Source organism: Taudactylus pleione, unplaced genomic scaffold (genome assembly GCF_031769625.1).
Source record: "Taudactylus pleione unplaced genomic scaffold, aTauple2 ptg000331l, whole genome shotgun sequence".
In the NCBI taxonomy this organism is placed as follows: Eukaryota; Metazoa; Chordata; class Amphibia; order Anura; family Myobatrachidae; genus Taudactylus; species Taudactylus pleione.
The window spans coordinates 1,401,392-1,545,570 of NW_028284732.1; the positions used below are offsets into that span (position 1 = coordinate 1,401,392).

General features: G+C 43.9%; 1 protein-coding gene across 2 annotated transcripts; it reads left to right on the top strand.

Moving 5' to 3' along the window:
• The first annotated feature begins 6,342 nt into the window (after positions 1 to 6,342).
• On the top strand, positions 6,343 to 76,931 carry ABI3 (ABI family member 3). Of its 2 annotated transcripts, XM_088443553.1 has the most exons (9): positions 6,343 to 6,515; positions 27,707 to 27,874; positions 38,121 to 38,297; positions 42,557 to 42,642; positions 43,200 to 43,268; positions 47,913 to 48,034; positions 56,561 to 56,668; positions 74,338 to 74,445; positions 76,730 to 76,931. In XM_088443553.1, exons 1-9 carry the CDS (start codon positions 6,411 to 6,413, stop codon positions 76,789 to 76,791), a joined length of 1,005 nt encoding a protein of 334 aa, XP_088299679.1. In that variant the 5' UTR covers positions 6,343 to 6,410; the 3' UTR covers positions 76,792 to 76,931. The 2 variants fall into 2 exon arrangements, with proteins under 2 accessions (XP_088299679.1, XP_088299680.1); XM_088443554.1 differs by lacking the exon at positions 74,338 to 74,445 and having other exon boundaries at positions 6,383 to 6,515.
• The last annotated feature ends 67,248 nt before the right edge of the window (positions 76,932 to 144,179 follow it).

Consider the following 144,179-nt stretch of genomic DNA (forward strand, 5'->3'; position numbering starts at 1 on the left):
CTTTATACAGGCTGAGACCACACTAATGAAAATGACCAATAGTTTGTCTTTGCCTTTAGCAGAAATCAGAATTGAGAACTGCAGTGAATCTATGGGCAAATCAATGTGTTAGATGAACATGACCTAGTAATAACGTATTAAAACATTATTACTAGGTCATGCAGTAAATGCTTTCCTCACATGTTGAATTCAGAATTAATTCCTGTTTATGTACTTTGCATGTGCTGTAAGTTGCATATAGTAGTATACTGTTCTTTACTACAGGTGAGCAAAAATTTATGTTTATAATTTTTTCCTCATATAACTTAGGGCCTGATTCAGGGCCGCTCGTAAGCGGCCGCTGGTTCGCACATCTGCGCATGCGTATGGGTCGTAATGCGCATGCACCAACCAGTCATTGCGGTCGGAAATCGAGCGCTCGCAAAATAGCGAGTGCCTGCTAATTTGAGTGACAGGATGAGGCGTTTATGGGTGGTAACAGGGGAAGGTGCTTGAAAACAGGGAGTGGTGATCCGAACGCAGGCATACCAAATGGTCAAAACGGGCGTTTTAAGGGTATGCATAATTAACAAAGCAGCGTCATCGACCACGTCACTTGGTTGTCTCTTAGCCTGAACTGTTCGCATTATTGCGGTAGGATAAACCTACCACAAGCACTGCGAGCAGTTCAGATGCCTTTCGATGTACTCGATTAATCAAATAAATAGCGGAGATGACGTAGGATGCGAGCGGCCAGGGGGCGTCTTTACAAAATAGCGAGCGCATGTTTCGTTCACTCGCTCAGACATAGAGGCGTCAACAGACCGCAAAGAGCTCAATTTAAATAGCCGGCCCCTTTTTCTGAATGAGCGAGCGCAAATAGTGTCCGGCTCTGAATCAGGCCCTTAGCTCTGATACAAAGAAATGGCTGCCAGCGTGAGATGATATGTCTAAGGTCTGAACCTTTATTATCCTTAGCCGCCAAAATAATAGCCATAGAGGAGCAAGAGATGAAGTAGGTGGAACTAGGCCAACAAGTAGCCAATCAGAACATTCAAATTGCTCTTGGACATTATGATGTTAAATGAAACGTATCGAATAAAGATCAAACATTTAATCTTGTTTAATGTTAAATCCAAATGATGCCCATTTTGTACAACAGACTTATGACAGGGGTATCGCAATAACAAATAGAGAAAGAAGAGCATGCCTTAGGGTGCACTGGGATCTGTAATAGGTAATTAAAATATACAGATTAAAGTCTGAGTCCGGGCAACTTGGGGTCCACCAGTGTCTGGAACTGCATTATCTGAGAATTACCTGATGACACTGGATATATTAGGGATAAGAAATATCCTTTGATACATCTGATATGAAATAATAACAGTTATCGGTAAGACTGTTACTGCACGAAACGGAGATATTTCATAGATGTGGGAAAAGAATGACATCTAGTGGTGATAGAGGAATATAAATGTTAAAACATATGTGCAATATCTTTGAAACATTGTATAAAATCATTATAAACCTGATACTAAGTAATTGGGCTGTCTTTCCCACATCAATTGTGATAAAACACCCTGAGACAAGTTCATACGTAATAAGACCAGGGAGCACTGAATATACAGAGGAATAAAAAGACACTGAGATTCATATAAGCAGAACAAGGCCACTGAGCATTTATATTTGGAAGAAAGAACAAGTAAAGACAGAAGCCACGGCATTGAAACAAATATTTTATTTCTACAAGCACAATTTTATTATATTTATTCACATTCTATATTTTTAAAATATTTCACCTAATTCTGATACCAAGGAGATACCTTTATAATGTATACCAATAAAGATTTATTCTTTTACCTCGCCACCCCTCTTCTATGGCTTGCTTGTGTCATTTTCCCTTACATGGCTTACTTTTGAGAACTGATAATTATTCAGTAGGGTAAAGTAAATAATGGTTTGTTTTGTCCCATAACTGTGTGAAATGCCACTAAGGCCTAGTATACATGATTGGCAGGATCCTACTGCACCATGAAATTTTAAGCCATCACCGCTATGTCATATAAGATTGAATCCATATGAGCACCGGTTCAATGTTTGATTTATAGAGATCGCTAGGATATTAGTTATATTGACCCACAAGTACTTGATTTGTGAAAGCTGTCAACTATAAGGGAGCACCTGCTGCAAGCCCAAAACCACAGATTCAGTAGTGGTTTAGGGCAATGATTTTTGTAGTGGATTATTTTAGGAAACTGACCATATCTATTATAGTATACTGAGAAGTTTGGGAGCTAAACCACAGGGTTAGTGATCACATCCAGGAGGTCATCTGCAAACAAAGCCAATTTAAGCTCTGCAAAACCAGACAATTCCCCAAATATCATGGTATGTCCTAATGGCTCCAGCCAGTGCCTCCATGCATAAGATTAAATCAATGATAACAGGAGGGACCCTTGCCTTGTGATAATTATATAGGAAACAAGGTAGAAAGAGTGTAATGTACTTAAATCTTATGTGCGGGCTGAGGGCCAGATTCAGCAAGGATCGCAGTTGCAAAGACCTACACAATCGGTCGATTAAATTGCATTGTGCATACATATGTATCGCAGTGTGCACGCGCGAACTAGCAATAGCCATGGGAAATGCGTTTGCAGAGGCTACACAGACCCCGAGCACAGTGATTGACAGGAAATGCCATTTGTGGGTGGAGACGTGGGATGGCCGGGCGAATTCAGGCGTGCCAGTGCATTTGAACAGAGTTGCAGGGGCGTGCATAAATTATCCATTGCAATTCCATATGCAGCCTGAGGTCTCATAGCGTGACCTGAAGTTAGCAATTCCTGAGTGAGGTCTGACCTGCAATAACTGTGCGTATGGGTCCGATGTTACCGATTATTTCGCTATGCTGCCCAAGTATACGGATGTGTGTAAGGGGAAATGGCCATCCTTATGGTAAGCTGTGATTGCAATGCGATTATAAACATTTGCATTTCACCGGTGATATTAGCAACTGCGGTGCGTGCGTTCTAGCAGAATAGCAATCCTTGCTGAATCAGGCCCTGAGTGCATAGAAATAATATGGGAGAGTGGCAAGCAGATCCAAAACCAAATGCTCCAGTAGTCTAGATATAAAAGCCAAATGACCTGCTCAAACTCATTTTCAGTATCCATTGAGAGCAATATAGTATTTTCAATGGTCATTGAGGCCTGATGTAGCAAGTGTTTCATCTTTGTTGTGTCGTCCTTAGCTTTTCTGTCAGGGTTGAATCCCACCTCATCTTGGGCAATACAATATTAGGGTTATTTGCAATAAGCTTAGCAAACATGCAAGGTTATATATAAAGCTATATAATAATCAGGTGCTATTATGAGTGTTCCTAAGGGCAGCAGTATTAATAGGAAAGAGTTAGTCTCCACAGAGTATAAGATATAATAGAATAAATAGCGCCCGTAAGGCCTTTGGCTTCAATATTATTCCATATTTAATACAAATAAGGTTTATATAAGTATTTATTATATCATAAGCATATTTAAAAAATAATCTTATATGATAATAAAAACTTTGTAACGAATGTGATAATAGCAGCACATATGTAAACAGACTTTTTAAATACAATAATACTTTTTAATATTTTTAATACAATAATTACAATAATTCATCCAATGTATTAAACAAATGTCAGTGGTAGTTCTTTTATCCTCCAATTAGGCTTCATAAAGATGATAAATTAAGAGATTCAAATTTCAGTGTATTATGGTGCATACACACGATCAGATTTTTCCTTCAGATATGAACGATAACGATTTAAAAATCGTTCAGTCGTTCATATCTGAAGGAAAATCGTTCATATCTGACATGCCTGAACGATGGACGATCAACGATGCGCGTTCCCGATGGTCAGATAACGATTTCTGACATCTGATGGGTTTGCAGTCAGACTTGGACGATTCCATTCATTTTAATGCAGTCAAAAATCGTTCAATCGTTCAAATCGTTCAAAACTTTGTTAAAATCGTTCAAATCGTTCAGATCGTTTAATCGTTCATCTGACAAATCTGACAAGTCTGACAAATCTGACCGTGTGTACGCTCCATTACCCTTTAAATGGCACAATGTCCAGATTTTTAGAGTTATAATATCAGTTCCATGAAGAAGTTAATGGGATTCTAAATTAGCGAAGAAATCCAACACATAGTAGGCTGTTCCCTTTTTGTGTGGCACGGTTTTATGCTGGAGGTTCCAAATATGATGCAAATCAAATCAAATAGCGAATATAGAGGAGGTCCTTGTACAAAGGTCATTGCTGACAAGGAAAGGTCACTGACATGTTTTGCTGCTACAACTGGCAGCTTTTTCAAAGGTATGTCTATAATGCCTGCCATTGGTACAGATATTAAAGTATGAAGATTAAAGGAATTGCTTTGATGTGTCCATCTCCTTACGAAAATGTTTTAGGACTTTTGGCCTAATTCAGAGTTGAACATCACAGTTCCTTGGACGCAGCAGCAATGCTAACATATGCTAATACACCAGGAGGCCTGTGGGATAAATAGATGTCTCTTGCATGCTTGTGTGATCCGATGCTGCATCCAAGGATGCAACCATCAGATCACTTGAAAGACCATTGGCCATCTGAGTAACCCTCTGGTGTATCAACAGAGGATTGGATCAGGTGTCACAAATGATTTATGCTTAATTTTGCTCCTTTTTTTTTTCTTATTTTGTTACTTGGTTTTTACTTTCTACGTTTGTGTCTTAGTAAAAAAAAAATGGAGGAAGAAGCATGAACATGTGGGGTGTTTACACTAATTTAGGTCATATTCCTAAACAAAGACTATGGTGGCCCCAACACTAAATACAGTCCTTCAATTTTGCCAACCTTACTTTCTTTTCTATGGTAAAACTATCTTGGGAGATGCCTCAAACAAAAATGTAAAAACACACAGAAGTAAGATAAGGCATACTTGCTGACTTCCTGGCTGCCCCCTCTGGGCAGGGGCCAGGCAGGATGGCTCAGCAGGTAGGGCGCATTGAAGGAAAGTGGCTGGGCATGATGACATGATCGCGCCATCCTGCACCTGCTACACAATGCCGTGATTTTTATGAAGCAGGGGATGGGGTCATGATGATGAAATTCAGTTAGAGTTGCATCTTTAATCTCCAGGACCGCCCACTTTCCCCGGGTAAGTGGGTAGCTTGCGGGTGGATGGTGGCCAGCTGGGAGACCTGCTCACTTTTCCGGGCAGGCATTCTGGGAGAGTAGACAAGTATGTATAAAAGTGTAGAACAGGGGTTTGCAACATGCAGCCTACCAGCTTATGTGGGACTACACATCCCAGCATGCCCTGCAACAGTTTTAGCATGCCCTAAGAGCAAAACTGCAGCAGCGCATGCTGGGATTTTCAGTTCTACAGCAGCTGGTGGGCTGTATGTTGAATACCCCTGGTGTAGGGCTTCTGTCATTCATTTAACTAAACCACCAGTCTGTGACTTTACTCCACCAAATCACAAATTCTTATAACAGTGAATTATATTCTAATCACAATCTGCTTTACAAACAATCTTTACAATTTTGTTCCATGGACTCTATAAATTTTGTGAAACATGTTACAGGATGTTTGAAAGAGAATGAGAGAAAGCGTTCTGGAACAGCATAGTTGACATGACAGTAGAAGTGGATGGCTGTACAGGGGTACTGGTATTAACTGTTATTTCTAGGGGTTACTGTTTAACTTACTGTAGGTCTCTCACTTCTTATCCAATACCTTTGGTAAAATGGGAAGCAGCAGAACCTAATGTACAACAGTTCCCCACATCCCTGACTTTATTTTGACCTCTTCAGTCATTTGGTGTTGGAAATCCAGTGCTTCATTCACGATTACTTCTCCATATTAATCAGCATTGGATCAGGAATTGATCCTCATTTCCGGATCCTGGGTGTATTTTACATTTTTGTTATGTGTACATTTTGTCTATTATTGTATTATTGTTTTGTAATATTTCACCACCATCTAAGAGGTACTTAGGATTATATCTGACTGTCCTCTTACCTTCACTTGTAAGCACCTACCTATACCCTGTATTGATTTTCATTTGTAAGTCAATTTAATATATTTGTGGTCGTTAATAAAAGTTATGTTTTCCTAATACTTTTTAATTCTTGCTATAAGAGTGCTCTCATTATAGAGTTCTATTTGGTCAGTAAGAACTCCCCTTTTCTTTCGACAGCCTGAGACAGTCTCTTAGCCTATGATTTAGTGTTTGCACTCAGTACATTGTGGTTTCGTCTGAGGAAGTATCTCAGAACCACACAGTCTCTTGCTCACATACACACACAAACCCACTGTATGTCACTTTCAGCAAGTCACATATGCAGAAAGGCTGACATGATACATAATAATCCAGATGTTCAATAACAAGACAGGCAATGACAGACAGCTACAGAGAGATTTCTACAGCAAGACAAGCTCTCAGAGACGGCTACAAAAACCTACATAATGTTGCTGATTACTGTGAGAAGAACTACATGGAGGTAAGAGAATAAATCTGGAGGACACTGCTTCCAAACTCGTGTGACTGAACAGTATTGGGGTGGATGTGTCATAAGAAATTGATGAGTGAAAGAAAAATAATAGGAAAGATGATATAATGGGAAATGCAGAGCCCCAACATCTGCCGATACAGTATCATATATAGATTCATACATGAAATACTTAGCTGCACAGCCGCTAAGTGTATGTGTCACAAATTGCTTGCATAAAATAATGGTAGCAATAATTTAGCAGTTGGCAGTGAGATAACAATAACAAATGTTCAGGTTTAGCTTTTGAAACCACCTACAGGTACAGGTATATGCAAGTAAGCACTTCTGACTAATGGTGTTTTACATAAGCATTTGAGACAGACAGACACAGCTGACTGTGCAATGCTAAACTATCTTTATCTTCATCCAACCTATATTCTTGCTTGACTGTGATAAGGTGTCAGGTTCGAAAATGGATCAATTGCCAACATATTTTTCAGTACTTTATATGGGATGTAGTTGGCACCCTGGCACTCACAAAACTGGGGCCGGAATCCCGACAGAGGTCAGAACCCCGGCTCGAAAATCTCAATGGCTGTGTTCCCGAATATAAGTTTTAGGGTTAGGGTAACTGGATAGGGTTAGGCACTAGGGGGAGGGTTATGGTTCATCTGCAGGAAGGGGGGGGGAGTTAGGGCTAGGCTGTGGGAAAGGGGGTTAGGGGGGGTGGTGAGGGGAAGGGTTAACTTGCCTGCAGGCATCAGTATTTCAACCATCGGGATTCCGACTGCCGGCATTCTGTGCATCGGATTTACATACCCAACCCTTTATATTATTATTATTATTATTTCACTTATAAGGATCCACAAGAGAATTCAAACTCACAACAAATTAATTATACAGACAAGTAAACAATTTCACACATTACATTGTGCAGTTAACATAATTATGTAGAGAAGACAAGACGGAGGGCCCTGCTTGAAGGAGTTTGCAATCTATGGGCCTGATCAGTGGCGTCACATAGGGGGGTGCGGGCCACACCGGGTTTTACCCGCCAAGGGGTGACACCAAAGTTCCGACTCCTCCTTAGTGACAGGAACCGGGTGCTGCACTGGCACAGTGAGGGAGCCGGCACTGCACACAGAGTGGTCCCCAGGAGCAGTCTACACCTCCTGGACCCCTCGGAGTGATTACAATGGGGGTTTGGCCAGCAAGGCCAAGCCCCTACCCCGAGGCCATGCCCCATACAACCCTCCCCACACCAGGGAGCTCATTCAGAACAACTTGCTAGATGCGATCGCTCGTACCCAGCATATGCAAATTCGTCTAAGTGACAGCATGGCAGGCGCTCGCTCAGGAAAGGCATAAGCACGCCCACTTTGTGGTGGCGAGCAATCACTTTGTGTCTATAGACGCCCATTAACATAGGTAGAGATGCCCCCTAGCGCACGTCATATCCTGGAAGTGTATTAAAACATTGGTACATCGAGGTCCATCGGAAGGGCTTGACGCACTTGTGGTTGCCTTACCCTACCGCAAGCACTGCGAGGACTTCAGTGTAAAAAACAGGCAGGTGACGTGTACTATGATAATAATTATGCACGCCTCTGAAACAGCGTTGCTACACTCAGTCACACCTGCGTTCACACCTCCACACCCCTGTTATTAGTGTCATGCCCCTGTTACCACCCACAAATGGCCTCTCCTGCCACTCATTGCACTGGGCTGTCTTTGCTGGGTGAGCTAGCGGATTCCGATTGCTCTAAGTAGAACAAAGCGTACGCATGCGCGGTCTGGCAACATAGGCCGCGTACGAGCGAGCGGCCGCTTGCGAGCAGGTATGAATCAGGTCCCAGGTGTCACTGCGGGGAGGGATGCCACTGGGCCTGATTCAGATTTGGGAATAGAGTAAGATATAGCAAGTGACTGTGCATCTTGGTAAAACGATGTTGCACCGCAGGTGGGGCAGATTTAAAATGTGCAGAGAGATTTAAATTTGGGAGCGGTGTGTTGCAGTGTAAAAATAAATCTGTGCAGTATTTATTGGCTGCATACAAAAGCAGCCAGTATGTACCTCACATGCAAAAAAAATATGTACATTATTTACATGCATTGCAACATGGTTTGTCCAGGTTCACAGTAACTTGCTATATTGTACTCTGGAGCTCATTCAGACCCGCTCGCTAAGATGCAAATGCTACTTTAACTGCTGCCGATGGTATGCAGTGTGTATGCATTGTGCGCATGCGTACCTTAGTGAAAGTTCACAATGCGTTCGCTCAATGCGTTCGCTCACTGCGCATAGCAGAGTGAGTGACAGGGGAAGCCGTTTGTAGGTGGTAATAGGGGCTGGCCATTAATAACAGGGGAGTGGAGGTGCAAACACAGGCGTGCCTGAGCATCTCAACGGCGTTTTAGAGGTGTGCATAATTAAAAGACAGCACCATAGTACACGTCACCTGACTTGTTTTTACACTGAAGTGCTCGCAGTGCTTGCGGCACGGTATGGTAACCTCAAGCGCTGCGATCGCATCCAATGTATCGATGGTTGCATACACTTCCTGAACATGACATGCACAAGTGGGCGTCTTAAGACAGGCTGGTGGGTGTCTGCATACACTATGTGATCACTCTTTAAGAAATATGTGTGCTAATTCATTGCTGTGCGACTGCACTGCTTACGCAATTTGCATACACATCGTGCGAGCGATCGCATCTAGCGAGTGGCTCTGAATCAGCTCCTCTATTCCCAAATCTGAAGTAGGCCCTATATTCACAAGCTTACAAGCTTTACATGTAGAAAAGAGAGGGGGGATTTAACCCCCTATTGTTCCTCAGCACACTGAATTATACTAGCAAAAATATATGAACACTATATGGTAATAGAATATCAGAGATATTAGTTGCATGCATTTGCAAATACATGGGATGCTGCTAGGCCTCGTCAAGGCTTCTCTGTCACTAGCAGTCCCTACACTAAATGGTTCACGTCCGGGGCGCAGAGCGCCCCAAGATAACGTCCAGCCCAGGACCCCCCCAGGGCATCACACGAAAAATAGAAAAAGATTGACAGTGCAGTGTAAAGTATAGAAGTGTGTAAGTAATTACTAAGTGTTAAGGGGTTAAAATATATGTGAAAAATTACATGAATAATAAACAAATATAAAAAGGTGAAAAGTAACTATGTGTATTAAGTGGTGATGCCCTCAGGAGGCCCAGCCAGAGCAGCCTCAGGGGCCCTACGCCCAAACACTCACCCCAAATGTAATGTATGCCAATTAAAGCCTCATAATAAAGGCACATATATATTTTTGGCAAATGTAAGGCCTCATGATAAAGGCACATACATAAATGCATCCGAATTGAGAGCCAGCTTACCCGGGAGTCACCCCTGGGAACTCCAACTAGCACTACTAGAACCAGCATGCCCTGCTAGTGCTGGCTCATTCGTGCATCTCATAACCACAAACAAAAAAATGGCAGCTGCTCAATCAATCTGGTAGTACTTTTTTCAGGTGCATGAAAGTGAGGGGTCATACCAAGTAGAAAAGAGAGGCCCTATATTCACAAGCTTACAAGCTTTACATGTAGAAAAGAGAGGGGGGATTTAACCCCCTATTGTTCCTCAGCACACTTAATTATACTAGCAACAATATATGAACACTATATGGTAATAGAATATCAGAGATATTAGTTGCATGCATTTGCAAATACATGGGATGCTGCTAGGCATCGTCGAGGCTTCTCTGTCACTAGCAGAGGGTGGGTTTGGCACAGTTTTGCGCCCTAATATAAGGTTATTATTAGCAAAGATTGAGATTTCACAACCAATAGGGCTTTGCTCCATACTTCAAGGATTTATAGATAGCAATAGCAACGACTGACCCAGCAAAATGGTATGTTAACCCTTATCTTTCCAGGCCAGTATTGCGAGACACCTGAGTATCATTCAGCTGCCTCGGGGGACATATTATTATTGAAAAATTGTGACTATAAGATATAAATACCTACATGCAATTTTTGCTGGATTTGGATTTGGTTCTAATTCGTAGTCAGGATTTTTATTTGGATTTGGATTTTCCAAACTGCGGTGACTGGCTTTGGATTTTGATTTTGATTTTTTTTTACAAAAATTTACAAAAAAGCTAAAATCACTTAAATTGGGCTTTTTTTTCTTCCTAGATTGTTATTAACCTCAATAACATTAATTTCCAGTCATTTATAGTCAATTTAGACCACCTCACTATTTAAATTATAGTTTTCACCATTAATGGCCAAAGGTTGCAGAGAGCTGAGTGGTTGCCAAGCGTCAGAGCAGTGGCGCAGCAGCACAGACACCACAGTTTAAAGCACATCTATGAAACATTGCCACACAGCAGTGGCATAAATGAAAGGAAGTGCAAGATGGAATTGTCCTTGGGCCCTCCCACCCATCCAGCAGAGTCACAGTACTTGTTTACACGGTGGGCTACCGCCCAAGGAGTCACAGTGCACAATCTTAATCTTACACCGCATATAGGACCTCATTCAGAGTCTCTCGCTAGACGCCCCCAGCGTATGCAAATCTGACAAAGTGACACCACGGGAAGCGATCGCTCGCCAAGGCATAAGCACGCCCACCATGTCTTAGCGAGCGGCCAGCGTACACCCAATCGCACAGGCAGAGCCACCCACCAGCACACGTCATCTCCAGGAAGTGTATTAAAACATTGGTACATCAAGGACAATCGGAGGACTTCAGTGTAAAAATCAGGCATGTGACGTGTACTATGACGCTGCGTGTTAATTATGCATGCCTCTGAAACACTCAGGCATGCCTGCGTTCACACCTCCACTCCCCTGTTATTAGTGTCATGCCCCTGTTACCACCCACAAACGGCCTCTCCTGTCACTCATTTCACTGGGCTGGCTTTGCTAGGAGAGCGAGCGGCCTGCGATCGCACAGAGTAGTTCGCGCATGCGCACAATGAAGAGTGCGCATGCGCATACACAAACCATCGGGCCACTTGCGAGCACACAGCGCTAGCGAGAGATTCTGAATGAGGTCCATAGTGCCCATGTTACAACACACAGTAGTGCCCCTTTTACACAATGCCCACAGTAGTGCCCCTTTTACACAATGTCCACATTAGTGACCGTTATACACAAAGCCCACAGTAGTAATGCCCCTTATACAATGCCCACAGTAGTAGTGCCCCTTATACAATGCCCACAGCAATAGTGTCCCTTACACAATGCCCCCAGCAGTGGTGTCCCTTACACAATGCCTGAAGTAGTAGTGCCCCCTATGCAGTGCCCTCAGTAGTATGCCCCCATTAGTAGTGCACCTAAATGTATGCCCCCAGTAGTAGTGTCCCTAGTAGTATTCCCCCAGTAGTAGTGCCCCTAGTAGTATGCCCCCAGTAGTAGTGTCCCTACTAGTATGCCTCCAGTAGTCGTGTCCCTAGTAGTATGCTCCCATTAGTAAGCCCACAGTAGTATGCCCCCAGTAGTAGTGTCCCTAGAAGTATGCCCCCATTAGTAGTGCCCACAGTAGTATGCCCACATTACAAGTGCCCCTAGTAGTAAAGTGCCCCCAGTAGTTGTGCCCCTAGTAGTATGCCTCCACTAGTAGTGTGCCCAGTAGTATGCCCCCACTAGTAGTGCCCCCAGTAGTATGCCTCCACTAGAAGTCTACCCAGTAGTATGTCCCCACTAGTAGTGCCCCCAATAGTATGCCCCCACTAGTAGTGCCCCTAGTATGCCCCCAGTAGTGTGCCCCCATTACAAGTGCCCCTTGTAATATGCCCCCATTAGAAGTGCCCCCAGTAGTTGTGTCCCTTGTAGTATGCCCCCATTACAAGTGCCCCCAGTAGCTGTGCCCCCATTAGTACTGCCAGTAGTGCCACATTACACAAAAAAAAACTTACCTGAATCCCCTCTCCTGCTGTGACAGCAGCCGTCCGCTCCTATCTGCACTATGGGAGAGACGTCATGACATCTCTCCCATTACTCGGCCGTCTCCCTCTGGGGACGCAGCAGCCAATGACAGTCTGTCTGAGTCTCTTTCTCGCGAGAGTCCGACATCAGGATGCCGTCGTTCGGCCTCAAAGGGAGATCCGAGGCAGGCTGGGGAACACCCAAACAACGTTCGGGTGGACTCCGATCCCCTATGTTCGGAGCGGTTCGGATTCCACAGAATCCGAACCGCTCATCTCTAGTTTCTAAAGGCTGTTACTGATTTAGCAGGTTGGCTGCAAAGCCTTTCTATGACTGCATAATAAACATAACAGGCTTTTACATGTCCTCAGACATGACCGTAATCCATCTCTGAAAGATAATGCGTTCTAAATGGGAAGCAAGAATAATTTGTGTAAATAAACTTCTGGCGGCAGCAATGGTGTCACCCAGTCCCAGTTATGCAAACCAAATACAGCTGAAGTGGAATGTAAACGAAGTGCATTGCAGGTTCTTCAAATATATGAGCACCAACTACTCAAACTAAATAATTGGGGCAGAATCGGTATGATATCCCGACTGTCGGGATACCGGCTGTCAATAGACTGACAGTGGCATCCCAAAGCCTACAATCTCCCGACAGGGGAATGGCAAGTAGTTTTTCTCTGCCCTATTCACCCCCTAACTCTAACCCTCCTTTACTGTACCATAACACTAACCCTCCCTACCCCACACCCTAACCCTTCCGGTAGGTGCCTAAACCTAACTCTCCCCTCTCAGTGCCTAACCATAACTCTCCCCCCTTAGTGACTAAACCTAACCTCTCTCCGGTGGTGCCTAACCCTAACCCCCCTGTCTGGAGCCTAACCTTAACTTTCCCCCTCCCACAGCCTAACCCTAACTCCCCCTGGGGTGCCTTAACCCAACACCCCCCACCCCGCTGCTAAAACCTACCCAGACCGCTATACTTACGATCGGGATGAGAGCATAGGGCAAGAGCTCCCATGAGAGTGAAAAGAATGGAGTAGGTCCCAGTTACATGTGAAAAGCAGGTATTATTAACCCCATTGCTTACAGAGTGAGTTGTAGTCCCTCTGTGAATAGAGGTTGCCAGTTCAACTTTAAAGGTTCCTCCATAGGAACACAAAACAGTGCCAGAGCCAGTGGCAAATGCAGGATTTCTACAGAGGGAATTCCAAATGTTTTGTCCAGTCCATGAAGAGGGCATAATCAGCAACTAACCAGCAAAAATATACATCATACGAAGGTATGAAATAATTCTGACATATACAGGACCAGCAATCACAGTATGCGGAAGTAGGGCCATCCGGTTTGAGCTGAATGTTTTTATTTCAGATGTGGGCATTCCAGTTCACTTGAGCAAATTTGGGAATCAGGGGGGAAACAGAAAATGAACCTTGCACTGCCCTGGACATAGATGTACAGATTAGTCTACTTATATACTGGATAGTGTATTATTATACAGTAATAATAATTGACCCTATAGATGGTCTATATCAGTGCACCAATAACAGTGCATATTTTCAAGATCTCCTAGTTGGTACACAAGTATATTCATTACTGGCTGACACATTTTAAAAGATCAACAGATACTACAGTAATTATTTTATTTGTAAGACTGAGGGGATCTTAAAAAACATGCATCTTTAGTATTATATGCTATTTCTATTGTGGTCATTATGGTGTGGGCTAGGGAAGGGGGTTTTCAGGCAACCGTAAACCCCCCTGCATTTGCCTATGAGAGCTCTACTAGTAAAATAGAGGTCTGGTAAGGAGGGGGTAGACTGAGCCTGCAGTATCTGAAGCTTTTGCTGCAGCCTATAAAAAAAATAACAAGCTATGTATCTCTGGGAGTACTTCTTAGAAGCCTGGACTGAAATCAGCACTAGATAAGGGAGTCAACAACCAGAAGAATATGGAAGTGTGGTCTCAGGATGAGGCTTCTTGGACAGCAGGAAAGCTGTTTGATTTAACAGAGAAAGAGGCCTCAGATTGGGGCCTGCTTGGTTCTCCAATCTGGTAATATCAGAGTTATGAGGAACTATCTTACTAGCAACGAAGTCAAAAGGTCCTAGGAAAGGTAAGGTGAATATCTCTGATGACAATAGGAAATCCTGCACCAAGAATATTATATCAGTAGCAATTTACGTCAAAGAGAATCTACAAATATTACTTACAAATAAAATAAAGAATGAACACTTAAGTATATTCTGTAGGTGCTACCCACTGATTCAAATACAAATAGACTAAACTAAAACAAACAAAGAAATCACTTTTCTTGTTGTAGAATATCGTGATGGCCAGCAGCCTTGCCAGGCCACAGAGCTGGTCATGATGCCTATACATTTTAAGCAAATATTAGTTGTGCATTTGTTAGAGTAACAAGTGGTAAGGGTAACTATAGAATGTTTGACCACAACCCAGTTACCCAATGTGGATTAACTGAGCTAAGTTAGTCCCCTTGACACTGACCAAAAGAGAAGTAAGTAGGGCTACTAGAAATTCCCTTAGAGGAGACCAGGTGCCTAAAAGATGGGACATCAGACTGTAACTTACTGGAGAGAACAGTAGCATTTGCCACTGACTTTGAAGTTTGGAAAAGGCAGATGTTTCATGGAACAGGCAAAAAAAATGGGAGAGTTGTGTGAGAAAATAAAGGATTTAATTAGACACGGCCATGACTTGTGTCTCATTTCTCACAAAGTTTGGACTATGGTACTGTAAGTATACTCTTTAGACATTCTGACCTCCCAATCCCCAGTTTTCAAGAGAAGTGTGCACCGGTTCGTTCAATGAAGATTAATTCCAGCATGTATCAGTAAACTCTCTTTCTGTCTACAAACTGGAAAACTGTAAGTCAAGGCTGATATTAAAGTGGTTGTGGCTCCCACTGAACTTATTAGATAATGGGTTGCAACAGAGAAGAATTACAAAGATGGCGCTCTTCTTTCTTCTCCTGGAATCCCTGTGGGTCATGTGAATCTATTTGCCCCCCAAAAGTGGACTGACAGTGAGTGAGGACTACTACTTTGCAACAGTGATGGAAGCAAAGCTTTTACCCTCAAAGAGTGGGCTGGGGACAAATATCCCTCTGTGGCTACTAATCATATATATTTTAGCTATCTATCTATCTGGGTGTGTAAACAGGTTAACACATACTAAGATGGGGGTAGTCCATAAGGGCTGATTTGGTGACTTTTGTCAGTCAACTCCTTTCACCGGTTGGTACAGTACAGGGCAAATAGCCTGTGGGTGTACCTGTATTGTGATGACTGATTACTAAATAGATTTAAGATAAGATGAGATAAGACTTTTCCAGGTTTAGTTACTTGTGGTATATGTCTCAGAAAAAGAGCTTTCTGTGAAATACAGTTAAACTAGGGATGTGTGCCGACCCCCGTGTTCTGGTTTTGGTTTTGGATCTCCCCTGGTTTTGGATCTGGATTGGATTTGCCAAAATCTCACCTCCGTGTTTTGTTTTCGGGTTTTGGTTTTGGATCTGGATTTTTTCTTTTAAAAATTAAATAAACAGCTAAAATCGCATAAAATTGGCCTTTTTTTGTTCCTACAGTATTAATAACCTCAATAACATTTTTTTCCACTCGTTTCCAGTCAATTTTGACCACCTCACAGCTCACAATATTGATTTTTTTCAACTAGTTAAAGGGCCAAAAGGTTGCATCCAGCTTTCTGGCTCAAAATGGATTGATATAATTAATAATAAAGTTGAGGACTGTGCAAAGATGATTGTTGGGATACCCTTGAGGATTAAAGAATTGATAGTTGGTGCAGCCCATGGCTGTAAAATTGATAATAAATTAGTTAAAAAACAATTCCTTGGTGCAGCCCCTGGCTGTAAAATTGATAATAAATAAATTAAAAAACAACTCATTGGTGCAGCCCCAGGCTGAATAATTAATAATAAAAATAAATTAATAGGTGCAGCCTCTGGCTGTAAAATTGATAATAGATAAATAAAAAAAACAATTCATTGGTACAGCCCCCGGCTGAAGAATTATTGATAAAAAGAAAATTCATTGGTGCAGCCCCTGGCTGTAAAATTGATAATAAATGAATTAAAAAACAATTCATTGGTGCAGCCCCAGGCTGAAAAATTAATAATAATTTAATTAAGTAAAAAGCAATTAATTGGGTGCAGCCCCTGGTTGAATAAATAATAAAAAGAAATTAATTGATGTTGCCCCTGGCTGTAAAATTGATAATAAATTAATTTAAAAACAAATCATTGGTTCCTAAACCAACCATAACATTAATTTAAAATGTCAGGCAGCAATGCCCCAACCAGCACATAATGGAATGGAAAAAGGTGCAAGATGGAATAGTCCTTGGGCCCTCCCACCCACCCTTATGTTGTATATGAAACAGGACATTCACAGTTTAACAAATCAATCATTTCAGTGACAAGGACTGCCAATTGTGGCTGAAATTATTGGTTTGTTTGGACCCCCATAAAACAAGCTGCCAATGTGTGTTGGACATGGAAATGAAAATGGTCCCATACACAAACTGGCTTTACATTACAAGTTGTCCTCGTCCTCATCATCCCCATTAGTGTGTACATCCTCTTCTTCACACAATATTAATTTGTCCCTGCTGGAATCCACCATAGGCACCTCTGTAATTTATTGATGTAATTGTTGGTAGAGGTCTTCCACGTGGAATTTGTAATTGATTTTAATGAACATCATCTTTTCCACATTTTGAGGAAGCAACCTCCTACGCCGATCACTGACAAGGCTGCCAGCTGCACTGAAAACTCTTTCGGAGTACATGCTGGAGGGTGGGCAACTTAAGTAATGCAAAGCCAGTTTGTGTATGGGACTCCAAATTGCCTCTTTTTCCTGCCAGTACCGAAAGGGACTGTCTGACATGTCTAATAGGATGTTATCTCTGAAATAGTCCTCCACCAGTCTGTGAATGGAGACTGTATCACACATAGTCACGGTAGACATGTCACTAGTAGGCAGTTCTCTCAAACCCGACCAAATGTAATTTTTTGGTGAATGATCTGCATGACCAGCAGGCATTATGTAAGGAAGGAGGAAATGATGGCATTTCACGTGCGGCTGCAGCTGACAATTTTTTGACCAACAGCTCTTTGCATAGTTTAAGATTTCGGTCTGTTGGAAAAAACTCACAAGGTAGGACTTAAACCTAGGATCCAGAATGGTTGCCAAACTATATTTTTATGATTTCAATAGATTGACTACTCTTGGATCCTGGTGAAGTGAATGAAGGGCTTGATCCACCAGCCCGACGTACCTTGCGCAATCACTCCATTTCAGCTCCTCATTCAGTTTCTCTAGCTGTTTTTGCAAAAGTCTGATGAGGGGAATAACCTGACTCCAACTGGCAGTGTCTGAACTAACTTCACTTGTAGCAAGTTCAAAGGGTTTGAGAACCTTGCACAACATGAAAATTATTCTCCACTGCGCTTGAGTAAGGTGCATTCCCCCTCCACGGCCTATGTCATAGGCCGTTGTATAGCCATGGTTGGCCTTTTGCTGTTCCTCCATCCGCTGAAGCATATAGAGGGTATAATTACACCGAGTTACTACCTTTTGCTTCAGCTGATGGCAGGGCAAATTTAACAGTACCTGCTGGTCATGCAATCTTTGACATGCGGTTGCCAAATGTCTAAAATGTCCATATATTTTGCGTGCCACTGAGAGCATCTCCTGTACACCCATCATTTAAAAAAAAAAAATGTTGCACCACCAAATTAATTGTGTGAGCAAAACATGGTTAGTGTTGGAATTTGCCCACCTGTAATGCTCACAATATTGGTGGAATTTTCCGAAATCACAAATCCTGAGGAGAGTCCAAGTAGGGTAAGTCATTTAGCAATGATTTCCCTGAGTTTTTCTAAGAGGTTCTCAGTGGTATGCCTTTTAGTGAAACCAGTTATACAAAGAGTAGCCTGCCTCTGTATCAGCTGTCTTTTGGTAGATGAGCTGCTGCTGTTGCTGTTGTAGGCAATACACCTGCCCAGTGGGCTGTCACATTCATGTAATCCTTAGTTTGCCCTGTCCCACTTGTCCACATGTCAGTGGTCAAGTGGATAGTGGGTACAACGGCATTTCTGAGGACATTAAAAAGGTTTTTTTTAGTGTCCTTGTACAGACTTGGAATTGCTGTTCTAGCGAAGTGGAATCTAGAAGGGATCTGGTAGCGAGGACACAGGACCTCAATTAACTGTTGAAAACCTACTACAGTAATGGTGGATACTGGATGCACATCTAATATCAGCATAGCTGTTATGGCATCAGTAATCCGCTGTGCAACTGGGTGATTGCTGTCATATTTGTTTGCCCTTGCAAACGATTGTTTGACAGTTAATTGTTTTTTGGAGGCTACACTACAAGTAGTCTTCCTCTTGGTCCCCTTCTGGGATGAAGATCCACTCACAGCAACAGCAACTGGCGTAGTCATCAAGGATACTTCTGAGGAATCACAGATAGGAGAGGAGTCAATCATGCTTCAAATAACAACATTGGATGCAGCAGGAAGGCGATTGGATCCCACAGAGAGGGAGCAGGTAGGTGACACTGGACTTGTTACGTTTTGAGTTTTGGAACTTGGCGACATACATTTTGATATTTGATGAATGCGCTCCAAGTGACGTAACAAGGAGGAGGTTCCTAGGTGGTTTAGGTCCCTCCCTCTACTCACTCTTGCTTGGCAATGGTTACATATGGCTTGACATCTGTTGTCCGGATTGGAGTGGAAATAATTCCACATGTGAGAAGTGGATTTTTTTGTCTTTTGCCCCGGCATGACAGCAATAGGCTTTGGCTTTTTCAATCCATTGGCAACAGCTGTTGCCTTACTTACACAAAGGAAATCCTCGGCATCAACATCCTCATCACCAACATCTTCATCATCAACATCCTCATCATCCTTAGCGCCTTCAACTACCAAAATATCCTCCTCCATGTGCAATTCCACAGAAGCATCCTCACTGACTATGTCTGCAAGATGTTGACTTCCCTTCCCCACATTTACAGAGGGCTCACAAATGTTGGAACTTGGAGGATCCTCCAGTACACTAGTATTTAGGTCTGGCTCACACATGGCAATCGCGGACACACTTGCACTCTCCTCAGGGATTTGTGATTTTGATTTCTCAGGGCACACAGTTGGTTTTTCCGGAGCTGTCTTACTCTTCTTAACAACTTAATTTTTTAATGGTACCACCACCACTACTACTACAAGCAGAAAGGCTATTAGAACCAGCAGTCATCATAAATAAAGGCCAAGGCCTTATCCTTTCCTTGCCACTTTGTGAATGGCATATTGCCAATTTTTTGTTTATCCAAAGGCAACTTGCCTTTTGATTTTTTTTTTCTTTACTACAGTAAAAGTAGCTTTACCATATCCATGGCATGACTTAAGCCCTGGGGCATGGGCCTTCATAGAGGACGAGGAAGTTGACGGGCTTGCATCATCATGATGACTGCTGGTGCAAGCTACAACATGTGGTTCTTGGCCTTGCTCTCCTGTCATATGACAGCCCTCCATATTTTCTGCGGTCTTGAAGCAGTGTCACAAGCACCAATAGTGTAGCCAAGGTGTGGTTACAAATTTCACACATGTGCAGTCGTGCGCACACAGAAAAAAAATAGACAAAAGACACTTTTTTTTTTGGGTCCAGAACTTGGGCCCAGTGCACATATTGATGATGACTGGAGTTGGGCAGCACTAGGTTGCAACTTGCGTTTCTGGCTGTATCTTGTTCTTGTGCGGCTAAGCCTAACACGCACACACACACAGAAAAAAATTAGACAAAAAAGACGCTATTTGTTTTATTTATTTTTTTGGGTCCAGAACTTGGGCCCAGAGCACAGATTGATGATGACTGGAGTCGGGCAGCACTAGGTTGCAATTTGTGTTGCTGTGTCTTGTGCGGCTAAGCCTAACACGCACACACCGAAAAAAATAGACAAAAGAAACAATTTTTGGGGGCAGGGGTTGGGTCCAGAACTTGGGCCAAGAGCACAGATTGATAATGACTGGAGTCAGGCAGCACTAGGTTGCATTGCTGTATCTTGTGCGGCTAAGCCTAACGCACACACAGAAGAAAATTAGACAAAAGACACTATTTTTTGGGGGGTGTCCAGAACTTGGGGGGGCCCAGAGCACAGATTGATGATGATGGGAGTCGGGCAGCACTAGGTTGCAACTTGCGTTGCTGCTGTATCTTTTGCAGCTAAGCCTAACACGCACACAGAAAAAAATAGATAAAATACACTATTTTTTTTTTTTTGGAGGGGGGTCCAGAACTTGGGCCAGAGCACAGATTGATGATGACTGGAGTCAGGCAGCACTAGGTTACATTGTTGTTTCTTGTGCGGCTAAGCCTAACACGCACACACACACAGAAAAAAATTAGACAAAAAAGACGCTATTTGTTTTATTTTTTTTTCGGGTCCAGAACTTGGGCCCAGAGCACAGATTGATGATGACTGGAGTCGGGCAGCACTAGGTTGCAATTTGTGTTGCTGTATCTTGTGCGGCTAAGCCTAACACACACACAGAAAAAAAATAAAAATACATTTTTTTTTTGGGTCCAGAACTTTTGCCCAGATGGATGCAGCAGACAGCACAGCACCAGCCCAGATGGATCAGCACCAGCCCAGATGGATGCAGCAGACAGAACAGCACCAGCCAAGATGGATCAGCAACATCACCAGCCCCGATGGACACAGCAGAAAAGCACAGCAGTGACAGCACCAGATGGATCAGCAGTTCACCAGCCCAGGACACAGCAGACAGCACAGCAACAGCACAGGAAAGTACTACCTATCCCAGCCCTACACTACCCACCTTCCCTGTTCAGTCTCCACAGCCGGAGTGAAATGGCGGCCACCGCGTGGTCCCTTATATACAAAGAGACGAAAGCTCGCAAGCCAGAAGATTTCGTCTCTATGGTTTTGCCTCGATTGAGATCCGGGGACGGTGGGGGTACCGAACGCAGGTTCAGCTCTCGCCCCGGATCTCAAAATTCGGGTGGGGTTCAGATCTCTGATATCCGAACCCGCTCATCTCTATTTTAAACTAGAGATGTATGTGGACCCCCATGTGTTGGTTTTGGTTCTAAACCTTCATCGTATTTTGGTAATGGTTTTGGCAAAACCACCATCAAATATTTTGGTTTAGGATCTGGATTTCTTTAAAAATTTATAACAATAGCTGAATTCATGTAATTTGGACCTATTTTTGTTCTTACAGTCTTTATAACATCACTAACATTCATTTACAGTCAATTTTGACCACCTCAGAGCTCACAGTATTGTTTTCACCAATATTGGCCAAAGGCTTCAGCAAGCTGGCTGGCTAAACTAAGCAACAGAGCAGTGGTATAAACACATGGCAGTTTATTAAACTGCCATCCTATCTGCCACTGAAGTGCAACTATGTTTCAAAAGATGTGCTTTATTGTTTTAAACGATATGATCCTATATAATGTTTTCATTAATCTAGAACTAGATAACAGGCAAGATGAAGATGCAGGTAAACTGAGGTGGAGTATTTTTGTAAAGGAAGCCAGGTAAACCATTGTTTGTTTGATTACTAACAGTAATTACTGTAAAGAAATGTGAATTGGAGACATGGAAGAAATTATTATGAAACAAGCTTAAAAAATCCCAATGAGATTTTATAAAAGAAAAGGAAACTGAGTCCAAACATGAAATTATAGGCCTCAGGCTAATACAGGCATTTCAATGCACATTCACAGCCTAGTTAATAATTATATGATAATTATATGATTTGATGAAATTATTATACAACTTGAAGATTATATGAAGATTATGTGATTTGATGATGAGAAGATGGTGATGGATGGTCCTGCACGATATAGAAGAACATCAATGTCCCAGTAAAGTAGAGTTATATATGCTGACTATAAAATACATACAGTAAAGGATGATAAGGAGGATGATACTACTTTGTAGTATCGGTGGAGAAGCTGCTGGAAACAAAGCCTATACTCCTGGATGAGAAGATGGTGATGGATGATCTTGCAAGATACAGCAGTGCCCAATTAAATTACAGTAACATATGCTGACTGTCAAACACACCATCTAGGCAAAGCCCATTATGAAAAGTGGTATGCAATGGAATTGTCCTTGCACCCCCCACCCTTTTGTTGTACAGTATATTAAAAAGGACATGCACAGTTTAACAAACAAGCACTTCAGTGACAGGGACTGCCACTTTTGCGGCTAAAGTGCTTGGTTTATTTGGGCCCCCACAAAGAAACAACTTGGTGGTTTGGTTAACAGTGTTGTTAATCATCATTACCCTCATCACTGTTAATGTAATCATCACACTATATCAGCTCATCCCCACTGGACTCTACCATTACACAAGTTTCTGTTTGTTGTATTTGGTGGCAAAATTCTTCCTCATAAAATGTATAGTACATTTTGATGAACATCAGCTTTTCCACATTTTATGGAAGTAGCCACCTATGCTGATCATTCAAAAGGTCCTTGGCTATGCTAAACACTCTTCTGAGTATGCACTGGAGGGTGGGAAGCTTAAGTATACCAAGGCTAGTTTGTATAAGGAGCTCAAAATTGCCTTATTCCTTCCAGTATTTAAAGGGACTGTGAGATGCTAATTTGTACATTATCATTAAAGTAATCCTCCACAATTCTATTGATGCTTACTGTATCATATTGAGTCACAGTAAAGGTGTCAATATTTTAAGTCTGACCGCATGTCATAATGTTTCACTGAGGTGTTCTGAGTTGACTCATAATCATCGACAGTGGATCTCTTGGAAAAGGTAAATTTTCTCTTGGCAGCAGCATTTACAGGAAAAATTTAAGCAGGAGATGTCATTGTGCCATGTGATAACTTGCTCGCAAGGAGCTCTTTGAATCGCTTAAGTTCTGTGTCAGTTAGAAAGAAAGACATTACATAGGACTTAAACCTAGGATCAAGTATGGTCACCAAACTGTACTTATCCAATTGCAAGATGCTGCATACCCTTTGGTCCCAGCAAAGTGAAAAAAGAACTTGATCTACAAGTCCAACATACTTAGCAGAATGGCTTTGTTTCATCTCCTCCTTCAGCTTCTCTAGCTGCTTTTCTAGTAGTTTAATTAAGGGTAATGACTGACTCAGGCTGGAAGTGTCTGAACTCACTTCATATTTTACAATTTCAAATGGTTTCAGTAGCTTGCATAAAACTAAGTATTCTCCCTGTGTTGGGCTAAGGTAACATGGCCCACTCCCAACCCTATCTCATGGCTTGATATGTACATTTGGATGGCTTGTTGCTGATCCTCCAGTTGCTGAAGCATATAAAAGGTGAAATTCTACTTGGTTACTAACCCTTTCTTCATTTGATGGCATGGCAATTGATACTGTTGTTGCAGCTGCTGCAAATTTCTACATGTGGTTGCTGAATGCTAAAAATGCCATGAAATTTTACCGGCCTCAATCAGCATGTCTTGCATGCATTAAGTTTATTGTGTGTGTAAAACATGGTAAGTATTCAAATGCATCCAGTTATAATACTCAAACAATGTTACTTGTGTTATTGAAAATGACAAATCCTGAGGAAAGTCTTAGCAGCGTAAGCCATTTTGCTATCACATTAGTGAGTTTTTCCCACAGATTGACTCCGGTATACCTCTTAATGAAGTTGGTGTGAAGAAGCTGGCATTGTGTGTTAGATACTGCTGCTGTTGAAGATGACACACCCACCCTGTGAGCTGTTACAATCACGTAATCTTTAGTTTGACTAGTACCGCTTGTCCACATATCTGTAGTTAAGTGAATAGTCAGTACAATGGAATTTTTCTAGGCTTTAATGTCACAGTACAGGTGAGGAATTGCTGTTCTGGTGAAATATATTTGAGATGGAATTTGGAAGCGTTGACACATGAACTCAACTAATTGGCTAAAAGCAGATGCATTGATGGTGGATATTGGACTCTGATCTAATATAAACATAACTGTCATGACTTTAGTGATCTGCTGTCCAACAGGATGGTGGCTGTCATACTTGGTTCCTCTTGCCAATGACTCACTCAGTCTGTGGGTCCACCTGCTGTCGGCATTCCCTGTTAGCAGCACAAATGGTGAATAGCTGAGCCTATGTGTCCACCCTTCTCCCAGCATCCACTGTTGTTACAGTGGGTGGATCCACAGGCTGAGTGAGTCATTGGCAAGAGGAACAGTCATCGGCTGCACACTGGATGTGCTTGATAAAAATGAACTATTTCTACAAATACCCACTTGTTGCATAGTACTGTGCAATAAGCGGGTAACCAGTGAGTGACTTGGCAGTGGATTGCAGACTGTTATTCAGCCATAATGTATTTATGTTGTCTGGAAAAAAAATTTAAACCTTCATAATCGAGCTACTGGCTGGCACATGTAGTCAGGGGGTAACTGAACTGAAAGGTCTGCTGGATTAATTTTTCCGAATTTACATGCCAATTATCTTTTCTGTGGATGACTGTCCGCTACCTATTTAATTATATGCCAAGTGACTGCCTTTGGTACTGTAAAAACTGGATAAAAAATGGTTCATTGAAGTCCCTCATGAATATTTAAATAGATACATGGTCTCAAAGATTTTGTCCTCTATATTGTGCATAAGGCAAGATGTTTTAACAATTATGTCTCACGAGGAGCACTCATAGTCAAATTGTGTCAAGATGATCCATTACAGTGGCATTATATGCATGTAGGTGTTTATAAACTTCATGTTGTCTTGTTTTAAGGAATAAATGTTTATCTTTATTTTTATTGCACACTCTTGACTCTTATTTCTGTACAGATACAGGACAGCACAACCTAAACCTTTTTTCTTGTTAGTATTTTGTGCACTGATTTGTTGCGTACTGTGCATGTGTGAACCAGTCATTGTGGTAACACAGACCCATCGCAGACTGATTGACAGGAAGTGCCATTTGTGGGTGGTGATGGGGTTGGTTGGGCGACCGCAGGCGTGCCAGTGCATTTCAACAGCGTTGCGGGGGCATGCATAAATTAGCCTCTGCGATACCATACGCAGCCTGAGGCCTCATAGGGTGTGCTGAAGTAAGCAATTCCTGAGTTAGGTCTGACCTGCCTTATCTGTGCCTATGGGTCTGATGGTACTCTATTGCACCGATGTTTTCTCAGTCTTGCTAACAATTACGGATGTGTGTGTAGGTGAAGTGGATGTCCTTATGTAGTGCTGAGTTTGCATTACGATCACTATGGATTAGCATACTATCACAGTTGAACTGTGTGCATTGCGTACGCTATATTGCAATCCGTAGGGAATAAGGCCCATGGTATGATCATTTCCTTTCCACTGTGTGTGGTGTATATCATGTTGGCAATTTTACGTTTTTCGGCAGTAAATTTTCCCTTCATAGTTAGAGGTGATGTTTTCTTTAAGATTTTGAAATACTGTTTAAATTTGATGTACCCTTCCTTAATGTATTAAAGAAGTACTATGACTGCCAGCACTAGTACAGGGTTGCTCCTGCTCTTCTATTTACTGATCAATGATTGATTTCAATTTTTACACCACATACAGAAGTAAAGCTACTGTAGTTGAAGTTAACTGCCACAACACCAAGCGAACGTACAATGAGGTAGTGAATGAGGGACTGTTACCTTTACCTTGCATTTTTATGAAAATTCTGGAGATTTTAGTTGACACAAGCAAATAAAATTGTCTTTTTTTTTGCACTTATTATTTTTTGGTGCAGTTGATATGTACACCCAGGAACTACAGTTATATACGATGCCTCCCCTAAATACTCTTGAAAAAATTAAATACATTGTATTTGAATAATAAATATAGAAGACTTGAAATGTTTTTTTAACACCAGCAATAAATGCCATTTTTACACTTATTATTTTGTGAGTTACAGCTGGCTGGGACACAATCACATCCATAAGTACAGTAATATATGCTGCCCCTTAGAAACACATGCACTAGCAGAAAGAATATGATTTAAATTAAATTATAAAACATAGATTTTTTTAAACATCAGAATATATGCATATACACATATAGTCATATACATATACATGTGTGTGTGTGTGTGTGTGTGTGTGTGTGTATATATAATTATATAATACAACAGCATCCTAATGGCATTTTTTAAACAACTGCAGCCCACACCCTCTCCCTACACTCTCCTGTGTGAAATGGCGCCTCATCACAAGAGAGGGACTGTTATATGCAATCCAAAGCACGCAAGATCCAACTTTTCTAGAAAAATTACGTCTTGCCTCATTCTGAGATCCGAGCTTGGCGGGAAGACCTGAGCCGGGACTTGGTTTTACCCAGAAACCCCAAGTTTCAGTATGTTCGGATTTTTGTAATACCGATCTGCTCATCTCTAGTTTAAACTATAGTAAATTGGGAAATGAAATATTCAAACAAAATACATATATACAAATATGTCCCCTCTAATAAATGTATTACTGTGCCTTTTCCACATCCAGACATAATTTTTGTTCTATTTGCATAATTTTTACTATTGCAGTGATAAAAAAATCACGTATCACTGCAAATGAACAAAAACTAGTATGACCACAACAGCTGAGTGAAACACAGCTTCTCCAACAATACTGCCCATATACAGTAACAAACAATTTACAGCTTTATGGGCCAGTCTCTGCAATGTCTGCATATGCATGAACCAGCATACTAGTTAACTAATTTGAAGTAGAACTGAAAGCTCCGGCTTAAAGATATGAAATACAGCATATGTACTTTAAAATGTTTAAAATATATATATATTTACAATAATGTATTAATAAAAAAATATGAATTCAAAGAATAAGGCACATTTTTTATTATTTTGGTCAGTTATCCCCATCATGACTGTCATCTGTTGCAAAATGATCTGATCTGGCAATCTGGCCACTTAAGTAAATGTCTACATTGAAACTGATCCAACTGTTCTGGTACCATGTTGAGTGACTAATTACATTTTTCTGCTTCCCTCCCAAGCTGGTCTGTTATGTTTCAGTAGAGGTCATCAAGTGACTCAGATTTGTCAGGGTGGTGCCACACATTGCATTAGGATTGGACAATTTCATAAACATAAACTGACAAAATTGGATGACCAAATCTGCACATTCGTGGCCAGTTTGTGGATGGCCAAACACTTGTTTAACTAGCTTCACAGTGTTGCAGACCAGTAGCCTTTTATATTTTGCCTTAACAGTTCATCTTACTGTCTTCCCAGGCTCATGATAAACATAAAGCTCTGGAGAATACCATGTCTTTAGTTACACAGACCCTGGCCAGTGTGGCCTGCCAAGTGGGGGCTGCCGCACAGAATGTGTCAGACATGTTGGAGAAACAGAGCCAGAGACTGCAGCAGGAGGAGGCAAAAGTTCAATTACTCTCTCAGGTCAGTCACCAAACCACTATCTAGGCCAGTTAACATAAATTTGATTATAATTTTTGGTACTTGTGAACTTTACGGACTCATTGCAGAAATAACCCAATGAATGTTTTAAATGCTACTTGTGTACTTTACATACACAAGTGCCGAAAGTTGTCCCCATCTAAAGAAGAAAGTTGTCCACTCGCAAGGGGAGCCATACTCACAACCCGATAGGTCCCGACAGCTGTTTCGTGCCTCCTTCCACTTGTAAACATGCAAAATGTATCCAGTGTAACTGGATGGTTTAACGACGAAGGAGGCACGAAACAGCTGTCGGGGCCTATCGGGTTGTGAGCATTTTTTCTAAATGGTGTGCTGGATTTGTCCTTGATTGGACTCTGCTGTAACAATTGATGTTATCCAAGCACCCTGAATCTGGATATTCTAAGTGATGTGCGTCCTATATTTTTGTCTATATACTGTGTATATATATATATATATATATTTATATATATATATATATATATATACAGGCCAGCGTGACAGGCCAGTGTGACACGAGCACTCGGGTGATGCTGATACTGGTATGTATATATGTATGTTATTTTTCTGTTTCAGGGGTAAACGCAGGATTTCTTGGGGGGAGTTTCCATATTATATTATATATATATATATATATGACACACGCAGCACACACATACAGATAAAATACACACAACATACTTACACACACCTTATTTGCTATTGCTGCCGGGTGGCCGTGATGATCCTCCCTCTTTCTCAGTGCCATAACTAGACATTCTGGTGCTCTGTGCGTGAAAGAGTATCGGTGCCCCCCCTTCCTCCATCATTTTTTCACCAATTAATATTCACATTAAACAAATAAATAGGGAAATTGTGAGTTTTTTTACAAAGAAAATAAAACTCCAGAGATGTTAGTATTTTGGTCCAATTGGACCACACTGACACTGGCTGTGCAGATATTAGTTTTATTTTATATAACTATGGTGCCACCAAACAGCCCCCCCTCCCCACTCTTTCCCTGGGACTCCTATGTCTCACACACATACATCACAAACATCCTCCCCTCCCCTTGGACTTCAATGTCACACACACATCACACACATTACACACACATACATCACAAGCACCCTCCCCCCACCCCTCCTGGGACTTCAATGTCACACACACATCACACATACATACATCACACACACATCACACACACACAGATCACACACACATCACACACACATACATCACACACACATCACACACACATACATCACACACACATCACACAGACAAACATCACAAACACCTTCCCCCCTATCCCTCCCCGGGACTTCAATGTCACACACATCACACACACATCACACACACATACATAACAAACACCCTCCCCCCTAGGACTTCAATGTCACACACATACATCACACTCACACATACATACAACACACACATCACACATACCCTACCCCCCTTCCTCTCCTAGACTTCAATATCACAGATAAAGCACACACATACCACTCACCCAGCCAACACTAACAAGAGACTGACCTGACTTGATTCTGCAGTTAGCCTCTCAGTGCCATTCAGCCTTCCCGCGCCACGCCCAAACAGCTCCTCATCCTCGATCCCTTGTAGACTATGCCTTGTGGGAATTGAGTGAGTCACTTGTTTACTTAAAGCCAGTGCGCCATGCGGGAGCCGGGGGAGGCAGAGTCCGCAGCAAGGTTGTGGATAGATCCCCTTCCGTAGATGTACCTACTGAAAGGGATCTATACACAACCTTACAGCAGTCAGGACAGCCAGGTGCGCCGCTGATATACATCGCAGCGGGCACCCGGCATGGCTGCAGCGGCCAGGTCCGACCCCAGAGTATTCTCTGCTCTGTGCTCTGTACCCTGGTTACGGACAGAGAAGGAGACAAGGCTGTCTCCATCCCTGAATTTTTTTTTGGATGGTCAGGGGGGGTTTCTGAGTACTCAGAACGCGTGCGCTAGTGTGTTTATTTGTGATATTGTCTTAATAAAAGAGTGCTGAGCTCTGAAACGTTGACCACTAATATTGCAGTTTGTCGTGATATTTGAACATTTAGTCCCGGAGTTCCGTCTGCTATTTCTGGTTGTATATGAGTTTTCTCTGGAGAGGCACCCGGGCCAGTTGCTATATCTGTCTTTCTGAGTACCGGTCTACTATCGTTCTCTCTCTCTCTTTTCTCTCTCTCTCTCTCTCTCTCTCTATATATATATATATAAAATCAGTGCTACCCCTCACTGCAGCTAAAAAATTTAAATGAGTGACACTACTGTAAGTGCACCAATAAAATGTAAAAAACAAATTTATAATTACTCTTTCCAGAGCTGTGTGTTTTCTTTAAGCATATACTCTGCATATACATTGTACTCTGAAAAAATATAATTGACAATGGTGCATTACCCTTATAAACAAAAACATAAACACCCCAGTGTGCAGAAAAAAAAAATGTGTTTCTTGTTCCACACAGCTCTGGAAAAAAAAATCTGTATAGAAGACTAATCACATTTTTCATCTCGACAGGATGCCCATCGGCTGTGGCATTAGAGTAAATACTGCAACTGTGCACACCTCTGAATTACCCCATAGTGCTGAAGCAATTAATCCAAGGAATAAAGGGTTATCAACAGGGGCGTATTAAGAGAGAAGGGAGCCCCTGTGCAGTCTTCGTCCATGGCCCCCTCCTCTCTCTCTGGTGGCCGGCAGTGCACTGAGCACAGCACCGCAGCAGTAGACTCTGGGTACAAATCTGTGCCTAGACTCTACTGTGCATGCAGGGGCGGATTTACCACTAGGCAACCAAAGTGGCTGCCTAGGGCCCCGCAGGTCCCAAGGGGCCTGTGGACAGGCCCCCTGAAAGCCGGGCCTGCTGTGCTGTAGCAGGCAGTATAGTAGCAGCCAAACAGGGGAGGACAGAGGAGGCAGACTTACAGGCCAGGTAGGTTATGAGTAGATTGGACACTATTGCAGGGCTGGGTGCTGCGATTGGAGCTCAGCTCCGATCAGGCAAGCTTTCTGTGTTCGGCGGAGCCCTCTGTGACATCCTTTAGCTGCCCGCTCCAATCAACTTTTTATTGCTACAGCGCACGTGATGTCTGACATCATGACGTCACGCGCCGTGCAGAAAGAGACTGTTGGAGAGGAGCCGCGAAAGTGGGGCATCAGGGAGGCCCTGAGTACGGTGAGAGAGGCCGTTGCATGGGGTGCTGCTAGGCTGACACAGAAGTGTGTGTGTGCCTTCTGGGGGAGTCCAGTACTTTATTACTGTTGTATTATCCTCTGCCAAAACCTGCACTGGCTCCCATTCCCCTACAGAATCCTCTTCAAACTCCTCACCTTCACATTCAAGGCCCTCTATAACTCTACTGCTCCCTACATCTCCAACCTCATCTCCTTACATACTCCCTCCCGCTCACTCCGGTCGGCCAATGACTGTTACCTTTCCTCCACCCTGGTTACTTCATCTCATGCACGTATCCAAGATTTTGCCTGTGCAGCCCCCCTTCACTGGATTGAGCTCCCTCGATCGATCAGGCTGTCCCCGACCTTGCAGAGCTTCAAACGTGTACTGAAAACCTAACTGTTCATCAAAGCATACCCTTCCACCACATAACCGTGTCACCAAGTCTCTGTCCCCGAAGCGCAGTGAGTGAAGCGAGCCCACGAGGTGACAAATTTCTTCTTTTGGTGTCCTTTATGGGACCTCACTCCACGCTCTCACTCCATGTCACTTCCAGGTACAAATACTGAAGGGGATCGATACACTACCACAACTATCTACATGTTACCTTTCTCCTGTCCCCTCCGCTGTATCCTTTCCCTGTCCCCTTTGTCGTGGCCCTGTCATTTCTGCCTTGGCCCTGTTGCCTCTTTCCTGGCCCTCTTACCCCTATCTCCTGTCCCCTCTGTACTGTCCTGGTCCTGTCATCCCCAGCCTTTCCATTTCCCTTCTGTCCTAGTTCTGTCACCTCTGTCCTAGCCCTGTCCCTTTCACCTATATCCTGGTCCTGTCAATGCTGTCCTGGACCTGTCACGTCTGTCCTGCCCCACTGTCCTATACCTGTCACAAATGTCCTGCTCCTCTGTCCTGTCACCTCTGTCCAGGCCCTGTCACCTCTTTCATGTCCCTGTCACCTCTGTCCTGGCCCTGTCACCTCTTTCATGTCCCCGCTCTGTCCTGGCCTTGTCACCTCTGTCCTGTACCTGCACCCCTTTCTCGTGTCCGTCTGTTCTGTCCTTGTCCTGTCTCCCCTACCCCCACTGTCCTGTTCCTGTCACCTCTGTCCTGATCCTTTCCCACTGTCCTGTCCTTGTCACTGCTATACTGTGAGTTGGAAAGTTAGGAGGTATCTAGAGAATAGCAAAGCACTTGGGGGTCATTCAGAAATGTACACAAACCTGATGGTTTGTATGCATCTCCGATGGTGGAATGCTTATGCATGTTTAGAACCCATTCCCTGATTTTGCAGCTGCATTAACATAAAGTCAGATGCAACTGCAGTAAAAGACTGCATTGCTGGAAGGTCGCTGCTCCCTCTGACTCAGAATCAGGCCCTGTGAGGAGGGAGTATCCCGCCCCCTGAACTGACTCTCCCCAATTAGGACTGCTTCCAAAAATTTTCCAGGCTGATTTTCCATCCCAATCCGCCCCTGAGAATGATGCCAATAACCTGCATTTCCTCCTCTACTAAATATATTTTGATTGTGTATCTGGGAGACACTGGCCCTCATTCAGAGTCGATCGCAAGAAGCGATTGCACACTCTGAATGAGGGCGGGCACTTCTTGTTTTGAAGTGCTGCCTCCAGGTCGCAAGCTAAGCTGTGGGTTACCACCCACAGCTTAGCTTGCGATCAGGGTAATGGTCGCGGTGGTCATCACCATCGCGACCATCGGGGCTTACGACCAGACCCTAAGGTTGGGTCTTGGCACTCGTAAGCCCCAGGGAACTTCCTGCTCTGTTTGACCAGGAAGTTCCCCACTTACATCATTAATGATGTCAGTGGGCCCCCCCCAAACGGCAAGTGTTCCGACTGGAATGCCTCCGTTTGGCCAGGCACATCCCCGGCCCGCCCAGCAAACGGGGCGAGCTGTCACTCAACATCGACAGCTTGCCCTGTCTGCTATGAGACCCCTAGCGACGGAGCGTCCGTCGCTAGCCGGGTCTCGTGCATGCGCACGACGGAGCCGGCTCCGTCGTGCGCATGCTCTGTGGGGACCATCGACCCGGTTGCAAGCGCATCGGCACTTGCGAATGGGTCTGAATGAGACCCTCTATCCTTTTCTCACCTGCATCCCTCTACTAATGCTGCCTATCTATGTGCTGCTAATGCCAGCAGATGTAAGGGGAGAAAGGTGCTGTGAGGGGATGGGAGGGCAGTCTATGCTGTGTGGGGTGAGCGGTCTGTGCTGTGATGGGAGAAGGATATGTGCTTTGAGGGGAGAAAGGTCTGTGCTGTGAGGGAAGAGGGGCCTATGCTGAGGGAATATGGGGCATGATTCAGACCCGGACACTAAGAAGCGTTTGCTCGCAGCTGTCGATGGTACGCATTGTGCGCATGCGTATGCATCGCTGTGCACGTGTATGAACCATTGCGAAAGATCAGGAAGTGTTTGCTCGCCCAGCATAGACAGCCCAGCTGAATGAGTGACAGGTCAAGCTGTGTATGGGTGGTAACAGGGGCAGGCCACTAGAAATGGGGGAGTGGAGGTGCAAACGCAGGTGTGTCTGAGCGTCTTAACACCGTTTCAGAGGCGTGCATAATCAACAGGCAACGTCATAGTACACATCACCTGGCTGTTTTTTACATTGAAGTGATCACAATGCTTGCGGTAGGGTAAAGTCAAACTCAAGCGCTGCGTTCGCTTCCGATGGTACCCGATGTACCGATGGTTTCATACACTTCCTGGAGATGACGTGCGCCAGTCAGCGGCTTAAGACAGGCTGGCGTGCGTCTGCATACACAAAGTGAACGCACGCCAAGACATAGTGGGAATGCTTATGCCTTGTCGTGTGGTCGCCTGCCTTGCTGGGTGTTTTCCAAATTTGCATACGCTGGGAGTGAGCGTATGCATCTAGCGACCGGGTCTGAATCAGGCCCATGGTTCTGATGCCAAGGGTTCTATGCTGTGAGGGGAGGGGGGGGTCTGTGCTGTGAGGAGTAGGGGGTCTGTGCCGTGAGTACAGAGGGGTTCTCTGCTGTAAGGAGAGAGGGGTTCTGTGCTGTGAGGGGAGTTGTGTTCTGTGCTGTTAGGGGGAGAGGGGTGCTGTGCTGTAAGACAGCAATTGAAAGGGGCAATATGTGGTGCTGTGAAGAGACAGTGAAGGGAGGAGTATGTGGTGTTGTAAGGTGGGCAGTAACTAGGTTATAGTGTGTGCTGTGGGTGCTCATTGTGCTATAAGGTCAGTGTGCTGAGTGAGTGATTGCTGTTAGAGGGCAGCGAGTCAGTGTGATATGGATTGTCCTGGCAGTGAGAGCAATAGAGGTGGCAATCAGTGGGGCAAAAATTGAGAAAGCTTAGTGAACGTTAGAAAAAAATCAAGTGTATTATACATATATAACCGACGTTTCAAGGTGGACCTTTTCTTCAAAGCGTTGTACAGGGACATGAATCAGGAATGAAAGTATAGTGCTATGGATTGTTTGAGGGAGGGGGGGGCAAAACCGGTATCTTGCTTTGGGCCCTAGGAAGTCTAAATCTGGCTCTGTGTGCATGACGTCACCAGGAAAATGGCATGGCAGACATTTTCCCAACGATCTCCCTACTGCAAATGCGCAAAATGCTGGGAAAATGGCAACGGCAGCCATTTTACAGGCAATTTTAACAGCGCTGATAGCACCGACGTGGGACTCCGGAGAGGTAGGTATTAGAAATATGGGTGCAGGGAGTGCAGTGTGGGCCCTTCGGCCCCGCACACACTGCACCCATTATACAGTCAGGTGCATAAATATTGGGACATTGACAGAATTTTCATATTTTGGCCTCTATTCACCACCACAATGGCTTTGAAATGAAACAAACAAGATGTGCTTTAACTGCAGACTTTCAGATTTAATTTGAGGGTAATTACATCCAAATCAGGTGAACGGTGTAGGAATTACAACGGTTTCTATATGTGCCTCCCACTTTTTAAGGGGCCAAAAGTAATGGGACTATCAACTCAAAAGCTATTTCATGGATAGGTGTGGGCTATTCCCTCGTTATTTCATTATCAATTAAGCAGGTAAAAGGTCTGGAGTTGATTCTAGGTGTGACATTTGCATTTGGAATCAATTGCTGTCGACTCTCAATATGAGATCCAAAGAGCTGTCACTATCAGTAAAGCAAGCCATCATTAGGCTGAAAATCAAAACAAACCCATCAGAGAGATAACAAAAACATTAGGTGTGGCCAAATCAACTGTTTTGAACATTCTATAAAAGAAAGAACGCATCGGAGAGCTCAGCAACACCAAAAGATCCGGAAGACCACGGAAAACAACTGTGGTGGATGACAGAAGAATTATTTCCCTGGTGAAGAAAAACCCCTTCACAACAGTTGGCCAAATCAAGAACACTCTCCAGGAGGTAGGTGTATATGTGTCAAAGTCAACAATCAAGAGAAGACTTCACAAGAGTGAATATAGAGGGTTCACCACAAGATGTAAACCATTGGTGAGCCACAAAAACAGGAAGACCAGATTACAGTTTGCCAAACAACATCTAAAAAAGCCATTACAGTTCTGGAACAACATCCTATGGACAGATGAGACAAAGATCAACTTGTACCAGACTGATGGGAGTATGGAGAAGGAAAGGAACTGCTCATGATTCAAAACATACCACCTCATCAGTGAAGCATGGTGGTGGTAGTGTCATAGCGTGGACATGTATGGCTGCAAATGGAACTGGTTCCCTTGTATTTATTGATGATGTGGCTGCTGACAAAAGCAGCAGAGTGAATTCTGAAGTGTTTCGGGCAATATTATATGCTCATATTCAGTCAAATGCTTCAGAACTCATTGGACGGTGCTTCACAGTGCAGATGGACAATGACCCGAAGCATACTGCAAAAGCAACCAAAGAGTTTTTTAAGGCTAAAAAGTGGAATGTTATGCAATGGCCAAGTCAATCTCCTGACCTGAATCCGATTGAGCATGCATTTCACTTGATGAAGACAAAACTGAAGGGAAAATGCCCCAAGAACAAGCAGGAACTGAAGACATTTGCAGTAGAGGCCTGGCAGAGCATCACCTAGGATTGAACCCAGCGTCTGGTGATATCTATGCGTTCCAGACTTCATGCTGTAATTGCCTGCAAAGGATTTGCAACAAAGTATTAAAAAGTGAAAGTTAGATTTAGGATTGTTTAGTTTGTCCCATTACTTTTGGCCCCTTAAAAAGTGGGAGGCACATATAGAAACTGTTGTAATTCCTACACTGTTCACCTGATTTGGATGTAATTACCCTCAAATTAAATCTGAAAGTCTGCAGTTAAAGCACATCTTGTTTGTTTCATTCCAAAGCCATTGTGATGGTGAATAGAGGCCAAAATATGAAAATTCTGTAAATGTCCCAATATTTATGCACCTGACTGTAGATACGCCCCTGGTCCTCAAGCAGAGAATGCTGTGGTCAACAGTCTGGAGCCAAAATAAATGGTTACTGGCGACCTCACTGTGGTTTCCGTGTAAGAACCTTACTCAATACCAGTGGCATATTTTGTTTGGAATCATAGTAATACTAACAAATATGCCACCAGTAACAAAACTTACCTGTCCATCGAGGTTCCTCGGTGCTCCCCTCTTCATCAGTGTCCTCTCCTATATTATTGGCAGTCTACTGCTCCTGGTGTTGGTTTGCTGGTAAATGTGCATGCACAACAGATGTTTGTGCATGTGCATTGTGCTTCAACCCAGAGGGAACTCAGCAAAGCCTGGAAGGCTTTGCTAAAACCAAAAAGCCTTTTGTTGGGTCGCCGTTGCCGGAAACTGGGACTGGAATGTTACTAGCATCTAAGAGAGCGTAAACATTACTGTCACAAATAACAGTTAGCCATGCTTACCACTGCTTGCTAAATACAGAAAGGATTCCATAACCAAGTGCTAAAGGTATTATGGATTGCTATTAAATAAAGCCCTGTAATTTTATGGACATTTGTCATTTAGAATTAAACAAAGTTTGTATCTTGATGAAGAATATGCAGAGAACAGTATTAAATTACATTTAGAATAGACACATTTTTCTTGGGGTTCTGCAAATGTATCTGAAAAATTGTCTTACATACAGAATAAAAGCCAAGTGCTGCCATCTACTGTTTTGTTTTCTAGAATTGAAATGTATCTGTATATAGATAAAATTGCATGTTTTTTTTTATTATAAAATAATGGTTATTACGTATCTTGTATGAGGGAACTTTAAGACAGCGAACACAAGCAGGAAAAAAAATTATAAATTTCAAGTGCAGATCTTAGGAAAAGCTGTGGGTTGCATCCTGCTTGTTGTAGTTTTGTAAAGGTGGATTAATGTCCAAGGTGTCCTGTGGTATCTGTCACCAAGACGTTAGCAGCAGATCCTTTCAGTCCTGTAAGTTGTGAGGAGGAGCTTCCGTGGGTCTGACTTGTTTTCCAGCACATCCCACAGATGCTCAATTGGATTAAGATCTGGGGAATTTGGAGGCCAAGTCAACACCTTCAACTCTTTAAGGGAGATGTACTAAGCCTTGGAGAGAGATAAAGTGGATGGAGATAAAGTACCAACCAATCAGCTCCTAATTGTCACTTTACAGGCTGTGTTTGAAAAATGACAGTTAGGAGCTGATTGGTTGGTATTTTATCTCTCTCCAAGGCTTAGTGCATCCACGCCTGTGTCATGTTCCTCAAACCATTCCTGAACAACTTTTGCAGTGTGGCAGGGCACATTATCCTGCTGAAAGGGCCCACTCCCATCAGGGAATACCATGGCCATGAAGGGATGTACTTGATTTGCAACAATGTTTAGGTAGCTTAGCCCTAAGGGAGATGATTTTGCTCCATGAGTTGCAGCTGAGATAACCAATTACTGAGAAAGTTTATAAATATTAGCCACTGGTGGTAGAAATACAGAATGCGGCTCTCATGTAGACCTCATAGAGTAAATCAAAGTAGGACTATGACAAATATATTCTATTGGAAACCCATAATAATGGCAAACTGACACCTCAAAGAAGATTGACCACCACTGATATAGATGTATAAACCTTTTGTGTCTGTAGTTACTAGATATCCATGGGGAAAAGGTTTCCCGTCAGAAAATTGGAAGGATAACAACAGTGAAGAGATTTCAACAGACAGAGAAAATCCTGTATTTGGAGAACAAAAGACCTTTGAATTCATATACCAGAGTTCCCATTAATTTCACTTCCCTCGATGACACTGGTCATGGAATCATGGTGAGACTTCAGCCATTCTTCAAGCCATTTGTAGGCAAAAAGTTTTGCTTTTTGCACCATGACAAGTATTATCAAAGTAGTTGTAGTTGTTGTGTCAAAACTACAGTATAATGGAATATATGTTTTCTAAACTACTAGAATAACAGGCTAAGTTCGAATATCCATAATATACAGCTATTCTCCCTTGTTCAGGTCTGTTCAAATAACAGGATCACACAGATTGTAGGTAAATGACAGCATAAGCCTTATGAAAAAGTTCCATAGTAAATGACCAAGTCATGATAGAATTATAGTCATTTGTTCATTTACAGCGGTAATCCTTTGTCATTTTTCATAAGAATCTTTAGCTGCAACATATAAGCATAAATACTTAACCATGGGCACAGCAATCCTGCAAGCAATCACTGATGCTAGGAGAATATGCTTTAAAATATTTGGAAGTCGTATTCTATAATGAAGTGCACTTGTCAATACCAATGTATGTTTTTTGATTTATATTATTATATGTGTTTATTATTTATTCTTGAAATGCTTAACTTTTCATTTATTTTAGCATGTTTCCATTCTTTAGCAATGCTACTTCAATGGCTCTAATATGCAAATACAAGGGATGAGATAGATATAGGGGTTTACTGTATATTCTAAGCCTTGGAGAGAGATAAAGTGGACGGAGTTAACGTACCCACCAATCAGCACCTAACTGTAACTTTACAGGCTGTGTTTCAAAAATGACAGTTAGGAGTTTGGAACTTTAGGTCTGATTCAGACCCGTCCGCTAGGCTGCGTTCGCACGTAGCCTGCCGATATTTGCAGTGTGCGCATGCATATAAGTCGGAGTGCGCATGTGCCAACCAGTCCATGCGATCAGGAAGCGTTCGCTCGCTGCGCATAGCCACCTCGCTAGAGTGAGTGACAGGACGATCCACTTGTGGGTGGTAAGGGGGTTGGTCGATGGAAATGGGGGAGTGGTGGTGCGAATGCAGGCGTGTCTGAGCGTCTTAACGCCATTTCAGAGGCGTGCATAATTAAGACGCAGCGTCATAATACACTTCACATGGCTGAATTACACACTGAAGCACTCGCAGTGCTTGCGGTATGGTATGGTCAGCCACAAGTGCTGCGTGTGGGTCCGATGTTACTCGATGTTAGCGATTGTTGCATACACTTCCTGGAGATGATGTGGGAAAGTGGGCGTCTTATGACAGGCTGGTGGGTGTCTAAATACACACCACGATCACACACCGAGACATAAGTGCTAATGCCTTGCTGTGCGATTGCGGGATTTGCATAATTTGGCTGCGTGCGAACGCATCTAGCGAGCGGGTCTGAATAGGGCTCTTTATTTCTATCGACTTTATCTCTCTCCAAGACGTAGTACATAGACCCATTAGTATGTATTCTACTATACTAACAAAATGCTGTGCCTTGGGAAGGAATTAGAAAAAATACTGTAATAGCAACAGCGTGAATTCTGGTTTTAATACACTTTTTTTGATACCTTACATATGTCAGTGTCACAATTACAATGAAATCAGTCACCACAAATGACTAAATAAGAGTAATACAAAATGTAATATTTGTTCTGTCTAACAAGTCTTTCACTAGTAGCTTCACTGATATTGTAAAAGTGTCAGCTGTACAGAGAGGCGCCCAATATGAACCACAACCAGATTGAGACATAACGAAAAGAGAAGTAAGTTTAAAAAACAGAAATAGAATCAGACAAGTGAAACAGAGAATTAAATTCCCAGCATTGCAGCCAATACACAAAACTTATAGAGCTGTGAAAAAATTCAAGTTAAAGAGACATTGTGGACGCCTATGAAATTGTGATGAAAAGTTAGTTTTGCCCACAATAGTCTGTCATTTATCTTGTGCAGAAACCAGTATCAAACCACCCACCGTCAGCACCCATTTTTTTTTATGTCTCATTACATCATAAATCTATTTGTTAAACTTAGTCATGAGTATACATTTTCCAGTGACGTGCGGTGAGGTCAATGGATGGGAAGGCCCTGGCTAGTATCAGAGCCAGATTTACACTCACATATATGAACCTGCCCCACTTGCACAGATCTCCCTATTCAGACAGATCCCCCCTCACACATATCTCCCACTAGCACAGAAGATCCCCCCTAGCATGAAAGATTTCCCCACACACACAGATCTAACCCTAGCAGAGAAGATCCCACCTAGCACAAAAGATTTCCCTCACACCCACACACACGGATCTTCCCCTAGCAGCAGACCTTCCCCACCTTTTTCTCCTTTGTGTGCCTCCTCTGTCTGCATATGCCAATTTCCTTCCCTCCTAAGTGTTGCTGCTGAGCTCCAATACCTACTTCCTGGACAGGTCACCTGATTGTCAGTGGTGTCCATCAGAGCTCAAGGCATGCCCCCTCACAGTGAGGCATGCCTCCATTAGCTCTTTCTCTCTGTGTTTTATTGGCTGCTTCGTGGTCCAGCCCCCAGCTCCAGGCAGTGTCTGAGCTATCAGGAGAAGCTGAGCTCTTACTACCTCATCTCTCCCTGCATGTCCAGGGAGTGCTGCAATTTTGGTGAGTTTTGCCTATAAAAAAGATCATAATAATACCAAGAAGATATATAAGTTATAAATATCTTCTTTGTATTATTCTAATCATGTTGTAAGTCATAACTCTGCAGTCCAACAGGGAGTATGACAGGGGAGGCTACTGACTGCACGTCCCTGAAATGTTCGAGTGCAGAGCAATAGTACTGCCAAGTTATCATCTTGCTTGTATTTTTGTCACCATATAAAATAGTGATGGTTGCCTGCAAGCCAAATGCCCATGCTCACCTGCTGTAACCTTACAAAAACTAAATGAGACTTTGTTTCAATGTGATGTAACTATAAAATACAAATTTTATATGCAGGAACACAGCCACCACTAGGTGAACCTAAGTGCTAGCCTAGGCAACCATGAATTAGGAGGCCATAATATCACTCATTTAGTGTCTTTATTTTCACTGTGGCACCACCGGAAGACGTCTTGGAAGAGGCATTTACCATGGGCACATACGCCAGACATGTTTATGAGTTCTACTAACAGAATACAATCTACTAATAATTTAAGGTGGGTGCACGCCTGGTCGACATGTCTGCCGACCAGGGATCTGCAGACAGAACTGCCAATTGGTAAGACAATATACACCAATTTGCCGATCGATAGGTCTGAGATGACATCACAACTGAACAGGCATTTAAATTTGGCCACCCAGTTGAGATTTCAGTCACAGGGGGTCCCTGCAGCAAGTCCTAACACTATTATTATTATTTTCACCACACCCCTCATCACCATTCCTGGTCACACCCCCTATCTGGGGATCTGGAAATAAAAACCTGTAACGCAACTATCCTCTTATCACTATCGTCATGTCAGAATAGCGATCGCAGGGCAGTCAACACAAAATAATGCATTATTTATTTAAATAACTCATTTTTTTCTAAAACTGATTGTAGATTTCATTTTTTTTATTGCCCTACTTTTGAAATATTTTCTTTCTTTATTTTGTAATAAACTTTATTTTTTAATAAATCTGAAACTGGAAGCAAAGTCAGGTCACACATGTGTATAAGGATCCAGGCTGATTGGCCAAGTGGTAAGCTCAGCCTTAAGCTGGGCATGCATGTCCATATAAAATGCCTGTCAGACCGACAGACATTCTATCTGGCAGCCTGCCAGCCCGCAGATGTCGGCGGCATACACTGTGAGATATCTCAGTGTATTAGCCCCGACATCTGCGCTCCGCCCCCGGGGGAGGAGACATTTCACTGTTCCTTCCATGAGAAGGAACACAGGAAATGTCTGTCTGCCGCGGCTGGGCATACACTGCCCGATGCGGCCGACATTTTACTCATAAATATCGATTCGGACGGGCATGCTGGACAATTCGGCATGCCCGACCGAGTGATATTTAACCCTCAGTCGCCCGCACACACGCTACAATTATCTGGGCGATCCGCTGATATCGGGCGGATCGCCCCGATAATTGTAGCGTGTATGGCCATCCTAACTGCTGACAGCCAGTTTAACCATGGAACTGAGCATCAAGCAGTTGCATTGCAAACTTTTCTTAGTAATTGAAGTGATAACAGAATTCCTGTCACTATAATAAGAGGCTACAGAAAATCAGTCCTGCTCTGAGATTAGTAAATATATCACTTAGCCTTGCATGTTTATATTACTGACTATGAGATGAAACTTAATAGTACATTAAACATCTTCTCTATATCATAGGACACTGACACGCAGTTATCTAAAACTGGAACTATGTCTCGCAAAATAAACATGAAATCCATGAGCCAGACAAACAGTTCTTTGAGGTAAGTGTGAAATATGACTATACAATAAAACAGTACAGTAGTTTTATTATAATGGGTATGGAGTCAGGAAGTTGACAGTCACTATCAGAATGTTGACAGTTATGATGGCGATGTGATTAAAATGTTGACATCTAACATGTTGAAATCTGAGTAATGTCGGCACGGATAGAGTGTCAACATATGAAATGTTGACATAATGAAAATTCGACATTAGTATTAGGGGTTAGGGTTAGAGTTAAATTTAGGGTTAGGGATACATTACTAAAGCATTGTCAACAGTATCTCGATGTCGATATTTCATCAGAATCGCTTAATTCAGCTACTGGCATATACATTTGACCAACTATTAAATGTATTACTCCACTAAGTATAAAAATAGATCTATACAATTGGCTGAATCATTTTAGAAGTTTAATGGTTAATTATGAAAAAAACACTAGTGACCAAAGCAAGACTAGATGCAATCCAGTGTCATAGAGACATGCAAAATAGGAAATTTCAATCATGGTTCGCGAATTAAATAAATACTGAATATTAACCCTGTGTTATTTGTGCAGAAGAAGCTTTCGGGTAAAAGAACCTGTTGTTCCTCCACTGATCCCTGAACAAAAAATTCCAAATTCATTGTGAGTTCCTGAAATTATTATAATAAAAGTAAATGCATTTTGCATAGAGGTTTGTGCTGACATCACTGTATTTTTTAATAAATATTTAATTACTCCATATAAACTCTCACTATAACTTCTTCTATTACTCTATATAACCTCTCTCTATAACTCCTCCTATTAATCTATATAACTCCTCCCTATAACTCCTCCTATTATTCCATATAACCTCTGTATAGATCCTCATATTACTCTATATAACCTCTCCCTGTAACTCCTCCTATCACTCTTCATAACCTCCACCTATAACTTCTCAGATGACTCAATATAAACGCTCCCTATAACTCCTCCTATTAGTCTATAGGCAGGGCCAGACTGGGACTAAAAATAGGCCCTGGCATTTAAAGAGCACACAGGCCCACCTCGCGTCAGCATCTGGCTCCTGGCATAGACTCCTCCTCTTACTATTCCTGGCCCCTCCCACTTCTTAGTCTATTCTCTTACAAATATAATTGATATTAGAACAACAGACAAGTACACATCATTCTCTGTATTAAAAATGTAATACCTACAACAGAGCTTATCCTGCAGGGTATTCAAACACGTGCCATAGTCAGACATTCCTGGTGTAGGTCACACATAGAGAAAAGGGAAGGCATTTTCCTAAATGACCAATCCCTAGCTTAGAAGTTGTTCAGGATTAGATTGTGTTCACTGTAGGAATTTTTTAGGGCAGGGGTGCTGAACGCAGAGGACACATCTGTGCACACCAAAGCAGAGCTGTAACTACACATTGTAACAAAAGAGCGCTTGTGCCGCAATCCACAGGTGATGCAGGGAGGCACGCGCCAAAAAATCCAGGTGTGCTCTCGCTGGAAAGGCACGTAACCACATAATAGTACCCCCAATTCAAATTATGCCACACAGTAGTGCCTCTTAGTCACATTATTGTTATCATCCTCTATTTCTATGGCGCCATATGTGTTCTGCAGCACCTTACAAAGTACATAAACAAATAAGTGCAAAAGAAACCAGTGACTTACAGTACAACAGAATACAGAACTGCATTAGCGATCATAACGCTCAAAATAAGCAGCAGAGAGTCAGCAATCACGTTACATCACACAGTAGTGCCCCATAGTCAGGTAGTGTCACACAATAGTGTCCCTTCATCACATTACACCACACGGTAGTGTCCCTTCATCAAACTACACTGCACAGTAGTGTCCCTTATTCACGTTACGCCACACAGTAGTGTCCCTTTTTCATGTTACGTCACACAGTAGTGTCTCTTTTTCACGTTAGGTCAGTGTCCCTTTTTCACATTACGTCACACAGTAGTGTCCCATTATTCACATTACACCACACAGTAGAGCCCATTCACGTTATGCCACCCACAGCCCATTCACGTTATGCAATGCAGTAGTAGTGCCCCTTATACATTATGCTACACAGTAATGCCCCTTATACATTAAGACACACACAATAATGCCCCTTAAAACATATTATGCCACTCACAGTAATACCCTGACATCTGCAGATGGTGTCTGTCAGCAGATCATGAAGTGTCCAAAGATGGCATCCAGTCCATTCAGTCAGCTTCTCGCCCGCATCGCGCTTTTCATCCATCGGCCGGCTGCGTCATGACATCACCGCGGCCGCACGTGACACTCCAGTGACTCCACCATGTCCTCAGCATGGTGCCACCGGGCAATCCTGCAGGCAGCTCATAGAAGCTGTCAAAATGCTGTCCAGCCAATCCTCCGAGATTACTTCCGGGCCCAGCCCCCACCGCGCATCTCATAGCCAGCCACGTCACTAAGTAATGACGTGGACCAGGGCCGGATTAAGACTTGTGGGGTCCCCGGGGCAACTAAGTTGTGGGGGGCCCAGTCAATAAAATTGCCAGGGGGAAGGGAGAGAGCGAGAGAGAGAGAAAGAGGGAGGGGAGAGAGTAAGGGAGAGATAGAGAGAAGTGGAAGGAGGGAGGAAGGGAGAGGAAGAGAGAAAGAGGGACAGGGAGTGAGATATATAGGGGCCTATTCATCGTCACTTAATTTTTACAAAAGCAGAGGAAAATTAACATTTTCACCTGCAATTGTAGAAATTAGGTATTTGGGCCATTCATCAAGAAGGTAAAGCAGGAGATATCAGATATCTCCTGCTTACCTTCCTCTTGAGGAATGGCCCGCTGTCCCCATACGCTCTTGTGCGTATGCGTGACCTGTAGGTCACACATGCGCACTTGTCTCCTCTGAAAGGAGCAGTGACACACTTTGGGGAGACAGCTGATTTTCAGATCAGCTGTCTCCGTGCTGGAGCAATGATGAATTGCTCCGGCGCTCGTGTTGCATTAGAATGTTAATTATCAGTACCCTGATAATTAACATCAAATAGACCCCTAAAAGCGGGAAAGGGGGGAGGGAGAAGAGAGAGGGAGGGACAGGGAGGGAGACAGGGTAAGAGAGGGGGGAGAAAGTGAGAGAGATGGAGAGAGACAGTGAGATAAAAGAAGAGAGAGGGAGGGGGGACAGGAGTAGGGGACAGAGAGGGAAGTGGAGGGAGTGAGGAAGAGAGAGATTGAGAGGGAGGAAAGGAGTGTGTGTGTGCACTGCACGCTCTCGATAGCACTTACCTCAGGTTCCAGCTTTCCTAAAAGGGGTGGGCACTTCGAGGCATAAGGTCCCGCCCCCTAATCACCCGCAAACCGCTGCATTATTTCATAAAATGGTCGAGGCTTCCACAGTCAGCCACGGTCATTATTGTGTGATGCTGCCAGGACACGGGAGCCAGCCAGGCGGCCCCAGGATGACCGTCCTGCCTATAATCCGGCCTTGACGTGGCCGCACATAGTAGGTGACGAAGCAGGGCTGCTGGGTAGCCCTGCATGTTGACAGCTCGCAGGAGCTTCTAACTACGATCCACCTGCCCGGGTGGATGCTGCCTGGGTGGGGCTTGGCTGCTGGCCGCGTCCAGAGCTGGATTAAGGCCTTTTGGGGCCCGGGGCACCTAAGACGGGGGGCCCCACTGATTTAACAAATTTGCATGCAAACCTACCTGGACACGCCTACATGTCCATGGTGACATGCAATTCTCAGTATATATATATATATATATATATAAATAATCTATTTTCAGCAGCACTCAGGGATTGCTTGCAAGAATCTACAGGACCAATTGCTGTGTAAACATTTCAATATTCACACATTCATTTATTTACCCACACACATACATACATGCATAGTAACTGAATCAGTAGTGCGTCAAATCTCTAGGTATGAGGCAGCGCAGAGAATGAGGTGAGGGAGAATGGAAGCGGGAATGGTCATCCAAAGTAAAGTACCAAATTTAGGAGAGTCAAATATTAATAGTTAATTCGGAAGAAGAGACTGGCACTCCAAACGTTTCAGACCTTTGGCTTGAGAAAGGTCCTGAGGGTTTAGAACGATGCTGAAAATTGCTAATAAACTGCAGCTTTTATGCAAATGATATATTTGGAGTGTTGCTCTCTTCTTCTACATTAACACATATATACACACATACACATAAGTTACAGTTAATTTTAGTTGATAAAACAAAAAGCTACTGTCTTACTTTTTCCTTTGTGTGTATTGAGATTCCCCCTATGATGCTGTGAAGAGCCTGATCATCTAATGCTCAGCTGAGCTGTCTGGCTTCACAGTGCACTGGCTGCGGCACACTCCGCTCCTCTCCCGACATCATCCCCCATTCCCTGATGCCCGCGCGGTGGCCAGTCAGTTTGATTTCACGGAAAGACTGCGCAGACGCAGGGTTTCACCTCCTATCCAATTCCTTGCCGTTGGATGGCCGCCGGCAGCCCAGTACTGCTCTGTCAGTGTGACTGCAGTCAGTGGTGGCAGGTGCAGCGCGGTGGATCGGATCGCTGAAGAAAATCCGATCTGTGGTGCTGCCGGGGTGCCCACTCAGCGAGGGGGGCCTAGGGATACTTGCCCCCTGTGCCCCCCCCCTTGATCTGACCCTGGCCGCGTCATAACGTCATGACACGGCTGCGTCATGACGTCATTACGCAATAACGCGGCCGCGCATTACAGAGCATGGCGACACCCGGGAGGTTGTTCTCCCGGGTACACCTGCGCTCCGTCAAACTGGCCCTTGTGGCCATTGGCCCTTCTGGCATTTGCCAGAAGGGCCCGATGGCCAGTCCGGCCCTGTCTATAGGACATCTCCCTATAACTTCTCCTATTACTTCATATAATCTCATCTTATAACTCCTCCTATTACTCCATATAACCTCTCCTGATAACTCCTCCTATTACTTCATATAACCTTACCCTCAGGGACACCCACTGTCCAGCCCTATAGCAGCCACATGGGCTTCCATGCAGCAGTTAAAACCGCAGCTCGCCCTGTAATTCCTATTATATACTCCATGTATGCTTTCCTAATGTCTCTTTCTATTTTCTGTATAGTCTCTATATTGTCACTTGCTGCTCCTTGAAACCTTTCCCAATAGATCATCCTATTACTCCATATAATCAATCCCACATCCTCTTGTATAACTTTAGAAAAATAATTTCTTTCCTAACTTCATGTAAATAACTATGTTTTTCATAATGTTTCTTCTGTGTGAATTTGGGCTATTAACATCTGAATTATCTGGTCTAATTTGAGGATTTTTCACAGATCTTTTCCCAATATCTTGGATATCCCTGACATAAATGGTGACCTTGATCTGCCCCCACCCCCAGCATTACCTGAATATTGCGACCTTCCTGCACAGGAGACACAATTGTTATTAGAAATAGGTACATGAATAAGTGTTACTGCTGTGATGTGTTACATGTTTTTTGTCTATAATAAGGTGCAGAATATTTAAAGCATGCATAGATACATTTAGCAACATACATTTGCAACATAATAACATACATTATAACTTAAAGTGCAGGTGCAGTGTGGCAGTTGATCCTCTATTGCCCCCCCCCCCCACTTGTACATATCAGCCTGTGCCTTCAGATCAGTGCAGTTTTAGGCACTGGAAGACATCTTGAGACTCCACGGCCTACTTGCTGGGCACCATGTAGATCTCCATGGCTTTGATGAACTTCAAACATAAAACAAACGTAGGTGACTCTGCACAGGATAAGTAATTAAATGGTTAAGGCATATGTGAACACCAACTTAGATTATAGTATTAAGGTAATAACTCTCCTCATAAAGTGGTGACATATCTGCATTGTCAAAATGTCAGCAATAGAAATGTTAGAGTTAAAGTTAGGGTAAGGTGTTGACATTTCAACAAGTCGACTTTATGGCAGTGTTGACATGGTCCAAGTCGACATCGTGCATGTCAACATTATGAACATGTTGGCATGCTGTAGTTTTCATTACGATAAGTTGACATTATAAGGGGTATATTTATTAAAGTGAAAGTTTTTAGAAATGGAGATGTTGCCCATAGCAACCAATCAGATTCTACTTAACATTAGCTAGCACCTTCTAGAAGATAATAGCTATAATCTGATTGGTTGCTATGGGCAACATCTCCACTTCTAAAACGCTCACTTTAGTAAATATACCCCTAAATGTCAACAAATCATACCTAATCATATTAGCATACTTGTCTACTTCTTACTTTATGTAGTGACTTTCCTCACAGAGGCAAGACCAATCATAGGGGCATCTACACAGTACTTTAATGAGCATTCCTCAACATATTTTGTGAGGGTAATGAAATATTGGTTGTGTCATTTCTCATTCTACATATGTCTCTCCATACTGTAACCACAACTGAACCCACTGTGTCCCTCACATACTACAGTATCCAAAACTCTGATCTTCCCCTATATACTACAGTTCCCTAAACTGAACATTTACCCCTCCCACAGCTTCTCCAAACTGAATTTGCTATATCCGCTTCCTACAGCAGCTCCAAACTCTGCCTGCTCTTCCCTACCTCTTTTAATGCTCCCAAACATAGGGCCTGATTCAGAGCCGGACGCTATTTGCGCTCGCTCGTCCAGAAAAAAGGGGCTGGCTATTTAAATTGACCGTTCGCTCTTTGCGGTCTGTTGACGCCTCTATGTCTGAACGAGCGAACAAAACATGCGGACGTTTTTTTTACAAAACGCACCCTGGCCGCTCGCATCATACGTCAACTCCGCTATTTATTAGATTAATCGAGTACATCGAAAGGCGAATGAACTGCTCGCTATTCATGTGGTTGCATTTTTCTACCGCAATCATGCGAGCAGTTCAGGCTAAAAGACACCCAACTGACGTGGTCGATGACACTGCTTTGTTAATTATGCACACCCTTAAAACGCCCGTTTTGACCTTTTGGCACGCCTGCATTCGGATCTCCACTCCCCGTTTTCAAGCACCTTCCCCTGTTACCACCCACAAACGCCTCATCCTGTCACTCAAATTAGCAGGCATTCGCTATTTTGCGAACACACGATTTTTGGCCGCACTGACTGGTTCGCGCATGCGTACTAAAACCCATACGCATGCGCAGATGTGCGAACATTGCTCGGAGCGAACGAGCGGCCGCTTACGGGCGGCTCTGAATCAGGCCCTTAGCCTGCTCTGCCTACCACCTACCACAGTGCCCCTAAACTCAGCCTTCTCTGAACCCCACCTCCTAAAGCACACCTAATGGTTACTGTATGATACTTCTGCACCTCCAGTACTGTTATTTACAACTCCAATAATATAATATATATGGTTATTACCAGTGGCGTTTTAAGAGAGGAGAGGGCCTGTGTGCATTCCCCGTACAGGACCCCCTCCTTTCTCCCCGGCGGCCGGCAGCCGTTGACCAGCCACAGCAGAAGCAGTAAACTCTGGGCACTAGAGTGTGCCCGGAGTCTACTGCACATGCGCAGAATGCCGGAGAAATGGCTGCGGCGGCCATTTTCTGGTGTTCTGTGCAGAGCTAACACCCGATGCGGGACCACGGACAGGTGAGTTTTAAATAATATGGGTGCAGGGTGTTCGGTGCGGGGCCCACCTGGACCCGGGGGCCCGTGTGCCTCGCACACCCTGCACCTATTATAGATACGGCCCTGGCTATTACATAGAAACATACAGTAGAAACATAGAATTTGACGGCAGATAAGAACCACTTGGCCCATCTAGTCTGCTCCATAGTTAAAATATTGTTACCTCAACCCTTATTGATCCTTACTTCTTTGAAGGATAGCCTTATGTCTATCCCATGCATGTTTAAATTGCTCTACTGTTTTAAGGTACCTATCCACTAGAAGACAGGCAAAAGACTGCACGATTACGACATTGTAATCGTGCAGTCATTTGTCAGTCTGTGATGTGCCTAAACTGAACGAGCAGTTGTTCAGTGTAGGCACAATCAATCATCTGCAAACATGCTGAACCAGACGTTATCGTCAGGTTGACCAGCATGTTTGCACGATGATAGATGCCCAAAAGAGCAATTTTTAAACAATCTGCAAATGATTTTCAAATGATTTTCAAATGATTATCGAACGATCGAACGATACCGTTCAATCACTCATTTTACCACCTTTGATGGGAGGCTATTCCACTTGTCCACTACCCTTTCTGTGAGGTAATTTCTCCTCAAATTTCCCCTGAACCTACCACCCTCGAGTTTCAGAACATGTCCTCTTGTTCTAGTACTTCTCTTTCTTTGAAGAATGTCTCCTTCCCTTAACTTGCTAAAAACCCTTTATATATTTGAATGTTTCTATCATGTCCCCCCTTTCCTTTCTCTGCTCCAAACTATACATATTAAGATCTTTTAGTTTTGTGGTGTAGACATTGCACCATTTTAGTTGCCCTTCTTTGTACAGTCTCTATTACATGATAGACCCAGGGTTGGACCAGCCCACAACAGGGGTACAGGAGAAATCCCTGGTGGGCCCCATTGTCTGAGGGCCTCACCACTTGTTCTAATGTCAGGTTTCAAACTGTGCACTTTAATTAAACATTGTTACTATTTTAGAGGGTCGGTTACATGGTCTCTAATGTCTGTGCAAGCCTCTGTGGGGGCTTGCGTCAACTCCTGTGGTAACAGACCACACCCACAAGCATGGGTCCTTACCACTGCATTCTCTGGTGAGCCCTTCATGCTCCAGTCCGAACTTGGACACACCTGTAATGTCTAAACAATGGTATTACATGACACCTTTGGGTACTGATACAGTTACCCTCTAAAAGCCCATTCTTACCTTTCGCACCAACTCTTACATAATGAATAGATGTCGACAATCCTCTTCTCACATCACAACTCAGTGACTCAGCTCACACTGAGGCCCTTATTCAGAGGCGGTCGGAGGATGCAAACGGTTGCTCAGAAACTGGGCGGCCTCTTGCATCCTGACCGGCCGCCTCTGTTTCGGTCGTTAGGCTGTGGGTTAACACCCACAGCTCTAACGACCGCTAGGGTGATGGTCGCAATGGTCATTGACCATCGTGACCATCGGGGCTTACGACGAGACCCTAGGGTAGGGTCCCACTTGTCGTAAGCCCCGGAGAGCTTCTAGCTCTGTCAGAGCCGGAAGCTCTCCACTGACATCACTAGTGATGTCAGTGGGGCCTCCCCCAAATGGCAGGTGTTCCCATGGGAACGCCTCCATTTGGGCTGCCACCCCCCCTGGCCCGCCTTCCAAACGGGGCGAGCTGTCAATCAACATCGACAGCTCGCCCCCTTTGGAAAGAGACCTGCTACGACCGGCGCTGTCGGTCATAGCGGGTCTCATGCATGCGCACGAAGGAGCTGGCTCCCTCGTGCGCATTCACACTAGACAAACATCGAGGCGGCCGTGCAGTCGTAGACCGTACGGCCACCTCTGAATAAAGCCCTGAGTCACTAAGGAGGAAGAGTCAGTAACCCCTCATTCCTGTCACCACAGATCTGCTCCCTGCAGCTCATACCCCAAAAGACCAACAGTTCAAGTACAGATCTTAGCACATCCTAGAACGGTATATTTATATATCGACTGAGCGCCTCTGGAGAAAATTGTTCTCTCACACTTCCTCCATTTTAAGCTAATTCTGTCATCCTATAGCTCCACTCTCTCACTTTGCTAAACAGTTATTATTCAAGGCCATCAACTGTTCGCAGTCCTATAATCTTTGCCAACTGTTTGTTACTTTCATTTAACCTCCTCGCCCCCCCCATCCACTCTTCCCCTTTCCTTCTTCACTCTGTGCACTTGGCTTTACCACACATTTCCCTCCCAAAATAGAATGTATTCACCAGGAGATCTCATCTCTTCAGGTTCAACCTTCTTCCCCCATCTGACTGGGACATAATAGTTTGTGCTCCTTCTCACCACTCCTGGGAAGAAGTCCATACCCTCCTCTTTTCCTCTTCACTTTCCTCTTGCCTCCCTTGTCCCTATTCCCTCCTGCTACTTCTGATATTTCCCCCCAGAAGCATGCTCTCACATTTCCCACTTTGTCAACATATCTCCTCTGGCACATTCCCCACTTTCTTCAAGCATTTTATGGTTTCCTGCATTTTGAAGAAAGCCTCACTTGACCTTTCCTCCCCTTCTATTTACTGTCCCACCTCTCTCCTATTTGCTTTCAACCTTCATGAACACATTGTATACAAAAGACTCACATCTTTCCTCTCCACCCCTTTGCCTTGTTGACCCTCTCTAGTCCCGCTTTTGTCTATTCGTTCCACCAGAGCTACCCTCACTTATGTGATTAATGACTTCCTCACAGCATGGTTGACCACCCCTTTCTCCTTCAAACCCTCCTCTCCTCAAATATGAATTACACCTATTGTCATGGTCAGCCAGTCTCCAGATAGCTCAATCTGATACCTCTGTCAGTGATAATGGTTAAATCAGCACTCATTGTGAATAACATGTTTCAGCTGCTACCATCAAGGGTTAATTGAAGGTAGCCCTTGGATTTTACTTTCACACAATTGATTTTCAAACAATAATGGGACACATATGTATGTATCATAGACCTTAGCAACCCTAAAGGCTTATCTGTACCTGGCAAGAACTGCAGAAAGCACACTAAGATTTAGGGTTTACAAAATTACTCTAATGTATCAAATGCAAAAAATTATTACATAAAAGACACACAGATTAATGTGCAAAATAATTTCAAGAAATAAATAGGAATAAAAACAAAATAAGTCACTTATTAGAAATATGAAAAGTACTGCCATGTGGAGGCCACTTAGGAGGAATGGACCAGTCTAGTCTGCACAGACTTCTCCAAAAAGTTGAACAACAATTGTTGAGGAAGGGTCTGCCAAGCTCCCACCTTCTGGTTAACTCTCTCAATGGCAAATGTTAAGGAATTCTGTGACTCACACCCCTTCTTCTATCAGAATTATACGGGCCAGTTTTCATATATTTGTAGAGGGTCTATTTCAAGTGACCAATAGCTGCTACCCAAGAGATGGGATGCATGTTCGTCAACATACCATGAATATTTGTGAATGTCTTGTCATGTTCTGGTTTTACACAAACATTGGCATAACCATCATAAATATGTTGTCTCTCTCCTGATCCCCTGCACAACACCCACTCTTTTGGGAAGAGCTTCAATCAGAACACAATCTCTGTCAATCTGGACATAAATAGTTATTTGCCCCCATCCTGGTCTGGGTTGGCTTCAATTGGTTCAGTGTTTATAAAGCTCATTCTACCGATCAGCCTGGCTCCTGTAGACTTGGCCACTCTTCCGGGCAGCCAGGAGCACCATATGATATTAGGGAGCATTCTCGCCATTCTGGGAGTGTAGGCAAGTAGGATGTGATGTAGTAATATGGAAGCATTTGCCCTCTCTGGCTACCTAATGTATTAAAAAATTTTTATATAATACCAGCAATCTCCATACCACTTTACAATTGGGAACAAATGCGGTAATAATACACAGTCATGAAATAAGACTGGTTATTTACAGATAGTCAAAGCGATAAGGCGGCCATGAATGCAAGCTGCAAATGTGTTTGCAATATAATATACAATATAATATACAAAGAACAGTTGGTACTGTGGCCCTCATTCAGAGGTGGTCGGAGGATGCAAGCGGTCGCTCAGAAACTGGGCGGCCGCTTGCATCCTGACCGTCCGCCTCTGTTTCGGTCGTTAGGTCGACCGCTAGGGTGATGGTCGCGATGGTCATTGACCATCGCGACCATCGGGGCTTACGACGAGACCCTAGGGTAGGGTCTCACTTGTCGTAAGCCCCGGAGAGCTTCTGGCTCTGTGATGTCAGTGGGGCCTCCCCCAAATGGCAGGCGTTCCCATGGAAATGCCTCCATTTGGGATGCCACCCCCCCGGGCCGCCTTCCAAACGGGGCGAGCTGTCAATCAACATCGACAGCTCACCCCCTTTGGAAAGAGACCCGCTACGACTGGCGCTGTCGGTCGTAGCGGGTATCACGCATGTGCACGAAGGAGCCGGCTCCCTCGTGCGCATGCGCACTAGACAAACATCGAGGCGGCTGTGCAGTTGTAGACCGTATGGCCGCCTCTGAATAAAGCCCTGGGTCTCAATTTACAGATGTGAATGAAGAACCCCAACTAATGCAAGTAATTTATTAATTCAAAAAGATGGCACATGCATTTTTTAAACAGTCTTGAGTAAAAACAAAGGGCCTGATTCAGACCCACTCGCGAGCGGCTGTCCGCTCGCAAGTGGGTCGATGTTATGCACTGAGCATGCGCACGACGGAGGGAGCTCCGTCGTGCGCATGCGCCAGACGCGACGAGCGAAGGAAAGTCCTTCGCTCGTTGTGTCCGATCAAAGGGGGCGTGCTGTCAATGTTGATTGACAGCACGCCCCCTTTGGTGGGCGTGCCGGGGGCGTGCCTCCCTGACGGGGGCGTCCCCACGGGAACGCCTCCCGTCAGAAGCCGGCCCACTGACATCACTAGTGATGTCAGTGGGAGTGATTTTGGCTCTGATAGAGCCAAAATCACTCCGGAGCTTGCGGTTGAAAACCTCAACCGCAGGCTCCGGCTCGCAATTTCGATGGTCGCGATGGTCTCGACCATCGCGGCCATCACAAAGCACGCTCGTATAGCCTGTGGGTGGTGACCCACAGCTATACGAGCGTCCAGGAGGACGCTCCATGAAAATGGAGCCCGGCCCTCATTCAGAGCGTGCGCTCTGCTCAGAGCGTACGGCTCTGAATGAGGGCCAAAGTTTTATTTTTGTTTTTGTTATACTTAAATTTTATGATTTCTGTTATTCTCTACTAACTTACTTAACTTTCCACTACACAACTTACTTTCAGCCCAGTGTAGTACACTCAAATCAATGCCTGGGTGTGTGAAGGCTGCTCAGCTTACACCTCACTTTGGGCCTGATTTAGACCCACTCGCGAGCACAGGACGCTCGCAAGCGGGTCGATGGTGCCCTACTGCGAGCTCCGTCGTGTGCATGCGCGAGACCCGGCTAGTGATGGGGTAGCCGTCGCTCCGGGTCTCGCACCAAAGGGGGCGTGCTGTCGATGTTGATTGACAGCATGCCCCCTTTGGTGGGCGTGCCAGGGGCGTTGCTGCTAGACGGAGGCATTCCCATGGGAACGCCTACCGTCTGAAGCCGGCCCCACTGACATCAGTAGTGATGTCAGTGGGAGTGATTTTGGCTCTGATAGAGCCAAAATCACTCCAGGGCTTGCGGCAGCGAGACCCTACTGCAGGGTCTCCGTCGCAAGCCCGATGGTCGCGATGGTCTTGACCATCGCGACCATCATCATGGACGCTCGCTATTGCTGTGGGTGGTCACCCACAGCTATGCGAGCGTCCAAGAGGCCGCTCCATTTTCATGTAGGAGGGCCCTGATTCAAAGCGAGCGCTCTGGTCAGAGCATCCGGTTCTGAATCAGGCCCTTTATCCCCTGCCTTAGTTCCCAAAAAGGTACATGCACAGCGCTGACTAATGACCTGCCATGAGCTAGTTAAATGCATCTGGCCTGTCCCACTAGAGAGTACAGCAACTGCTTAACTATCCCCTAAAGAAGGAGTGATGGAGTTAAACCAGCCAATCAAAATGTGAGAGTGACTGACAAAATAGGCAGGAACAGCAACCAAGCAGGTCATTTTTCCATTTCTTTTGCATGCCATATACTGTAAGCAAATTTTTTTTTTCTGGTGAGAAAAAGGCGACAATGTCTTTCAAAATGGCTGTAGATTGCAAACCTGAATTCCAGAGAATCATTTAAACTTGTGCACCCAAATACAGAATGAAGTGAATTCTGCTAGATTATCTCTAAAAAGTACTTTACTGAATATGTCACCACATATGCACACTTATTTTTCCTCTGTCTGGGATGAATCACCGATTAAACACATTCTCCATTTCTTTGTAGGTTCTCAGTTCCCCATCTGCAAATCTCTACAAAATATCGATGATTCCCTGCCACTACCTCCTGTCCCAGACTATAAAATATTGAGTATGCTGCAGCTCACAGAAAATGGTACAGTATGTCATTCTGGGTATGATTGGCACAATTGAGCATCTCACTGTACATAATGACGTTGTTGTTTGTGTGCATGGAAATCTCTGTGTTTACAGAAGGGTGTATAAGCATGTAAGTGTCTACTACTGTGTATGTGCCAGTGTGTGGTTTATCCATGTACACTGTCAGTTTTAAGTACTGTTGGAAGACATATGTTTTGTGTAAAGATAATATAGTACACTCCTGCTCCGATGTAGTAGGAGTGAAACTCAGAGATGTGACCTACACACGTCACTTAAAATACATGCACAAACAAATAAATACTTGAGCGCTCCTCCTTCTGAGGTATATAACAAAACTCAGTCAATAACAATATAAAAAAGTCCAGAATTCTTGATAATATTCCCAGATGACGAGTATTTTCAGCAGATCTCTCACATTCGGGATGGTCATTTTCAACACACTAGTAAATACCCCTTCGGTGTCGTACAGGATCTCAAAGAAATCACAAAATAGGATCTCCCATAGTGCAGAACTGTCAACTTTATTACCACTTAAAATATTTGCATAAGACAAGTAAAAAGCATAGAATAAGTAAAATGGAAGCGTACCTCAAATTACTTTTTTAGAAGGACACAGTAACAGGTGTTAGGGGTGATATAGCTACCCCAAAAGCAGTCCACCTTCCCCAGTACAGGTCCCTCCTAGGCTTATAGGTAGTGGCAGCTCCCATAGACCAACACATTTCAGCTAAGCAGCCTTTGTCAAGGTAAGTCTCTGCTATTTGATCGTGGACATAATGCATATAGGGGTTTGTTGCTAATCCCACCCACCACTATGTTTCCGGGTGTGGTTCAGTGAAAGATCTATATGACTATTTCCTGTCTCTTGGGTAATTTCTATTGAGGTCCCTCGCAGGCCCTTTAGTGGAGCGCAATATTTTTAAATCCTTAGTATAGTTTATTTTCATGGAGTATAACCTGCGGTCATGCGTTCCATCTCTTGAAATGCATGACACTTCTGTCATGTGATTCATTCCCATGCATCATCAGCTATTTGATGCGGCTGGGAAGCCGTATGGAGGATGATGGTAGCACGGGAGCTACTTGATGCGGCTGGGAAGCCGTATGGAGAATGGTGGTAGCACGGGAGCTACTTGATGTGGCTGGGAAGCCGTATGGAGAATGGTGGTAGCACGGGAGCTACTTGGTGTGGCTGGGAAGCCGTATGGAGAATGGGTAGATAACTGGAGTCCAGGTATAATGGAGGATGACTGTAACTCCGGTTAGGACCAGAGGGTAACTGGACTCCAGGTGTAATGGAGGATGACTGGATTATCACTGGATAGGACCGGCAGGTAACTGGACTCCACATAACTGGAGGATGGCTGGTTCACTGGTGTGAACCAGTAGGATTTCCAGATGCACCAGGTATAACTATTAGCAGGACTGCTAGATGAACTGGTCTGGGAACCAGCAGGTTTTCTGGGTATGCCAGGTATTACTGTTTAGCAGGATTTCTGGGTATGCCAGGTATTACTGTAAGCAGGATTTCTGGATTTGCCAGGTATTGCTGTTAGCAGGATTTCTGGATATGCCAGGTATTGCTGTTAGCAGGATTTCTGGATTTGCCAGGTATTGCTGTTAGCAGGATTTCTGAGTATGCCAGGTATTGCTGTTAATAGGATTTCTGGATATGCCAGGTATTGCTGTAAGCAGGATTTCTGGATTTGCCAGGTATTGCTGTTAGCAGGATGACTGGTCTGAGAACCAGCAGGTTTTCCAAATGCACATGGGGTTGCTGACAGCAGGAGCCTGGGATACACTTGTACACAGAGAAACAGATATAGCACAATCTGTACACCACAGGAAGTAACGAGATGTTCAGGCACAGTATGCTATTAGAGGAGGATGTATATACCCTGGGTCTGGCAGGAATTGGTGGATAAGGTCAGGTGGTCTGGTAGTAGCACTCTGAGTGGTGGAGGGCACAACATGCAGAGGGAGCAATCATCTCTGCAGTAGTGAGAGTCAAAACTACACCTGCGATTCCAATCCAAATCACACACACAGAAGTGTTACAGCCAGTATGATTTAGAGCAGATCTCCCAGGCAAATTGCACACACAGATCCATGGAGAAGCTGGCGGAGGTAAATCTCAAGGCAAAAGGTAAAAACTAGCCAGGGTTGTGACAGTACCCCCCTCTTCATGGGTGGACTCCGAACACCCAAATAAATACATAAGAGAACATGGAAAAATGAGACGTCAGGTAAACTGAAAAACTTTCTTCCAAACATGACATTCCAGGAGCTTCAAACACAGGGACACCATAACTCTAGAATACATCTCTTCAGACACATTTTATTGGGATACATGGAGTGGAAATTCTTCATAAAAGAAGATAGTTCAAGATCTTCGACGATTCTTTTTGCTGCGAGAACGTTTTGTGCCAACTAACGGACATGGGATCTCTGGTAACTCCTGTGGAAATACATGACAGGGTCAAACAACAGATGGTCTTCAGGGAATGGAGAATTATCGTGTGCATGATCGAACTCAGATTCAGAGTCAGTATCTAAAAGTCGAATGGAAGGCTTAGTAGGACTTGAAAACTGATAGGACTCCTGGGAGGAACTAAGTGAAACATGACCAATTTTGATGGTGTTAGATGGTTGGTTCCTAAAGGTTCCTCGAGACTTCTTCTCCTGGAGCAATTGATTCTGTACCTTACAAGCGGCATATTGGAGCCTAACCTCAGAGGGTGACAACCTCTCACTAGAAACTTTGTCAGAGTCTGTATTTTGGGAGGTACAGTTGTACGAAGGTGACAAGGAGGTGGGCGCACATCTCATGTTCAGGGATGCCGATTCGATGGTGCTGCTTTCCTTGGATGCTTGGAATTTAGCTGCTGGCCCTTGAAAACTTGACCTTGTTTGGACTTCAGGGGAGTGGAGGACTGAGCAGAGGATGAATTCTTGGTAGAACAAACAGACTGCTTGAACAAAATTTTGGAACTGGGAACTTTGCTAGAATTTTGTTTTACAGGGTTAGGACCAAATTCTTTGGTAACAGCTTCACTGAAAGTCTTTATATTTAGAAGCATTGGATCCTTGGACTCAATGAGTGGATTAGCCCACTCCAAAGCTTTCCCTCTGAAGTGTAGGAGAAGGTATTTAATGAGGTTAGTGTCTTTGATACCAGAAGACGAATCTACACTCATTAGGGTTTCATATTACTCAAGAAGAGCTGCATATTGAGTCAAATCTCCATAGAAATAAATAGGTGCAGGGGTGTCCATTGATTGCTGTCTTACTGAATTCTTTCTAGGAACAGAGATATTACCACTTAGAGGTTCTTTAGTGTGATGATTGGATGATTCAACCAAACTTGATTGATGTTCTTTCTCAGACATGAGACTGGAAACCTCCTCCAGGAGCATGGAACTTGAAATCCCCTCCTGGGGTGCGAGACTTGAGACCCCCTGCTGGGGTACAAGACTTGAGACCCCTCCTGGGGTATGAGACTTGAGACACCCTCCTGGGGTACGAGACTTGAGACTCTTCCTGGGATCGGTGATTTAGACACCCCTCCTAGGGTTACTGAGTGAAGTCCCCTGTTGGGACAAGCAGAATCCGTGCTGGGACCGGAACAGGCAGAATCTGGGCTGAGACCGGAACAAGCAGAATCCGCGCTGGGACCGGAACAGGCAGAATCCGGGACGGGACCGGAACAGGCAGAATCTGAGACGGGAATGGAACAGGCAGAATCCGGGACGGGACCGGAACAGGCAGAATCCGGGCTGGGACCAGAACAGGCAGAATCCAGGCTGGGACCAGAACAGGCAGAATCCGGGCTGGGACCGGAACAGGCAGCATCTGGGGCTGGGACCGGAACAAACAGAATCCGGGATGGGACTGAAACAGACAGAATCCGGGCTGGAACCAGAACGGGCACTGAGACGTTGACACTTGGAATTACTGTTGGAGTTGCAGAGGGAACAGTCTTTAATGAAGTGGTCAGAACCCCTACAATAGAGACAGAGCTGTAAATCTTTGCACCGCTGGCGATCATCTACAGAGAGCTTGGGGTGCGGGTAACTTCGATGTCTCACTTTACTTGGTATGGAAGAATCTTTGGTTCTTAGGGATTGCAAGGCAGAGGTTTTAGTTCAGACAGAGGTAGCTCTAAGAAACTCGGGAATGATCTGAAAATTTTTTATGAGTATAGCTTGTAGCTGTTCCAGCAGTTGATGGAAGGTAGTTAGGGGTTCAGGCATGACTTGAGCATCATCTAGCCAATTAGTCAGAATTTGCAGAAGCTGTAGCACTTGATGCTGTACCACCTCCTGTGAATCCAAGCGAGTGAGCAGGTTACGGAAAGCACTTGGTACAGTATTATGTGCTTGATCCGCCACCATCATTGGGCCTGAACATACTGTCACAATTGGTGTCTGGGAGTTACCTGACTCAGGTGATGAACTGGATTCAGCGGAGACCGGCTTGACTGGAATCATGGATGACGTTCATAGCTCTATTGCATAAGAATTGTGTAGCAGTGAGAACTGCCTTTGGTGATAAATTACAGGAACTAGAGACTTGAAACATTGGAGTGGGACCAATAGGAAACTTGGAGGAACCAGACTGGGACTGGCAGGAAGGTTTGCTGAGCTGGACGGGGTACCAGTAGGTAGACTTGGTGCGGCTGGGAAGCCGTAAGGAGAATGATGGGAGCACGGGAGCTACTTGATGTGGCTAGGAAGCTGTATGGAGAATGATGGTAGCACGGGAGCTACTTGGTGCAGCTGGGAAGCCGTATGAAGAATGGTGGTAGCACGGGAGCTACTTGATGCAGCTGGGAAGCCATATGGAGAATGATGGTAGCAAGGGAGCTACTTGATGTGGCTGGGAAGCCGTATGGAGAATGATGGTAGCATGGGAGCTACTTGATGCAGCTGGAAAGACGTATGGAGAATGATGGTAGCACGGGAGCTACATGATGCGGCAGGAAAGCCATATGGAGAATGGTGGTAGCACAGGAGCTACTTGATGCAGCTGGAAAGCCGTATGGAGAATGATGGTAGCATGGGAACTACTTGATGTGGCTGGGAAGCCGTATGGAGAATGATGGTAGCACGGGAGCTACTTGATGCAGCTGGGAAGCCATATGGAGAATGATGGTAGCACAGGAGCTACTTGATGTGGCTGGGAAGCTGTATGGAGAATGATGGTAGCATGGGAGCTACTTGATGCAGCAGGGAAGCCATATGGAGAATGGTTGTAGCACAGGAGCTACTTGATGCGGCTGGAAAACCGTATGGAGCATGATGGTAGCACGGGAACTACTTGATGCAGCTGGGAAGCCATATGGAGAATGGTGGTAGCACAGGAGCTACTTGGTGCGGCTGGGAAGCCATATGGAGAATGGGTAGATAACTGGACTCCAGGTATAATGGAGGATGACTGTAACTCCGGTTAGGACCGGAGGATAACTGGATTCCAGGTGTAATGGAGGATGGCTGGAACTCCGGTTAGGACTGGAGGGTAACTGGACTCCAGGTGTAATGGAGGACATCTGGATTATCACTGGATAGAACCGGCAGGTAACTGGACTCCATGTAATTGGAGGATGGCTGGTTCACTGGTGTGAACCAGTAGGATTTTCAAATGCACCAGGTATAGCTATTAGCAGGACTGATAGATAAACTGGTCTGGGAACCAGCAGGTTTTCTGGGTATGCCAGGTATTGCTGTTTAGCAGGATTTCTGGGTATGCCAGGTATTACTGTAAGCAGGATTTCTGGATTTGCCAGGTATTGCTGTTAGCAGGATTTCTGGGTATGCCAGGTATTTCTGTAAGCCGGATTTCTGGATTTGTTAGCAGGATTTCAGGATATGCCAGGTATTGCTGTAAGCAGGATTTCTGAATTTGCCAGGTGTTGCTGTAAGCAGGATTTCTGGATTTGCCAGGCATTGCTGTTAGCAGGATGACTGGCCTGAGAACCAGCAGGTTTTCCAGATGCACATGGGGTTGCTGCCAGCAGGAGCCTGGGATACACTTGTACACAGAGAAACAGATATAGCACAATCTGTACACCACGGGAAGTAATGAGATGTGCAGGCACAGTATGCTATCAGAGGAGGATGTATATACCCTGGGTCTGGCAGGAATTGGTGGATAAGGTCAGGTGGTCTGGTAGTAGCACTCTGAGTGGTGGAGGGCACAACATGCAGAGGGAGCAATCATCTCTGCAGTACTGAGAGTCAAAACTACACCTGCGATTCCAATCAAGGCTAGCAGTGTTCATAGACAGAGGAAAGCCCAGGTGAATAATCACTGTGGAAAGGAGAGCACAGTCCAAATGCACACAGAGAAGTGTTACAGCCAGTATGATTTAGAACAGATCTCCCAGGCGAATTGCACACACAGATCCATGGAGCAACTGGCAGAGGTAAATCTCAAGGCAAAAGGTAAAAACTAGCCAGGGTTGTGACAAGTAGCAAATATGGAGGTCTCTGTACAATTTCTGAATTTGTCCTTTATGTATATTTCTAAGCCACTATGTTTTGTGTAGCTTTTATATCTACTGGCACAAAATTGAACTTCCCAGTATATTTGTTAGTAAGCAGTGTGTTACACCTCTTTTCTTGTTATGTTGTTTTAGTAATCTACCTCAAAGTATTTTATAGTATTTTAGAGATGCATCTGACATATTCTTGGTTGGTAATATATACAAAATAATGTATATGTTTTCCCTATGACGAAGTCTTGTGGTACTGTACTTCAACTGATAGAGGAAGTGAAGATGGGTCACCTAACAAAATATCCAAAAGGCAAAACATAAATTAAACATATGGCTATAAAAGTTAAGTATGTCAATAAAAAGGGTAGCAATGTGACACTTCTCTTGCTGTTACTCGTTATCACCTGATAATCATGATCCGTTCTCTCCACGCTGTGCTTCTGATTATGAAATAACAAATATATTGTGGGCAAACAAGAATGGCAGTCAGAGTATTCAACAAACTATAAAATACTTTAGATCAATAAATAATAAGAAAAAGCTCTAACAATAAAAAAAAAGTAAATACAGGTTGAGTCTCCCATAACCAAAAAGCTTGGTATCAGGGGTATTTTGGATATCGGAATATTCTGTGTTTTGGAATATTTGCATACCATAATGAAATGTCTTAGGAATAGGGCCCAAATCTAAACACAGGATGCATTTATGTATTATATACACCTTATACACACAGCTGAAGGTAATTTTATACAATATTTTCAATAAGTTTGTGGCTTAAACAAAGATTGTGTACATACATGAAATTCATTTATGTTTCATATAAACCTTATAAAACACAGCCTATAGGTCATTTTATACTTTATTTTTAATAATGTTGTGCCTTAAAAAAGTTTGTGCACATTGAACCATCAAAAAGCAAAGATTTCACTATCTCAGTCATGCTAAAAATATTCCGTATTTCGGAATATTTGGATATTGGAGATTCAACCTGTGTATGTACAAGATGGAAATACACATGCTATTGTACTGCTCACTGGGCTATGGTAAGATTCTAGAAAATAACTTGGAACAGCACAAAATGTTTTCTCCAAAAAATAAAAAATAAATAAATATAATAATATTTTAATATCTCTTGATCAAATTAGGCACAACTAATAAAAACATTTATTATAAACAGAATTTCTAAAGAATTGGCACAAATAGGTATTCTTTATTCCCTATTTATTTATTAAAATATATGTAGACATAAACAGTAAACCTTTTAAAGGCATTATATAAAACTTATGTCCACATTTGTAAATAAACAAAAATTTCCTAATAATGAAACACAAAACCCTTGCTCTATGCTGTGGTGTCACTAGATGGCAGTGTAATGATAGAGTGTAACACAAACATTTACAATTGTGAAGTACAAATACAACCGCAAGGGGTCAGTAATGTGAAATAATGGATATTTGTTTGTTTATTTATAAATAATATGTGAATTAATCATGCAATCTAATCATTTCAACAGGGATGAAAGTATACATTTTTTATATTTTCAAAGAAAGTTTGCAGTTGGAGGAATTAAAAAAACACAGGGGTTACAGGTCCATTGTTTCTAAGTAATAAGATGATCCTTTTTTCAAAAGTAAAGCTGGGTACACAATATACAATTATTGGGCCAATTTGTCAATAATCAGGTGATGGGCCTGTATTCTCGCATAGTGTATAGGCATGATTGTTTCGGTATTTCACTGATAAAATGGGCAAAAAATGGCCACAAACTCTCTCCTTCGATTATCGAATCAGTCAGACTTGTCAGAAGACATCGGCCAAAAGGTCCATATAACATGCAGTGTGTGGGCATTCACTATAAGCTGCGGTTCACAAGCGCTGTTAGGACCAGTTTATGGTAAGGACTCTTGGCCTCCTCTGTAATGAATACCCTGTATTCTCCAACAAATTAGAAAGATAACAAGGAAAACCCATCATGTATAGATACACTGTAACAATTTCTTTTTATCAGTGTTTTGTCTGTATTTTCTGACTCATCCCAAATAAATTAGATGCATACATCAAAAGGTATCTTTGGTCTTCTCTACATAGAACATCTAGAAAATGAACACCATATACCACTTCCGATGGTACAGCACTCACCAGAAAGTAAGCAGCTACGTTCCTTTCAAATAGGTTGGTTTATCACAGCAAAAACACTGTAGTGTGTTTCCAAAACTGGAATTCCAATTCAAGTAAAAGGATTATTTTATGTCCAAAACAAAATATTTGATTCACATATACCAATCATAAAAAACTGGATAAAACATTATAAAAATATATCCCCCAAAAAAGTATGGTTTGTTCTCCTCTACTCCAAATGAATCATGAACATATTCCTCTCACCCCTCACATCCTGGGAATGGGACATGGAACAATCTTCAGATAGTTATATAACCAATGGTAGGTAAAGGTAGATTTAAACCTGGGGGTCCTCTAAATCACCAACGCATTTCGGAATATGTTTCCTTCCTCAGGGTGTAGAGGTGAAGAAGCCATAATGGCTATTTATACTCTAAAACATGACCATGTAACCATCCACCAATCAGGGACCACACAATCCAAAAAGTCCATTTGGAGAGCAGACACTAATAGATAAATATATGTCCTCTATATAAAATGTTCTCACATATTATCATAATTCATAATATATATAAATATAATTTTTCCATACATAGAAAATTCTAAAAAACATATAAATAGGTAAAATTGAATACATTTTATGGTCCCAAAAGTTGGGTTCCTTGGCACTGTCTTCATGAACATACAAACAATGAGATAGTTAGTCCATAATCCAAAAGTCAGGTCCATTGTTATCCAGAAACAGTCCTTACAGTTTCATCATCCAATCGGGGGTACTTTCCCAAAATTCAGTGTCTCCATCCTCCTCCCTATTGGTGCAAATGGCACCCAGCCAGTTGTCACGGGAACCACTCATACTCAGGTCCTGGGCGCATAGGACTTCCTCAATCTCCAGAAGAGGTGTTTTAGATCACTTCCGGTGTTTGACCCACAAGCCGGAAATATATGGAGCTTATCATGGAACGCAAGTACCGCTGATGGACGTATCAGAGTCAGAATCAATCCACGTAAAAAATAAATAAAATGTATTAGTGGGATAATTATATAGCATAGATATAAATTTACAAACCACACATTGTATGAGCTATATGTTATAGCAAATAAAGACGATCTCTTAAGACTACCAATAGTAAACTCCGCCATCAGATACCTAATAAGACAAATGAACAGGTTTAACAGCAAACATCTGGATCCAAATAGATGAATAATCAGCCTTATAAGAACCACTTGGTCTCTCGAAATCTACAATAAGTCCCTTGGGAACAAGAGTCCATAATTCATATATAGTCCTCATTTCTGTTATTGCTAATCTCTCATCATTATCATCCCTTCTCCAGCTGGATTTCATGGTTTTTATCCCGCAGAAACTCACAAGATGTTCAATATTACATTGATGAGTATTTCTAAAATGTAATGATACATTATGGAGTAAATTTACTAAGAATCGAGTCTGGGAGAGTTTGTTCTATTTTCAACTCGATTAGTTACGCCAAAACTTGGGTGATTTGAGGCTCCTGAGACTCTCCAATTTATTAAGAAGTGAGTTTAGCTGAGAGTGAGTTGTCCGATCATGAAGCAGAATGAGATTTCTCCCACGAGTAGCAGGTTTTGCAGGAGATTACTCACCCGAGATTGCAGTGTCTTCTCTCTGCAAAACTCTCCTGAGCAAGCAGCCTGCACATATCCGTGAGATACTGTATGTGTAAGCTGCTTGTGTTGTAGCTGTAAAAAAGACGGGTTAAATGTTTGTTAAAAAAAATGACATAGGGCCCCCCCTAAAGCTTAATCAGCCCCGGACTTGCCAGCCAGTCCTGGTGTCTAAAATGATGGGGAACAAAATGTGTAGGGTTCCACCATAAATTAGTAACCAACACCAGGCTGCAGGGCCAATCCTGGTTTAAAATATAGAGGGAAAAAAGTGCATAGGGTACCCCTATATTTAAAACCAGCACCGGACCCAAAACGGCCAGGCTGTAATGCCACAGCCCTGAGACCCTATTACCAGATCTCCAGGGCCAAAGCATTATCATCCCTAGCCGGTCAGGCCAAGCCGGGGATCTCAGGAGAGGTGGGGACCCACCAAAAAAGAGGTCTCTCCTCTCCCTTAACCCCAGGCTTGGACTGAAGCCCGGGGCTCTTCCCCACATCCCTGGAGCATTGGGTACTGGGGTAATAATATAAAGAATAGAATTAAACTATTGTATTTTACAGTGGGACTACAAGTGCTAGCATGCCTGCCCTTTGGCACTTGTGAAACAACAAGTGCCAGCAAGCGGCCAGAACCTGTACCCCCACTGTAAAATAAAGAGGGGGGACTTCTTTTTTCAGGGGTCCCCACCTCCCCTGAGATGTCTGGCTTTGCCTGACCGGCTTGGGCTGACAATGCTTTGGCCCAGGAGATCCAGTAATAGCGTCTCCAGGCTGTGGCACTACAGGCCATCCGTTTTGGGTCCGGTGCTGGGTTTAAATATAGGTGGTACCCTACGCATTTTGTTCCCCCTCTATTTTAAACCAGGATTGGCCCTGCAGCCTGGAGTTGGTTTCTAATTTATGGTGGAACCCTACACATTTTGTTCCCAGTAATTTTAGAAACCAGGACTGGCTGGCAAGTCTGGGGCTGGTTAAGCTTTGGGGGGGACCCTATGTAATTTTTTTTAGACTTTTAACCTTTTTTTCTATTTACAGGCAGAAACATACATGGATCACAGTGATCTGTGTATGTTTCTGCCAGCCTCGCAGATCACAGGCAGGTGAATTTTTTCACAAGTTTTTACAGGAGAGTTCTCCCTTCTCACGAGAGTTTAAAAACTCTCTGCTTGGTAAATTCCCAAATCCTATCTTCACTAGTGAAAAGGTTCTCGAGTTTTGCCGATGGTGAATTGAAGAGAGTTTGCTAACTCTCCAGTATTTTCCTGTAGCAAACGACTTCTCTCTCCCAAGTTTGACATTAGTATATTTGAGAGTGGGAAAAAATTACCAAACTCTCCAGAGTTTGCAAACTCTCCTAAACTCGATTCTTAGCAAATTTACCCCGATGAGCCTCCATCCCTTTTTTTACATTTTATACATGTTCCACTAGCTGTGTTTTAAGCATGCGGGTTGTTCTTCCCACATACTGGGCTTTGCAGGAATATTGCAAGAGATACACACAATATTTGGAATTACAGGAAACAAAGTCCTTGATTTCATATATCTTATTTGTGTGACAAGACCAATACTCTGTCATTTTATTCTCCTTGCTTCTACAGGTGCGGCACATCAAGCACATGCCCCATCTATAAAAACCCTGTGACACAATCTTCCCTGAAGTTTTGGGAATGGAAATTACACTTCTCACCACTTTATCTTTAATATTCTGTGCCTTCCTATACACAAATCTTGGTACCTTTGAAACGTGAATTTTTAATAAGGGATCTTTACTCAAATCCCCCAGTGTTTTTTCACAATATGTTCAACCTGTTTATATTGGCTCATATATGTTGTAATAAACGGGATACTTCTATTAGCTTCATCATTCTTTTTTTAATAATGTGAGTGTTTTTTAGGTCTGCTGTTCTATCCAACTGAAAACCCCTATTCATAGCTTTCTTTACCTCATCTTCGTTATATCCCTTAGCCATAAATTGGTCTTGGAAGATGGCAGCCTGTTCCTTAAGGCAGCCTATTTCTCCAGATCTGCACAATTCCTCCCTATCCATTGGAATTGGCTAACCGGAATGCTCCTCAGAAAATTCCTATGATAGTTACTTGAACAATTAATAAAGGAATTGCAATCTGTAGGCTTAACAATTTTTTTGTCTTTATCTTACCATCCTCTACATATATATTTAAGTTCAAAAAATATCAAACGTGATTTCTATATTTATGTCATTTTTATTCAGATGGATAAAAAACTCCTCCAAAGAGGGATGATCTCACCTCAATATAAATAACATGTGATCTATATAATGGCTCCAGGACACCAGACTGGTACAGAACTCATGGCCACTGCACACATGCAACTCCTCCCAGTGCGCCATGAACAGATTAGCATAGCTCGGTGCCAGCCTGGTGCCCATTGCCGTACCAGTCAATTTCAAATAAAAATCTTCATTAAACCAAAAGAAATCATTTTGAAGAATGAGTGATACACCCTCTAATATGAAATTCTTCTTGTCCTCTATCATGTCCCTATGGTCCAAAAACATTTTAAACGCCTTCAAACCTGAAGCATGGTTTATAACTGTCTATAACAAATTTACATCCGCTGTTATGAAAAGGAAATTATAAGTCCAATCAACATCTACCAATTTATTAATAACTGAAATGGTATCTCTCAAATAACAGGGGGTAGCTTTGACTAGAGGCTGTAATATATGGTCAATGAACTGGGAGAGATTAGATAGACAAGAATTTGCCCTAGCCATAATAGGGTGATCAGAAGGTTTATCTTTGTTTTTATGTATTTTTGGTATGGAAGGGTTGTCTGTAATCATGAATAGGTGTTCCTCTTCTGTGTATAGGGCCAAAAAGGTATCAAACTTCTTTATCAGGTTAGCACTAGGATTACCCCTTAATTTTATGTAAGTGTTTCTATCCCTTAATTGGCTCATGACCTCCTCATTGTAATACTCCAAATTCATAATTACCACACTCCTCCCCCCTTATCGGCAGGTTTTATTACAATATTCTTGTTTTTCATCAATGATGTAAGTGTTTCTGGTTCTTCTTTAGTAAGATTCACCTTCCTATTATATTTGAACTTGTTTTTTTCCAAGTCATCCTTTACCAGCTTTTCAAAGGATTCTATAAAGCACCCCTTTTTATGTTTAGGGTAGAAGGTGGATTTTCTCTTAAATCTGGGCCCCGCAATTACACATTCAGTATCTTTACCACTGGATGTCTCCCCAAAGTATCTTTTGAGAGTTAACCTCCTAATTAATTTTTCAATATCCATAAATATCTCAAATTCATCAGAATGATTGGATGGCGCAAATTTTAGTCCTTTTTCAAGAACCTCCATTTCACATTTTGTTAACTCATGACTACTTAAATGAAGATTTTGGTTTTCAGCTGATTTTTCTCTATCTCCAACCTTTCCTCCCCTGAGTCCCAATTACCCTTCTCAATGTTCAATCTCATTTTAGATTTTCCATTTCTACTTCTCCTTCTTTATTCCTAGCTCTATTTATTCCACCCCTTTTTCCTCACTTTTTTTGTTGCCCTAACTTGCTCACATATTGGGTATCAGGGTTAGTTACATTAAAAAATAATTTAAATCATAGTCCCAAGTACATCAAATCTATTTTATTCTGTCCAAGTGAGGGGAAATAACCTCATTTCTTAAATCAATCTAATTTTCTTCTTTATGGTTTTTCACCTGTCTCCACTTTTGGGACTCTCTATTCCTTCTATAGTGGAACTGACCATCCCATCCTTCATTATTATAGATTTTACCACACATCTGTCTAATGAATTTGGGGTTGACTCAGACCCAGATGCTATGCCGCGAACGCACGCTATTGGCACTTGTAGCACAAAGACTGAGCGCTACTTTGAGTGACAGTGCCATTTGTGGGTGGTAACAGGGGAAGATGCTTGTGAACGGGGGAGTGGTGCTGCGAACGCAGGTGTGCCTGAGCACCAAAACTGAGTTTTATGGGTGTGCATAATTAGCATGGAAGCATCATTGTACATGTCACTTGGTTGTATTTCAGCCTGCAGTGATCGCAGTGCTTGCAGTAGGGTAGGGTCTACCTCAAGCACTGCGTGCAGCTCCGATAGTTCTAATTGATCATATACTTCCTGGAGATGATGTGTGCTAAGAAAGAAAAGTGGGCGTCTTTATACTGGCATGCGCTCATGTTGCTGTTGCTTTCTAAGACCTAGAGGGCATCCTTACACCAGACAGTGCGATCGCGGAATTTGTATACCCGGCTCCTTTTGGCAGTGAGAGAGCACATCTTAGCGTCCAGGTCTGAATCATCCCCTTTGTTCTCTAAATTAATTTTTTTTCTTCGATTTCTAAGATCTCTATTATATGGTGTACTTGTTAATCTATCAAAGGGTTCCTCTCTATTGAACCTCCTTCTAGGTGGAGAAGTAGGTGGTATACTTCCATTTTTCTTCATATTATGCATCTTTTCAAAATTATCTGATGTCTCCCCTTTATTTAAATCTATTTTATCTCCTATTTCATATTTCCTTTGTTTTTTGATTTAAATATTATTTTCGTTTCTTCTACCCTTCTAATAATATTGTTCTCCATCTCTTTATAATCATTTAATCTGAGAAGGGTTCCACTAAAGTCTTGAAAGTATCAATCTCATTTTCTAACCTTCGTGATTCATTCCCTCTTTCTCTAATGATCAATTGCATCAGAGAATAAGAACACATATCTAGAATTTTTTTCCTTTCCTCCTTGAACTCCCCAGATTCGTTTTGGGATGATGGTACCTTATTTATCCTTATTCCTCTCAGGATCAACTTTTTATGGCTTGTTCACCTCTACACCCTGAGGTAGGAAACATATTCGAAAACGCGTTGGTGATTTAGAGGATCCCCAGGTTTAAATCTACCTTTACCTACCATTGGTTATATAACTATCTGAAGATTGTTCCATGTCCCATTCCCATTCCAAAGATGTGAGTGGTGAGAGGAATATGTTCATGATTCCTATGGAGTAGAGGAGAACAAACCATACTTGTTTGGGGGATATATTTTTATAATGTTTTATCCAATTTTTTATGATTGGTATATGTGAATCAACTATTTTGTTTTGGACATAAAATAATCCTCTTGCTTGAATTGGAATTCCATTTTTTGGAAGCACACAACGGTGTTTTTGCTGTGATAAACCAACCTATTTAAAAGAAACCATTTGATGAACGTAGCTGCTTATTATCTGGTGAGTGCTGTACCATTGGGAGTTGTGTATGGTGTTCATTTTCTAGAGGTTCTATATAGAGAAGAATCAAAGATTCCTTTTGATGCATGCATCTTATAGTGTATCTATACATGACAGGTTTTCCTTGTTATCTTTCTAATCTGTTGGAGAATACAGGAAATCCATTATAAAGGAGGTCAAGAGTCCTTACCATAGACTGGCCCTAACAGCACTTGTGAACCACACCATTTTATTCTATTTGTATGTAATGAGGTTTGGTACCCTTGTGAGTTGGTACTGAGTCACAGTTTGGGGGCACGAGTTTCCATATCTTACTATTTTTGTATTCACTACAAGCTGACCATACTTCTTATGATTTTTTTATGTTTACCTCATCATGCTTGTGGGCGGACATATGCAATGTATCAATCCATGAGCCAAAAAATCATAGGATTTCTTATTTAAATTGTATAGTGTGTATCACAGATATCAGGACCTTCCATTTGCATAAAAATTGTGCTGACTGTCAGTTCCGACCAAAGATACTCATAGTGTGTGGCAAGCTTAACTCTTGTGTGAGACAAGTTCTTTAAACTTGTTAATCATTTTTCCAACAAACTGTATATAATAAGTCTATATGGAAACTTATGCATGTATGCAGGTATTTCACTATTACATTCCAGTTGTAGTCTAATATGCAAAATCAATAAGTGTAGTCTCACACACCAGCATGGCTATTTTTTGGAACACCCCTCTAGAGTGTTTGTGCACCCATCAGAATGTGAGCTCATGACCTCAGCCAGACTGCAACCCCTTTTAGGAGTTTACTAAATGAGCAGCCTGAGATGGTGTGATCGTGTGGATCAATGGGAAGATATTGGTCTGCGCAGTGACTTTCCCATGCTCATAATTGACTGGTGATTGAGCTGGAGAGCTGTCTACTCCCACCATAGCCAGGCCCAAAAGACAGGCCTAGGCCCAAGTAATTTGTTCCCATTCTACCACCCTCACAGCACCCATGCTAATATGATATTCATTATCATAGTGAGGATAAACAAAATGAAAGGCCCACCCACAACCCACTTTTATACTGCCAACCAGCCCGGGAAATTTCTGGAAGCAGCACTAATGGGTATGGGTTCTGTGGAGGGTGGTGGAATACTCCCGACCAGGGGTGATCCATCTATGTTCTTATTCCTGCTTTGATATTGGTTTTAATATTCAAATATTTTATATATTATGTTTCTGAAGAAAGATATTAAGCCAATTCCTGGAGATGTTAGAATTATGTTGTCTTTCTTAAATACAGTAACTTTTATTTAATTTAAAACTCAGTGCTGTCGGAGTTTGCAACTCAAAATGAAAACTATATAGTCCTGATTATATTTAAAAACCAAAATCTGATATAGAACAAAAACATTATTTTGTTCTTTGTAGTGTCTTATTTTTACAAAAGCCATGACCACAGGAGTCAAGCCACCTGGAATGGGGTCTGCATTTTACACTAGTCACAAGGACTGCAGTCTACTTTGCACACTGGTTAAATAAATTGTGGAAATCAAGATACAAAAAAAAAACTGAAGAAAATAGCGCTTCCTAAATGATCTATTGAGGGTGAGAAGAGGCTGCTGCCAAGGAGAAGAATTTGTGTACTTACTTCAGAAACTAAAGAAAACAAATTGGCTGCGCTCATTCAATCACACTTGTATAAATATTATAAACCGTATCTTGGTATAAAGTATAAAATAATTTTAATTAGACAATCACATAAATATATATATAAAAATATTCAGGACCTGGCCTAATCCACCTCTACTTAATGGCAATTCATCATCATCAAGTTAATCATGATGAATTGTGTCTTGAGTATGAAATACAAGTATCTTCATGCACTTTATCCCTAACTTGATGCAGTCAATAATGTGTTACATATGTGCAACTCAGAAAAAAAAATAACTGCACTTTTTCCAGCTTGCACTTTATGGATCTTAATGAACCTCTACATATGTAAAATATGTTGCAAAAATCTAGCATTAGTTGCGGTTATTAATTAATTTGGTTTTATAATAAGGTCTTAGTACATGTTTGACCAAAGGTAGGTCCCTTACATCCCTAATACTGATTAATACTTATTAATTAATTAATTATCAATTAATTTGTAATGGACATCTCTTTTCTTTTGAAGGTTCTCAGTTCCCCATGTGCACATATGCACAAAATATTGATGATTTTCTCCCTCCACCCCCTGCCCCTGACGGTGGCATAACAGATACATTGTGGGCAACAAAAAATGGTACAGTAGGTCAGATGACTGAATTTGTGTGCTGCATTGTATACTTATGAATAAATACACATACATTTATGTACATATGTATATATTTATATATACAGTACACATGCACAAAAACACACACATACACAAACATGCACACAAGTACTGGATAGATAGATAGATAGATAGATAGATAGATAGATAGATAGATAGATAGATAGATAGATAGATCTTTTTTATTTTAGGTGGTCTAGTTGTATTGCTGTGCATAGGGGCAATGTCGCAGTAGTAGCCAACATGGCCAGCAGCGCTATACAAACTGGAGGCAGCAGTGCTATCACCCACCACTCACACCAATGTCACTGTGTGCCCTGTGCACAGACTACTATGTAGCCTATCATATTCAAGTGACTGTGAGCCCAAAGCACCTTTCCTCCTAACCCTTACCAACTGCGTGCATTGTGCCACAACTCGCAATCTTTGCAATGATTATGTCAATACATTTTGGTTTTGTTACTGTTCAGCTATACCTTGATAGATCAGGATAAAACACAGTGTTTTTTCATTTCTAGGGATTTCCACTACAAAATTATGCAGTTTTCGTGGAAATCAGTTCAGCAGTTTTGCACCAATTTTTAACAAACAGACACAACATTCTTCTTATATTGGTGTATATATATACTGTATATATAGTATATATCCCCTAAATTATAAGCTCCTAGGAGAAGGGTCCGTTCTCACAGCCCTCTTCTCTAGCACTTCGGTGACAGCCTTCACCTTCCCAGCTGTATTGTGTACTGAGAATTGTGGTGCTAATTGTTACTTGTGCTGTGTTTACTTTCATGTGTATATTATATATATATATATATATATATATGAGTCCAAAGAACCGACGCTCAATCCCTATATAAATATTGCCTTGGTGCCTTCCCTCGTCAAGGGACCCCACTTTACTGCAAGTCCCTTCTCTATTGCTCAGAATTATTTTTATTTCATGGAAATAGCTATCACATTAGTGTTAAACTCAGGGTATGCTATCAAGGTTTAAAGCTCACAGCAACTTTGCTTTTAAACGTGAGAACAGTCACCTAGCACCCCTGTTGCAAAGCACCAAGGAAAACAGCCCACACAAGCTAGATTAAACAGGTTAAAAGGGGTATATGAGAAAATTTGATCACAAAATGATTAATAAAAAAAAATGAAACAAATAAACAACAAGCACTAATACACGGCACTCACTTTTCCTAGATTTGGGGTGCAACATGGTATGTGACCACTTTGTTTAAATAGAAATGACAGGGGCTCTGCACTTACCATAATAACTAACAATAATAATAAACAGTGGCGTTTTGGTTCATGAATTGATCAATGCATTTAAGCTTGCAGCCCCCGTCAAGGGACCCCACTTTACTGCAAGACCCTACTCTATTGCTCAGAATTATAACATGGAAATAGCTATCACATTAGTGTATGGGTATGCTATATATTCCAAATGTTGCCATTTATAACACATGGCACTCCTTTTGGGGTTTGTACAAAGTCATCAATATTTGTTATATTTCAATGACAGCTGCATATTCAAAAGCATCCCTTTACATTTGCAATGTTTGCAGCAGTCTGGCAACAGAAACAATATATCAAAGTCCAGAATAGGCACTTGTTCCAATTTTTGTAACTGTTTGCACTCTGACAATTCAAACAAAAACAGTCACAGTGTATGCAGTGTAGTCCAGCACCATTGAATCAGCAAAGGCATAGAATAGTTCTGGTTACTTATTTTGCTTTTTTGGAGGTGCGAGCATATACTGTAGTTTTTAAATATATTTCATTCATCTATTTTTAAACTGTAATCAGCATGTACAGTATCATTGCACCAAGGCCACCTAGGAGGCTAAAACTGCAGAGGGCGGGCTACACTTACATATGCACACTGCTGTCTACTGCAGTCTGCTCTTGCCTGCACCCAATACACCCTGCCAGGTGTAGAGTGTCACGAGGCTAGAGCAAAGTGCAGTAGTGAAGCTTGCATAGAGTTTATCCTAAGGTGGAAGTGCTTTAAAATGTAATTGAAAAAGTACAGTATGTACATATCTAATTTTATGTCACATATGCAGAAAAAATATTCCAATTACATTAATAAATATCACAAACAAGTACAGGATAATAGATGAATAAAAAATGTGCATAAACACAATCTAAATCTGTTACCTTTTTATTATGATATACCCATCTGGCAGATCAGCCAATAAGCTCTATTAGTGATTTCCTTTATTAACCAGGTTTATTTTTTTATTCATTCCCACAGATTCTGATTTCTTTGTGGGCCCCACTTTTCTGGATGACCTCCCACCTCCGCCGGACTGCTAAACGCAATGATTACTAAGAAGTACAATGGGACAGTGGAGGAGCAGTAGTCTCTGTACTTATTTTTTTACACATTGCATATTTACTGTAAAGGGATCTTGTAAAATAGTTTTGTGACAGATAGTTATAGTAAAATGCTGAATAACCAGCTTGTTTTTTATTGCAATTCTGTTGTGAAATTCACGTGCTTTACAGGAAATACTGTATAAAAGAGGGAAAAAAAGCACTGACTTAATCATGCAACATTTCCTAACACAAATCTTTAAACACCTCCATACTGTTCTTTTTTTTGTTGCAATCAAATTTTATTGAGTACCAATAAGTACCAAAAAAGAGCAACATAAAGACAGTAGCTAGAAGAATAGGTAAAACTTTAACAATTACACAAACTCAATTTGTGAAGCACAATATGTAGGACCATCAATTGAACAAGAAATAAATAAAAAAATAAAAAGTCATAACCAAAGAAAGAAGGGTAAGAAGAATAGACAAATGGAGAGAACACAACAGGAATAGAAAACAAAAGGAGGAGGAAAAGGGAGAATGCTTATGTGTTGGTCATCGGTAAGCAATATTCCTAAGTGTCCTTAAATTCCATGCAGTAAAACCAAGTGGAAATAAACTTGATATATCTTTCAAAGGCTGAGAGGGAAATGTCCTCCCTTTGCATATACAAGTCAATACGGTGGAACTACTACTGAATGGACGGGACAAGAGGTGATTTCTAGTGCGTCTGTGGTATTGTTCAAATATTTGAGCAATCATTTCTTGTATTTAGAGTTAGGGATGGATGTGGAATTGAAAAGACAAAATTGAAAATTTTGGGGAATATCTGTCCACAAAGTTTGCTGAAAATTTAGAAAATCTCTTGCCAAAAAGCAATGATCCCAGGACACGTCCACCAGATATGGAACAGTGTACTGGGGTGAGTCCCACATCACCAGAAGAGATCAGGAACAGAAGGCTACATATATGAACCCGAGGGTTCATGTGGGCATTACACAAAGGTGCAGTAGTATATACTGTAGTGCTGGAAATTTGGTGTGTTTTCATCAGGGATGTTCAGAAAAAGTAGATAGGGGAGGCAGTGCCTCACCTGCCATACATTTTCTACTCCAGAGTTTTGACTATAGAAATGATTAGAATAATACAAGAAGATATTTATATTTTCTTTAATTTTGTCTTATTTTTATAATCAAAACTTTGGCGTATACCTAAGTATGACAGGAAAGGCTCTACTAACCTGCCTCACCTGACCGCACATCACTGACAGAAGTGAACATAATATGTAACACATTAGAGCTGCGGTACCATCTGGATAGAAATTTGTATTGGGTCTAAATAACAGACGTACTTTAGTAGCTAACGTGAGTGAATTAGAATAGTTTTTCCCATTGGGAGTTCTCCATAGAGAACTGTCAACTTTTATGCAATTCAGTGGTAAAATCAGGTAGAATTGGTAGTAGGGCCAAATAAAGCAATTGGTACAACTTCGAAGACCAAATTTCTTACAGGAATTTTAGACGAGCACCATAATTCAAATAAGGTCAGTAGTTGACGCAAGGGGGAGGACCGGAACACATAATTAAAATAGTGCTGAATTTGGGCATAGGACCAACATGCTGAGTCAGGCAAATCCAGTCATTCCTGTAATATGGCAAGAAGAAGAAGAACCTAGCACACCCCAGACCATCAACTCACCAACCTGCACCAGACCATCTCTATACCAGGGAGCTAAGGAACCCTCTAAAAACAGCTGGTGGAAATTGCAAGACATGCATTAGAGAGGTGAGATAAGAGATTGATGAGGATATAGAAGGCAGGCTCCTGAATCTTTTCCAACAGACCAAGGTAGGGCCCACTCTGGGGAGAGAGGAGTGTGAGAAGATTGGAACCCAGGGCAGCATGTCTGCAGATAAATGAAGTGAAGCACCCTCAACTTGAACACACTATTTTGTAGAGGATATGGTTGACCAAATGATGATTTGGGATAGATGAGTCGCATATAAAATTGTAAAAAATTGGGTATCTGGTGATCACCATTATACTTGCTCCTGCATGCAACCTCCATCTTGATCTCAGACTGCAGCCCTCCCACACAAATTCCCTGATGACCCCATGGATCTGGATAGTTTTTTTTACTAAACTTTTTTCATTGAGGTATTACATTACATACAAAATTGTAATATAAAACAATAAAATATTGCATTTCAATAGCAGAGTAACAAATAATGGATATTGTCAGATTTTGAATACATATACATGCAAAAAAAGTGCAATGAGTAGGTTTGGCTATATAATCCAGGTGGGAGGATTCTGAAAACAGCCATTAAAAGTGGATAGGGGGTCCTATGCAGCGACCCGAGTAAGATACCAAGTTGTCTGATGCAAACTATTGTGAATTTGCTCTCTAGTTATAAGCGGTGAAATAACAATATTAGATTCCCACAATGAAAAGAAACAATTCGTCTGCCCCTTTTTGTTACACAATGTTTCCCAGTCCATTCTGAACGTATCGGGATAGCTTTAAGTAGATACAGTACTTTCAGCAGAGTGTTCATTTTCATAATATTGATCTATCCCAGAAGGGAACCTTCAAAACCCTCCACTCCCGAAGATCACTTCCAACCCTCTGAAGGATAGTAAAAACATTTGAATAATTCATCAGTTTGGTTAGGGATTGTGATACCAAGATATTTAATGTGGGATTAGTGCCAAGTGTAGGGGAAGGATTGTCAGATGCCATTTACTATATGGGAAGGGGTTGAAAAATTTAAAGCAGTCAATTACTGCCTTACAGCACTGAGGTCGTGTGTTCAATTCCCACCACGGCCCTACCTGTGTGGAGTTTGTATATTCTCCCTGTGCTTGCATGAGTTTCCTTCGGGTACTCCGGTTTCCTCCCACACTCCAAAAATATACTGGCTGGCTAATTGGCTCACAACAAAACTTAACCCTAGTGTGTATGTATATGTGTATGTGTATGTGTCTGTGCATGTGATAAATATAGATTGTAAACTCCACTAGGACAGAGACTGATGTGAATGGCCAAATATTCTCTGTTAAGTGCTGTGGAATATGTGTGTGCTATTTAAATAACTGGTAATAAATTGTAATAATTTAGTGTTCCAACGCCCCAATCAACAAGCCCAAAATATCAGGGATGGTCCTAATTGCCTTTGTTAAGGTTTCAATGGAAACTATAAACAAAAGGGGAGAGAGAGTGCAGCCCTGTCTTTGTTCCATTGAACATACTGGATGAATCGGAAAGGATCACATTCACCCTGACTCTATCTGAGGGGTGACTATAGAACACCAATATGCGTGTGCGGCACACTTCTTTCAGGCCTAAGTGCTCCACCACCCAGTCAAGAAAGCTCCAAACCAGTAAGATGAATGCCTTCTCTGCATATGTTGACAGCAAAAGCATGTGGGATTGCGAAGTTGATATTGAATAAATTGGATCAATCAATTTAGAAGTGTTGTCCTTGGCCTCTCTGTCTGCTATGAAACCAGCTCAGTCTGGATGTATCAGGTCTTTGCCGTCCTTAGGTAAAATAGTGATATTGACCTCTAAGGCTTGCTGGTGAAATTGATGGTAACTAGAGATTTAATTAAAAGACTGGGCTAGCATGGGGACTAGCTTGTCCTGAAAGCATTTATAATATGATATAGTAAATCAATCAGGTCCGGGATTCTTGTCTGTTGGGGAAAACCTTGTTTTTCATAAAGGGGCACTCCAGGAAAGTAATCCGACAACTTCGGAAAATCAATGTCCTCTATATAAGACCAAATTTGAGCAGAATAATGGAACCTATTTGGAGACGTCGAGAGTGGTTTCAAGTTGTAAAGCTTGCTTTAGTACTAGTGGAACAATGAGGCAATCTCTTCAGAGAAATATAGAATTTCTCCCTGATCTGTCTTCATCTTAGGGATGAAGAGGGCAGAGCGCGGTTTCCTCAAAGCTTGAGCCAGAAGCCTACTGAGTTTGTTACCCCAGTGAAAGTACTTGTATCTGCAGCTCCTAAAGGCTTGTTTAAATTTATCATTAAAGTGTTTATTAAGCCGCTTGCAGACTTCTGATAGTTCCAGCTGTACAGTCTTAGCAAGAAATTATTGGTATCCAGAAGAGCCACCACTTGGGAGGCCCTTTGTTTCTTGTGTTTAGACCCCAATTGGATGAGTTTGTCTCTCAATACATGTATGAGCTTCCCAAATAAAAAAAACTTGTGGCTAATTGTATATGCCCCTTAGAGATGGTATACAATCGGGAAACCGGCTGCCTGCTTCCTGACTGTCATATCCCGGCGAGGGTGAAATGCCGGGCGTCTATATCTAGACGCCTGTCATTTCCCTGACGCCGGGAGACAGGCGCCCGGCATCCCGATTGAAGGGATGCTGGGCACAGTGAGCGGACACCTGCGGGGGGGGAGGGTTAGGTTTAGGGCACCTGGGGGGGACTTAGTGTTAGGCACCCCTCGGGAGGGTTAGGGTTAGGCTAGGGGGAGGGAGGGTTAGAGTTAGGCACCCCTAGGGGGAAGTTAGGGTTAGGCACCCCCCTCGAGGGACTTGGGTTTAGGCAGCAGGGAATGGGGGAGTTAGGGTTAGGCACTTAGAGGGGGGATTAGGGTTAGGCACTTGGGGGGAGGTTAGGGTTAGGCAACCCTAAGGAGGGTTAGGGTTAGGGAGTTAGGTTAGGTTAGTTTATACTTACCTTAGGGACGATCGGGATTTCCAGCGCTGTCAGGCTTCCACTGCCGGGCTCTGCTGATCTGTCGGGCTGCCGCTGCCGGGAATCGAACTGCCGGCCATGTGGCAGCCGGGATTCCATACCGATTCCTTAGAAACATCTGAAGGACACCTCCATATTGTTTTTATGTAAGTTCTGTCCAGCGAAAGCACTCCACCTAACTAGATTTGAACAACAGTTGTTAAAAGGGGCGTATCTACAATGGATGGAGGGTGTGTGCTGCACATGGGCCCCTGGATCCTGGTATACACACCCTACACCCATACTTTTTAATGCTTACCTATCCGAAGTCCCACATTGGCTGGAGAGGCGTGGACATTTTCCCAGAATTCTGCGCATGCGCAGGAGGGAAATCACCGGGAAAACGACTGCCGCACCATTTTCCCAGTGACCTGCGCATGCGCAGTAGACTCCGGGCACAGATTAGTGCCCGGAATCTACTGAGGCTGTCAGTGCGAGGCAGCCACCGGAGAGAGAGGAGGGGACCCCGGACGGAAGTGAACATGGGCTCCCTCCTCTCTGAATACGCCCTGTTAACTAGTGTAATTTGAATGTGGTTTAATGGGGCATTCTACATGCTTATGCCACGTACAGTGGCACTTGTAATATATAGCGTAAGCATCCCAATTTTTATGCAGCAGTCGCAATTTTCAGATGTTGGGTTTTTGTGTGACAGGAAGCATGGCTTGGACAGAAAAATAAAGACGCTGACAAATATATTACATTAATCTCACAATAAAACCAATAAAAATACAATTAATCCACAAGCAAGCAATAATAATGAGGTATTATACACCTGAAAATAAAACAGTAACTATGGAGTAAAAATATATATGTGGCCACAGACTAATTGCAGTTCAAAGACTCAATAAATTGCCTCTTAGGGTTTGATAATGTATATCAATGTGTTTGTAGACAGTTGATACCTTGACTAGTCATTCATACTCGTTAACTTGTTAGTTATTTAGGGGAATATTTAACAATGAGTCAAATTCTTGTTATCACTCGTTACGAATCTTAAATGGGGCTCCAACTAATCAGCTCCTAACTGTCATTTTTCAAACACATTAGGAGACAGTTAGGAGCTGATTGGTTGGAGGACAATCTAAGATTCGTAATGAGTGATAACTAAAATACTGTATCACTCATTATTGAATATTGTTAGTTAAAACAGGTAGTTGGAATCCGTTCACAGGTGATACATTAATTTGCATACGGCTTCATCAGACATGATGGTTAAAGTTACTCATACTGCATATTATCCACCAGTTGAAAGTTACAATTCCAATAGTGTCTGCAACAACTGTTATTGGTGTGGACAGGGGCATCTTAAGAGTGGAGGGGGCCCATGTGCACTCCTTGTGCGGGGTCCCCCCCTCTCTCCCCGGTGGCCGGCAGCCGACTGATGTGGCTAGCCAGCCACCGGAGCCTTAGTAGACTCCGGGCACTAGAGTGTGCACGGAGTCTACTGCGCATGCACAGAATGCCGGAAAAAAACAGTTGTGAGACCTCGAGAAGCCCAAAGTGTGAATGGGGAGGAGGCCAAGCTATTCTGAAAGGTAATATTACCCAGCAGAGGGAGAAATACAGTAGCGAGGAAGAAGCATTATGCTTCCACTTATTGCGTACCTTGTGCCATATATGCCCTGTTGACATTAAAAGAGATTGTACAAATCATATGGCGGTACATCAGATTCATTAAGATGTAAAAAGCATATCAGAATGATATTACCAAGAAAATATTTTTCGATGGAAGGGTTTGCATAATTATCAGTACGTGCAATCCAATCTTTAACATAGCGATATATGACTACATAATTATAAATGTAGAGTAATTTAGTTAATTGTAAAAGTTTTAAACTTATTTTGTCTTCTTATTTTTCCAGATAAACTTCCTAAAGGCCGTATCAGCTCTCCTCTCAACTGATTTGTTCACTACTATAGGCAACATTTGTAAAAGATAGCGTATTTTAGGAAAGATGATGAGTTTATTAAGGTTAGCCTAGCCTAAATAGGACAATTGTAAATATTGGCAATTATCAAGGTCCTTCAAACCATTATCAATTTTGGATTTGACATTTAGAGAATATAGGTCATGAATATTTCTAGTCAGACAGTTGCCAATGTTAGATATTTCAGTTTTAGTCCATTGTAGGCCTTCCAAGTCTAGCTTAGAACAAAGAGGTCCCAAAGCCATAACTACTGATTTAGAGACATTAATTGTAAAACCTGATATAGCCCCAAAGTCTCTCAATTTAGAAATATTAAGATACTGGAGAACCAAAATCACGTAAGTTTAAAACTTTATACAAGTGCGGCGCTAAACTCTTATCAATAGCCTTTTCAGCATCAAAGCCAAGTAATACATTAGATGAACATTTTGGGGAAATTGAGGAAATGAAGGCCAAACGAATGAGAAATGAGTGTCTACCGTGGATAAATCCTATTTAGTGAGGAGACAAAAGGGAGGGCATAATATTTTGTAGGCAAGTAGAGAATTTTATGACAAAATCTTACAATCTTGGTTTAAAAGAGTAATGGGCCCGTATGAATTCAACGATTTTGTATCTGGTTTTAAGCTTAAAATGGTATATGCATCATTAAGGGCTCTATTCATTATGTTAATTACCGAATTCCAATAATAAACATTTCAACTTGCAGCGAGCGCCAGAGCCATTCATTATGGCTCTGGTGCGGAGAAAGCTGATCCAAAAACAGCTGTCTCCCCGAATCTATTCAATGCTCCTTTCAGAATAGTGAAACTAGTGCACCCGCGCACAAAAGTCTATCTGACTCTCATTGGCTGCTGTTTAACACAAACATCGCCGCCAGCGCTGGCGGTGATGTGTGTGCAGCAGCCAATGAGAGTCTGTCTGACTCTCATTGGCTGTTGATTCACACACACATCGCTGCCGCTCGGCGGCGATGTGTGTGCAGTAGTAGCAGCAGCCAATGACAGTCGTATGACTCTCATTGGCTGCTGGTTAATACACACATCGCCTGGCGGCGATGTGTGTGTTAGCACATATATATATATGTAATTTTACACACACTTATGTGTATATGTAAACACACACACACATATATTATTTATTTATTACCAGTTATTTATATAGCGCACACATATTCCGCTGCGCTTTACAGAGAATATCTTACCATTCACATCTGTCCCTGCCCATGTGGAGCTTACAATCTATATTCCCTATCACATGTACAAGCACACACATACACACTATGGTCAATTTTGTGGGGAGCCAATTAACCTACCAGTATATTTGGTAGGGCCGTGGTGGGAATTGAACCCATGATCTCAGTGCTGTGAGGCAGTAATGCTAAACATTACATCATCTGTGCTGCACATACATATATATACACATTAGGGGTGTGCACCGGCCACTTTTCGTGTTTTGTGTTTTGGTTTTGGATCTGGATCTTTCTTCGTGTTTTGGATCTGGATTGGTTTTGCCAAAACAACCCTTCCGTGTTTTGGGTTCTGGGTTTTGTGTTTTGGATCTATATTTTATTTCAAAAAAAGCATAAAAACAGCTAAAACCACAGAATTTGTGGGTTTTTCTGGTCCTATGCTATTATTAACATCAATAACCTTAATTTCCACTCATTTCCAGTCTATTCTGAACACCTCACACCTCACAATAGTGTTTTTATGTCCAAAAGGTTGCACCGAGGTAGCTGGATGACTATGCTAAGCGACATGAGTGGGCGGCACAAACACGTGGCCCATCTAGGAGTGACACTGCAGTGGCAGACAGGATGGCAGTTTGAAAAACTAGGCCGCAAACAGTACATAATGCAAAGAAAAAAAAGAGGTGCAAGATGGAATTGTCCTTGGGCCCTCCCACCCACCCTTATGGTGTATAAACAGGACATGCACACTTTAACAAACCAATCATGTCAGCGCCAGGGTCTGCCACACGACTGTGGCGGAAATGATTGGTTCGTTTGGGCCCCCACAAAACAAGCTGGCAATTAATCTGTCCCTGCACAAACTGGCTCTACGGAGGCAAGATGTCATCCTCATCCTCCTCATCCACCGATTCCTCACCCTCTTCAGTGTTGTGTACATCCTCATCCTCACAGAGTATTAATTCGTCCCCGCTGGAATCCACAACCACAGGTCCCTCTGTACGTTCTGGAGGCTGGTCTCCCTGGAAGAGTTGATAATTAATTTTTATGAACATCATCTTCTCCACATTTTGTGGAAGCAACCTCCTACGCCTTTCGCTGACAAGATTCCCGGCTGCACTAAACACTCTTTCGGAGTACACACTGGAGGGGGGGCAACTCAGGTAAAATAGAGCCAGTTTGTACAGGGGCTTCCAAATTGCCTCTTTTTCCTGCCAGTACAGGTACGGACTGTCTGACATGCCTACTTGGATGCTGTCACCGATGTAATCCTTTAACAGACAGACGCACGCTTGTTGCTGCTGCTTTGAGGATGCAGGTGCGGCTACAGCCCACACAATTCACAAAGAAAGAAAAAAAAAGAATTTTTTATTTTTTGTGGAGCGCACTTTGAGGGTTACACCACCCTTTAACAGGCAGACGCACGCTTGTCGCTGCTGCTTTGAGGATGCAGGTGCGGCTACTGCGCATACATTTCACACACAAGCACAGAAAAAAAGAAGATTATTTTATTTTGGTTGGAGCGCACTTTGGGGGTAACACCACCCTTTAACAGACAGACGAACGCTTGTCGATGCTGCTTTGAGGACAGTATCATATGCAGTGACAGCAGACTTGTCAGAAATTGTTGGCACGTCCTTCAGTCCGGACCAGATGTCCAAACTGGCCCTTGACTTATGACACAGGCGCACGCTTGGCGCTGCTACTGTGTTGATGCACGTGCGGCTACATTGCACACAAGTCACAAACAATGAAAAAATTGTTTTTTATTTTTTGGAGCACTTTGGATGTTACACCACCCTTTAACAGACTTATGGGACACAGGTGCATGCTTGGCGCTGCTCCCTTGTTGATGCACGTGCAGCTACAGTGCACACAATTCACAAAGACAGCAAAAAAAATATTTTTTTATTTTTTGAGGAGCGCAATTTGAGGGTTACACCACCCTTTAACAGACAGACGCACACTTGGCGCTGCTGCTTTGAGGATGCAGGTGCGGCTACAGCCCACACAATTCACAAAGACAGAAAAAAAAGAAGAATTTTTTTATTGTTTGTGGAGCACACTTTGAGGGTTACACCACCCTTTAACAGACAGACGCACGCTTGGCGCTGATGCTTTGAGGATGCAGGTGCGACTACAGCCCACACAATTCACAAAGACAGAAAAAAAAGAAGAATTTTTTTATTGTCTGTGGAGCGCACTTTGAGGGTTACACCACCCTTTAACAGACAGACCCACGCTTGTCGCTGCTGCTTTGAGGATGCAGGTGAAATCTAGATGGGATTTGGAACCGGGACACACTACCTCCATCAATTGTCTAAATCCCACTGCACTAATGGCGGATACTGGACGCACGTCTAACATCAACATAGCAGTCAAGGCCTCAGTTATACGTTTTGCTTCAGGATGACTGCTGTCGTACTTCATCCTCCTCTCTAAGGACTGTTAGAGGGTCAATTGTTTAGTAAAAGTAGTGGTGTACCTACTTCCTCTCTGGGATATTGAACAACTTCCAGCAGCAGCAACAGCACTAGGAGGAAGTGGTTCTTGATCTTTCCCTATTTTATTTTTATCGGAGAAAGTTTGATCCTCCATTTATGTTATATTGATATATACGTGCAGCTAAGTCGCACACAAACACAGGAAATATTTTTTTGTTTTGTTGGAGACTAGTGCACTTTGTGGGTTACACCACCCTTTAAGAAATGAGCCGGCCGGCCCTTTACTTATGGGACACAGGCGCACGCTTGGCGCTGCTCCTTTGTTGATGCACGTGCAGCCACAGTGCACACAATTCACAAACACAGAAAATATTTCTTTATTTTGTTTGGAGTGCACTTTGGGGGTTACAGCACCCTTTAACGGTCAAGCCACCCGGCCCTTTACCTGTGACACAGGCGCACACTTGATGCTACTTTGCTGATGCACGTGCGCACACAATTCACAAACACAAAAAAATATATATTTTTATGTTTTTTGGAGTGCACTTTGGGGGTTACAGCACCCTTTAATGGTCAAGCCAGCCGGCCCTTTACCTATGACACAGGCGCACGCTTGGCACTACTTTGTTGATGCACGTGCTGCTACTGCGCACACAATTCACAAACACAGAAAAAATATTTCTTTTTTTTGCACTTCGGGGGAGCACCTCTGATGGACAGAGCACCCCCTGGACAACACTACAGCACCCCTTTAGGACTGGGACACTGCACAGGACTTTGGAGTGGACACAGCCCCTATGGACAACTGACTGCACAACACAGTACAGCCAGCCCTTATGGACTTTGGAGGAGTGGACACAGCCCCTATGGACAACAGCAGCACAGCACAACACAGCCAGCCCCTATGGACTTTGGAGGAGTGGACACAGCCCCTATGGACAACAGCAGCACAGCACAACACAGCCAGCCCCTATGGACTTTGGAGGAGTGGACACAGCCCCTATGGACAACGGCAGCACTGCACAGCACAACACTACACTACACTACACAGCCCAGCCAGCCCTAACTCCCACCCTCCCTCTTCACTGTCCACAGCCGAGTGAGAAAATGGCGCCGACGCGGGTACCTTATATATAATCCAAAACCCGCGAGACCCGGAAGGCGGGATGATGACGTTTTGCCTCGATTTCAGATCCGAGTCAGGCGGGAAAAGTCGAGCCTGACTTGGATCGGCCTCAGATTGGGGGGGCTCGGGGGGGTTCGGATTTCAGAAATCCGAACCCGCTCACCCCTAATATATATATATATATATATATATATAATTCCACAGTTCTGCCGGCACTCAGCACAATAATGTACAACTTGATACTGTGCCAGAATACAAAATAGCATATACTTCCAACAGATAACGGCACTAGGACACTGGTATGCAAAACAATCGTAGTTTGTATTGAAAGATCAACAGGATGTCCTGGAGAGAGCTCCACATGGGAGCTATGATGGCTGATGGCTGTTGTCGGCTTGCTGGATCAGGTGATGTTGACATATTATTGATATCCTGCTTTGTCAGCAGTTATCCAGTCAATACTGGTGAATCCTGAACGAATACAGTTCTCTTTTATGATGTCTTTTTGTGCATGTTGTGTCTTATTTGACAGACACTTGTCTTGAAAAATGTCTGATATAGACCGAAACGTCGACACGAACAATGAGGTGTCTGATTTAATGGCTGAATAGCTAATGGAAATTATACTTCAATAAAAAATTATTTTTAAGTGAGTGTCTTCATCCGAAATATCAAAGGATACATCTCTTCTTTTTTTGGACTATGGTCTTGAAGTGCACCCTAAGTCAACTATATTTAAAGGTGAGAGTGCAGAACTTTGTGGATATATATATATATAATGATTATACAAACCACCCTTATCCTGCGCCTTATTAGTTCTCTAGTATAAAGTGTAAAAGTTACATAAGCGCTCTCTCACAGATCTTTTTATTTATATATATATATATATATATATATATATATATATAAAAACACATTATTTATATATTGTCATATATATAATACTACTATTTATATTATATATATATATATATATATATATATAAACAAACAAGGATGGATACATGTATTAAAAATATTAGGGGTGAGCGGGTTCGGATTTCTGAAATCCGAACCCCCCGAGCCCCCCGATCCGAGTCCGATCCGAGTCAGGCTCGACTTTTCCCGCCTGACTCGGATCTGAAATCGAGGCAAAACGTCATCATCCCGCCTTCCGAGTCTCGCGGGTTTTGGATCCTATATGAGGTACCCGCGTCGGCGCCATTTTCTCACTCGGCTGTGGACAGTGAAGAGGGAGGGTGGGACTTAGGGCTGTGTAGTGTAGTGTAGTGTAGTGTAGTGCTGCTGTTGTCCACTACTTCAAAGTCCATAGGGGCTGGCTGTGTTGTGCTGTGCTGCTGTTGTTAATAGGGGCTGTGTCCACTACTTCAAAGTCCATAGGGGCTGGCTGGACTGTGTTGTGCAGTCAGTTCTCCATAGGGGCTGTGTCCACTCCAAAGTCCTGTGCAGTGTCCCAGTCCTAAAGGGGTGCTGTAGTGTTGTCCAGGGGGTGCTCTGTCCATCAGGGGTGCTCCCCCCAAGTGCTAAAAAAATAATATATTTTCTGTGTTTGTGAATTTTGTGCGCAGTAGCCGCACGTGCATCAACAAAGTAGTGCCAAGCGTGCGCCTGTGTCATAAGTAAAGGGCCGGCTGGCTTGACCGTCAAAGGGTGCTGTAACCCCCAAAGTACACTCCAGTCCAAACCAAAAAAAAAATAATTTTCTATGTTTGTGAATTGTGTGCGCAGTAGCCGCACGTGCATCAACAAAGTAGTGCCAAGCGTGCACCTGTGTCATAAGTAAAGGGCCGGCTGGCTTGACCGTTAAAGGGTGCTGTAACCCCCAAAGTACACTCGAGTCCAAACCAAAAAAAAAATTATTTTCTGTGTTTGTGAATTGTGTGCACTGTGGCTGCACGTGCATCAACAAAGGAGCAGCGCCAAGCGTGCGCCTGTGTCCCATAAGTAAAGAGCCGGCTGGCTCATTTCTTAAAGGGTGGTGTAACCCACAAAGTGCACTACTCTCCAGTAAAAATAAAAAAATATTTTCTGTGTTTGTGTGCGCTTTAGCCGCACGTATATATCAATATAACATAAATGGAGGACCAAACTTTCTCCGATAAAAATAAAATAGGGAAAGATCAAGAACCACTTCCTCCTAGTGCTGTTGCTGCTGCTGGGAGTTGTTCATCATCCCAGAGAGGAAGTAGGAACATCTCTACTTTTACTAAACAATTGACCTTCCAACAGTCCCTAGCGATGAGGATGAAGTACGACAGCAGTCATCCAAAACGTATAACTGAGGCCTTGACTGCTATGTTGGTGTTAGACGTGCGTCCGGTATCCGCCATTAGTGCAGTGGGATTTAGACAATTGATGGAGGTAGTGTGTCCCCGGTTCCAAATCCCATCTAGATTCCACCTGCATCCTCAAAGCAGCAGCGACAAGCGTGCGTCTGTCTGTTAAAGGGTGGTGTAACCCTCAAAGTGCGCTCCACAGACAATAAAAAAATTCTTCTTTTTTTTCTGTCTTTGTGAATTGTGTGGGCTGTAGTCGCACCTGCATCCTCAAAGCATCAGCGCCAAGCGTGCGTCTGTCTGTTAAAGGGTGGTGACACCCTCAAAGTGTGCTACACAAACAATAAAAATATTCTTCTTTTTTTTTCTGTCTTTGTGAATTGTGTGGGCTGTAGCTGCACTTGCATCCTCAAAGCAGCAGCGACAAGCGTGTGTCTGTCTGTTAAAGGGTGGTGACACCCTCAAAGTGTGCTACACAAACAATAAAAATATTCTTCTTTTTTCTGTCTTTGTGAATTGTGTGGGCTGTAGCCGCACTTGCATCATCAAAGCAGCAGCGACAAGCGTGCGTCTGTCTGTTAAAGGATTACATCGGTGACAGCATCCAAGTAGGCATGTCAGACAGTCCGTACCTGTACTGGCAGGAAAAAGAAGCAATTTGGAGGTCCCTGTACAAACTGGCTCTATTTTACCTGAGTTGCCCCCCCTCCAGTGTGTACTCCGAAAGAGTGTTTAGTGCAGCCGGGAACCTTGTCAGCGAAAGGCGTAGGAGGTTGCTTCCACAAAATGTGGAGAAGATGATGTTCATAAAATGAATTATCAACTCTTCCCCCAGGGAGACCAGCCTCCAGAACGTACAGAGGGACCTGTGGTTGTGGATTCCAGCGGGGACGAATTAATACTCTGTGAGGATGAGGATGTACACAGCACTGAAGAGGGTGAGGAATCGGTGGATGAGGAGGATGAGGACGACATCTTGCCTCCGTAGAGCCAGTTTGTGCAGGGACAGATTAATTGCCAGCTTGTTTTGTGGGGGCCCAAACGAACCAATCATTTCAGCCACAGTCGTGTGGCAGACCCTGGCGCTGAAATGTTTGGTTTGTTAAAGTGTGCATGTCCTGTTTATACAACATAAGGGTGGGTGGGAGGGCCCAAGGACAATTCCATCTTGCACCTCTTTTTTTTCTTTGCATTATGTACTGTTTGGGGCCTAGTTTTTCAAACTGCCATCCTGTCTGCCACTGCAGTGCCACTCCTAGATGGACCACGTGTTTGTGCCGCCCACTCGTATCTCTTAGCATAGTCATCCAGCTACCTCGATGCAACCTTTTGGACATAAAAACACTATTGTGAGGTGTGAGGTGTTCAGAATAGACTGGAAATTAGTGGAAATTAAGGTTATTGAGGTTAATAATAGCATAGGAGCAGAAAAACCCACAAATTCTGTGATTTTAGCTGTTTTTATGCTTTTTTTCAAAAAAATACAGATCCAAATCACAAAACCCAGAACCCAAAACACGGAAGGGTGGTTTTGGCAAAACCAATCCAGATCCAAAGCACGAAGAAAGATCCAAATCCAAAACCAAAACACAAAACACGAAAAGTGGCCGGTGCACACCCCTAAAAAATATACAAACTACAGCCCGTCTCACTCACATTCACTTGGCTCTTCCCTCGGTCACACACTCCACAGAGCCCAGGAATCCAGCCTTCCTGTGTCTCTTCCAGCCCCCACCCACCGCCTGAAGCCTGGTGAAGTGAGTCTCGTGAGATGATGATATCATCATCTCGCGAGGCTTCGTCTCTTCAAGCTGGGAGTTAGTAGTGAGTGTGACACACAGAAACAGTCCTGTGAGCAAGACACCCCACTTCCCCCACACCTACTCTTCCCCCACCCGAGCTGCCGCCCGCCGCCGCAAACATTTAATAAAGGATTTTTTATTTATTTTACTGACAGGTTAAGAAAAAAAAAAAGCTAACCGCTACTTGTGCGTGCTGCGGCCCAGACCCACTGGCATGGCCGGCCCCGGGTAATCAGTACCCGCTCCTCCCCTTCTCAGCGCCCCTGACTGTAAGTAGGAACGTTAAGGCAGAATGATTAGAGGATTTCTCCTCATAAGTTTCCTCAGTGTTTCAAGGCACATACACACCCTTTTTGTCTCACAGTGGTGTAGTACAAAGGAAAATCAACTAAACATGGCTGGAGAATTTCACAGTCATCATTATGCTGACTGTAGAAGGTAAATTAATCTATGGAGGGGTGTTTTTTTGGAGAACCTTTCCAGGGGGGTTATATTTATTAAAGTGCGTGTTTTTAGAAGTGGAGATGTTGCCCATAGCGCCCAGGTGCCAGGGGAGAGATGATGACCAGAGGTGAGAGGAGGAGCCCCCTCCTACAGCCGGACCACCTCCTTCTCCCTCTTCATTATGGCCCGCGGCTGCCAGTGTACTATAATAAGTCAGTCTTACTCATTATTAGTAACTGTCTGGTTTGGCCAGTTGTGGGCCTCTTCATAGCGGTGGGTCCTGGTGCTATGCACCGTCTGCACTGCTTCTAGCTCCGCCGGACAAGAGCTCATTTTAGTTGCTGTCCCCACAGCCACCATCCAGGTGCCCAAAACCTTTGCCGTTTCTAGACTTGGACTGCCCCTAGGCATTTGCCTATGTTGCCTATGTCTAGGGTTGGCTCTGGCTCAGAGGCACATATTGGTAGAGGAGTCAGAGGTACACATGGGTAAGGGGGTCAGAGGCACATATGGGTAAGGGGGTCAGAGGCACACATGGGTAAGGGGTTCTAAGGCACACATGGGAAAGGTAGTTCAGAGGCACACATGGGTAGGGGGGGTCAGAGGCACACATGGATAAGGGGTTTTGAGGCACACAAGGGAAAAGTAGTTCAAAGGCACACATGGGTAGGGGGGTCAAAAGCACAAATGGGGAGGGGGGTTCAGAGGCACACATGGGGCATATTTCAGAGCAACACAGAGTCTTGCATGCAGCGACCAAACGGTATTAGTTTCCCCACTATACTATGATGCATGTAGCAAAAATGATATTAAAATAAAAATAAAGCTTATTATGCGGTTCCGGATTATGTAATTTTTCTCATGAAGCTCTGGAATGCACTAGCTATTAGGAGAAGGACACTATACTTTTAATAAATAAAAAAAGGCATTCATAATTACCAACAATTATCTTTAAATGCAAGTCATAATAGCAATTCATGTTTAAAAAATGTTTCTCCCATACAGATCAGCAGCTTTAATTTTGTGAGATTAGCATGGTTTCAGACATCATAGGATTTGATTTGAGAGGCAAAGGGGATTCTGAGATTTTAGGGCTTGGCATAGCGTGTGTTCAGAATGCCTCATACTTGTTGAATAATTGAAGTAACAGTCCATATGCTAATGTGGAATGCAGACATTTACACAACACTTAAGGTGTACTGCCAGAGGCAATGAGAGCTGGGCTATTGTGTAACTGACAGGACTATCCTTGTTGTTACTAAAAGTGCTGATCTGCACAGCTGATGGTCTGACTCTGGCTTCCCTTTCTGAATTTGTTTTTTCACTCCTACTACTGCTTTCTCTGTCATTTCTGTTTTACCTTATTATTCTTCACTTCATTCAGCTGTCACGACAAGGCGCATCTGGACATGGGTGACGTGAGTGTATAAGGTTTAGTTAATCAATATAAAACCACCTACTATGACTAAAATCCCCCAAATCTTCCTTACACACATTATTGAAAAGAAATCTCTGCCACAACTGAAATTTGGCCTTAAATTTGCCAATCCTAAGAAGTCTTCAGTTACTTCCCAACTTATGAAACAGTGCAATCACACCCGATTCAGCAAAGTTACTGTACTCCAAGCAAGTCCCAAGAAAAATGCAGCATTATGAAACTATTTGACATGTGACTCCATTGTAGTCACAATGCTTAGTGATACAAACATAGAAACTAATATACAAAAATGTAGATGCAAAACAGTTGAATGAAATAAAACAGAAATAAACACAGCAATTACATATTAGATTCACATAATTGTTGGGGAAAGGCTACCAAAAAAATTCCCTCTGACCCTTTTCATACCAGTCATTTCAGTTCATTGTGCCGAAATACACCCTAATTTCCTTCTGAAACATAGGGGAAATATGTAAATAATATCAGGCCTGACTGGGCAGATCAGGAGAGTGGCCAAAAATGTCCTGATATTTAAATTTAGAATAGCAGGAGGTATGTAACTCAGATGCACAAAGTACTACCAGGAAGGTTGAAGACCAGTATCATCAGGGGGTGTGGCCCAGTGTACTAGCATGGCCATGCCCAGAGGCAAATATGGGACTCTATACTTGCTGCAGGAGTTTGAACGCACCATCTTAGGTGCTTAGCTAAACCCTGCTTTAAGGCCTGTGCCATGTAGAAGGTTCCCAGCTAGTACACAGGTACCCTCAAATCACCTTAATAGAGTCCCTGTATGCACTAAGAACTTGAATTTTATCTATTTTAAGTAAAAAGTTACCAATGGAAACTACTACAACTATCCATAGTAAAATTAGAAGTGCTGTATGGGCCCAAAGATCATCTTCCTAGCTGTTGAAAATAAAGAAGTGCTCCAGGAGATTGAATTAAGCTGCTTATTCGGACACGGTATAATTGCAAAGATATCTATTGCAAAGGTCAGAGAAGGAGGGAGCTGCATTTTCATCTGAGATATGCAGGAATTTGTTTATTCACGTTTAGAACCATGGGTGTATATAAGAAGAAATACAAACCAGGAAGAAATGTGAATGTCTACATGAAGGGGTAGATGGGGAAGGATATATATATTAGCTACATTTAGCTGTAGATTCAGCCTGTCCCAAATATATAAGAGAAGTAAAATAAATTGGGTAACATTTTCTGAGGTTGATCTGAAAGCTCAAGGAAGTCAAGGTAAAAACCTAACTTCTCGGTATTTCACTAGTGAGACCTCTATGCCCCACAATAAGAATAATGAAAAAGTATAGTGTTACAATGTGTATATTAAAATATCACCATATATGTAGAATATAAATGTAATCAGTCATCCCTTATCCCAGAGTCAGGTCCCAGAACATGTTTATCAGAGGTAACACAGAAACCAGCATATGAATAGATATAGCCAGCCTCAACACATAAGGCCTAGTTCCTGTTGAAACACAATAAGGTGCTCACACTTCACAGCATACCCCCAGCAAGAGGCTTTTTCCTCTTGAAGCCTCCTCACGGGTGATTGGACATGAGTTTCAAAGTAAAGGATTGAAACACCCCCTTTTTGAATACAGCTATCAGGTAATAGCAAAACGGTTGGATTCTCACAGAGATCAGACAAAGGGTCTCACACAGAAACAGGCAGACACCCTTAGAGGAAGACACAGAAGGACATGGGCACTCAGACTTTTGCAAACAGACGAAGGAAGATGAAATTCCAGCACTTCTCAATGGAGAAGCTGGCCTATTACCTAAGTACTCCTAGTGGATAAGTATGGCTTATGGTTAAGTAGTTAAAAATGTCTGTACAAGTAGTGTGTCTAGCAAGTTAGCTTATATAGATTGTGTGTAACAAGTCTGTAGTTAAAGGAATTCATAAGTCTGTGTTATTTATTACCGTAGTAAGCTATATGGGTGAGTCTGTAATGTAGAATATGCTGTAGTGTACAATAGTTTGTTTATACTTGTTGTATTTAATGGGCAAAACAGAACTATGGTATTTAGCAATGCATACCGTGGATTTATAGTGTAGTCTTTTAGGGTTATTCAATATGGGAGCGAAAACATCGTTTTTGCGTTAATATCGCACTTTTGACGTCATTATCACAGGTTTGACTTTTCAATTTCAAAGACTTATCGCAGGTTCGAAAAGTCTTTGATAAAAAACGGGGATAACGTTTCACCATTGAATAGGTGTCGAAAAAAAGTGCAGAATTGGGGTTTAGGGGTGCAGGCTTAAAAAAAATAGCCTGCACCCCTGGGAATGACATTTAAAAAAGAACTGTGTCAAATAAAGTTTTTTTTTAAAAATAGGGACACCCCAAAAAATTAATTTAAAAATTGGGGTAAAAAAAAAAATGGGAAAAAATTGTCTAAAAATAGGGAAATAGGTTCAGGCCTATTCTGCAAGTATGCGGCAGGTGTTTTCTAGAATAGATTTATAGCGGCAGGTGCAAAATTGCAGAATTTTGAAAAACTTACTTTAGGGATATCAAAATATTCTAGTACCCATTTTCATGTACCCCAAATTTGATGGGACCACTTAAAAAAATTAAAAAAATAACCTAAGTGCTCTACTGCATCACTTCTTCAATGTCGGGAAAAAACACCTGCTGCAGCTATTTAAATCCCCGACTTTCAATTACAGGCTAAAATGGGGGTACCCATAGTGATCCCCCATGTTTTTACAACTTTAGGGGGGTCCTACAATTTTTTTAAGGAAAAATTTGTAACTTACGCAAATCCAACTTCGGAGTCTCCCGTTTTCGTTAATTTCATATTGAATACGGGGATAAGCGGGCGCGCGCCCGATACTTTAACGCAGGTAAAAACTCCAATATGAAACGGAAACTTCGACAGTGAAGTTTACGTTTCATATTGAATACCCCTCTTTGTCTTGTTTAATGGAAGCTACAGTTTCGTAACATGGTGTAGATTTCAGGTTGAATTCGACTAGTGGTTGTGGTTCCAGGGAGTTGTGTACTGCTAGCCGCATTAGTATTGTGAAGTTATATACTATCATAGTTTTGGGATTGTATAGTTCAAAGAGGTTTGGTATAAGTAATAATAACTGTGTAGAAGGTAGTCTGCAGTTTTGTTAAATATGGCTGCCATCATGTGGGTTAGACAATGGCATTACATGTGTTACCCCCTACTCTTTCCCCCATTGAATAAGATGGCTATTTTAGACACTGGAATACAATATAATGTACTGTTTGGTCCGAAGATATCACACAGTTGTGGTGTGTGAAAATAGTATAACAATCTGCAGACAATATCCAGTTATGAGATAGTATTGAGGAGATGTGTGGATAGATATCTGATTTACTGGATGCATTATATTGGTATTACAGAACATGGCATTATCGGAGTTTTCAAAATGGAGTTTTGCCTAGAGACCATGCGGTTTGGACAATAGAACCTAGCCCACACCAACCCCCATACACTCTCACCATGCCTTCTCAGCAGTCATCTTGAATATGCGGCCTCACCATCTCTCTCTCTCTCTCTCATTGTATTTTGACTAGTATTGTTAAAAATTAATACTGTTTTATGAGGATTGATTTCATGAATATAAATACACTTTACTTAAACGCATCTTGTGTGATATGTTATTATTGAAATGATTTAATAGGTATATATAATTCTGGTTAAACACGTTGTGAGTTCATATATTTATGTTACTTATAACCTGATGTTGTTTAAGGAGAAAAATAGAATATTTGCTTCAGATATATTGGGTTTAAACAAGCTGGCAATTGCCTGTAGGTACAAATAGAACAAAGCAAAATAATTACACAAGGAGGTAAAATAAAGTACCCCCTTACATATAGTAAAATAGTAAAATCAGTGGTGCTGAGCGTACCCTTATATCCCCTGTGCACCTTTCTCTATTTTTAGAGTAGTCATTTAGAGGGATATTAAGATGCAAAACATTGCCTGGATAGTGGTGGTATAATATAAACACTTATGTGGTTTCACGTGATATATTTTATGGTAAAATCTAAAATCAATGCGTTCATTTATCCTGTGTCATCTAATTCATGCACATGTATGCAAATGAGCAAAGGTGATGCAGTAAACAGATATGAATTTCAAGCCAGTAAAGCATACATAGTATACCAGAGAAACACCTTCTCTTTAGCAAATTCACACAGAATAGATACAGTAGCTGATTATAAGCCATTAATGTTGCAAAAATTGTTGCAGGTCTTATAATCTAAATGCTAATAAAGTAGATGAAATCCAATAGCTCATAGGATGTTCTGCGATCTCTTAACATCAATAAAGATCTTAATAGTTCAAAGTTAGATTAGAGTCTTGATTAATGGGTTGTATACAAATTACATGAGAACAGTCTGGGGTATTTAAACCAGCATCTGTTATCTCTGATGAAACTCCCCTAGGGATGAAACACATTAGGGAACTGCAGGTGTACTACCCGGAGTGCCAAAAGAAGGAGAACTGTTTTAAACTATATCGCTTGCAAGGTCATAGACCCACCAAAGACAAGCCAAGCCACGTATCCTCACAATCACCGGACCAGAGGAATCCTGGTAAAGACACACTCACTGCAAGGCACATTCACTGCGAATGGCAATAAGGAAGTGGCATCACTTACCAGTGAGTCAGCCAGCAGGACGCCACTTACAGTAGCTTTTAATCATAACAACCCCTTTTACTACAAACACCAGCATAACGCACTGGCATAGTGACAGGTAGTTCAAACACCAGCAGAGGATTGGTATTACCCTGTGTCTATGCGCATTACTTATACTACATATCACCTTCACTGAACTTTTATATAAGTATTTACTGTGAAAGATGGAGAAATTCCCAATGTCAGATTGGCTCCCAAGAATTGTACAAAGTCAGAGTTTTACATGGTATTTAATGCCTAATAAAGCTAATTGCTAATGCGATCGCAGCTGCGGAAATATTCTAATGGCTGCAAACCTTATCCAAGCATAAGGACACCCACTTCTGCATTCTCATATGTGTACGATGTCGCTTACGTGCATAAATATCGGTACCATCATCGCACATCGAGCAGCCATCTTGCCCTTGCAGGTCTGGCCTACCACAGCCTTGTAAGCTGCGTAGAAGATTAAATGGGCTAATTTATGCATCCCCATGAAATGGCATTCAAAACGGATAGACATGCCTGCGTTCTTCAGACCATCCCCAAACGCTGACAGCCTGTCACTCACTTTGCAATGTATTCCTCAGTGCATCCATAGTCACAATGCAATTGCTGAGCATGCGCAATGCGGCTTATACGCATGCAGTGATCGCAAAATACGCGCTATAGTGCGTTTTTACGTGCTACAGGAGTGAGGGACACAGTTTTTGAAAATGAATGGATCCTGTAGGATGCCCTGTGACTCACCGACCTGCAGCAATCCTCAGTGTCTCCCCAATCAATCGCTGCCGGCAGCTTCTGCCCTGAACGGCTCCCCATTGGCCGAGAAAAGCACTTAGCCACTCCCACAGTGTTGTTTGTGGAACAGCATCATTCTCCAGTCTGACAGGCAGCCATGTGGACCTCTGCTCTGAACCGGAGTTTTACTGTTTCTCTTCCCGGTTCTCAAAGCCTCACCACCAGCTGCATAACTTCCCAGCTGAGAGGCACCAGGCTGTCAGCATGCACAAAGCACTTATTGTGGGATTCAGCCACCCATGACCTCACCAGTGGCAATGCTGTATTTACAAAATTTTTACACTCTGGACAGCTAAACAATTCTAATATACTGTGGCTGGGTCACCACTTAATCACAGCACACACGCTGCTGCCAGCCTTATCTAACCAGGCTGGAACACAGTCTGTCCTGCATTGATTCTGGCCGCTGAAGGGTTAAACAGCTGGGAGTAGTATTAGGTCAGCTGACCTGTGAGTCTGGAGTGGGTGTGAGAGCAAACAGCTCACAGTTCACATTAATTTATGAACACATACTTTTCTTTTTTACTGCATGCAGTTTTCACTAACCACCAGTGGGTATTCATTAGCATTATAAAATATATTTCACCAGTAGTGCACCTCAGTGCATTAACTTTTAAGACTAACCTATACTAATATCAGTGGACTTAATAATTGTGTGGATCCAATTTAATCCATGTGCTCATATTGGAATGGTGATAGGGTTTGATTCAGAGATGTAATTTCGCAAGGACCGCAGCTGAGAAAATATGCTGGTATAGGGATCCCACTGTTGCTTTCTCATCTGTGTCCTACAGTGTTTACAAGCGTAAAAACGAGGGTTGTTCAAAAAGTAATGCCTAAATGCCCACAACTCAAATTCTATTATAGAAACAGATTTGAAAATTTGCAGTAAAATACTTTGAAGTCTTAGTAACAGAATGACTCCATTCAAAAAATTCACCATCTGCCCTCAAACATTTTCTCCAGCTCTCAACCCAAGCTGTGAATCCACTTTGGAAAAATTCCAGTGATTGCTGTTTGACCCAGGAACGTATGGCGTTTTTAACAACCTTTATGTCTTCAAAATGTTGACCCCGAAGACAGTATTTGAGAGGGCCAAACAGATGAATGTCAGAAGGGGCAAAATCAGGACTGTATGGTGGATGTGGCATTAATGCCCACCCCATTTTGGCAATGGCCGCAGATGTTGCCATCGAAGTGTGAGGTCTGACATTGTCGAGGTGTAAGATGACATTTGACAGTTGAATTGTTGACCTTTTCTTGCGGATGGCTTCTTTCAGCTTTTTCAGTGTAATAATGTATCGATCACTGGTGATTGATTGGTTTTGTTCCAAGTAATCGATGAGAATAACACCTCGGCAATCCCAGAAGAATGTGGCCATGACTTTGTTTACGGATCGCTGTGATTTAAACTTTTTTGGCCTAGGTGAACTTGGGTGTTTCCATTGCTTTGATTGGGCCTTTGTTTCTGGGTCATAAAGGAATACCCAGGTTTCATCTCCTGTAATTACATTTTCCAAAAACATCTCAGGGTTGGCTTCAAAGTTGGTCAAAAGGTCATTGCACACTTCCACCCTCTGGGCCTTATGATCCCTGGTTAATTGCTTTGGAACCCATTTAGCACACACTTTACGATATCCCAAATCATTGATTAGTGTTTCTACAGTGCCATGGCTACATTCAAGTTCATCACTGATATCTCTGATGGTCACACAATGGTCTTTCTGAATCATGGCATCGACATTGTGTCGGTTCTCTGCTGTCACTGCAGTTGATGGTCTGCCACCACAAGGTTTGTCGCAGACGGATGATTCTTCCAATTGAAAATGCTTCTTCCACCTTCTGACATTGCTATAGTCAATTGTACGCTCACCATACACTTTTTTCAGTCTTCTGTGGATTTCTGTAGCACTGCAGCATTCTATTAACAGAAATTCAATGACGGCTCTTTGTTTCATCTTGGATTCCATGGTATTTCTTGGACTACCTAAACAAAACTACATATATAGTTAGCAGACAAATTAAAGTACAAACTGACAACGTTTCAAATAAATGTTGCGTATTATTTCAGAGTTATGAGCATTTAGGCATTACTTTTTGAACAACCCTCATATCAGTAGCATCCACCAGCCATGCAGCCCTTGTGGAAGGTCTGAGCTGTCTCAGATGCAGCATCTTTCCAGACATGCTGCATATGAGATAGCAATGTGTATTTATGCACGCCTATCTAATGATGTTTAAACGGTAAGACACACCTGCGTTTTTCTAACCACTCCATGTTACCTCCCCCAAAAGCTGACTACCTGTCACCAACTTTGCGGATTGGGGCCCTCATTCAGAGCCGGACGCTATTTGCGGTCGTTCGTTTAAAAACAAGGGGTGGCTATTCAAATGATCCGTACGCACATTGCAGTCTGTTCACACCTCTAAGTCTGAACGAGCGAGCAAAACATACGCTCGTTTATTTCTTAAAAACGCCCCCTGGCCGCTCGCATCCTACGTCATGTCCGCTATTTATTAGATTAATCGAGTACATCGACCAGCGTATGAACTGCTCGCTATTCTTGTGGTTGGTGTTTGCTACCACAAATTTGCGAGCAGTTCTGGCTATAAAATAACCCAGTGACGTGAACAATGACGCTGCTGTTTTAAATATCCACACCCATAAAACGCCCGTTTTGACCTTTAAGCACGCCTGCGTTCGGATCTCCACTCCCCATTTTCAAGCACCTTCCCCTGTTACCACCCACATACGCCTCATTCTGTCAATCAAAATAGCAGGCACTCGCTATATTGCGTACCAATGAATTTCGGCCGCACTGACTGGTTCGCGCATGCGTACTAAAAACCGTACGCATGCGCAGATGTGCAAACATCGCTCGGAACGAGCGTACTGCCGCTAACGAGCGGCTCTGAATGAGGGCCTGGGTTCTCTGCGTGTGCGGAATCGCAAGACAATCGCTGCACGTGCACAGTGCTGCTTATAAGCATGCGCAGTAGCAAAAAAACGCTTGATCTGCGTAAAAATCGGCAATGCGTACATCTCTTAATCATGCCCTTAAGTGCCGAGTGATTATTTAGCAGTTAAAAACTGCTTGAGCTTACTAACCAACGTAGACAACAGCACAGCAGTGCATTACATAGCTGCTATTATTGTTGTGTTTTATATTTATTGAGATTTCTACACTATTATTATTGACCCACATGATTTTATTTTGCTGGTTAATGTTTGTGGATTTATCTAATTTAGACAATTTTATGTGATTATTGCCCAAACTGCCAACTGCCCCTCTCTGCCCCCCAGCACTGCACCTGTTGGCTATGTGAGATCAAAGAAATATATTTATAAGCATAATCTGTTCTTAACTCAAAATGAGTGCGACTTTCCATAGTGTACAATATGTATAGGGCATATAGGATGGTCTGATGGTATATGGGAAGCTCAAAAGCATAAATTGTGATGGGAAACCAGAAATTGTGGAGTAGGACCCCAATTTTGCAAAGTGAGGGGTCCCTGGGACCCACATTTTTTTTTGCTTAGCGCAATCACTGTGCATGTGCAATGGCAAATAATCACATGAACTGCGTTCGGAATCGCCATTGCGTCCAGCTCTGAATCATGACTATTATGTTTTATTTTATATACATGATGAGTTTCCTTTACTAGGAAGTGGTCAGGAAGCAGGAGAAGTGCCTTTTCCGGGGATGTGGGGGATACCCGAAAAATCGTGTGCCTCTCGCAGGTTCCGGTAGAGAAGGCTAGTATGGCTATAACTGCAAAAAGAAATTCCAGCTGTCTTCCAATGACAGTATGGGAATATGTAATTATTGCCAAATATAACAATCATTTTTCTATGCATTTTCCTTATCACGTCATGGTATTTTTTTTTAACGTCCCATTAATTTATGAGATGTCAGCATATATACATAACTGTATGCCAGCAGGTTTTAACCTGTTAGAAAATAACATTCCTTTTATTAGGTGATCCTCATATCTCTGACAATGATTCATTTAAAGCAAAGCCAAAATGTTATTATTTCCTTGGGTCTCAGCTCACTCCATGGCTGATTGCTACAATTGATGGTCAAAGCAGAATATATGTGACAGAGGCCTTTTCCTATTGCTTGCGCTTCATTGGCTGATGTGTTCTATGGTGGCGATTCAAGTCAGCGCGAGTTGAATAGCACCAGGAAATTGGTCCCGGAGCTATTCAATTCAGAGCGCTGTTAGGTTGACTAAATAATTTCTTCTCGCACCCTCCTGAGGGTTGCGAAAAGAAATCCGGCTGTTTCTGGCTTAGCGCGGTGCTAACAGCCTCCGAGCCGGCACTTTAGTCAGATAATGCCGGTTCTCATGACTAAACAAAGAGAGTACCGGCATTTTCCAACTTAACTTAATAGTCAGACTAAACAGCGCACTGAATTGAATTGCTCCGGGACCAACTTCCCGACACTATTTAACTCCCGCTTAATTGAATCTCCCCCTATGCCACAAGGGGGATCCGGTCTAAAGATCTACAGTAAAAAGGTAGACAATGTCTAGATAGACACCCGATGTTAGATAGTCAATAGGTCGACACACTAAAGGTCAACATGTAAGAGGTTTGACATGTACAAATGGACGACAGGGTCAAAAGGTCGACATGAAAATGGTCGACACATGATTTAAAAAACAAAAGTAGGGTTACAGTTATGTTTAGGGTTAGGCACTTGCCGGAGGGTTAGACACTTACCGGAGGCAGGGCAATAGCGTAACAGTGGCCCCCCAAATAATGCAGATAACATCGCAGCGACCACCAGATAATGCAGAGAGTGTCACAGTGAATGCCAGACAATGCATGGAACATCGAAGTGACCTTCAAATAATGCAGAGCACAGCAATGACCATCAGATAATGCATAGAGCATAACAGTGAACGCCAAATAATGCAGAGAGCATTGCAATGACCGCCAGATAATACAGAGTGTTGCAGTAACAGCCAAACAATGCAAAGAGAGTTGCAGTGACCATCAGATAATGCAGAGAGTGCCGCAGTGTCCACCAGATAATGCAGAGTGCCGCAGTGGCCACCAGATAATGCAGAGACCATCACTGACCCAAATATATAACACATAGGCCCCCATTTATCAATGAAGCATAACCCCTTTAGTGCTCGCTAAAAGGGTTATGCCAGGCAGAGTCGTAACTAGACTTTTTGGTGCCCTAGGACAGAAAGATCATTGGCGCACCCCTACCCCCATTTTTTTTAAATATGGACATAAGACGTATTCCTAAAAAAAGGCGGTGCTTCATGGGGAAGGAGTACTGATCCCATTGTTCTACTGTTATCCAGGTGTCAATGCCAAATACAGTGTGAATCCAATGCCTGCAGTGATGATACACAATAATTATGCAGTATATCTCACCAGCTATAAATGTAGCAGAGCACTGGAGAAGCAGCACCTGCAGCAGGATTTGCCTATCAGAACAGCCATGTACAAATCTGGAGCTGGCAGTGTAGATCACTGACTGAAGGTACAGTATAGGAAGAGTGCTACTTGTAGTGTACATGCAGCAAATATTAGTGGTGCGGAGGACCGTGTATGTACCTTGCTCCCGCAGCTGAATTCACCGGCAAATAGCTCCATGTGTAAGGTGTCTTACTGCTATGTGAAGAGGTGATAGGTTCAAGTTCTGTGTATGACAGTATTTTGAAATGTGTGTGTTAAATATTAAATAATAGAGAATAATGACTGTAGGTGCTAGGGGGGTGGCCAAATGGGGGACAGGGAGGAAATAACGGTGACCAGGAGATGCCGGGGATAAAAGAATAGGAAGCTACAAGTGAGAATGATTATAATAAAAATTTGATAGGTCCAAACAGCACCCCCTGCAGTGCGGTGCCCTGTGTGGTGGCACTTATCACACCACCCTAGTTATGGCCCTTATGCCAGGTTTCTGGATTTAACAAACAGCGGTAATCTAAGATCACCGCTGTTTGTCAAGCATCGCTCTTGCCATCTTTTAGATGGCGATAGTGATGTGTTCACCCATTGCCGCCAATGGAAACTCAGAGCTTCCTTTCCGGCTTCAGTGAAGCCTTCCAGACACTGCCATGTCATGCACATGCGCAGATGGACCGTCACGCATGTGCATAACACCTGTGCCCCATTGCTGCCCGCAGAACAGCAGAGAACTGGTGGGGTAAGTATTGGTAAATACCAGTATATTTTTCATTCGTATCACAGTGGTACTAAGCGAAAAATTGCGATGGTGTTTACTATCGTTGAAAAATGGGGGCCATCATTTGAATACAACTCTCACAAACACAATAATAATACTCATGCACACACATTAATACATCATCCCCAGCACAGACAGTATTAATCCCCCCAAATAAAAATAAAATCCCCCCTTCTCATTGCATAAATATACCATCCCCTATATAACATTTAAACATTTTTACCCCTCCATTACTTGCCTGTCTAGGAGGAGGAAGCGTCTGCTGTCTGGTCCCTGCAGGGTACAGGAAATTAATTTAGAGACAGGATAGACTGGGAAATAGGCGGAGCTTCGGAGCAGGGGTGTGGTCTTGGCAAGGGAATGGAGGGAGTAGATCAGACAGGAAATTTGAGTGGGCGGGGAGTAGATAAGAATAGTCACACAGGGTAGATGAGGGGGCGGGTACTCAGTGTAAGAGGTGGGGTCTTGGCTAGGGACAGGGGGTGAGTAGGTGTAGTAGTAGAACAGAGTCAGATTAGTGACAGTCAGGAGGGGGAGGAGAATCGAGAGCCAGACAGTCACTGGAGATTCATTAAAAAGCAGTCAGGAGGGAGGGTTCCCTTCCCTGGGGCATGGCATTCAGTAGGAACTGACAGAGGTACAGACTAGAGGGTGGACTGGGGACCGGAAGTAACCAGTGGTGCATGAGTGCAGTCACCCGGCTGTCAGTCATGCCCTGCAGCCCTCACTGAAACTACATTGTACTGGCCTTGGGGGACATCAAGAAACCTGCCCTCCTGCACAGATCCGATCAGCAGTGGGTGGGACAGTGTGAAGAGCCGCTCATGGTCAGCCGCGCTTCACTGTAGCAGGCTGCCGCTGCCTATCATGCAGTTTGACAGGTACAGCGGCAGCCCCTGACTCAGCAGCAGTAACTGCAGGGAGAGCGCCTCTCCAGCCTGGTGGCTCCCTGCAGTGCAGGATCTGCTTAGCGGGTTGTGATGGCCCTGAAAGGGTTAGGCACTTACCTCGACATATAGGGTTAGGCACCACGAGCGAGGGTTAGGCACTGACCAGAGGGTTAGGGTTAGGCACTAGAAAGGACGGTTAGGGTCAGGCACAAGGAAGGAGGGTTAGGATTATGCACAAAGGGGAGGGTTAGGTTAGGGTTAGGCACCCCCGGGGGAAGGTTAGGGTTAGGCACCACTAAAGGAGGGTTAGGAAGGGGAGAGGGGTAGGGATAGTGTACTTACCTGCCCTGTTGGGATCTTCTTCTTTCAGCCGCCTGGACTTAATACCAATTCTGGACAGCAGTGCCCTAGTTCAGGGGCACACATGTATTGTTATAATTGCCTGCCGATGGGATGAATTCTATACAATAAATTAAGCCATTTAATAGATAATGTGGAGGCTTATTATAAAAGCCTGAAGTTCTCAAAGGTACTATTGGAGGGAATCGGTATGAGTTACCGCTGGACCCCTTGCCGGCAGTTCAATCCTGACAGCGCGTGGCCGACAGAGGAAGAAATCCTGATCGTCCGTAGTTAAGTATTGACTAACCTAATCTACCCCTTAACCCTATCCCTCCTTTAGGGTGCCTAACCCTAACCTCACCCCCTGTGTCGAACCCTAATCCCCCCCCTGAGTGCCTAAACCTAACTCCCCCTTCCCTGCCGCCTAAACCTAAGTCCCCCGGGGGGTGCCTAACCTCCCCCCGGGGGTGCCTAACCCTAACCCTCCCTACCCCTAGCCTAACCCTAACCTCCCGGGGGGGTGCCTAACCCTAAGTCCCCCCCCAGGGAGCCCTAAACCTAACCCTCCCCCCCCACGGCTGTCCGCTGCAGTGCCCGGCATCTGCTTGATCGAGATGCCGGGCGCCGGTCTCCCGATGTCGGGCAAATGACAGTCGTCTAGATTTAGATGCCTGTCATTCGTCCCTAGTCGGGATAACAGTGTCTGGAAGCCGGCGGTCGGCATTCCGTCCGCCGGCTTACTCAACGTATACCCTATTGGAGCACTGCTTCTGGTCATTGGGTAACAGTTGAACAGATCTCTCATAGACATTGGCTAAAGTACTCTTGAGTTGTTCATAAATCTATTTTTCTTTGCATGCTAATTTTTCACTTTACTTTCTGATGTAACCAAAGGGAAAAGATTCTTCTGTTGAAACCATCATTAGAAAAAAGAAGAACATCAAGGTTGCTTCACCGCTGATGTTCTCCCGGAAGCTAATCGTACACAGCAGCAACTATTTCTTCACTTCCAGCGGACTTCACATGCTGATCGGTTATTTACACCAGGGGCAGTGAGATAATACATCTTTTTCTAGATGGGTACACACCTGACCGATATATCTGCAGACTGTCCAGAACATATGTTCTGCATAGACTGCCCGATTCACTGTGACTGATACAAATGGGCGGGGATTTACATGTGTCTGCCCAGTTGAGCTGCCAATCACTGTAGGCCCATGCAGCAATTATATGGGCGGGCGGCTGACCGCCTGTACACACAGCACAATGCACCTGTATACTGTATCTGCAGATATATTGGGCATCGGCTGTGCAGCAGAGCCGAGATGATATGTCTGTGAACGATGCCATTCACAGACATATCACTGGTACACACTGGCCGACGCACACATGATATCTCGTCCGTTCAGTTGAATGGCCGATATGTCAGCCAGTGTGTACCCAGCATTTCTGATCACGGCTGGTGATGCTGCTATGTCTGCTATCATATACTACTCCATGATTGTGTGCATGTTATATGAACCATTTGCTGGCAGAACACCTGGCTCATCTAAAGGTGTGTTACTATAGAGGGATGTCATTGCTCCAGAGATATTATACATTATTTTAGGGGTGAGCGGGTTCGGATTTCTGAAATCCGAACCCCCCCGAGCCCCCCCGATCCGAGTCCGATCCGAGTCAGGCTCTACTTTTCCCGCCTGACTCGGATCTGAAATCGAGGCAAAACGTCATCATCCCGCCTTCCGAGTCTCGCGGGTTTTGGATCCTATATAAGGTACCCGCGTCGGCGCCATTTTCTCACTCGGGTGTGGACAGTGAAGAGGGAGGGTGGGAGTTAGGGCTGGCTGGGCTGTGTAGTGTAGTGTAGTGTAGTGCTGCTGTTGTCCACTACTTCAAAGTCCATAGGGGCTGGCTGTGTTGTGCTGTGCTGCTGTTGTTAATAGGGGCTGTGTCCACTACTTCAAAGTCCATAGGGGCTGGCTGGACTGTGTTGTGCAGTCAGTTCTCCATAGGGGCTGTGTCCACTCCAAAGTCCTGTGCAGTGTCCCAGTCCTAAAGGGGTGCTGTAGTGTTGTCCAGGGGGTGCTCTGTCCATCAGGGGTGCTCCCCCCAAGTGCTAAAAAAATAATATATTTTCTGTGTTTGTGAATTGTGTGCGCAGTAGCCACACGTGCATCAACAAAGTAGTGCCAAGCGTGCCCCTGTGTCATAAGTAAAGGGCCGGCTGGCTTGACCGTTAAAGGGTGCTGTAACCCCCAAAGTACACTCCAGTCCAAACCAAAAAAAAAATTATTTTCTGTGTTTGTGAATTGTGTGCGCAGTAGCCGCACATGCATCAACAAAGTAGTGCCAAGCGTGCACCTGTGTCATAAGTAAAGGGCCGGCTGGCTTGACCGTTAAAGGGTGCTGTAACCCCCAAAGTACACTCCAGTCCAAACCAAAAAAAAATTATTTTCTGTGTTTGTGAATTGTGTGCGCAGTAGCCGCATGTGCATCAACAAAGTAGTGCCAAGCGTGCGCCTGTGTCATAAGTAAAGGGCCGGCTGGCTTGACCGTTAAAGGGTGCTGTAACCCCCAAAGTACACTCCAGTCCAAACCAAAAAAAAAATTATTTTCTGTGTTTGTGAATTGTGTGCGCAGTAGCCGCACGTTCATCAACAAAGTAGTGCCAAGCGTGCGCCTGTGTCATAAGTAAAGGGCCGGCTGGCTTGACCATTAAAGGGTGCTGAAACCCCCAAAGTACACTCCAGTCCAACCAAAACAAAAATTATTTTCTGTGTTTGTGAATTGTGTGCGCTGTAGCCGCACGTGCATCAACAAAGTAGTGCCAAGCGTGCACCTGTGTCATAAGTAAAGGGCCGGCAGGCTTGACCGTTAAAGGGTGCTGTAACCCCCAAAGTACACTCCAGTCCAAAGCAAAAAAAAAATTATTTTCTGTGTTTGTGAATTGTGTGCGCAGTAGCCGCACGTGCATCAACAAAGGAGCAGCGCCAAGCGTGCGCCTGTGTCCCATAAGTAAAGAGCCGGCTGGCTCATTTCTTAAAGGGTGGTGTAACCCACAAAGTGCACTACTCTCCAGCAAAAATAAAGAAATATTTTCTGTGTTTAGCCGCACGTATATATCAAATCGATATAACATAAATGGAGGACCAAACTTTCTCCGATAAAAATATAATAGAGAAAGATCAAGAACCACTTCCTCCTAGTGCTGAAGCTGCTGCCACTAGTCATGACATAGACGATAACATGCCATCAACGTCGTCTGCCAAGGCCGGTGCCCAATGTCATAATAGAGGGCACATACAATCCCAAATGACAAAGTTCAGGAAAATGACCTTGAAAAAAACATTTAAATCAGCTGAAGAGAAACGTAAACTTGCCAATATGCCATTTACGACTCGGAGTGGCAAGGAACGGCTAAGGTCGATCCCTAGTAAGTTCATGACTAGTGGTTCAGCTTCACATGACGATGGAAGCCCTCCTCCCACTAAAAAAATCAAAAGAGTTAAGCTGGCAAAAGCACAGTGAAGAACTGTGCTTTCTAAGAAGATATCACAAATCCCCAAGGAGAGTCCAAGTGTGGTGGTGGTTGCGATGCCTGACCTTCCCAGCACTGGACGGGAAGAGGTGGCTCTTTCCACCATTTGCACGCCCCCTGCAAGTGCTGAAAGGAGCACCCACAGTCCACTTGCTGATATGCAAATTGAAGATGTCACTGTTGAAGTACAACAGGATGAGGATACTGGTGTAGCTGGCGCTGAGGAGGAAGTTGGCGAGGAGGATTCTGATGGTGATGTGGTTTGTTTAAATCAGGCTCCGGGGGAGACAGTTGTTGTCCGTGGGATGAAAAAGCCCATCACGGTCATGCCTGGGCAGAAGACCAAACATTCCACCTCTTTGGTCTGGCAATATTTCTATCCAAATCCGGACAACAACTGTCTTGCCATATGTACCATATGTAAAGGTGAAATAAGTAGGGGTAGGGACGTCAACCACCTAGGAACATCCTCCCTTATACGGCACCTGCAGCGCGTTCATAAAAAGTTACTGTCAAGTTCAGAAACTTTGGCTAAGACCGTAAGCAGTCCAGGGACACCTAAATCCCGTTGTCCTGTTGTATCCAAGCACCTGCAAACCACACCGTCAACTCCCTCCTCGTCAATTTCCTCCTTAGTCAGGATCGGAAGTAGTCCTGCAGGCCATGTCACTGGCATGACTGACTCTCCTATCCGGGATTCCTCCGGAGGATCCTGCATTGCTACGCCTACTGCTGCCACTGCTGCTGTTGCTACTGCTGGAAGTCATTCATCATCCCAGAGAGGAAGTAGGAACACCACTACTTTTACTAAACAATTGACCCTCCAACAGTCCTTAGCGAGGAGGATGAAGTACGACAGCAGTCATCCTGAAGCAAAACGTATAACTGAGGCCTTGACTGCTATGTTGGTGTTAGATGTGCGTCCGGTATCTGCCATTAGTGCAGTGGGATTTAGACAATTGATGGAGGTAGTGTGTCCCCGGTTCCAAATCCCGTCTAGATTCCACTTCACTAGGCAGGCGTTACCGAGACTGTACAGAAACGTCAGAAAAAGTGTCCTCAGTGTCCTGAAAAATGCCGTTGTACACAATGTCCACTTAACCACGGACATGTGGACAAGTGGAACAGGGCAGACTAAGGACTATATGACTGTGACAGCCCACTGGGTAGATGTATCACCTTATGCAGCAACAGCAGCAGCGTCACCAGTAGCAGCATCTCAGAAACGCCAGCTCGTTCCAAGGCAGGCTACGCTGTGTATCACCGGTTTCAGTAAGAGGCACACTGCCGAAAACCTCTTAGAGAAACTGAGGGAAATCATCGCCCAGTGGCTTACCCCACTTAGACTCTCCTGGGGATTTGTGATATCTGACAAAGCCACCAATATTGTGCGGGCATTACATCTGGGAAAATTCCAGCACGTCCCATGTTTTGCTCACACAATAAACTTGGTGGTGCAGAATTTTCTGAAAAGCGACAGGGGCGTGCAGGAGACGCTTTGGGTGGCCCGAAAAATTTCTGGCCACTTTCGCCATTCAGCGACTGCGTGCCGAAGACTGGAGCGCCAGCAAACACTCTTGAACCTGCCCCGCCATCACCTGAAGCAAGAGGTTGTGACGCGGTGGAACTCAACCCTCTATATGCTTCAGAGGATGGAGGAGCAGCAAAAGGCCATACAAGCCTATACATCCACCTATGACATAGGCAAAGGAGGGGGTATGCACCTGACTCAAGCGCAGTGGAGAATGATTTCCGTGTTGTGCAAGGTTCTCCAGCCCTTCGAACTTGCCACACGTGAAGTCAGTTCAGACACTGCCAGCTTGAGTCAGGTCATTCCCCTCATCAGGCTTTTGCAGAAGCAGCTGGAGAAAGTGAAGGAGGAGCTAAGACGGAGCGATTCCGCTCGGCATGTGGGACTTGTGGATGAAGCCCTTCATTCGCTTTGCCAGGATTCCAGGGTGGTCAATCTGTTGAAATCAGACCACTAAATTTTGGCCACCGTGCTCGATCCTAGGTTTAAAGCCTATGTGGTGTCTCTCTTTCCGGCCGACACAAGCCTGCAGAGGTGCAAAGACCTGCTGGTGAACACACTGTCAGCTGAAGCGGAATGTGACACATCAACAGCTCCTTCTTAATTTTCTCCCGCAACTGGGGCTGCAGGAAAAAACTTAGCTATCCTAAGCAACCCGCTGGCGGTGATGCAGGGCAGGCAGGACCAAGTTTGGAGATCTGGTCCGGACTGAAGGACCTGGCAACAATTTACCTGAGTTGCCCCCCCTCCAGTGTGTACTCCGAAAGAGTGTTTAGTGCAGCCGGGAACCTTGTCAGCGAAAGGCGTAGGAGGTTGCTTCCATAAAATGTGGAGATGATGTTCATCAAAATGAATTTTCAACTCTTCCAGGGAGACCAGCCTCCAGAACGTACAGAGGGACTTGTGGTGGTGGATTCCAGTGGGGACGAGTTAATACTCTGTGAGGATGAGGATGTACACAACACTGAAGAGGATGAGGAATCGGTGGATGAGGAGGATGAGGACGACATCTTGCCTCCGTAGAGCCAGTTTGTGCAGGGACAGATTAATTGCCAGCTTGTTTTGTGGGGGCCCAAACGAACCAATAATTTCAGCCACAGTCGTGTGGCAGACCCTGGTGCTGAAATTATTGCTTTGTTAAAGTGTGCATGTCCTGTTTATACAACATAAGGGTGGGTGGGAGGGCCCAAGGACAATTCCATCTTGCACCTCTTTTTTTTCTTTGCATTATGTACAGTTTGGGGCCTAGTTTTTCAAACTGCCATCCTGTCTGCCACTGCAGTGTCACTCCTAGATGGGTCACGTGTTTGTGCTGCCCACTCGTGTCGCTTAGCATAGTCATCCAGCTACCTCGGTGCAACCTTTTGGACATAAAAACACTATTGTGAGGTGTGAGGTGTTCAGAATAGACTGGAAATTAGTGGAAATTAAGGTTATTGAGGATAATAATAGCATAGGAGCAGAAAAACCAACACATTCTGTGATTTTAGCTGTTTTTATGCTTTTTTTCAAAAAAATACAGATCCAAAACACAAAACCCAGAACCCAAAACACGGAAGGGTGGTTTTGGTAAAACCAATCCAGATCCAAAACACGAAGAAAGATCCAGATCCAAAACCAAAACACAAAACACGAAAAGGGGCCGGTGCACACCCCTAATATATAGCCACAACTATAATTGCAAGGGCACTCACCTGCAGGACGTCAGTGTCAGACATTCCAAGCTGCGCATCGTGACCACAAGACTATATGACGTCATCCGCCTGCACATGAGTGTAATAAAATGAACCAGTTGCCAAGTAACAAATGACAACAACAATCATAGGTAATAACTAGCCAAAAAAATTAATAAAAGTAAATAAAATTCACATATAATCACATGTATACACCAATATAAAATACTATGCTGCCAAAATAAGGCAGACTAGTAATTAAAAAAGTTTCCTGTGCATATTAGCAAGCATATCACCATATCGAAATTTTAACAATAAATATATATGCACAAAAATAGTATTTATACAACATGTACTGATGGGAGATGCACAATAAGTATATACAGTAACAGTGGTGTAAGTTCATCCCAGATGCCCGAAGGCAAGTTATAGTTTGGTGCCCCCCCTATAAATATAGCTAAAATAAATATGGTGCATATCTATCTATCTAATCTATCTATTACATATACACAAAACACTCATGTAAAATAGCTTTAAGTGGAGTGAATATATTGTGGGGGAAGGAGGAGGTGCCCCTTCAATGCTGTCGCCCGGCAGAAGGTGCCTCCATTGTCTCCCATAGTTCTGCCCCTGTACAGTAAGCAAGTACTAAAGAAAACTGGAGTCCTAAAGACTCATTTAATCCTCTAGGGGAAATAGTATTAAGAACAAAAATCCACTTACACTCTTTTTGCATAAGGATTCTATTCCTATTACCACCCCTTAGTAAAGGCGGTACATGGTCAATAAGGATTGCTCTAATGGACACTACACTGTGTTTAAATTGGGCACAGTGACGAGCTACAGGTTACTCACTGGATTCACTCCCTAAGGCCTGTCGTATGGCAGAGCGATGGACAGCCATTCGCTCTTAAATTTTCTCTGAGTTTTTCCTACATACGACAGGCCACAGGGACAGGTGAGCATATAGATCACATAAGTGGTTGAACAGGTAAGTGCAAAATTAATTTTGTATCTTTTGCCAGTATGAGGGTGGCAAAGTGTGCTGCCTGTGAGTAAAGGCAATGAAAACAACCCATTTTAGTATGTGTATAGATTTTTCTTGACGGCTCAAAGCAGTAAAGTCCAAACGAACTACTGTATATTGTCACTAATGTTCCTACTCCTCGTAAAACTAGGGTGTAATCTAGTACCCAATTCTTTATCAGTGTTAACAATAGGCAAACATTGTTTGGCCTGTTTAACCATATGTGTACTGTTCAAATTACAGTATATTGATTAACCCATGGTACGCAATGTGCTATCATAGAATTCTGTCTGAGTTTTGGAACTAAAAGGTCACTCCGGGGGCATATTCATCACTTTATTTTTAATAACCTCCAATTCTTGTCATTTGTAACCTCTGCAGACAAACTTTTCAAGTGGATCGTGGAGGGCTTGTTCTACTTTGTTCTCATCTGAAGTAATAGGTTTTACCCTCAGGAATTGAAAATAAGGTAACCCTTTTATCAGGGGATATGGGTGGAAACCAGTGGCGGACTGGGCCGGGGGGCAGGGTGCCATCTGCCCCCCGGGCCGATACAATACTAGTGTGTCAGGGCCGGCATGCACTGACAGGTAGGCAGAGGATGCAATGCTACGGCCCCCGTGCTGCTGCCCAGAGACAGAGAGCCGATTCAAGTAACGGGCTAACACAAAATGGCTGCCCCGCCCCATAACAGGCTACAAAAAGATGGCCGCTGTCGACCAATGGGTAGCCAGGTTTCCCTACCCACAATTCCTAGAGGCTGGAGAATGAAAAAGGGGGCGTGGCCTATCGGGGGAGTGGGAAGAGCCTAAAGAGGAGCTGATTGATAAAATAAATGTTTTTATCACACCCATGGAGGAGAGAGGGCAGAGATGAGGAGTGCTTGCTTCCTGTCTTCTACACCCACACCAGGAAAGTGAAGGGTGTCACAGTGGCATAAACTTTGTGTTGTTTTGTTATTTGACTAAGTGTGACTGTGTGTGTGTGCTGACTAAGTGTGACTGTATGTGTGTGCTGACTAAGTGTGTGTGTGCTGACTAAGTGTGACTGTGTGTGTGTGCTGACTAAGTGTGACTGTGTGTGTGCTGACTAAGTGTGACTGTGTGTGTGTGTGCTGACTAAGTGTGTGTGTGTGCTGACTAAGTGTTACTGTGTGTGTGCTGACTAAGTGTGACTGTGTGTGTGTGTGCTGACTAAGTGTGACTGTGTGTGTGTGCTGACTAAGTGTGACTGTATGTGTGTGCTGACTAAGTGTGTGTGTGCTGACTAAGTGTTACTGTGTGTGTGCTGACTGACTGTGACTGTGTGTGTGTGCTGACTAAGTGTGACTGTGTGTGTGTGTGCTGACTAAGTGTGACTGTGTGCGTGTGTATGTGCTGACTAAGTGTGACTGTATGTGTGTGCTGACTAAGTGTGACTGTGTGTGTGTGTGTGTGCTGACTAAGTGTGACTGTGTGTGCTAACTAAGTGTGACTGTGTGTGTATGTGTGTGTGTGTGTGTGCTGACTAAGTGTGACTGTATGTGTGCTGACTAAGTGTGTGTGTGCTGACTAAGTGTGACTGTATGTGTGCTGACTAAGTGTGACTGTGTGTGTGTGTGCTGACTAAGTGTGACTGTATGTGTGCTGACTAAGTGTGACTGTGTGTGCTGACTAAGTGTGACTGTGTGTGTGTGTGCTAAGTGTGACTGTGTGTGTGCTGACTAAGTGTGACTATGTGTGCTGACTAAGTGTGACTGTGTGTGTGTGCTAAGTGTGACTGTGTGTGTGCTGACTAAGGGCCTGATTCAGACCCACTCGCGAGCGGCTGTCCGCTCGTAAGTGGGTCGATGTTCTGCACTGAGCATGCGCACGACGGAGGGAGCTCCGTCGTGCGCATGCGCCAGACGCGACGGGCGAAGGATTTTCCTTCGCTCGTAGTGTCTCTTCAAAGGGGGCGTGCTGTCGATGTTGACTCACAGCACGCCCCCTTTGGTGGGCGTGCCGGGGGCGTCCCTCCCTGACGGGGGCGTTCCCACGGGAACGCCTCCCGTCAGAAGCCGGCCCACTGACATCACTAGTGATGTCAGTGGAAGTGATTTTGGCTCTGATAGAGCCAAAATCACTCCGGAGCTTGCGGTTGAAAACCTCAACCGCAGGCTCCGGCTCGCAGTTTCGATGGTCGCGATGGTCACAACCATCGCGGCCATCAAACTGCACGCTCGTATAGGCTGTGGGTGGTGACCCACAGCTATACGAGCGTCCAGGAGGACGCTCCATTTTTTAGGAGGGCGGCCCTCATTCAGAGCGTGCGCTCTGCTCAGAGCGTACGGCTCTGAATGAGGGCCTAAGTGTGACTGTGTGTGTGCGTGTGCTGACTAAGGGTCTCATTCAGACCGGCTCGCAAGCGGGTCAATGTTGTGCCCTCTGCACGTGCAGCGCCCGCAGTGCGCATGCGCAAGCCCCGGAGCGAGAGAGAAATTCTCTTGCTCCGGGGCTCGCTACAAACGGGGCAGCTGTCGATGGTGATCGACAGCTCACCCCGTTTTGTAGGCGAGCCTGCGGGGGGGTGGCTGGCCAAATGGAGGCATTCCCATGCGAACACCTGCTGTTTGGGGGCGGCCCCACTGACATCACGAGTAATGTCAGTGGAGAGCTTCCAGCTCTGTTAGAGCCGAAAGCTCTCTGGGGCTTGACCACGGGCTCGACCACGGCCAGGAGGCCGTCGGAAAAAAAAAATGCGGCTGCCCTCATTCAGAGCGAGCGCTCGCATTTTGCGAGCGGCTCTGAATTAAGTCATAAGTGTGACTGTATGTATGCGTGTGTGTGCTGACTAAGTGTGACTGTGTGCTGACTAAGTGTGACTGTGTGTGTGCTAAGTGTGACTGTGTGTGTTGATTGAGTGTGTGCGATTGTGTGTATATATATATATATATATATATATAATCTGTGCGTGGTCAAAGTAGACATTTTGAAGTGGGGGTATGGAAATATCAGGGGGGCTTTATAGGCCCTGATATTTCCATACCCCCACGTCCTCTTAAACACCGCACACATTCCCTCACAGTCACTGCACACCACACACCATAGCTCATAGCATACTTCACACCACAGCACACTGCCCACCTCACCCTGCTCTGCTCTGGTGAACGTGGTCGCTGCGCTCCCTTCCCTGGGCCCTTCCCCAATCTTTCTCCTTGGTGGTACTGGCATTTTGAATTCAGCGCCGGCTGTGAGCAAATGACAGCTAGCGGACTGTCAGCCAATTGGGTGGCCACATGGCCGCTCCTGATTGGCTGCCGGTCCATTAACCGTGATTGGCTCACGGCCGGAGCCAAATTTAAACATGCAGCTGCTTGGTGATCGGCGCTGAGACAGTGATAGTCCCAGCCCCGGCCTCCCCTGATTGGCTGCTGCTCCGCAAGCCATGATTGATTCGTTGTCGGAGATAAATTTAAACAAGCAGAGAGCAGCCGCTTGTTGACCGGCACTGGGACAGTCAATTGGGTGCCAGTGCCGGACGGGTGCCGAAGTGAAGTGACGGCATGACATACCATTTCATACCCGCACACTTCAAGCAATGTATATAAAAAAAAAAAAATTTTGTCAGAAGGTGAAAAACAAGCACCATATAGTGTAATATATTCAATGTCATTGAAGTAAATAAAGGTAATTATGATGTGTAACATATAGGTTCAAAAATCAGGCATGTAGTAGTTTACTGTGGTACACACCCCCAACATTACTGTCATGCCCGTTTTTAAAATAGCACTCGCCGGTAGAAAAGCAGGGCTACTTGCTGGTTTGCCCCCCAGGCTGAAAGTTGCCAGCCAGCCCCTGATGGAAACTAACATTCCTGAGCAGGGTGTGTCTATTTGTACTTTTCGTACACAATGACATATTAAACCTACTCCCATCATATAAAATTAGAACATCCAAAAAATTTACCCTACAGGGATTAATCTGGTATGTGAGCTTGAAAACACTATTGCAGGCATTCTGCATCTCCAGTAAAGCAATTAACTCAGACTCAGATCCTATCAAAAAAATTAGTAAGTCATCTATAAGTCTAAGGTAAAGTACTACTTCTTTTGTAAGATGGTTATGAACATAAAACATTGACTGTTCAACAGATCGCATGAAAGCATTGGCAAACAATAGGGCCACAGAGGGCCCCATCGCACACCCTGATTTACTGTCAAATAGAAAATAGTTTCTAGTCAAAACCAGCCTTAGTAGTGCCACAACAAAATCCATGAGATGGACCAACATATTCTGGGTCATCCAAAGTCAGTTGTTTAACAGTCTCCTCATGAGGGATGCAGGTGTAGAGGCTGGTAACATCTGCAGTGCACATTAACAAAGTACATCCCTCCACCTGTAAATCTCTCAATATAAGCAGCAAGGAATTAGTATCTTTCAAATATGATTGTAGTCGTCGGATACATGGGTTTAATAGAGAGTCCAGATAGACAGAGACCGGATGATATAAAGATCCACGGGCGGAGATTATAGAGCGCCCGGGTGGATTATGTTCATTTGTATGCACTTTTGGGAGTGTATAGAACAGTGAAGTAATAGGAAACTCCACTGTCAGAGCTGATTTTAACTCCTCAGAAGTGATCCCTGCGCATCAAGCTTGTTCTAGAACTCCATCTAATTCTTGTTTATATAATCCAGTGGGATCTTTAAATAGACGTTCGTATGTAGAAAAATCATTCAATCGTCGATAACACTCTTCTTACAATGGGACAGATTTTTCACGACCACTGCTCCTCCTTTATGCACATTGCGAATCACAATATCCTTCCGTTCATCAAGCGATTTTAAAGCAATACGTTCTTCATTGGTCAGATAGATTATGGTAGTAATGATGTCCCTGTGGCAACTGTACCCCCTCATGATCCAAGAGTCGTGTGAAAGTCTTGATTGAAGCATTTTGTGATGCTGGATCAAATTTGGAGCGAGGTACAACCTTTTTTTACGAAATAGGTATAGTGTCAGATTCATTAATCAGTACTCTGGTTTTCTGCTTACCAAAGTGATCCTTCAAGCGTCATGTCCGATTCAATTTAAAAGTATCCACTTTATTTTGGAAGGTATCAATTCCTGTAGTGGGAACAAAAGCCAGTCCCTTGGATAACACACTATGGCCCTGACTCAGAGCCGGACGCTCTGACCGAGCGCTGGCTCTGAATCAGGGCCGTCCTTCATTTTTAGGGCGGCCTCCTGGCCGCTCGTATAGCTGTGGGTGACCACCCACAGCTATAGCGAGCGGCCAGGAAGATGACTTGTGATGTCAGTGGGGCCGGCCCCAGGCGGTAGGCGTTCCCATGCTGCCAACATCGACCCGCTTGCGAGCGGGTCTGAATCTGGCCCTATGTTCGGCTTTACTTAGAGGAGTATCAGATAAATTAAAGACTGAACTCTCTACTTGCGCGGAGGTCCCTTGTTTGCACTCCTCGTTCTCTTATACTTGTTTTGCCCTCCTCGTTCTCTTATACTTGGAGTTAGGGCCATAGAACGTGTTTGGGTTCCTAAAGGGAATGAACTGTTAGATGAATTAGAAGGTCACACTTCAGTTTCACTCTGGGATGTACTTGATCCCTCCAAGTCTCTGAATGTTGGTCTTATTCTGCAATTTTTAAAATATTCAAATAATTTAGGCAGCATAGTATTTTATATTGGTGAATATATATGTGATTATAGGTGAATTTTATTTGCTTTTATTAATTTTTTGGCTAGTTTATTACCTATGATTGTTGTTGTCATTTGTTACCTGGCAACTGGTTCATTTTGTTACTCTCATGTTCAGGGGCCGGTGGATGACATCATGTGGCCTGCAATGCCTGGTCACGATGCGCGCCTCTGGATGTCTGACACTGGCGTCCTGCAGGTGAGAGCCTTGCAATTATAGTTGTGGCTATATATGTCTATCCTCCTACTGTTGGATTCTCGTGGGTTTTGAATTATATAAAGGTCCCAATAATCGGCTCCATTTTCACTCCAGCTGTAGAGAGAGAAGCTAGTAGACGTGTAGTCAGTCACTGTCAGTCACTCAGTGTGTGTGTCCAGTCGGGGTCTTGGACTGAAGGCTGCTGCTGTGTTGTCCATAAAGGGACTTATGCTGCAGTATATAAAGGGGGGCTTCCTTTAGTGGGTGCTGTAGCTGCTGTGTCTCTTGACCTGTCAATTAACTGTTGCTGCTGCTGTGTTGTTGTCCTGTCCATCAGGCTAGGGCTGCAGTCCATAAAGGGGTGCTGTGTTGTCCAGAGGGGGTGTTCTTCCCCAGTGTATTATAAAATAAAAGTACTTTTTTCTTTCTTTTATTTTTAGTGTGTGTGCGTGTGTGTTAGCAACTTAGCTGCGCTATTATTGTTCCATGACACTGCCGCAGTTTATCGTCCACGTATTTGTGACTCTGCAGATGGTCTGTCCGCACTCGTCAGGGTTGTTTTTTTGTCAATAAAAAAGGGGTGCTGTCTGTGTTGTTCATCAAGGAGCTGCTGCCTCATTCAGGGGTGCTCTTCCCCAGTGTCAAAAAAAATATTGTTTGGTGACACTGCAGTGCAAATTTGTTGATATGGAGGACAATGAAATAAGAGGAGAGCAGGAACCACATACCAGTCTTGCAGCTGCTGCCAGCACTCATAATGACGGTGCAAGGCCGTCAACGGCATCTACGAAGGCCAATGCCCAAGGGTTTAATCAGGGGCGGATCTAGACTGATGTTTTAGGGGGGGCGACTTAACGATTAATTCTTTCCTTTAACTGGCTCCTCCCCTTTCTGGTCCCAACTCCTCTGTTTTACAGTTTATTTTGTGTGTCCACATTGATTATTACAATTTGTATATGTTTATGTATTTACTGTGTGTGTACATGTATAATGCACAGTGTGCTAAATGCATTTATACAAAGTCACAGTCTACAGTAGGGAAGAAATGATGAGAGCAGAGCTGCCTGTCACTGGTACACTGCGCTGCAGGTCACCCATGCCTTGGCATCTCCTCTCTAGAAGATGTGCAGGCAACTTCCCTCTATACTGCCCTGAACACACAGCATTAGACCCTGCTAAAAGTGGGTACAGGAAGGCGCCATTAGCCATGTGCCAGGTCAGAAGCCCAGATCTGCAGCCACTTACCTGGGTGAGGCAGATTGGGAATATATGCTGCCAGGTGTGCACTGTGTGTAGAGAAAAGGTGTAGTGTGGAAGTGGAGGAAGAGAGAGGACGGGAGGGAGAGACAGGACAGGATGCTGCTTTTGGCTGCTACTACATGCCCAACTCGTCTCTGCTAACTGCAGCAGCTGAGCCACTCTGTGAGCAAAACTTTCAGGAGCCTGTCACACTACCCACTCCCACCCCCAGGAAAAGCCCACCGCACTCTATACCTGGATTGTGTCGGAGCTCTGTGCCCTTTTGCCCTATGCTGGGAGCTGTCAGCACACAGGAATGACTTGCTGGATACTTAGTTATTGCAGCTCTCGCACTTAACCCCCCACCTCTGATCACAGCACAGTTTTACACAGACACAGCAGGCTGAATGAGGACTCGGAGGAGGTGTACAGATATGAGGAGCGGGTGGCACGCAGCCTGTTCTGTTCAGGAGGAAAGAGATGATTAAAAACACAAGGACTGACTGTGCTAGGGAGGGGGCGATCGCTCCAGTCGCCCCCCCTGGATCCACCACTGGGTTTAAGTCAAAATCAAACTAGCAATGTTTTTACAGTGTTAAAGAAAAAAAAAATTAAAAGCTAAGTTAGCTGCAGAGAAACAAAAAATTGGCAATATGCCATTTACTACACAGGTGGCAAGGAAAGGATAAGGCCTTGGCCTTTATGTATGACTGGTGGTTTTGCATCTTATGATGATGTAAGCCCTTCTCCTTGTAGAAGTGTCAAAAAAAATTAAATCACTAAGGCACATGAACCAACTGTGTGCTCAGAAAAGTCACAGATCCCCGAGGAGAGTCCAAGTGTGTCCGCGGTTGCCATGTGTGAGCCTGACCTTTCTAATACTGTACTTGAAGAGGATCCTCCTTCCACCATTTGTGTGCCCTCTGCAAATGTGGGGATGAGTAGCACAAGTCAACATGCTGATGTAAAAATCAAGGATGCTTCTGTGGAATTGCACCAGGAGGATGAGGAGGATATTTCTGTATTTGGTTCTAACAGGGATGATGAGGATGTTGATGCCGAGGATGTTGTTTGTGTAAATCAAGCAACAGTTGTTGCCCATGGTATGAAAAAGCTCTTTGTCATGTCGAGGTAAAAGACAAAAAAATCCACTACTCATATGTGGAATTATTTCGACCCAAATCCGGTGAAAATAATTCAAGCCATCTGTAACGTTTGCCAAGCAGGAGTGAGTAGAGGTAAGGACCTTAACCATCTAGGGACCTCCTCCCTGTTATATCACTTGCAGCGCTTTCATCAAATTCCAAACTGTTTGCAAAATGCTGAAACTTTGGATAAAAATTTAACAATTAGACCAGCATCACCTAGCTGCTCCCTTCTCTCTGTTAGATCCAAGGGCCTGCAATCTCCACCACCAACACCTGCATCATCAACATCCTCATTCGTGATCAGAAGTAGTCCTGCTGCATCCAATAATTTCATAAGCATGACTGACTCCTGTCCATGATTCCTCAGAAAGATCCTTTTCCAAAATGCCGTTGTACCCACTGTCCACTATACCACCAATATGTGGACAAGCGGGACAGGGCAAACTAAAGATTACATCACTGTGACAGCCCATTGGGTAGGAGTATTGCCTCCAACAGTGCATATAGCAACAGCATCTAAAAAATGCCAGCTCGTTCAGAGGCAGGCTACTTTGTGTATCACCGGTTTCACTAAATAGGCATACTGCTGAGAATTTCTTAGAAAAACTCAGGGAAATCATAGCAAGATTTCTGGACATTTTTGACATTCAGCAACTGTGTGTCGAAGATTGCAGCACCAGCAAGTACTCTTGATTTTGCCCTGCCATCAGCTGAAGCAAGAGATAGTAACTAGGTGGAATTCTACCCTCTATATGCTTCAGCGGATGGAGGAGCAGCAAAAGGCCATCCAAGGCTACACAACAGCCTATGACAAAGGGAAAGGAGCGGGAATGCACCTTAGTCAAGTGCAGTTGAGAATAATTTCCATGTTGTGCAAGGTTCTCAAACCCTTTGAACTTACCACATGTGAAGTTAGTTCAGACACTGCCAGCTTGAGTCAATTCATTCCCCTAATCAGACTTTTGTAAAAGCAGCTGGAGAAACTGAAGGAGGAGCTGAAACAGAGTCATTCCGCTAAGTATTTCAGACTTGTAGATCAAGCCCTTCATTCGCTTCCCCAGGATCCAAGGGTCGTCAATCTCTTGAAATCAGATCACTATATTTTGGTGACCATACTTGATCCTAGGTTTAAGTCATACCTTGTGTCTTTTTTTCCAACGGACAAAAATCTGAAGAGATGCAAAGAGCTGTTGGTGAAAAAATTGTCAGCTCAAGCGGAACGTGACCTGCCAGTATCTTCTCCTTCAGATTCTGCGGCTGCCAGGAAAAAACTACATTTTCCTAAGAGACCCAGTGCTGGTGATGCAGATCAGTCAGCGAAACCTAATGCATCTGGTTGGGTCTGAAAGAACTGCCTACAATGAGTGACATGTCTACCGTGACTTTGTCTGATACAGTCACCATTCTGAGAATATTGGATGATTATATTAGGGATAGCATCCAATTAATCATGTCATACAGTCCATTTCACTACTGGCAGGAAAAAGAAGCAATTAGGAGTCCCTTACACAAACTAGCTTTTGCTTTACTTAAGTTGCCCACCCTCCAGTGTGTACTCTGAAAGAGTTTTCAGCGCAGGCGTAATTGGTATGAAATATCGGCTGACGCATGGCCGGCAGTTCGATTCCCGGCAGCATCAGTCTGACAGATGCAGAGATCCTGGCAGCGGCAGCCCGACAGCGCTGGAAATCCCGATCTTCCCTAGGTAAGTACTAACCTAACCCCCCTAACCCTCCTTAGGGGTGCCTAACCCTGACCTTCCCCCCCAGTGCCTAACCCTAATCCCCCCTCTATGTGCCTAAACCTAACCCCCCCTTCCCCCCTGCCTAAACCTAAGTCCCCCGGGGGGGTGCCTAACCCTAACCTCCCCCTGGGGGTGCCTAACCCCCCCTTCCCCTAGCCTAACCCTAACCCTGCTGGGGGTGCCTAACCGTAAGTTCCCCCCGGGTGCCCTAAACCTAACCTTCATCCCCCGCGCGGCTGTCCGCTCGCGGCGCCTGGCATCACTTCGGTTGGGATGCCGGGCGCCGGTCTCCCGGCATCGGAAAAATGACAGGCGTCTAGATTTAGACGACTGTCATTTAACCCTCGCTGGGATAAAGCAATCAGGAAGCCGGCTGTCGGGCTTACGTCGGCCGGTTTCCCAATTGAATACCCCGGGAACCTTGTCAGTGATCGGCATAGGAGGTTACTTCCCCAAAATGTGGAAAACATGATGCTCATCAAAATGAATTACAAATTCCACGAGGAAAACCTTTACCAGCAATTAAGCTAAAAAAATACAGAGGCGCCAGTAATGGTTGATTCCAGCGGGGACACACACTGATGGGGATGATGATGACGATGATGACATCTGATCTTACCTATGTTGTAAAGCCAGTTTGTTTAAGGGATCATTGCCACTGTCCACTGTGCATTAGCAACTTGTTTTGTGAGGGTCCAAACACACCAATCATTTCAGCCACAAGTGGCAGTCCCTGTTGCTGAAGTGATTGGTTTGTTAAATTATGAATGTCCTGTTTTATACATACAACATAAGGGTACGTGGGAGGGTCCAAGGACAATTCCATCTTGCACCTCTTTTCATTGCATTATTTGCTGTTTGGGGCATTGCTGCCTGACATTTTTAATACTATTGTTTATGAATGTTCAGAAATTGTAATGACCATAAACAGCATCTCCTGTATGCCCCTTTCATTTATTTTTTTTTAATTCTGAACCACCAAGTTCATGGGGTGGGCAAATATGAGCAGCAGCATAGAGCAACTTCCTGCCAGGATGTGTGCAACAGGACCGTAGGATAGACACCACAGGGCAGGGGGCGCTGTTCTAGCCTGTCAATTTTCTTTTTATTATAGTTCTCACTTCTCTTTTTTTATCACCAGTATCTCCTGGCATCCCCTATCTCTTCCCTGGCCCTTCCCCATGAGGCCATGGCCCTGTTTTAGGTACATGTCTTATGTCCCTATTTGAAAAATAGGGGGGCGGGGCGCCAATGCTTTTTCTGGCACAGGGCACCAAAAAGTCTAGTTACGGCTCTGGTGTGCAATAAAGTGTAAATACGTTTAATACAAAAATTAGTTGTGTATATTGGTCACATAAAGTGTTGGACTGGGGCATAAAGGGCCCACAGGAAAATGCAATGGCAGGGGCCTGCCAAAGGGACATGACCAGCCTTTTGTAGGTGTGGCCATCAATTGAAGTGGTATGGTCATCCCCATTAAATAATATCAATAATCTGTGACACTTAATATAATACCAATAATCCCTGCCCCCTTTACAAAAATATCAATAATCGGTGTCCCTTTTATTATAGTAGCCAGGGGTGGATTGGGATAGAGAACCTGCCCAGGAAGTTTATGGAAGCAGCCCTAGTGGGGGTGGGATCTGTTAAGGATGGCAGGATCCCTCCTGATAGGGCCTGATTCTGTGATTCTAAGTCGGACGTACCATAGTTGTGCCTTCCTTGTGCCTTCTGCTGCAGTTATGTCTGCGACTTTATGCTAATGCCGCTACAATGCCCTTCGCTGGTGTACATCCATGCATCCGAATATTCAAGGACTGAGACGCCCAATTACAGTGTCTACTGTCGAATCTGAATAATTGGCTGAGACAAGTTCAGTTTAAAATTTAATCACGACAACGCCATCTTGCGACTGGCCGCAAGACGCCATCTTGAAAATGAGATCGCAAGGCGCCATTTTGCGAATGGCCGCCTAAGCGCCATTTTAGTTAAACTCACATTTTAGTACATGTGGCGATGATACTATTAGCACCATGCGATTGCATTTTTCACCATTTCTCATACACACATTAATACGCACAATTGCGCTGTTAACTAGTCGCATATTAGTGAATGCATAGGACTTTGTATGAAACCGCTGTTTTATTAGTTTTATGCGCATGCATCTGCCCCAAGTTAACTAGCGTCCTTATATTAAACCCTGAATACCCACACATTACATATTCACACATAAGGTTCAATAAGCTTTAAAGTGTATGATTTAAGTTGGTTCAGTTAGTTTAAATGCTGAGAAATAAAGGTATTTGATAACTAAGGTATTATACATGCTAAACAAGTTGTGTTTGGTCGTGTACTGATGCATACTCTTTTTACAGTATTCCGGTGTTATCGGTGGGGATGTCGCATCATGCAAACTCAAGTTATGGATCGCAGAGCCTACAAGCAACAAAATGTATATTTCATGAACAACTGTTAGAATGTTGCAGGGGCGTGAAGAGGAAGATCCCCAGCTGTTAGAGGCAGGGAGAGTCTATTTGAACCAGCCTGTTAAATGTGCTGTAACAGATTCTTCTCCCCTGGGAACCAATGACATCAGCAACAAACTTCCCTATTGTCCTGTTTATTCTGGGGGGGTATAAATATGTGTGCACGAACGCTGGTTCTCAGTCTTCGTGCTGAATGCTGTATGACTAGGGGTCTCTTGCTGATGCCTATCTCCGGGTCCGGAAGCGCTGCGTATGTATACTGTACTTGGGTCTGTATAATTACCTTTTGCGCCTAAATTGTGTCTAGATCAATTGCGTGTAACTGTCTGAACTTTTACCTGAATAACACTTGTGCTTTGGAACCACAGATTCCACTTCTAAGTCTTTATTTATGGTATGACTGCATACGCAAATTAGCGTCATCCTCAGAAGGTATAGGCAGGATATTAGAAGGTATAGGAAGGTGTGTATAGAGGTTCTGATCCAGTATCATTACTACAGACGCTGCAATCGTACATGTTTAGATGCCACCATCAGTCGCACCATTGAAACTTTCACCCTATGGTAGGTGCAGATAATCCATCTGATTATGTCTTTCAATGTGAGCGTTTCAGCGTTTCTATGCAACCACTTTCAGCAACACACTCATGTCACTCCAATAACATGTCCATACTACGTGACATCTGCTTCTGATTAGCCAACTGCCTATGATCACCCAACACATTTCTAAAACACTTCTTGGTGCATCTGTCTGAATTTGTACTGCAACTCTGTATGAACACCATCAGGACACATGCGCTGATTAAACATCACAAAAGGAAAAAAGCACTTTGGTCTCCACAAGAAAAAACCCATGTTGGTGCCACAGAAAAACAAACACATTGACCTTACAGAAAACAACACATTAATCCCCACACAAAAATAATAAACACCTTGGCCTCAATAAGAAGAAAATAATACACACTGACCCCGAACAGGTTAAAAAAATAAAACACATTGTCTCACATAGGAAGAAAACCACATTAACCCCACACAGCAAAAAAAAACAAAAAACATTAGCCACTGACAGGAAAAAAAACCAAACACATTGGTCCCCGACAGAGACACTGTGGGGAATTATATTAATACTAGGGACAGGAAAGGTGTGGGGAGAGACAGGGGCATTTCTAGAGAGGAGGGGGCCCATGTACAGTCTCCAACATGGGCCCCCTCCTCTCTGCCCAGCAGCGCACTGAGCTGTGCGCGGCCAGCATCGGTTATAGACTATGGGCACTAGAGTGTGCCCAGATACTATAATGTATGCACAGGTCACCGGGAAAATGTCCGTGGCGGCCATTTTCCCTGTACTGCGCAGCCAATCAGCTCCCAACTGTAATTTTTCAAACACAGCCTGTGAGATGACAGTTGGAAGCTGATTGGCTGGCACCTTATCACATTCTTATCACTTTTCACTCTGTCTCCTAACACTGCATAGTAAATAGACCCCCTAGTCAGAGCCACCCGGAAGTGCTCGCTATCTGGAGCATATGACTGCTTCAAGTTTGTGTTCCATAGTGGAATGCAAGTATTGGAAGAGCGGCTCCTGCCAACAGTGTGAGCCAAACCGAGCCGGGCCTGCCCGGCTGCAGGCAGTGACATTGTGTGCTGGCCCAGCCGAGGTGACTATGTGACTGGTTTTGCGGGAACTTACACACTGTACCAATCCGCCCCTGATAGTAGCATGATTGGTGCCCCTCTTATTAGACTAACAACGATATACATAGTTTACATACACACATAGGACCTCATTCAGAGTCGGTCGAAGAGGCCGCACGGTCGTACGGGAAAAGGTGCCAGATATGCAAATGATTCCCTCGCAAGTTGCGTCCCTAAGTTCGGATCGGTAGCTGGCCGACCAAGGGGAGGAAGCGGCCGGAATTAAAGAAAATACGCCCCCTTCTCGTACGCATTGCACGTCATCTCCGGGCATATAAGGATTAATCGAGACCATCGGGAACCATCGGAACTGGTCGTAGAGCTTAAGGTTGACCATACCATCTCTTAAGCTCTACGATCATGTCAGTGTAAAAACCTCCCATGTCACATGTGCCATGACGCTACTTTGTTAATTATGCACTCCCATAAACCGTATGCACTCCCATAAAACGCCGTTCGCATAATTAGGCACACCTGCGTTCGGATCTCCACTCCCCCGTTTTCAAGCACCTTCCCCTGTTACCACCCACAAACGCCTCAATCTGTCACTCAAATTACCGACCTGGCTGTGTTCAAGGAGAGAGAAATTTCTGATCGTAGCGGCTAGTTTGCGCACGCGCATTGCGAACTTTACGCATGCGCAGTATAGCGAACATCGGTGGCGGTTGACCGTGCGGCCGCTTCGACTGACTCTGAATGAGGTCCATACTGGATATATATGCTGTATATATATATAATTAATATATATTAGGGATGAACGGGTTCGGATTTCTGAAATACGAACCCGTCCGAGCCGGGAACCGAGTCCTGCTCAGGTATTCCCGCCTGACTCGGAACTGAGGGCCTGATTCAGAGCCGCTCTTAAGCGGCCGCTCGTTCGCTCCGAGCAATGTTCGCACATCTGCGCATTCGTATGGGTCGTAATGCGCATGCGCCAACCGGTCAGTGCGGTCGGAAAACGTGTGTTCGCAAAATTGCCTGCTAATTTGAGTGACAGGATGAGGCGTTTGTGGGTGGTAACAGGGGAAGGTGCTTGAAAACGGGGAGTGGAGATCCGAACGCAGGCGTGCCAAACGGCCAAAACGGGTGTTTTAAGGGTGTGCATAATTAACAAAGCAGCGTCATCGACCAAGTCACTTGGTTGTTTCTTAGCCTGAACTGTTCGCATGATTGCGGTAGGAAAATCCAACCACAAGCACTGCGAGCAGTTCAGACGCCTTTCGATGTACTCGATTAATCAAATAAATAGCGGAGATGACGTAGGATGCGAGCGGCCAGGGGGCATCTTTACAAAATAGCGAGCGCATGTTTCGTTTGCTCACTCAGACATAGAGGCGTCAACAGGCCGCAAAGAGCGAGCGCTCAATTTAAATAGCCGGCCCCTTTTTCTGAACGAGCGAGCGCAAATAGCGTCCGGCTCTGAATCAGGGCCTGAAATCGATGCAAAACGTCATCATCCCGATCTTCCAGATCTCGCAAGTTTTGGATTCTATAAAAGGTCGCCACGTCGGCGCCATTTCTCACTCCAGTTGTGGACAGTGAAGAGGGAGGGTGGGAGTTAGGGCTGGCTGGGCTGTGTTGTGTTGTGCTGTGCTGCTGTTGTCCACTCTTCCAAAGTCCAAAGGGGCTGGCTGGGCTGTGTTGTGCTGCTGTTGTCCATAGGGGCTGGATGGACTGTGTTGTGCTGCTGTTGTCCATAGGGGCTGGCTAGGCTGTGTTGTGCAGTCAGTTGTCCATAGGGGCTGTGTCCACTCCAAAAGTCTATAGGGGCTGGCTGGGCTGTGTTGTGCAGTGTCCCATAAAGGCTGTAGTCCTAAAGGGGTGCTGTAGTGTTGTCCAGGGGGTGATCTGTCCATCAGGGGTGCCCCCCCCAAGTGCAAAAAATCCATTTATTTCTGTGTTTGTGAATTATGTGCACTGTAGCTGCACGTGCATCAACAAAGGAGCAGCGCCAAGCGTGCGCCTGTGTCATAAGTAAAGGGCTGGCTGGCTCATCTCTTAAAGGGTGGTGTAACCCCCAAAGTGCACTTAAAAAAAAAAAAAAATTCTTCTTTTCTGTGTTGTGAATTGTGTGTGCTGTAGCCACATGTGCATCAACAAAGGAGCAGCGCCAAGCATGCGCCTGTGTCATAAGTCTGTTAAAGGGTGGTGTAACCCCCAAAGTGCACTCCAAAAAAAATATAAAATTCTTCTTTTCTGCATTGTTAATTGTGTGCTCTGTAGCCGCATGTCCATCAACAAAGGAGCAGCGCCAAGCGTGCTCCTGTGTCATAAGTCTGTTAAAGGGTGGTGTAACCCCCAAAGTGCGCTCCACAAAAAATAAACAATTCTTTTTTTCTGTGTTTGTGTGTGAAATGTATGCGCAGTAGCCGCACGTGCATCAACAAAGGAGCAGCACCAAGCATGCGCCTGTGTCATAAGTCTGTTAAAGGATGGTGTAACCCCCAAGGTGCACTCCACAAAAATTAAACAATTATTTTTTTCTTTGTGTGTGAAATGTATGGGCAGTAGCCGCACGTGCATCAACAAAGGAGCAGCGCCAAGCGTGTGCCTGTGTCATAAGTAAAGGGCCGGCTGGCTCGTCTGTTAAAGGGTGGTGTAACCCCCAAAGTGCAATTAAAAAAAATATAAAATTCTTCTTTTCTGTGTTTGTGTGCGCCTTAGCCGCACGTATATATCAATATAACATAAATGGAGGACAAAACTTTTTCCGATAAAAATAAAATAGGGAAAGATCAAAAGCCACTTCCTCCTAGTGCTGAAGCTGCTGCCACTAGTCATGACATAGACGATAAAATCCATCAACGTCGTCTGCCAAGGTCGATGCCCAGTGTCATAGTAGAGGGCATATAAAATCCAAAATGACAAAGTTTTGGAAAATGACCTTAAAAAAACATTTAAATCATCTGAGGAGAAACGTAAACTTGCCATTATGTTGTTGTCCGTGGGATGAAAAAGCCCATCACGGTCATGCTTGGGCAGAAGACCAAACACTCCACCTCTTTGGTCTGGCAATATTTCTATCCAAATCCGGACAACAACTGTCTTGCCATATGTAAAGGTGAAATAAGTAGGGGTAGGGACGTTAACCACCTAGGAACATCCTCCCTTATACGTCACCTGCAGCGCGTTCATAAAACTTTACAGTCAAGTTCAGAAACTTTGGCTAAGACCGTAAGCAGTCCAGGGACACCTAAATCCCTTTGTCCTGTTGTATCCAAGCGCCTGCAAACCACACCGTCAACTCCCTCCTCGTCAATTTTCTCCTTAGTCAGGATCGGAAGTAGTCCGGCAGGCCATGTCACTGGCATGACTGACTCTGCTATCCGGGATTCCTCCGGAGGATCCTGCATTGCTACGCCTACTGCTGCTGTTGCTGCTGGGAGTCGTTCATCATCCCAGAGAGGAAGTAGGAACACCACTACTTTTACTAAACAATTGACCCTCCAACAGTCCTTAGCGAGGAGGATGAAGTACGACAGGAGTCATCCTGAAGCAAAAAGGATAACTGAGGCTTTGACTGCTATGTTGATGTTAGACGTGCGTCCAGTATCCGCCATTAGTGCAGTGGGATTTAGACAATTGATGGAGGTAGTGTGTCCCCGGTACCAAATCCCGTCTAGATTCCACTTCACTAGGCAGGCAATAACGAGACTGTACAGAAACAACAGAAAAAGTGTCCTATAAAATGCGGTTGTACCCAATGTCCACTTAACCACGGACATGTGGACAAGTGGAACAGGGCAGACTAAGGACTATATGTGACAGCCCACCTTACGCAGTAAACAACAGTAGCAGCATCTCAGAAACACCAGCTCGTTCCAAGGCAGGCCACACGGTGTATCACCAGTTTCAGTAAGAGGTACACCGCCGACAACCTCTTAGAGAAACTGAGGGAAATCATCGCCCAGTGGCTTACCCCACTTAGACTCTCCTGGGGATTTGTGATATCTGACAATGCCACCAATATTGTGCGGGCATTACATCTGGGAAAATTCCAGCACATCCAATGTTTTGCTCAAACAATAAATTTGGTGGTGCAGAATTTTCTGAAAAATGACAGGGGCGTGCAGGAGACGCTTTGGGTGGCCCGAAAAATTTCTGCCCACTTTCGCCATTCAGCGACTGCGTGCCAAAGACTGGAGCGCCAGCAAACACTCTTGAACCTGCCCCACCATCACCTGAAGCAAGAGGTTGTGACGCGGTGGAACTCAACCCTCTATATGCTTCAGAGGATGGAGGAGCAGCAAAAGGCCATTCAAGCCTATACATCCACCTATGACATAGGCAAAGGAGGGGGTATGCACCTAACTCAAGCACAGTGGAGAATGATTTCCGTGTTGTGCAAGGTTCTCCAGCCCTTCGAACTTGCCACACGTGAAGTCAGTTCAGACACTGCCAGCTTGAGTCAGGTCATTCCCCTCATCAGGCTTTTGCAGAAGCAGCTGGAGAAAGTGAAGGAGGAGCTAAGATGCAGCAATTCCGCTCGGCATGTGGGCCTTGTGGATGAAGCCCTTCATTCACTTTGCCAGGATTCCAGGGTGGTAAATCTGTTGAAATCAGACCACTACATTTTGGCCACCGTGCTCAATCCTAGGTTTAAAGCCTACGTGGTGTCTCTTTCCGGCCGATACAAGCCTGTAGAGGTGCAAAGACCTGCTGGTGAAAACACTGTCAGCTGAAGCAGAACGTGTCACGTCAACAGCTCCTTATTCATTTTCTCCCGCAACTGGAGCTGCCAGGAAACAACTTAGGTATCCTAAGCAACCCATTGGTGGTGATGCAGGGCAGTCAGAACCAAGTTTGGACATCTGGTCTGGACTGAAGGACCTGGCAACAATTTCTGACATGTCTACTGTCACTGCATATGATACTGTCACCATTGACAGAATGGTGGAGGATTACATCGGTGACAGCATCCAAGTAGGCATGTCAGACAGTCCGTACCTGTACTGGCAGGAAAAAGAGGCAATTTGGAGACCCCTGTACAAACTGGCTCTGTTTTACCTGAGTTGCCGCCCCTCCAGTGTGTACTCCGAAAGAGTGTTTAGTGCAGTCGGGAACCTTGTCAGCGAAAGGCGTAGGAGGTTGCTTCCACAAAATGTGGAGAAGATGATGTTCATCAAAATTAATTATCAACTCTTCCTGGAAGACCAGCCTCCAGAACGCACAGAGGGACCTGTGGTGGTTGAGTGAATGAGGAGGATGAGGATGACAACTTGCCTCCTTAGAGCCAGTTTGCGCAGGGAAAGATTAATTGCCAGCTTGTTTTGTGGGGGCTCAAACGAACCAATCATTTCAGCCACAGTTGTGTGGCAGACCCTGGCACTGAAATTATTGGTTTGTTAAAGTGTGCATGTCCTGTTTATACAACATAAGGGTGGGAGGGCCGAAGGACAATTCCATCTTGCACCTCTTTTTTTTCTTTGCATTATGTACTGTTTGGGGCCTAGTTTTTCAAACTGCCATCCTGTCTGCCACTGCAGTGTCACTCCTAGATGGGCCACGTGTTTGTACCGCCCACTTGTGTTGCTTAGCATAGTCATCCAGCTACCTCGGTGCAACTTTTTGGCGTAAAAACAATATTGTGAGGTGTTCAGAATAGACTGGAAATGAGTGGAAAATAATGTTATTGAGGTTAATAATAGCATAGGAGCAGAAAAACCTACAAATTCTATGATTTTAGCTGTTTTTATGCTTTTTTTCAAAACAATACAGAACCAAAAACCAGAACCCAAAAGACGGAAGGGTGGTTTTGGCAAAATCAATCCAGATCCAAAACACGAAGATCCAAAACACAAAACCCGAAAAGTGGCTGGTGCACACCCCTAATATATATATATATATATATATAAATATATATATACATAGTGGTGATGTTGGGGTCCTTCTATACCCTGGTTACTCATACCAATATATACCATCAGAACCATCCCTTACATTCTCCGCATTTGAAGTTCATGCTATATGCATCTTCCAGCCAGTACACTTCAGAGTAGCTGTTTTCTACCATCCCCCTGGCCGTCCGTCCAAGTTCCTTGACAACTTTGCTTCCTGGCTCACTCACTTTCTCTCCTCAGACCTTCCCTCTATTATCCTTGGTGACTTCAATATTCCTATTGATATCCCCACAGAATCTGCTGCCTCCAAACTACTCACCCTCACTTCCTCATTTGGCCTCTCCCAATGGACCTCCTCACCCTCCCATGCGAGTGGGCTTTTGCTTTATCTGGTATTCACTCACCGTGGTGATATTTCTGCCTGCTCCAATTCCCCATTCCCCCTCTCTGACCATCACCTCCTCTCTTTTAACCTATCCTCTCCTTCCCTTACTCTACCTCCGAAAGCCACCATCACTAAGCATAACATTGAAGCTATTGACACTGCTTTCTTTTCTTCCCTACTTGACTCACTTCTCTCCCCTATCCTCTCTTTCTCCTGTGCTGAACAAACTGCTTCCCTATACAACACCTCCCTTACTTCTGCTCTTGACTCTGTTGCTCCGGCGATCACTACTCACCTTCGCAAACCCACACCTCAACCCTGGCATTCCAAATGCACCAGATACCTGCAAAAATGTTCATGAACCGCCGAGCGACAGTGGAGAAGATCCATTTCAAATTCATGCTGTCAGCCTACAGTGCTGCCTTTCCCTCTCTAAACAGTCATATTTCAAGAATCTCTTCTCCTCCCTGTCCTCAAATCCCCAGCGTCTCTTTTCCACTTTCAACTCCCTCCTCTGCCCACCCCCTCCTTGTCTCCCCTCCTTGCTCTCTGCCACTGACTTTGCTACCTATTTCACATCTAAAATTGATTCCATACATCAGGATATCGTATCCAACCAATCCCCCAGCTCTCCACCTCCTCCGTTCCTGCATCACCCCTCCCCATCCATTTTACTGACTCTGACATCCTTCTCCCTTGTGACTGGAGAGAAAGTTAAGGCCCTTATCCAGTACTTCCACCTCTCCCCTCGATCCTATCCCCTCCCTCCTCCGCTATCTCTCTCCTTCTGCCTGTTCCAATCTTGCCCATCTCCTTAATCTCTCTTTTTCTTCTGGCACTGTTCCTTCTGCATTCAAGCATTCCCTTGTCTCCCCTATTCTTAAAAAACCTAACCTTGATCCTAACATTCTCTCTAACAACCGACCAATCTCTCTCCTCCCTTTTGCCTCCAAACTCCTTGAGCATATTGTTTACAACCACCTCACCACATTTCGTTCCTCCCTCTCCCTCCTTGACCCTTTTCAGTCTGGCTTCCATTCTCTCCACTCCACTGAAACTGCCCTCACAAAAGTCAGCAATGACCTCCTTGCTGCCAAATCCAAGGGCCACTACTCCCTGCTCATTCTCCTTGACCTCTCTGCTGCTTTTGACACTGTGGACCACCCTCTACTGCTGCATATCCTTCACTCCCTTGGTCTACATGACACTGCTCTCTCCTGGCTGTCCTCCTACCTCTCTGACTGTTCCTTCTCTGTTTCCTCTCACGACAACTCCTCCCCCCCACAGCCTCTTACAGTAGGTGTTCCCCAAGGTTCTGTTGTTGGACCTCTCCTATTCTCTCTCTATACGTCCTCTCTAGGTAAACTCATCAGCTCTTTTGACCTCCATTATCATCTCTATGCTGATGATACTCAGATCTACCTTTCCTCACCTGATCTTTCCCCCTCTACTGACTCGTATCTCTAACTGTCTCTCTGCTACCTCTTCCTGGATGTCCCAGGGATTTCTCAAACTTAATATGTCTAAGACTGAGCTAGCTGATAGTCTTCCCACCCTCCTACATAACATCATGTCCCACTATTTATTTATTAATAGATGGCATAACTATCTCATCTAGTCCCAAAGTGCGTTGTCTTGAAGTCATCCTGGACTCTTCCCTCTCCTTCAAACCACACATTCAGAACCTCTCACAGTCCTGTCATTTCCATCTCAAGAATATTTCCAAGATCAGATCCTTTCTCACCCAGGATGCTACCAAAACCCTTGTACATTCACTGGTCATGTCCAGATTGGACTATTGTAACCTTCTCCTAGCTGACCTCCTCAAATCCCATCTCTCTCCTCTCCAGTCTGTGCTCACTGCTGCTGCTCGGCTCATCTTCCTCTCTAAATGCTCTACATCTTCCTCCCCTCTTTTACAAGCCCTCCACTGGCTCCCATTCCCTTTCAGAACCCAATTCAAGGTTCTCACACTCACTTACAAAGCCCTCACCCATTTCTCTCCCATTTACATCTCTGATCTCATCTCCCTTCACTCTTCTGTCCGCCCTCTTCATTCACTTAATACACGCCGCCTTTCATGCCAATTGAATCCTTCCTCCCACCCCTGCCTCCAAGACTGCCCGTGCTGCTCCCCACCTTTGGAACTCCCTCCCTCTCCCCATCAGACTCTGCACCTCTCTACAATCTTTCAAACGAGCTCTTAAGACCCACTACTTTATTAAAGCCTTCCAGCTCTCATCCTAACTTGCTGCTACATCTGCCTTTCTCCCCACCTACCCCATTCTGAAACTCCTGTTTTTCTTCCCCTCCCTTAAAGAATGTAAGCTCTTTCGAGCAGGGCCCTCTACCCTCTTGTGCTTCTCCCTACTGTAATTTAATGTATCTCTTACTCCCCACTAGGGCAACTAACACTTGGCTGCTTATGTAGGCGTAAAGGTCGCTCATATAGCAATGTTTATTATCCATGTCCTGTATTGTATTGTAAGTCACTGGTTATTTATTTGTGTATGTACTTTGTAAGGCGCTGTGGAACACTTGTGGCGCCATATAAATAAATGATAATAATAATAATAGTGTACACATACATAGTGTACATAAGCAATCCTATACTTAGAATACATTTATCTATGCATAGTATGCATACACAAATATCTATATATAGAATACATATATAGTAAACACATACATACATATGCATAGCATACACATACATACCTATATATATATATAAATACACATAGTATATTCATGCGTGCATGTTTACACACACATACGTACGTACATACATATATACATACATTACATATACTGTACATAGTATACACATGCATACATAGTATACACATACATGCATGCTTACACACACATACCTACAGGATCGGTATGAATGACAAATCGGCAGCAGTGAAGATCCCAACAAGGTAAGTAACTAACTATCCCTAACCTTTGCCCCCCTTAACCCTAGCCCACATTTAGGGGTGCCTGACCCTAACCTGTGCAGGTAGCTCTGTGCAGGGAGAAGAAAACCACCGCAGAAGTCCGTGGAGAAAGGGGGCGTGTCTAGGAGAGACAAACATACCTCATTGGTGGCTGGTCCTGGGGGAGGGGCAGCAACTAACACCAGCTGGAACTCTGCAGACAAGACTGTAAACAAACTCCTTATGAGCAGTGTGGGATGCCCGGCCACAGGTGATGTGAGACAGCCTAGTGCAGGGGTGGAGCAATCAACAGCTGGGTCAGTTAACATAACAGCCTGCTATAATAAGACCTGCCGGTGACCTGAACTAGGATCCGCCCTCTCATAAAAGAGGTTGTGGCTATGAAACACCGAGGACAACCAGGGATATCCCCGGCACTCCAGTCCAAGCTTGGTCACATAAATGCATATTTGCATAGTACATACAGTGAGTAAAGCAGGCTGAGGTAACTTGAAGCACGCCACTTGTTGTTGACAAATACTTTCCAGTAGGCCCAGCAAACATCACAGATGCTGGGAGTTCTAGTTCAGCCGGAGAACTACAGGATGCTTTCCTCTGATGTAAACAGCAAGTCTTGATCCCATTATCCCTAATAACCTCCCTGAGTACAAAGTAAATGTCTGTTTACAGTATGTTCTAGCAGCACCTCCACAAGCAAGGCCACCTCAATTCTATTAGATGTATTGAAAATTAAAAAACCTCCTCCAGATCAAAGATGTATTTTAAGAACTAAGGAACTTGATCCTACATTGATCTTCCCTCATAAATGTTTTTAAGAATCAAAACATTAAAATAAATCATTTAAAAACTAATCAATCCTTTCGTCCTTTCCCTGTCTTCAGTTCATAAACATATTCCAACTCCATCGGGCCTCTGACCTAGTTAAGGAAAGCATTCTTGGTTTTTAAAATTCCTAGGGGTCATATAGTTTATTAAACTGCCACTCTGTGCAGTGGCGTCAGAAGGGGGGTGCGGGCCGCACCCGGGTGTCACCTGCCGAGGGGTGACACCAAGGTGCAGGCTCCCCCTCGGTGACAGGAGGCGGGTGCTGCACTGTAACATCATGTGCAGCACTCGGCTCCTGTCACAGAGAAGGAGTCTGCACTGCCCGCACCTCTGGCACCCCCCATTGATAACTAACTACCGGCGGTCTCGGGACGTGAAGCCACGCCCCGTTCCCAAGGCCACGCCTCCTCCATCGAGGCCACGCCCCTTTTCGGCGAAGTGCGCGGCTCCGCCGCGCTCAAGGCATCCCTCCCCGCACCGGGTGTCACCGCGGGGAGGGACGCCACTGACTCTGTGCCATGTTGGAAGCTGAACTGCCATGTTAGTGCCGCCCACTGCTGTCGCTTACCTTAGTCAACCAGCTAGCTAGATGCAACCTTTTGGCCCTAAACTATATGAAAAAATAAATATTGTGAGCTGTAAGGTGGTCAAAATTGACTGGAAATTACTGGAAATAAATGTTATTGAGGTTATAATACTGTAGGAACAGAAACAGGCCCAAATTATGTGGTTGTAGCTGTTTTGATTAATTATTTTGAAAAAATACAGATCCAAAACAAAAACACCCAAGGGGCGGTTTTGGCAAAACCAAATCCAGATCCAAAACGCAAGGAGGTACAGATCTAAAACCAAAATACAGGGGTCGATGCCAATCCCATATATAAATATATCTATGTATATATATATATATTAGAGATGAGCGGGTTTGGTTCCCAGAGAACCGTACCCACCCGAATTTAGCATATCTGAGTCGGTTCCAAGCAGGCTCGGAGGTTCCCGCCTTACTCGGATCTCGAAACCGAGGCAAAACGATAGAGTCTGAAATCTCGCGGTTCGCATGCTTTCGTCTCTATGATCAATGTAGTATATAAGGGACCATGTGAGACGCCATTTCCACTCCGGCTATGGAGACTGAATAGGGAGGGTGGGTAGTGTAGGGCTGGGAGAGGTGCTGGTTCTATCTGCTGTGTCCTGGGCTGGTGCTGATCCATTCTGGTCTCTGGTCACAGTGCTGTCACTATCACTGTGATGTCTGCTGATCCATTCTGGTCTCTGGTCACGGTGCTGTCACTGTCACTGTGCTGTCTGCTGATCCATTCTGGTCATGGTGCTGTCACTGTCACTCACTGTGCTGTCTGCTGATCCATCTGGGCTGTCTGCTGTGTCCTGGGCTTGTGTTGTGTCCATCTCTGGGCCCAAGTTCTGGACTCCAAAAAAGAAAAAGTAAAAAAAAAATAATTCAAAGTGTATTTTATATTTTTCTGTGTGTGCTCGTGGGTGTTAGGCTTAACCGCAGTAGTGCACAGGAGCCAGCCAGCAACGCACGCAACCTTGTGCTTTCCGACTACAGTCATGCTCCAAAAAAACAATAAAAGTGTCTTATATTTTTTCTTCTGTGTGTGCGTGCTTGTTAGTCTTAACCGTAGTAGTGCACAATATCCAGTCAGCAACACAAGTTGCAACAACCTTGTGCTTCCCGACTACTGTCATGCTCCAAATAAACCCCAACAAAAGTGTCTTATATATTTTCTTCTGTGTGTGCTCGGGGGTGTTAGGCTTAACATTGCAACAACCTTGTGCTGCCCGACTACAGTCGTGCTCCAAAAAGAAAACAATAAAAGTGTCTTATATTTCTTTCTTCTGTGTGCGCTCGTGGGTGTTAGGCTTAACCGCAGTAGCGCACAAGAGCCAGCCAGCAATGCACGCAACCTTGTGCTGTCTGACTACAGTCGTTCTCAAAAAAAAAAACAATGAAAGTGTCTTATATTTTTTTCTTCTGTGTGTGTGTGCGTGTTAGGCTTAACTGCAGTAGCGCACAATATCCAGCCAGCAACGCAAGTTGCAACAACCTTGTGCTGCCCGACTACTGTTAAAAAATTAAAATCATCATTTGTCTTTTTTTCTAATATTTTTGTATGTGCACACGACTGCACATGTGTGAATTTTGTAACCGCATCTTGGCTGCACTATTGGTGATTGTGACACTGCTTCAAGACTGCAGAAAATATGGAGGACTGTCACATGACAGGAGGGCAAGGCCAAGAACCACATTTTGTAGCTGCCGCCAGCAGTGCAAGGCGGTCAACTTCCTCGTCCTCTATGAAGACCCATGCCCCAGGGCTTGTCACGCCATCGATATGGTAAAGCAAGTTTTACTGAAGATGAAAGAAAAAAAAAATTGAAAGGATATTTTCCTTTAGATAAACAAAAAATTGCCAATATGCCATTCACTACACGAAGTGGCAAGGAAAGGATAAGGCCTTGGCTTTTCTTTATGAAGACTGCTGATAGCCCTTCTGCTGGTAGTAGTAGTAGTAGTGGTGGTGGTCCAATTAAAAATGTGAAAGTTGTTAAGACAGCTCCGGGAAAACCAACTGTGTGCCCTGAGAAATTGAAATCACAAATCCCTGAGGAGAGTGCAAGTGTGTCCGCGGTTGTCATGTTGTGAGCCCGACCTAAATACTAGTGTACTGGGGGATGCTCCAAGTTCCAACATTTGTGTGCCCTCTGTAAATGTGGGGAAAAGCAATCAACATCTTGCACACATAGGCCCTCATTCAGAGCCGTACGCTCTGAGCAGAGCGCACGCTCTGAATGAGGGCCGGCCTCCATGAAAATGGAGCGTCCTTCTGGACGCTCGTATAGCTGTGGGTCACCACCCACAGGCTATACGAGCGTGCATTTTGATGGCCGCGATGGTCGTGACCATCGCGACCATCGAAATTGCGAGCTGGAGCCTGCGGTTGAGGTTTTCAACCGCAAGCTCCGGAGTGATTTTGGCTCTATCAGAGCCAAAATCACTCCCACTGACATCACTAGTGATGTCAGTGGGCCGGCTTTTGACGGGAGGCGTTCCCATGGGAACGCCCCCGTCAGGGAGGCACGCCCCCGGCACGCCTACCAAAGGGGGCGTGCTGTCAATCAACATTGACAGCACACCCCCTTTGATCAGACACAACGAGCGAAGGACTTTCCTTCGCTCGTCGCATCTGGCGCATGCGCACGACGGAGCTCCCTCCATCGTGCGCATGCTCAGTCCAGAACATCGACCCACTTGCGAGCAGACAGCCGCTCGCGAGTGGGTCTGAATCAGGCCCCTAGTCATTGAGGATGTTTCTGTGGAATTGCACATGGAGGAGGAGGATATTTTGGTAGTTGAAGGCGCTAAGGATGATGAGGATGTTGATGATGAAGATGTTGGTGATGAGGATGTTGATACCGAGGATGTCCTTTGTGTAAGTAAGGCAACAGCTGTTGCCCATGGTTTGCCAAAGCCCATTATTGCCATGCAGTGACAAAAGACCAAAAAAATCTACTTCTCAAATGTGGAATTATTTCCATCCCGATCCGGACAACAGTTGTCAAGCCATATGTGCCCGTTGCCATACAAGAGTGAGTAAAGGGAGGGACCTAAACCACCTAGGAACCTCCTCCTTGTTACGTCACTTGGAGCGCATTCATCAAATATCGAAGTGTATGTTGCCAAGTTTCAAAACTCAAAACATAACAAGTCCAGTGTCACCTACCTGCTCCCTCTCTGCGAGATCCAAGCGCCTTCGATCTCCAACACCAACACCTGCATCATCAACAACCTCATTCATCATCGGAAGTAGTCATGCTGCATCCAATGTTGGTATTTAAAGCATGATTGACTCCTCTCCTATCCGTGATTCCTCATAAGGATCCGTGATGACTACACCTGTTGCTGTTGCTGTTGCTGTCAGTGGATCTTCATCCCAGAAGGGGACCAGGAAGAAGACTACTTGTAGCATATCCTCCAAAAAACAACTGTCAAGCAATCGTTTGCAAGGGCAAACAAGTATGACTGCAATCACCCATTTGCACAGCAGATTATTGACGCCATAACAGCTATGCTGGTATTAGATGTGCCTATGACATAGGCCGTGGAGGGGAAATGCACCTTACTCAAGAGCAGTGGAGAATAATTTCCGTGTTGTGCAAGGTTCTCAAACCCTTTGAACTTGCCACACGTGAAGTTAGTTCAGACACTGCCAGCTTGAGTCAGGTCATTCCCCTCATCAGACTTTTGCAAAAACAGCTGAAGAAACTGAAGGAGGAGCTGAAACGGAGCGATTGCGCAAAGTATGTTGGACTGGTGGATCAAGCCCTTGATTCACTTCACCAGGATCCAAGAGTTGTCAATCTATTGAAATCTGAAAATATATTTTGCCCACCATTCTGGATCCTAGGTTTAAGTCCTACCTTGTGAGTTTTTTTTCCAACAGACCAAAATCTAAAACTATGCAAAGAGCTGTTGGTCAAAAAATTGTCATTTGCAGCTGCATGTGAAACGCCATCATCTCCTTCAGTTTCAACAGCTGCCAGGGAAAAACTAAATTTTCCTTACAGAATGCCTCCTGGTCATGCAGATCGTTTACCAAAAAATTACATCTGGCCGAGCCTGAGAGAACTGCTTACTAGTGACATGTCTTCTACCGTGACTATGTGTGATACGGTTTCCATTCACAGAATGGTGGAGGACTATTTCAGAGATAACATCCTATTAGACATGTCAGACAGTCCCTTTCAGTACTGGCAGGAAAAAGAGGCAAATTGGACTCCCATACACAAACTGGCTTTGCATTACTTAAGATGCCCACCCTCCAGTGTGTACTCCAAAAGAGTTTTCAGTGCAGCTGGCAACCTTCTCAGTGATTAGCATAGGAGGTTACCTCCTCAAAATGTGGAAAAGATGATGTTCATTAAAATGAATTACAAATTCCACGAGGAAGACCTCTACCAACAATTACATTAAAAAATTACAGAGGCGCCTATGGTGGATTCCAGCGGGGACAAATTAATATTGTGTGAAGGAGAGGATGTACACACTGATGAGG

Excerpts from the sequence above, each read along its gene's own strand:
- ABI3 (XM_088443553.1), top strand. The coding sequence starts at position 6,411 with ATGACAGACAGCTACAGAGAGATTTCTACAGCAAGACAAGCTCTCAGA. Across the intron at positions 43,269-47,912 it reads CAAAAAATTCCAAATTCATT|ATCTTTTCCCAATATCTTGG; the intron begins GTGAGTTCCTGA and ends GATTTTTCACAG. Across the intron at positions 48,035-56,560 it reads ACAATTGTTATTAGAAATAG|GTTCTCAGTTCCCCATCTGC; the intron begins GTACATGAATAA and ends ATTTCTTTGTAG.